This window comes from Tenrec ecaudatus, assembly GCF_050624435.1.
Source record: "Tenrec ecaudatus isolate mTenEca1 chromosome 16 unlocalized genomic scaffold, mTenEca1.hap1 SUPER_16_unloc_8, whole genome shotgun sequence".
NCBI lineage: Eukaryota > Metazoa > Chordata > Mammalia > Afrosoricida > Tenrecidae > Tenrec > Tenrec ecaudatus.
Window position 1 is genome coordinate 2,407,550 of NW_027457661.1, and position 134,124 is coordinate 2,541,673.

Consider the following 134,124-nt stretch of genomic DNA (forward strand, 5'->3'; position numbering starts at 1 on the left):
CCTGCAGGATCTCTATGTCCTTCTCATTGCTGATTTTAATTCCCTAGTTGTTCCCCTCTCTATGGTGTGGTTTGCTCACTGCTCCCTTCCCCTGCCTCCTTCTCTCCCCCACTTAGCCCACCCAAGTCCTTCCTGAACCATCAGTCCTGTTGCTTTCTCCTCGAACTTTCTTCCCATGCCTATCTTATATATGTAGGCAAACCAACAATATCAGAGACCAAACAAAGAGAAAAAAAAATTGAATAAAAAGATAAAAGGAAAAAGATAATAGTAATTAGCAAAAAAGAAACCAAAAAAATACATGATTCCAGGTCTGTCTGTTGACCTTTATGACTATTTCCCCTTTGGTCCTGGGGGAATTCCAGGATCTGCCCCTCCTAGCCTGAAGTCTATTTGAGGGGCTCCTAAACAGACTTCGGGCCTCTGCTCAAGTCCTCCCTCAATACGAGAACACTTTGTTCTAACAACCTGGCACCCTGTGATGCTCACTCTCCCAGCGCAATCACTGAAAACAAAATGCGTGCGTAAGCAAATGTGGCGAAGAAAGGAGACCCAAACCCATCTGTAGACAATGGGACATGCCCTTACAGAGGGTCACAAGGAAGGGATGCGGCAACCAGGGCGCAGTATAGCACCCATGAAACACACAATATTCCTCCGGTTCCTTGAGCCTTCCTCACCCCCCACTATCATGACCCCAGTCCTTCCTTTCACTGCAGCCTAGACCAGAGTATGTGCACAAGTACAGATGAGAGGTAAAAGCTCAGAACAAAAGGAATCCAGTAACAGAAATGAGAGTAGCAATACCAGGATGGTAGAGAGAAGGCAGGGAAAGCAGGGAAGGAAGGGGGAACCAGTTGCAATGATCAACACATAGACACACACGAGGGGGACTGTGGTAGTTACATAATCTGGTGTCAAGGGGTGGAGTCTAGCCTGTCAATCAGGCAGTAGCTTGATGACCTCATTTGGAGATGCTAAGGAGATAAATAGTTCACTGGTGGCGGTGGCGGGACTCATGCTCACTCCCTGTGAGACCTTTCTGAGAAGCCGCATGGACCTACCCTGATGCAACCAGAACCCTGGGAGCTGCAGAAGCCACATGGAGACCCCTGCCAGCGCTAAGATGCTTACAATGCCACTGGATCCACAAGACTTTCTACCCACTGGCCTGTGATCTTCCTGCATTCTATGTCATTGCATGTGTTTTGTGAGTCAGAAGAGGGCATTATAGATTGGTACCAGACATATGGACTAATATTGGGCTTATGGACTTGATGTGGACTGGGCTACAATGTTTCCTCACTGTTCAATTATTCTTGTATATAAAGCTCTTTCCTATATATACATGAGTGTCTATGAATTTGTTTCTCTAGTCTACCCAGACGAACACAGGAACGAACTACAGAAACCATGGGGAAAGGGAGACAGTGGTTGGTGTAAGATATAAAAATAACAATAATGTATAATTTATCAAGGGATCATGAGGGTGGGGTTGGTGAAGAGGAGCCCATACCAAGGGTTCAATAGAAAGTGAATGTTTAGAAAATAATGATGAAAACATATATACAAATATACTTTATATAATTGATGTATGGATTGTTATAAGAGTTGTAAGAGCCCCCCGATAGAATGATCTTTCAATTTAAAATGTTTTAATTAAAACTTTAATATGGAGCAAGTTACAAGGTAAATTTAAGGGGAGTGGCAAATGAAGAGTTCTATTTTGTACATGGTAAGTTTCAATATATGAAACATCAAATTCGAGTTGCCAAATGAAGAAATCGATGTCTGGCATTTGTCCAAGGGCTTACCATGGATAAATGTGGCCATCTCTGTGCATAGATATTAAAGTCAAGACAATGGATAGGATTACTCCTAAGATGTCTAGATGGAGAAAGTAGCCACAGGTAGAGTGCGAGAGCACCCCAAGATTGGGGAAATCTCAGAGGGCATGAGCTATCAAAGAAGTTCATGAAAAGCAGATGAGGGAGTAGGCAGAATATTAAGAACTTGTTATGAAAAAGCAAGGAAAGAAAGTACTGCAAGAAGGAGGAATTAATCAACTGAATACAACTCCCCTTGATGTGATTGAACGATTGAACTGTTCGATTGTATGATATGAGAATTGTGTGCCAATAAAAGTGTTGGGCGCGTGGGAGACTCCTAAGAGGTAAACTGAGATGGAAACAGAGATGTAACCACTGCTTTTTGTGACTTGAGCGGTCGTTTGTGTCAAAGGATTGCTGAGAAGAAAGGCCTGAATGAACAGAACAGAAAGGGATGCACAACTCAGGAGGTAGCTTTGCTTAAGAATAGGCCCCTCACCAGGTTTGCCCTCGGAGAACTTCGAGGGTCTGATGGGGCAGTTTCTCAGAGGCCTTGATGTCCTGCGTGCCAATTGCAACCTGAGGCCGGAGAACATTCTGGTGACAAGTAATGGGACGGTCAAGCCGGCTGCCTTTGGCGTGACCAGAATCTCCAGCTCCCAGATGGCCCTTACACCTGTGGCTGTTACACTCTGGTGCAGGGCTCCCGAAGTCCCTCCGCAAGCTGCATAAGCAACTCCGGTGGCCACAAGCAGTGCTGGCTGATCTCTGCAGAGATGGTTCGTCGGAAGCCTCTCTTCTGTGCACTCTGAAGCTGACCAGCTAGGCAACAATTTTTATCTGTTCGGCTTGCCCCCAGAGGAAGCCTGGCCCGAGACGTATCTCTGCCCCGGGAGCCTTTTCCCCCAAAGGGCCCTGCCCAGAGGAGTCAGTGGTCCCCGAGGTGGAGAGTTCGGAGCACAGCTGCTGCTGGAAATGCTGGTTTTTAACCCACAAAAACGAATCTCTGTCTTCCGGGCCCTGAAGGACCCTTATCTAGATAAGGGAGAAGGATTAGGCATTGGAGTGGCTGGACCGGGACGAAGACCCAGAGATGGAAGAGAACCTACCAATTCCCTTCCTCTGGACACTTGAGTGGAGAGGACCGCGCCCCCTCCTCACTGAGGAGGCATGCTGTGCCTTAGCCTCTGCGCTCATCTCTGTGGCTTGTAGCTACCCCTCCCCTCAGCTTTTGACAGAGAATATTTTCCTGCCTTAATGATACACCTCTTCCCCTCCTTTAGAGACATATTCTCCTTTCTACCTCCTCCCCCAATTTTCCTACCCCAGGGGCTCTGCACTGTCTTCCCTTCGCACCTACTTTGATACAGGAAAAAAGCAAACAAACAGGGAAGTATGGTCTCTTAAAAATGAGGGGGGGGGTATGGGGGGGAGAATAGGGCTCCAGCTCCAGCTGTGATTGGAGAGGCAAGGACTGATGAAGAGAGAGTTCTGGTCACGGTTCAAAGAGAGTTAAATTGAAGATGTTGATTCCGTGCATAGTAATTATTTGGGAGCCATTTATTTAGAACGGAAGTAGCATATTCAGAACTGCGTGTTGAACTGGTTCTGGTAGAAACGAGCCTGGAGACGGCAAGCGTGTGCGCAAGAGAGGCAGTTGCCCCAAGCCCTGGCACACTCACGGAGTTCTGGCCGTTGTCAGTGAGCCATTTCTGTGAACGCAGTCTCGCCTTTGCCAAGTAGAACTCTGCAGACCTTGCAGAAGCAAAATGCCAGGCCTTTTCCTCTCCAGATGTATTCCAACCACTGCCCTTTGTTTTGTGGCCAAGCACAGGACCATTTGTGCCACCAAGAAATGGGATATTTCTAGGACAGTTTACTTTTAAAAGAAATTCACGTTCTCCGTCATGAGTAGGGACAGAGAAGCAAAAGGACTAGTTCAGGGACCGGGAACTGGAAGCGATGTTTGTACCTCATTGCATGGATAATTTTGTTCAGCGGGATCAGGACAAAGCTCTTCCTTACGATACGGCATTTAACGATGTCCTAAACGTCAACTTTTCCAAAATACTGCACCATGCCATCCCCTCTGAGATGACCCCCTACTCCCCTGGGTGCTCTCCCTCACTATTTCCTGGTGGAAATTTGGTAATCGCTCGCATAGTTCTATGACCCTAATTACACAAATGATGGGAAGTAGCTGGGATATAAGCAAAGGCTATAGAAAAGTTAATTCGTTGTCAATATTTTCAAAAGCAGAAACGTGTGGCTCCCGTGGGGCTGAGTGACTGCGTGGCAGCAAGTGGGCTGTCGGAAGGCACCCCCTCGTTCATGCCATGACATTCCCTTCTCTGATCCACATAGAGAGTGGGTATGAGTCAGAATTGACTCGATGGCCATGAGTTTGGTTTGAGACTTTAAATTTTCCTTATAAACTTTGACGTACTCTCTATTATAATCCATGTGTCTCCGAATTCTCTATCACTGGAGATGGTCCACAGAATTGGTGGGCTAGAAATTTAACAGAATTGGGTTTAACTGGGGGCAAATCGAACTTCAAAGTCTTAGGCTAAAATATTGACCGTTCTCTCCCTTTCTTTAGCCTTCATTCTTTTGATCATTTTCTGCTCTCTAAAGTTGTTTTCTAAAAACACTCATTGTAAGTGCTTGCTGCTGGATTTGGATTTCACAGACTCTTTCGGTTGTTGTTTATAGCTGTGTCTTTTGCTTTTTTTTGCGTTATTTCTGTGTCACTGACTAAAATCTCCTAACCTGCTTTATGAGACCCTTCATGATGCATCTGCTGCCTACTGCTTCAGCTTCACCACTTTCCATTACTCTCTACTTTCCTTCCCACACTGACTCCCTCCACTTTCCCACCCGCAATACATCATGCAGAGAGAGAGAGAGATCAATTCCAGAAACAATAAATTATTGCAACTGATAGCAGATTACTACATAACCTACATTTCCCTACATTCTGGTAGGGAAATTTTTTATTGCCGTCCTATTAAAAACTCCCTGCTAAAATTAATTTTTCTTTTAAACAAACAAACAAACAAGCAAAAACTAAGTAACAAATTGTTATGGAGCTGATTATAGTTCATCGGTATCCTGCAGAAAGTTGATGAAACTATAAAGCTTTAGAGGAGCAGACAGCCTCATCTTTCTCCTGTGGGGCAGCTGGTGAGTTAGAACTGCCTACTTTGGGGTTAGTAGCTCAAAACCTCACTCATGGCACTGCAGGAGCTCCTGCTCATCAGCACCTGTACATGCAGTCCCTAGAACACTGGATTATAAACTCAGATGCAATCTACTCTTGTCTCATAACAACCCTATATGGGATTTCTGTACGTCTTTATAAAAGCAGGGAACCTCATTCCCCGCCCCCCCCCCCCCAGTAGCTCATAAGTCTGAATTGCCAACCTTGCAGTTATAGCTACCCGATGTCTAACCACAGCACCACCAGCCCTCTTCTTATGTGGGTATACAACAAAAGACATTGCTGTGTAGGAACGTCTTTATCTTTCTGTCTTCACTGGATAACCAGAACCTTGCAAGCAGCACAAGCAACACAAGTGGCTAAATTAAATAATATCTAAAGTTTAATCCAGGTTGATGGTTTTCACAACTGCATCTCTCCACTGTTGTACATTATACATTACTGCACATTAACTACACAACTTGGACCCTGAAAATTACGGCTCCATTTCATGTCTTTTGATTTTCTGCACTGCTTCGTCTCAAGTCAAAAGTAAATTTTCTAATTATCTCTCTCCCCACCCCCACCCCAGTAGGCACTATCCCCATTTCTGCTCTGGAAATACATTTTCTGATTCCACAATGTGATATAAACTATGATCACAAATGATACTTTTGTAGGAAGCATCATTCAAAAGGAGACTACCGTTTTCTCAGGCAGCACACCTGGATGCTAACACGCCTCTCCTGGGCCCTTACTAAATGGAGCCTGCTCGTGACAGAGTTCAAAGTCCTCAAACACCGAGCTTCCAATGAGTTGTAGACAATCTTCCCTCCTCACAGTCTCCCCCCACCCCTATCTTCTCTCTCCTTGACACACACAAGTCCACAAGCAATTCTTATTACACAAACTTGGTCGGACTTCAATTATAAGAGATGTCAGATTAATGGATTGGGGGTGACACTGTTCCTTTTCCATCCAAGCAACATAGTCAATAGGACATAAATCTCCATCCATCAATGTGCTAGCAGGCAGAGGTTTCTCGGGTCACCTAGGAATACCTTGGAACGCTGTGAGATTATTCAGTGGCACCCTTTATTCGCTTGAGACACAAACGCTACTCTACACTCAAAGCAAAACAAAAAGTCCAGACATGAACAGAACTAAGGAGCTCAAGTTTAATTTCACCACAATTGACCAAATTTAGAGCAACAGAAAAGAAATCTCAAACAAGCCAGTCCTGTAGAATTTAAATTTATCCTGGGCTCTGAACTCTTAAGTCGTGTGAGCTCCCTAATCAGAATGCACCGGTGTGCAGAGACCAGACGAATCCTCACATAATCCAAGAAATAAACGGCAAACCCCTAATTCACTGAATGAATCATAAACATAGTAATTTAATCAAATTACCTGCCTCTTGAAGGCTTATCTTCATTCCTGGAGTGGAATGCTAGTATGCTATGTCTTTATCGTCCTGAAAAAGCCATTTTTATCATGTCACTGCTTAAACCAGAGAAGTGGCTGCTTAATATCTGCAGGAGGTTGCAGGCACAAGCGTCCTTCCACATCTAAGGCCCTTCCACGATCGAAGTCCAATGGGCATCCATCTTCATCCTCCTTGTTCTATTTTCTTTGTTCCTCCAACACACTGTCACAACTTGTCACACCAGTTTCCAATCAGTTCCACCAGCCCAGTAGTCACCGTCCAGTCTGAGAATTCTTCTCCCGGTCCCTGACACTCTGTGAATCCCTCTTTCCTTTAATTTTCAAATGCACTTAGAAACATACAGAGAGCCAAGAGCAACTATTTACACACCATCCCATCTGTTTAGGGCTTTAAGTTGTTCATTTGTAGAACACTGAAACATCTCCCATGACCATCTTTGAACAGTCGTGTGCTGTGGCAGTTGCTGTTGTAGGTGCTGGGGAGCTGGTTCTGAGTCGTACGTGGAACCCGATGGTGCTCAGAAGTCCACAGAACGGGAGCCACCCTTGATAAGCATGGTAACAGCGTCTGAGACACCGCACACTCGTCACCATAGGATATGTTAGGAAAACATAGGATCTAGATCAAGCTCTCCATTTGACAGAAGAGAATCACAGATATTAAGAACTTGCCTAAAATGAGAAATGGAGTCGAGAGAAAAAGACGTTTTAACCAGAGGCCCTTGCTCGGAATCCAATATCCTCACACTATTCAAGTCAACATCAGGGGTTAGCCAACACACTGAACTGTGAATTGAAAATGAAAGCACATGTGATTATACAACCCTGTACCTGTAAGTTTTATTACTCAACAAATTTATCTTGTGTACTTGCTCTATACCAAGAACTATGCTAGGTGGTAGAGATTTAGAAAAGAATAAAAAATGGCTCCTGGAGCCCCGGTGGAGTTGTGATGATGCATTGGGCTGCTAACTCCAAGGTCAGCAGTTCAAAACTACCAGCTGCTTGATGAGAGAAAGATGAGGCTTTCTAGCGCTGTTGAGAGTTACAGCCTTAGATTCACAGGGGTACTTCTCCTCTGTCCTGTGGGTCACTCTGAGGCAGCCTGGACGTGGTGCTAGGAAGAGTTTTGGTTTTGCTCTTGCGGAGCATATCCTTGGTTAGATATTGGAAATTAACATTTTTCAATTAAAATAAAAAGGAAGCAAGAAATTAATAACAAGAGGGAAGTTCGGGTTGAAATACAAAACTGAGAGGGGAATGATGACGATGCTAGGGAAGGAGGAGAAGGTCCCTGCAGTGATAGCCTTCCATCGGGGAGGCAGACGGCTTCTTAGGGACAAGTGGATCTTACACAGAAGAATGGAGAGTCCATACCGAATATTGGTGGATCAGGTAGGTAGATAGATATGGAGTTACTATGAATAAAATAGGAGTTAAATTTTGAAAGTTCATTATAGGCAAAGAGCCTAAGAAGAAAGCTGGTATGCAGATAAAAAAATCTTAGTGATACACTAAATTAATGACAGTGCAAATGAAGTTTTATTAAACAAGCATTTAGTTTACTTCATGGGTAAACCTTACCACACGGATGTGTGTTTATGTATTTATATAGAAAATAGTTACCCAGCCCTTCGGTTTAGGGAGCCCCTGGCCTGGGGTGCCCCAGGCCATAGGCTTTGGGAGCCCCAGGCAGGGGCGCCCCAGCCCTTAGGCTTTGGGAGCCCCAGGCCTGGGGCGTCCCAGCCCTTAGGCTTTGGGAGCCCCAGGCCTGGTACAGCCCAGCCCTTAGGCTTAGGGAGCCCCTGGCCTGGGGCGCCCCAGCCCTTAGGCGTTGGGAGCCCCAGACCTGGGGCGCACCCGCCCTTAGGCTTTGTGAGCCCCAGGCCTGGGGTGCCCCTGCCCTTAGGCTTTGGGAGACCCAGGCCTGGGGCACCGCAGCCCTTAGTTTTTGGGAGTCCCAGGCCTGGGGAGCCCCAGTCCTTAGGCTTTGGGAGCCCCAGGCCTGGAGCGCCCCAGGCCTTAGGCTTTGGGAGCCCCAGGCCTGGGGCACCTCAGCCCTTAGGCTTTGGGAGCCCCAGGCCTGGTAGGGCCCAGCCCTTAGGCTCAGGGAGCCCCTGGCCTGGGGCGCCCCAGGCCTTAGGCTTTGGGAGGCCCAGGCCAGGGGCACCCCAGCCCTTAGGATTTGGGAGCCCCAGGCTTGGGGCGCCCCCGCCCTTAGGCTTTGGGAGCCCGAGGCCTGGGGCGCCCCAGCCCTTAGGCTTAGGGAGCCCCAGGCCTGGGGGGACCCAGCTCTTCGGCTTAGGGAGCCCCAGGCCTGGGGGGACCCAGCTCTTCGGCTTAGGGAGCCCCAGGCCTGGGGCGTCCCTGCCCATAGGCTTTGGGAGTCCCATTCCTGGGCACCCCAGCCCTTAGGCTTTGGGAGCCACAGGCCTAGCACACCCCAGCCCTTAGGCTTAGGGAGCCCCTGACCTGGGGCGCCCCAGCACTTAGGCTTTGGGAGCCCCAGGCCTGGGGCGAACCAGCCCTTAGGTTTTGTGAGCCCTAGGCCTGGGGCGCCCCTGCCCTTGGCTTTGGGAGCCCCAGGCCTGGGGTGCCCCAGCCCTTAGGCTTAGGGACCCCAGGCCTGGGTCGCCCCAGCCGTTAGGCTTAGGGAGCCTCTGGCCTGGGGCGCCACAACCCTTTTTCTTAGGGAGCACCAGGCCTGGGGCGCCCCAACCTTTATGCTTTGGGAGCCCCAGGCCTGGGGCGCCCCAGCCCTTAGGCTTTGGGTGCCCCAGGCCTGGGGCGCTCCAGCCCATAGGCTTTGGGAGCCCCAGGCCTGGGGGCACCCAGCCCTTCGGCTTAGGGAGCCCCAGGCCTGGGCGTCCCAGCCCTTCGGCTTAGGGAGCCCCAGGCCTGGGGCGCCCCAGCGCTTATGCTTTGGGAGCCCCAGGCCTGGGGCGCCCCATCCCTTAGGCTTAGGGAGCCCTAGGCCTGGGGACACCCAGCCCTTCGGCTTAGGGAGCCCCAGGCCTAGGGCGCTGCAGCCCTTAGGCTTAGGGAGCCCAGGCCTGGTATGGCCCAGCCCTTAGTCTTAGGGAGCCCCAGGCCTTGGGTGCCCCAGCCCTTAGGCTTTTGGAGCCCCAGGCTGGGACGCCCCAGCCCATAGGTTTTGGGAACCCCAGGCCTGGGGCGCCCAGCCCTTAGGCTTTGGGAGCCCCTGGCTTGGGGCGCCCCAACTCTTAGGCTTTTGGAGCCACAGGCCTGAGGCGCCCCTGCCTTAGGCTTATGGAGCCCCAGGCCTGGGGGGACCCAGCTCTTCGGCTTAGGGAGCCCCAGGCCAGGGGCGTCCCTGCCTTCAGGCTTAGGGAGCCCCAGGTTCGGGGCGCCCCAACCCTTAGGCTTTGGGAGTCCCAGACCTAGGCGCCCCAGCCCTTAGGGTTTGGGAGTCCCAGGCCTGGTACGCCCCAGCCCTTAGACTTAGGGAGCACCTGGCCTGGGGCGCCCCAGCCCTTAGGCTTTGGGAGCCCCAGGCCTGGGGCGCCCCAGCCCTTAGGTTTTGGGAGCCATAGGCCTGGGGCGCCTCTGCCCTTAGGCTTTGGGAGGCCCAGGCCTAGGGCACCCCAGCCCTTAGGCTTAGGGAGCCCCAGGCCTGGGGCGCCCCAGCCCCTAGGCTTAGGGAGCCTCTGGCCTGGGGCGGCACAGCCCTTTGTCTTAGGAAGCCCAAGGCCTGGGGCGCCCCGACCCTTAGGCTTTGGGAGCCCCAGACCTGGGGCGTCCCAGCCCTTAAGATTTGGGAGCCCCAGCCCGGGGGCGCCCCAGCCGTTAGGCTTTGGCAGCCCAAGCCTGGTGCGACCCAGCCCTTAGGTTTTGGGAGCCAAAGCCTGGGACGCCCTAGCCCTTAGGCTTTGGGAGCCCCAGGCCTGGGGCGCCCCAGCCCTTAGGCTTTGGAAGCCCCAGGCCTGGGGCGCCCCAGCCCTGAGGCTTAGGGAGCCCCTGGCCTGGGGCGCCCCAACCCTTAGGCTTTGGGAGCCCCCCGCCTGGGGCGCCCTGCCCTTAGGTTTTGTGAGCCCTAGGCCTGGGGCGTCCCTGCCCTTAGGCTTTGGGAGCCCAAGGCCTGGGGTGCCCCAGCCCTTAGGCTTAGGGAGCCCCAGACCGGGGTCGCCCCAGCCCTTAGGCTTTGAAAGCCCCAGGCCCGGGGCGCCCCAGCGCTTAGGCTTTGGGATGCCCAGGCCTGGGGCGCCCCAGCCCTTTGGATTAGGGAGCCCCAGGCCTCGGGGCACCCAGCCCTTAGGCTTATGGAGCCCCAGGCCTGAGGCGTCCCAGCCCTTAGGCTTAGGGAGCCCCAGGCCTGGTACGCCCCAGCCCTTAGGCGAAGGGAGCCCCTGGCATGGGGCTCCCCAGCCCTTAGGCTTTGGGAGTCCCAGGCCTGGGGCGCCCCCTCCCTTAGGCTTTGGGAGCCCCGGCCTGGGGCGCCCCAGCCCTTAGGCTTTGGGAGCCCTAGGCCTGGGGTGCCCCAGCCCTTAGGCTTTGGGAGCCCTAGGCCTGGGGCGCCCAGCCCTTAGGCTTTGGGAGCCCTAGGCCTGGGGTGCCCCAGCCCTTAGGCTTTGCGAGCCCCAGGCCTGGTACGCCCCTGCCCTTAGGCTTAGGGAGCCCCTGGCCTGTGGCGCCCCAACCCTTAGGCTTTGGGAGCCCCACGCCTGGGGCGCCCCAGCCCTTAGGTTTTGTGAGCCCTAGGCCTGGGGCATCCCTGCCCTTAGGCTTTGGGAGCCCCAGGCTGAGACGCCCCAGCCCATAGGTTTTGGGAGCCCCTGGCCTGGGGCGCACAGCCCTTATGCTTTAGGAGCCCCAGGCTTGGGGCATCCCAGCTCTTAGGCTTTGGGAGCCACAAGCCTGGGGCCCCCCAGCCCTTAGGCTTTGGGATCACCAGGCCTGGGGCGTCCCTGCCCTTAGGCTTTGGGAGTCCTAGACCTGGGCGCCCCAGCCCTTAGGATTTGAGAGCCCCAGGCCTGGTACGCCCCAGCCCTTAGGCTTAGGGAGCCCCTCGCCTGGGGCGCCCCAACCCTTAGGCTTTGGGAGCCCCACGCCTGGGACGCCCCAGCCCTTAGGTTTTGTGAGCCCTAGGCCTGGGGCGTCCCTGCCCTTAGGCTTTGGGAGCCCCAGGCCTGGGGCGCCCAGCCCTTAGGCTTAGGGAGCACCAGGCCTGGGGGGACACAGCTCTTCGGCTTAGGGAGCCCCAGGCCTGGGGGGTCCCTGCCCTTTGGCTTTGGAAGTCCTAGACCTGGGGGCCCCAACCCTTAGGCTTTAGGAGCCCCACGCCTGGGACGCCCCAGCCCTTAGGTTTTGTGAGCCCTAGGCCTGGGGCGTCCCTGCCCTTAGGCTTTGGGAGCCCCAGGCCTGGGGCGCCCAGCCCTTAGGCTTAGGGAGCACCAGGCCTGGGGGGACACAGCTCTTCGGCTTAGGGAGCCCCAGGCCTGGGGCGTCCCTGCCCTTAGGCTTTGGAAGTCCTAGACCTGGGGGCCCCAGCCCTTAGGCTTTGGGAGCCCCAGGCCTGGTACGACCCTGCCCTTAGACTTAGGGAGCCCCTGGCCTGTGGCGCCCCAACCCTTGGGCTTTGGGAGCCCCACGCCTGGGGCGCCCCAGCCCTTAGGTTTTGTGAGCCCTAGGCCTGGGGCATCCCTGCCCTTAGGCTTTGGGAGCCCAAGGCCTGGGGTGCCCCATCCCTTAGGCTTAGGGAGCCCCAGACCGGGGTCGCCCCAACGCTTAGGCTTTGGGAGGCCCAGGCCTGGGGCGCCCCATCCCTTATGATTAGGGAGCCCCAGGCCTCGGGGCACTCAGTCCTTAGGCTTATGGAGCCACAGCCCTTAGGCTTAGGGAGCTCCAGGCCAGGTACGCCCCAGCCTTAGGCGTAGGGAGCCCCTGGCATGGGGCGCCCCAGCCCTTAGGATTTGGGAGTCCCAGGCCTGGGGTGCCCCCGCCCTTAGATTTTGGGAGTCCCAGGCCTGGGGTGCCCCCGCCCTTAGGTTTTGTGAGCCCTAGGCCTGGGGCGTCCCTGACCTTAGGCTTTGGGATGCCCAGGCCCGGGGCGCCCCAGCGCTTTGGATTAGGGAGCCCCAGGCCTCGGGGCACTCAGCCCTTAGGCTTATGGAGCCCCAGGCCTGAGGCGTCCCAGCCCTTAGGCTTAGGGAACCCCAGGCCTGGTACGCCCCAGCCCTTAGGCGTAGGGAGCCCCTGGCATGGGGCGCCCCAGCCCTTAGGCTTTGGGAGCCCCAGGCCTGGGGCGCCCCAGCCCTTAGGTTTTGGGAGCCATAGGCCTGGGGCGCCTCTGCCCTTAGGCTTTGGGAGGCCCAGGCCTAGGGCACCCCAGCCCTTAGGCTTAGGGAGCCCCAGGCCTGGGGCGCCCCAGCCCCTAGGCTTAGGGAGCCTCTGGCCTGGGGCGGCACAGCCCTTTGTCTTAGGAAGCCCAAGGCCTGGGGCGCCCCGACCCTTAGGCTTTGGGAGCCCCAGACCTGGGGCGTCCCAGCCCTTAGGATTTGGGAGCCCCAGCCCGGGGGCGCCCCAGCCGTTAGGCTTTGGCAGCCCAAGCCTGGTGCGACCCAGCCCTTAGGTTTTGGGAGCCAAAGCCTGGGACGCCCTAGCCCTTAGGCTTTGGGAGCCCCAGGCCTGGGGCGCCCCAGCCCTTAGGCTTTGGAAGCCCCAGGCCTGGGGCGCCCCACCCCTTAGGATTTGGAAGGCCCAGGCCTGTGGCGCCCCAGCCCATATGTTTTGGGAGCCCCAGGCCTGGGGCTCTGAGCCCTTAGGCTTTGAGAGCCCCACGCTTGGGTCGACCCAGCTCTTAGGCTTAGGGAACCCCTGGCCTGGGGCGCCCAAGCCCTTAGGCTTTGGGAGCCCCAGGCCTGGGGCGCCCAGCTCTTCGGCTTAGGGCGCCCCAGGCCAGGGGCGTCCCAGCCCTTAGGCTTAGGAAGCCCATGGCCAGGGACCCCCCAGCCCTTAGGATTTGGGAGCCCCAGGCTGGGACGCCCCAGCCCATAGGTTTTGGGAGCCCCAGGCCTGGGACGCCAAGCCGTTAGGCTTTGGGAGCCCCAGGCCTGGGGCGCCCCAGCCCTTAGGCTTTGGGAGCCCCAGACATGGGGCGTCCCAGCCCTTAGGCTTTGGGAGTCCCAGACCTGGGCGCCCCAGCCCTTAGGCTTTGGGAGCCCCAGGCCTGGTACGCCCCAGCCCTTAGACTTAGGGAGCCCCTGGCCTGGGGCACCCAAGCCCTTTGGCTTTGGGAGCCACAGGCCTAGGGCGCCCCAACCTTTCGGCATAGGGAGCCCCAGGCCTGGGGCGCCCCAGCCCTTAGGATTTGGGAGCCCCAGGCTGGGACGCCCCTGCCCATAGGTTTTGGGAGCCCCAGGTTTGGGGCACCCAGCCCTTCGGCTTTAGGAGCCCCAGACTTGGGGCGACCCAGCTCTTAGGCTTTGGGAGCCACAGACCTGGGGCCCCCCAGCCCTTAGGCTTAGGGAGCACCAGGCCTGGGGGGACACAGCTCTTCGGCTTAGGGAGCCCCAGGCCTGGGGCGTCCCTGCCCTTAGGCTTTGGAAGTCCTAGACCTGGGTGCCCCAGCCCTTAGGCTTTGGGAGCCCCAGGCCTGGTACGCCCCAGCCCTGAGGCTTAGGGAGCCCCTGGCCTGGGGCGCCCCAACCCTTAGGCTTTGGGAGCCCCCCGCCTGGGGCGCCCTGCCCTTAGGTTTTGTGAGCCCTAGGCCTGGGGCGTCCCTGCCCTTAGGCTTTGGGAGCCCAAGGCCTGGGGTGCCCCAGCCCTTAGGCTTAGGGAGCCCCAGACCGGGGTCGCCCCAGCCCTTAGGCTTTGAAAGCCCCAGGCCCGGGGCGCCCCAGCGCTTAGGCTTTGGGATGCCCAGGCCTGGGGCGCCCCAGCCCTTTGGATTAGGGAGCCCCAGACCTCGGGGCACCCAGCCCTTAGGCTTATGGAGCCCCAGGCCTGAGGCGTCCCAGCCCTTAGGCTTAGGGAGCCCCAGGCCTGGTACGCCCCAGCCCTTAGGCGAAGGGAGCCCCTGGCATGGGGCTCCCCAGCCCTTAGGCTTTGGGAGTCCCAGGCCTGGGGCGCCCCCTCCCTTAGGCTTTGGGAGCCCCGGTCTGGGGCGCCCCAGCCCTTAGGCTTTGGGAGCCCTAGGCCTGGGGTGCCCCAGCCCTTAGGCTTTGGGAGCCCTAGGCCTGGGGCGCCCCAGCCCTTAGGCTTTGGGAGCCCTAGGCCTGGGGTGCCCCAGCCCTTAGGCTTTGCGAGCCCCAGGCCTGGTACGCCCCTGCCCTTAGGCTTAGGGAGCCCGTGGCCTGTGGCGCCCCAACCCTTAGGCTTTGGGAGCCCCACGCCTGGGGCGCCCCAGCACTTAGGTTTTGTGAGCCCTAGGCTTGGGGCATCCCTGCCCTTAGGCTTTGGGAGCCCCAGGCTGAGACGCCCCAGCCCATAGGTTTTGGGAGCACCTGGCCTGGGGCGCACAGCCCTTATGCTTTAGGAGCCCCAGGCTTGGGGCACCCCAGCTCTTAGGCTTTGGGAGCCACAAGCCTGGGGCCCCCCAGCCCTTAGGCTTAGGGAGCACCAGGCCTGGGGCGTCCCTGCCCTTAGGCTTTGGGAGTCCTAGACCTGGGCGCCCCAGCCCTTAGGATTTGAGAGCCCCAGGCCTGGTACGCCCCAGCCCTTAGGCTTAGGGAGCCCCTCGCCTGGGGCGCCCCAACCCTTAGGCTTTGGGAGCCCCACGCCTGGGACGCCCCAGCCCTTAGGTTTTGTGAGCCCTAGGCCTGGGGCATCCCTGCCCTTAGGCTTTGGGAGCCCCAGGCCTGGGGCGCCCAGCCCTTAGGCTTAGGGAGCACCAGGCCTGGGGGCACACAGCTCTTCGGCTTAGGGAGCCCCAGGCCTGGGGCGTCCCTGCCCTTAGGCTTTGGAAGTCCTAGACCTGGGGGCCCCAGCCCTTAGGCTTTAGGAGCCCCAGGCCTGGTACGCCCCTGCCCTTAGTCTTAGGGAGCCCCTGGCCTGTGGCGCCCCAACCCTTAGGCTTTGGGAGCCCCACGCCTGGGGCGCCCCAGCCCTTAGGTTTTGTGAGCCCTAGGCCTGGGGCATCCCTGCCCTTAGGCTTTGGGAGCCCAAGGCCTGGGGTGCCCCATCCCTTAGGCTTAGGGAGCCCCAGACCGGGGTCGCCCCAACGCTTAGGCTTTGGGAGGCCCAGGCCTGGGGCGCCCCATCCCTTAGGATTAGGGAGCCCCAGGTCTCGGGGCACTCAGTCCTTAGGCTTATGGAGCCACAGCCCTTAGGCTTAGGGAGCTCCAGGCCAGGTACGCCCCAGACTTAAGCGTAGGGAGCCCCTGGCATGGGGCGCCCCGGCCCTTAGGATCTGGGAGTCCCAGGCCTGGGGTGCCCCCGCCGTTAGATTTTGGGAGTCCCAGGCCTGGGGTGCCCCCGCCCTTAGGTTTTGTGAGCCCTAGGCCTGGGGCGTCCCTGACCTTAGGCTTTGGGATGCCCTGGCCTGGGGCGCCCCAGCCCTTTGGATTAGGGAGCCCCAGGCCTCGGGGCACTTAGCCCTTAGGCTTATGGAGCCCCAGGCCTGAGGCGTCCCAGCCCTTAGGCTTAGGGAACCCCAGGCCTGGTACGCCCCAGCCCTTAGGCGTAGGGAGCCCCTGGCATGGGGCGCCCCAGCCCTTAGGCTTTGGGAGCCCCAGGCCTGGGGTGCCCCAGCCCTTAGGTTTTGGGAGCCATAGGCCTGGGGCGCCTCTGCCCTTAGGCTTTGGGAGGCCCAGGCCTAGGGCACCCCAGCCCTTAGGCTTAGGGAGCCCCAGGACTGGGGCGCCCCAGCCCCTAGGCTTAGGGAGCCTCTGGCCTGGGGCGGCACAGCCCTTTGTCTTAGGAAGCCCAAGGCCTGGGGCGCCCCACCCCTTAGGATTTGGAAGCCCCAGGCCTGTGGCGCCCCAGCCCATATGTTTTGGGAGCCCCAGGCCTGGGGCTCTGAGCCCTTAGGCTTTGAGAGCCCCACGCTTGGGGCGCCCCAGCTCTTAGGCTTAGGGAACCCCTGGCCTGGGGCGCCCAAGCCCTTAGGCTTTGGGAGCCCCAGGCCTGGGGCGCCCAGCTCTTCGGCTTAGGGCGCCCCAGGCCAGGGGCGTCCCAGCCCTTAGGCTTAGGAAGCCCATGGCCAGGGACCCCCCAGCCCTTAGGATTTGGGAGCCCCAGGCTGGGACGCCCCAGCCCATAGGTTTTGGGAGCCCCTGGCCTGGGACGCCAAGCCGTTAGGCTTTGGGAGCCCCAGGCCTGGGGCGCCCCAGCCCTTAGGCTTTGGGAGCCCCAGACATGGGGCGTCCCAGCCCTTAGGCTTTGGGAGTCCCAGACCTGGGCGCCCCAGCCCTTAGGCTTTGGGAGCCCCAGGCCTGGTACGCCGCAGCCCTTAGACTTAGGGAGCCCCTGGCCTGGGGCACCCAAGCCCTTTGGCTTTGGGAGCCACAGGCCTAGGGCGCCCCATCCTTTCGGCATAGGGAGCCCCAGGCCTGGGGCGCCCCAGCCCTTAGGATTAGGGAGCCCCAGGCTGGGACGCCCCTGCCCATAGGCTTGGGAGCCCCAGGCTTGGGGCGCCCAGCCCTTAGGCTTTAGGAGCCCCAGACTTGGGGCGACCCAGCTCTTAGGCTTTGGGAGCCACAGACCTGGGGCCCCCCAGCCCTTAGGCTTAGGGAGCACCAGGCCTGGGGGGACACAGCTCTTCGGCTTAGGGAGCCCCAGGCCTGGGGCGTCCCTGCCCTTAGGCATTGGAAGTCCTAGACCTGGGTGCCCCAGCCCTTAGGCTTTGGGAGCCCCAGGCCTGGTACGCCCCAGCCCTGAGGCTTAGGGAGCCCCTGGCCTGGGGCGCCCCAACCCTTAGGCTTTGGGAGCCCCCCGCCTGGGGCGCCCTGCCCTTAGGTTTTGTGAGCCCTAGGCCTGGGGCGTCCCTGCCCTTAGGCTTTGGGAGCCCAAGGCCTGCGGTGCCCCAGCCCTTAGGCTTAGGGAGCCCCAGACCGGGGTCGCCCCAGCCCTTAGGCTTTGAAAGCCCGAGGCCCGGGGCGCCCCAGCGCTTAGGCTTTGGGATGCCCAGGCCTGGGGCGCCCCAGCCCTTTGGATTAGGGAGCCCCAGGCCTCGGGGCACCCAGCCCTTAGGCTTATGGAGCCCCAGGCCTGAGGCGTCCCAGCCCTTAGGCTTAGGGAGCCCCAGGCCTGGTACGCCCCAGCCCTTAGGCGAAGGGAGCCCCTGGCATGGGGCTCCCCAGCCCTTAGGCTTTGGGAGTCCCAGGCCTGGGGCGCCCCCTCCCTTAGGCTTTGGGAGCCCCGACCTGGGGCGCCCCAGCCCTTAGGCTTTGGGAGCCCTAGGCCTGGGGTTCCCCCGCCCTTAGGCTTTGGGAGCCCCGGCATGGGGCGCCCCAGCCCTTAGGCTTTGGGAGCCCTAGGCCTGGGGTGCCCCAGCCCTTAGGCTTTGCGAGCCCCAGGCCTGGTACGCCCCTGCCCTTAGGCTTAGGGAGCCCCTGGCCTGTGGCGCCCCAACCCTTAGGCTTTGGGAGCCCCACGCCTGGGGCGCCCCCGCCCTTAGGTTTTGTGAGCCCTAGGCCTGGGGCATCCCTGCCCTTAGGCTTTGGGAGCCCCAGGCTGGGACGCCCCAGCCCATAGGTTTTGGGAGCCCCAGGCCTGGGGCGCACAGCCCTTATGCTTTAGGAGCCCCAGGCTAGGGGCACCCCAGCTCTTAGGCTTTGGGAGCCACAAGCCTGGGGCCCCCCAGCCCTTAGGCTTAGGGAGCACCAGGCCTGGGGCGTCCCTGCCCTTAGGCTTTGGGAGTCCTAGACCTGGGCGCCCCAGCCCTTAGGATTTGAGAGCCCCAGGCCTGGTACGCCCCAGCCCTTAGGCTTAGGGAGCCCCTCGCCTGGGGCGCCCCAACCCTTAGGCTTTGGGAGCCCCACGCCTGGGACGCCCCAGCCCTTAGGTTTTGTGAGCCCTAGGCCTGGGGCGTCCCTGCCCTTAGGCTTTGGGAGCCCCAGGCCTGGGGCGCCCAGCCCTTAGGCTTAGGGAGCACCAGGCCTGGGGGGACACAGCTCTTCGGCTTAGGGAGCCCCAGGCCTGGGGCGTCCCTGCCCTTAGGCTTTGGAAGTCCTAGACCTGGGGGCCCCAGCCCTTAGGCTTTGGGAGCCCCAGGCCTGGTACGCCCCTGCCCTTAGGCTTAGGAAGCCCCTGGCCTGTGGCGCCCCAAACCTTAGGCTTTGGGAGCCCCACGCCTGGGTCGCCCCAGCCCTTAGGTTTTGTGAACCCTAGGCCTGGGGCATCCCTGCCCTTAGGCTTTGGGAGCCCAAGGCCTGGGGTGCCCCATCCCTTAGGCTTAGGGAGCCCCAGACCGGGGTCGCCCCAACGCTTAGGCTTTGGGAGGCCCAGGCCTGGGGCGCCCCATCCCTTAGGATTAGGGAGCCCCAGGCCTCGGGGCACTCAGTCCTTAGGCTTATGGAGCCACAGCCCTTAGGCTTAGGTAGCTCCAGGCCAGGTATGCCCCAGCCTTAGGCGTAGGGAGCCCCTGGCATGGGGCGCCCCAGCCCTTAGGATTTGGGAGTCCCAGGCCTGGGGTGCCCCCGCCCTTAGATTTTGGGAATCCCAGGCCTGGGGTGCCCCCGCCCTTAGGTTTTGTGAGCCCTAGGCCTGGGGCGTCCCTGACCTTAGGCTTTGGGATGCCCAGGCCTGGGGCGCCCCATCCCTTAGGCTTAGGGAGCCCTAGGCCTGTTGACACCCAGCCCTTCGGATTAGGGAGCCTTAGCCTAGGGCGCTGCAGCCCTTAGGCTTAGGGAGCCCAGGCCTGGTATGGCCCAGCCCTTAGTCTTAGGGAGCCCCAGGCCTTGGGTGCCCCAGCCCTTAGGCTTTTGGAGCCCCAGGCTGGGACGCCCCAGCCCATAGGTTTTGGGAACCCCAGGCCTGGGGCGCCCAGCCCTTAGGCTTTGGGAGCCCCTGGCTTGGGGCGCCCCAACTCTTAGGCTTTTGGAGCCACAGGCCTGGGGCGCCCCTGCCTTAGGCTTATGGAGCCCCAGGCCTGGGGGGACCCAGCTCTTCGGCTTAGGGAGCCCCAGGCCAGGGGCGTCCCTGCCTTCAGGCTTAGGGAGCCCCAGGTTCGGGGCGCCCCAACCCTTAGGCTTTGGGAGTCCCAGACCTAGGCGCCCCAGCCCTTAGGGTTTGGGAGTCCCAGGCCTGGTACGCCCCAGCCCTTAGATTTAGGGAGCACCTGGCCTGGGGCGCCCCAGCCCTTAGGCTTTGGGAGCCCCAGGCCTGGGGCGCCCCAGCCCTTAGGTTTTGGGAGCCATAGGCCTGGGGCGCCTCTGCCCTTAGGCTTTGGGAGGCCCAGGCCTAGGGCACCCCAGCCCTTAGGCTTAGGGAGCCCCAGGCCTGGGGCGCCCCAGCCCCTAGGCTTAGGGAGCCTCTGGCCTGGGGCGGCACAGCCCTTTGTCTTAGGAAGCCCAAGGCCTGGGGCGCCCCGACCCTTAGGCTTTGGGAGCCCCAGACCTGGGGCGTCCCAGCCCTTAGGATTTGGGAGCCCCAGCCCGGGGGCGCCCCAGCCGTTAGGCTTTGGCAGCCCAAGCCTGGTGCGACCCAGCCCTTAGGTTTTGGGAGCCAAAGCCTGGGACGCCCTAGCCCTTAGGCTTTGGGAGCCCCAGGCCTGGGGCGCCCCAGCCCTTAGGCTTTGGAAGCCCCAGGCCTGGGGCGCCCCACCCCTTAGGATTTGGAAGCCCAAGGCCTGGGGCGCCCCAGCCCATATGTTTTGGGAGCCCCAGGCCTGGGGCTCTGAGCCCTTAGGCTTTGAGAGCCCCACGCTTGGGGCGCCCCAGCTCTTAGGCTTAGGGAACCCCTGGCCTGGGGCGCCCAAGCACTTAGGCTTTGGGAGCCCCAGGCCTGGGGCGCCCAGCTCTTCGGCTTAGGGGACCCCAGGCCAGGGGCGTCCCAGCCCTTAGGCTTAGGAAGCCCATGGCCAGGGACCCCCCAGCTCTTAGGATTTGGGAGCCCCAGGCTGGGACGCCCCAGCCCATAGGTTTTGGGAGCCCCAGGCCTGGGACGCCAAGCCGTTAGGCTTTGGGAGCCCCAGGCCTGGGGCGCCCCAGCCCTTAGGCTTTGGGAGCCCCAGACATGGGGCGTCCCAGCCCTTAGGCTTTGGGAGTCCCAGACCTGGGCGCCCCAGCCCTTAGGCTTTGGGAGCCCCAGGCCTGGTACGCCCCAGCCCTTAGACTTAGGGAGCCCCTGGCCTGGGGCACCCAAGCCCTTTGGCTTTGGGAGCCACAGGCCTAGGGCGCCCCATCCTTTCGGCATAGGGAGCCCCAGGCCTGGGGCGCCCCAGCCCTTAGGATTTGGGAGCCCCAGGCTGGGACGCCCCTGCCCATAGGTTTTGGGAGCCCCAGGCTTGGGGCGCCCAGCCCTTAGGCTTTAGGAGACCCAGACTTGGGGCGACCCAGCTCTTAGGCTTTGGGAGCCACAGGCCTGGGGCCCCCCAGCCCTTAGGCTTAGGGAGCACCAGGCCTGGGGGGAAACAGCTCTTCGGCTTAGGGAGCCCCAGGCCTGGGGCGTCCCTGCCCTTAGGCTTTGGAAGTCCTAGACCTGGGTGCCCCAGCCCTTAGGCTTTGGGAGCCCCAGGCCTGGTACGCCCCAGCCCTGAGGCTTAGGGAGCCCCTGGCCTGGGGCGCCCCAACCCTTAGGCTTTGGGAGCCCCCCGCCTGGGGCGCCCTGCCCTTAGGTTTTGTGAGCCCTAGGCCTGGGGCATCCCTGCCCTTAGGCTTTGGGAGCCCAAGGCCTGGGGTGCCCCAGCCCTTAGGCTTAGGGAGCCCCAGACCGGGGTCGCCCCAGCCCTTAGGCTTTGAAAGCCCCAGGCCCGGGGCGCCCCAGCGCTTATTCTTTGGGATGCCCAGGCCTGGGGCGACCCAGCCCTTTGGATTAGGGAGCCCCAGGCCTTGGGGCACCCAGCCCTTAGGCTTATGGAGCCCCAGGCCTGAGGCGTCCCAGCCCTTAGGCTTAGGGAGCCCCAGGCCTGGTACGCCCCAGCCCTTAGGCGAAGGGAGCCCCTGGCATGGGGCTCCCCAGCCCTTAGGCTTTGGGAGTCCCAGGCCTGGGGCGCCCCCTCCCTTAGGCTTTGGGAGCCCCGGCCTGGGGCGCCACAGCCCTTAGGCTTTGGGAGCCCTAGGCCTGGGGTGCCCCAGCCCTTAGGCTTTGGGAGCCCTAGGCCTGGGGTGCCCCCGCCCTTAGGCTTTGGGAGCCCCGGCCTGGGGCGCCCAGCCCTTAGGCTTAGGGAGCACCAGGCCTGGGGGGACACAGCTCTTCGGCTTAGGGAGCCCCAGGCCTGGGGCGTCCCTGCCCTTAGGCTTTGGAAGTCCTAGACCTGGGGGCCCCAGCCCTTAGGCTTTGGGAGCCCCAGGCCTGGTACGCCCCTGCCCTTAGGCTTAGGAAGCCCCTGGCCTGTGGCGCCCCAACCCTTAGGCTTTGGGAGCCCCACGCCTGGGTCGCCCCAGCCCTTAGGTTTTGTGAACCCTAGGCCTGGGGCATCCCTGCCCTTAGGCTTTGGGAGCCCAAGGCCTGGGGTGCCCCATCCCTTAGGCTTAGGGAGCCCCAGACCGGGGTCGCCCCAACGCTTAGGCTTTGGGAGGCCCAGGCCTGGGGCGCCCCATCCCTTAGGATTAGGGAGCCCCAGGCCTCGGGGCACTCAGTCCTTAGGCTTATGGAGCCACAGCCCTTAGGCTTAGGGAGCTCCAGGCCAGGTATGCCCTAGCCTTAGGCGTAGGGAGCCCCTGGCATGGGACGCCCCAGCCCTTAGGATTTGGGAGTCCCAGGCCTGGGGTGCCCCCGCCCTTAGATTTTGGGTGTCCCAGGCCTGGGGTGCCCCCGCCCTTAGGTTTTGTGAGCCCTAGGCCTGGGGCGTCCCTGACCTTAGGCTTTGGGATGCCCAGGCCTGGGGCGCCCCATCACTTAGGCTTAGGGAGCCCTAGGCCTGGGGACACCCAGCCCTTCGGCTTAGGGAGCCCCAGGCCTAGGGCGCTGCAGCCCTTAGGCTTAGGGAGCCCAGGCCTGGTATGGCCCAGCCCTTAGTCTTAGGGAGCCCCAGGCCTTGGGTGCCCCAGCCCTTAGGCTTTTGGAGCCCCAGGCTGGGACGCCCCAGCCCATAGGTTTTGGGAACCCCAGGCCTGGGGCGCCCAGCCCTTAGGCTTTGGGAGCCCCTGGCTTGGGGCGCCCCAACTCTTAGGCTTTTGGAGCCACAGGCCTGGGGCGCCCCTGCCTTAGGCTTATGGAGCCCCAGGCCTGGGGGGACCCAGCTCTTCGGCTTAGGGAGCCCCAGGCCAGGGGCGTCCCTGCCTTCAGGCTTAGGGAGCCCCAGGTTCGGGGCGCCCCAACCCTTAGGCTTTGGGAGTCCCAGACCTAGGCGCCCCAGCCCTTAGGGTTTGGGAGTCCCAGGCCTGGTACGCCCCAGCCCTTAGACTTAGGGAGCACCTGGCCTGGGGCGCCCCAGCCCTTAGGCTTAGGGAGCCCCAGGCCTGGGGCGCCCCAGCCCTTAGGTTTTGGGAGCCATAGGCCTGGGGCGCCTCTGCCCTTAGGCTTTGGGAGGCCCAGGCCTAGGGCACCCCAGCCCTTAGGCTTAGGGAGCCCCAGGCCTGGGGCGCCCCAGCCCCTAGGTTTAGGGAGCCTCTGGCCTGGGGCGGCACAGCCCTTTGTCTTAGGAAGCCCAAGGCCTGGGGCGCCCCGACTCTTAGGCTTTGGGAGCCCCAGACCTGGGGCGTCCCAGCCCTTAGGATTTGGGAGCCCAAGCCCGGGGGCGCCCCAGCCGTTAGGCTTTGGCAGCCCAAGCCTGGTGCGACCCAGCCCTTAGGTTTTGGGAGCCAAAGCCTGGGACGCCCTAGCCCTTAGGCTTTGGGAGCCCCAGGCCTGGGGCGCCCCAGCCCTTAGGCTTTGGAAGCCCCAGGCCTGGGGCTCCCCACCCCTTAGGATTTGGAAGCCCCAGACCTGGGGCGCCCCAGCCCATATGTTTTGGGAGCCCAAGGCCTGGGGCGCCCCACCCCTTAGGATTTGGAAGCCCCAGGCCTGGGGCGCCCCAGCCCATATGTTTTGGGAGCCCCAGGCCTGGGGCTCTGAGCCCTTAGGCTTTGAGAGCCCCACGCTTGGGGCGCCCCAGCTCTTAGGCTTAGGGAACCCCTGGCCTGGGGCGCCCAAGCCCTTAGGCTTTGGGAGCCCCAGGCCTGGGGAGCCAAGCTCTTCGGCTTAGGGCGCCCCAGGCCAGGGGCGTCCCAGCCCTTAGGCTTAGGAAGCCCATGGCCAGGGACCCCCCAGCCCTTAGGATTTGGGAGCCCCAGGCTGGGACGCCCCAGCCCATAAGATTTGGGAGCCCCAGGCCTGGGACGCCAAGCCGTTAGGCTTTGGGAGCCCCAGGCCTGGGGCGCCCCAGCCCTTAGGCTTTGGGAGCCCCAGACATGGGGCGTCCCAGCCCTTAGGCTTTGGGAGTCCCAGACCTGGGCGCCCCAGCCCTTAGGCTTTGGGAGCCCCAGGCCTGGTACGCCCCAGCCCTTAGACTTAGGGAGCCCCTGGCCTGGGGCACCCAAGCCCTTTGGCTTTGGGAGCCACAGGCCTAGGGCGCCCCATCCTTTCGGCATAGGGAGCCCCAGGCCTGGGGCGCCCCAGCCCTTAGGATTTGGGAGCCCCAGGCTGGGACGCCCCTGCCCATAGGTTTTGGGAGCCCCAGGCTTGGGGCGCCCAGCCCTTAGGCTTTAGGAGCCCCAGACTTGGGGCGACCCAGCTCTTAGGCTTTGGGAGCCACAGGCCTGGGGCCCCCCAGCCCTTAGGCTTAGGGAGCAACAGGCCTGGGGGGAAACAGCCCTTCGGCTTAGGGAGCCCCAGGCCTGGGGCGTCCCTGCCCTTAGGCTTTGGAAGTCCTAGACCTGGGTGCCCCAGCCCTTAGGCTTTGGGAGCCCCAGGCCTGGTACGCCCCAGCCCTGAGGCTTAGGGAGCCCCCCGCCTGGGGCGCCCTGCCCTTAGGTTTTGTGAGCCCTAGGCCTGGGGCGTCCCTGCCCTTAGGCTTTGGGAGCCCAAGGCCTGGGGTGCCCCAGCCCTTAGGCTTAGGGAGCCTCAGACCGGGGTCGCCCCAGCCCTTAGGCTTTGAAAGCCCCAGGCCCGGGGCGCCCCAGCGCTTAGGCTTTGGGATACCCAGGCCTGGGGCGCCCCAGCCCTTTGGATTAGGGAGCCCCAGGCCTTGGGGCACCCAGCCCTTAGGCTTATGGAGCCCCAGGCCTGAGGCGTCCCAGCCCTTAGGCTTAGGGAGCCCCAGGCCTGGTACGCCCCAGCCCTTAGGCGAAGGGAGCCCCTGGCATGGGGCTCCCCAGCCCTTAGGCTTTGGGAGTCCCAGGCCTGGGGCGCCCCCTCCCTTAGGCTTTGGGAGCCCCGGCCTGGTGCGCCCCAGCCCTTAGGCTTTGGGAGCCCTAGGCCTGGGGTGCCCCAGCCCTTAGGCTTTGGGAGCCCCAGGCTGGGGCGCCCAAGCCTTTAGTCTTTGGGACCCACAGGGCTGGGGCGCCCCAGCCCTTAGGGTTTGGGAGCCCCAGGCCTGGGGGTCCACAGCCCTTAGGCTTAGGGAGCCCCAGTCCTGGGGCGCCCCAGCCCTTAGGCTTTGGGTGCCCCAGGCCTGGGGCACCCCAGCCCTTAGGCTTTGGGAGTCCCAGGCCTGGGGCGCCCCCACCCTTAGGCTTTGGGAGCCCTAGGCCTGGGGTGCCCCAGCCCTTAGGCTTTGCGATCCCCAGGCCTGGTAGGCCCCTGCCCTTAGGCTTAGGGAGCCCCTGGCCTGTGGCGCACCAACCCTTAGGCTTTGGGAGCCCCACGCCTGGGGCGCCCCAGCCCTTAGGTTTTGTGAGCCCTAGGCTGGGGCATCCCTGCCCTTAGCCTTTGGGAGCCCCAGGCTGAGACGTCCCAGCCCATAGGTTTTGGGAGCCCCAGGCCTGGGGCGCACAGCCCTTATGCTTTAGGAGCCCCAGGCTTGGGGCACCCCAGCTCTTAGGCTTTGGGAGCCACAAGCCTTGGGCCCCCCAGCCCTTAGGCTTAGGGAGCACCAGGCCTGGGGCGTCCCTGCCCTTAGGCTTTGGGAGTCCTAGACCTGGGCGCCCCAGCCCTTAGGATTTGAGAGCCCCAGGCCTGGTACGCCCCAGCCCTTAGGCTTAGGGAGCCCCTCGCCTGGGGCGCCCCAACCCTTAGGCTTTGGGAGCCCCACGCCTGGGACGCCCCAGCCCTTAGGTTTTGTGAGCCCTAGGCCTGGGGCGTCCCTGCCCTTAGGCTTTGGGAGCCCCAGGCCTGGGGCGCCCAGCCCTTAGGCTTAGGGAGCACCAGGCCTGGGGGGACACAGCTCTTCGGCTTAGGGAGCCCCAGGCCTGGGGCGTCCCTGCCCTTAGGCTTTGGAAGTCCTAGACCTGGGGGCCCCAGCCCTTAGGCTTTGGGAGCCCCAGGCCTGGTACGCCCCTGCCCTTAGGCTTAGGGAGCCCCTGGCCTGTGGCGCCCCAACCCTTAGGCTTTGGGAGCCCCACGCCTGGGGCGCCCCAGCCCTTAGGTTTTGTGAGCCCTAGGCCTGGGGCATCCCTGCCCTTAGGATTAGGGAGCCCCAGGCCTCGGGGCACTCCGTCCTTAGGCTTATGGAGCCACAGCCCTTAGGCTTAGGGAGCTCCAGGCCAGGTACGCCCCAGCCTTAGTCGTAGGGAGCCCCTGGCATGTGGCGCCCCAGCCCTTAGGATTTGGGAGTCCCAGGCCTGGGGTGTCCCCGCCCTTAGATTTTGGGAGTCCCAGGACTGGGGTGCCCCCGCCCTCAGGTTTTGTGAGCCCTAGGCCTGGGGCGTCCCTGACCTTAGGCTTTGGGATGCCCAGGCCTGGGGCGCCCCAGCCCTTTGGATTAGGGAGCCCCAGGCCTCGGGGCACTCAGCCCTTAGGCTTATGGAGCCCCAGGCCTGAGGCGTCCCAGCCCTTAGGCTTAGGGAACCCCAGGCCTGGTACGCCCCAGCCCTTAGGCGTAGGGAGCCCCTGGCATGGGGCGCCCCAGCCCTTAGGCTTTGGGAGCCCCAGGCCTGGGGCGCCCCAGCCCTTAGGTTTTGGGAGCCATAGGCCTGGGGCGCCTCTGCCCTTAGGCTTTGGGAGGCCCAGGCCTAGGGCACCCCAGCCCTTAGGCTTAGGGAGCCCCAGGCCTGGGGCGCCCCAGCCCCTAGGCTTAGGGAGCCTCTGGCCTGGGGCGGCACAGCCCTTTGTCTTAGGAAGCCCAAGGCCTGGGGCGCCCCGACCCTTAGGCTTTGGGAGCCCCAGACCTGGGGCGTCCCAGCCCTTAGGATTTGGGAGCCCCAGCCCGGGGGCGCCCCAGCCGTTAGGCTTTGGCAGCCCAAGCCTGGTGCGACCCAGCCCTTAGGTTTTGGGAGCCAAAGCCTGGGACGCCCTAGCCCTTAGGCTTTGGGAGCCCCAGGCCTGGGGCGCCCCAGCCCTTAGGCTTTGGAAGCCCCAGGCCTGGGGCGCCCCACCCCTTAGGATTTGGAAGCCCCAGGCCTGGGGCGCCCCAGCCCATATGTTTTGGGAGCCCCAGGCCTGGGGCTCTGAGCCCTTAGGCTTTGAGAGCCCCACGCTTGGGGCGCCCCAGCTCTTAGGCTTAGGGAACCCCTGGCCTGGGGCGCCCAAGCCCTTAGGCTTAGGAAGCCCATGGCCAGGGACCCCCCAGCCCTTAGGATTTGGGAGCCCCAGGCTGGGACGCCCCAGCCCATAGGTTTTGGGAGCCCCAGGCCTGGGACGCCAAGCCGTTAGGCTTTGGGAGCCCCAGGCCTGGGGCGCCCCAGCCCTTAGGCTTTGGGAGCCCCAGACATGGGGCGTCCCAGCCCTTAGGCTTTGGGAGTCCCAGACCTGGGCGCCCCAGCCCTTAGGCTTTGGGAGCCCCAGGCCTGGTACGCCCCAGCCCTTAGACTTAGGGAGCCCCTGGCCTGGGGCAACCAAGCCCTTTGGCTTTGGGAGCCACAGGCCTAGGGCGCCCCATCCTTTCGGCATAGGGAGCCCCAGGCCTGGGGCGCCAGAGCCCTTAGGATTTGGGAGCCCCAGGCTGGGACGCCCCTGCCCATAGGTTTTGGGAGCCCCAGGCTTGGGGCGCCCAGCCCTTAGGCTTTAGGAGCCCCAGACTTGGGGCGACCCAGCTCTTAGGCTTTGGGAGCCACAGACCTGGGGCCCCCCAGCCCTTAGGCTTAGGGAGCACCAGGCCTGGGGGACACAGCTCTTCGGCTTAGGGAGCCCCAGGCCTGGGGCGTCCCTGCCCTTAGGCTTTGGAAGTCCTAGACCTGGGTGCCCCAGCCCTTAGGCTTTGGGAGCCCCAGGCCTGGTACGCCCCAGCCCTGAGGCTTAGGGAGCCCCTGGCCTGGGGCGCCCCAACCCTTAGGCTTTGGGAGCCCCCCGCCTGGGGCGCCCTGCCCTTAGGTTTTGTGAGCCCTAGGCCTGGGGCGTCCCTGCCCTTAGGCTTTGGGAGCCCAAGGCCTGGGGTGCCCCAGCCCTTAGGCTTAGGGAGCCCCAGACCGGGGTCGCCCCAGCCCTTAGGCTTTGAAAGCCCCAGGCCCGGGGCGCCCTAGCGCTTAGGCTTTGGGATGCCCAGGCCTGGGACGCCCCAGCCCTTTGGATTAGGGAGCCCCAGGCCTCGGGGCACCCAGCCCTTAGGCTTATGGAGCCCCAGGCCTGAGGCGTCCCAGCCCTTAGGCTTAGGGAGCCCCAGGCCTGGTACGCCCCAGCCCTTAGGCGAAGGGAGCCCCTGGCATGGGGCTCCCCAGCCCTTAGGCTTTGGGAGTCCCAGGCCTGGGGCGCCCCCTCCCTTAGGCTTTGGGAGCCCCGGCCTGGGGCGCCCCAGCCCTTAGGCTTTGGGAGCCCTAAGCCTGGGGTGCCCCAGCCCTTAGGCTTTGGGAGCCCTAGGCCTGGGGTGCCCCCGCCCTTAGGCTTTGGGAGCCCCGGCCTGGGGCGCCCAGCCCTTAGGCTTTGGGAGCCCTAGGCCTGGGGTGCCCCAGCCCTTAGGCTTTGCGAGCCCCAGGCCTGGTACGCCCCTGCCCTTAGTCTTAGGGAGCCTCTGGCCTGTGGCGCCCCAACCCTTAGGCTTTGGGAGCCCCACGCCTGGGGCGCCCCAGCCCTTAGGTTTTGTGAGCCCTAGGCCTGGGGCATCCCTGCCCTTAGGCTTTGGGAGCCCCAGGCTGGGACGCCCCAGCCCATAGGTTTTGGGAGCCCCAGGCCTGGGGCGCACAGCCCTTATGCTTTAGGAGCCCCAGGGTTGGGGCACCCCAGCTCTTAGGCTTTGCGAGCCACAAGCCTGGGGCCCCCCAACCCTTAGGCTTTGGGAGCCCCACGCCTGGGGCGCCCCAGCCCTTAGGTTTTGTGAGCCCTAGGCCTGGGGCGTCCCTGCCCTTAGGCTTTGGGAGCCCCAGGTCTGGGGCGCCCAGCCCTTAGGCTTAGGGAGCACCAGGCCTGGGGGGACACAGCTCTTCGGCTTAGGGAGCCCCAGGCCTGGGGCGTCCCTGCCCTTAGGCTTTGGAAGTCCTAGACCTGGGGGCCCCAATCCTTAGGCTTTGGGAGCCCCAGGCCTGGTACGCCCCTGCCCTTAGGCTTAGGGAGCCCCTGGCCTGTGGCGCCCCAACCCTTAGGCTTTGGGAGCCCCACGCCTGGGTCGCCCCAGCCCTTAGGTTTTGTGAGCCCTAGGCCTGGGGCATCCCTGCCCTTAGGCTTTGGGAGCCCAAGGCCTGGGGTGCCCCATCCCTTAGGCTTAGGGAGCCCCAGACCGGGGTCGCCCCAACGCTTAGGCTTTGGGAGGCCCAGGCCTGGGGCGCCCCATCCCTTAGGATTAGGGAGCCCCAGGCCTCGGGGCACTCAGTCCTTAGGCTTATGGAGCCACAGCCCTTAGGCTTAGGGAGCTCCAGGCCAGGTACGCCCCAGCCTTAGGCGTAGGGAGCCCCTGGCATGGGGCGCCCCAGCCCTTAGGATTTGGGAGTCCCAGGCCTGGGGTGCCCCCGCCCTTAGATTTTGGGAGTCCCAGGCCTGGGGTGCCCCCGCCCTTAGGTTTTGTGAGCCCTAGGCCTGGGGCGTCCCTGACCTTAGGCTTTGGGATGCCCAGGCCTGGGGCGCCCCAGCCCTTTGGATTAGGGAGCCCCAGGCCTCGGGGCACTCAGCCCTTAGGCTTATGGAGCCCCAGGCCTGAGGCGTCCCAGCCCTTAGACTTAGGGAACCCCAGGCCTGGTACGCCCCAGACCTTAGGCGTAGGGAGCCCCTGGCATGGGGCGCCCCAGCCCTAAGGCTTTGGGAGCCCTAGGCCTGGGGCGTCCCTGCCCTTAGGCTTTGGGAGTCCTAGACCTGGGCGCGCCAGCCCTTAGGATTTGAGAGCCCCAGGCCTGGTACGCCCCAGCCCTTAGGCTTAGGGAGCCCCTCGCCTGGGGCGCCCCAACCCTTAGGCTTTGGGCGCCCCACGCCTGGGACGCCCCAGCCCTTAGGTTTTGTGAGCCCTAGGCCTGGGGCGTCCCTGCTTTAGGCTTTGGGAGCCCCAGGCCTGGGGCGCCCAGCCCTTAGGCTTAGGGAGCACCAGGCATGGGGTGACACAGCTCTTCGGCTTAGGGAGCCCCAGGCCTGGGGCGTCCCTGCCCTTAGGCTTTGGAAGTCCTAGACCTGGGGGCCCCAGCCCTTAGGCTTTGGGAGCCCCAGGCCTGGTACGCCCCTGCCCTTAGGCTTAGGGAGCCCCTGGCCTGTGGCGCCCCAACCCTTAGGCTTTGGGAGCCCCACGCCTGGGGCGCCCCAGCCCTTAGGTTTTGTGAGCCCTAGGCCTGGGGCATCCCTGCCCTTAGGCTTTGGGAGCCCAAGGCCTGGGGTGCCCCATCCCTTAGGCTTAGGGAGCCCCAGACCGGAGTCGCCCCAACGCTTAGGCTTTGGGAGCCCCAGGCCTGGTACGCCCCAACCCTTAGGCGTTGGGAGCCCCAGGCCTGGTACGCCCCAGCCTTTAGACTTAGGGAGCACCTGGCCTGGGGCGCCCCAGCCCTTAGGGTTTGGGAGCCCCAGGCCTGGGACGTCAAACCCTTAGGCTTTGAGAGCACCAGGCCTGGGGTGCCCCAGCCCTTAGGCTTTGGGAGCCCCAGACATGGGGCGTCCCAGCCCTTAGGCTTTGGGAGTCCCAGACCTGGGCGCCCCAGCCCTTAGGCTTTGGGAGCCCCAGGCATGGTAAGCCCCAGCCCTTAGACTTAGGGAGCCCCTGGCCTGGGACACCACAGCCCTTTGGCTTTGGGAGCCACAGGCCTAGGGCACCCCAGCCTTTTGGCATAGGGAGCCCCAGCCTGGGGCGCCCCAACCCTTAGGATTTGGGAGCCCCAGGCTGGGACGCCCCTGCCCATAGGTTTTGGGAGCCCCAGGCCTGGGGCGCCTAGCCCTTAGGCTTTAGGAGCCCCAGACTTGGGGCGACCCAGCTCTTAGGCTTTGGGAGCCACAGGCCTGGGGCCCCCCAGCCCTTAGGCTTAGGGAGCAACAGGCCTGGGGGGACACAGCTCTTCGGCTTAGGGAGCCCCAGGCCTGGGGCGTCCCTGCCCTTAGGCTATGGAAGTCCTAGACCTGGGTGCCCCAGCCCTTAGGCTTTGGGAGCCCCAGGCCTGGTACGCCCCAGCCCTTAGGCTTAGGGAGCCCCTGGCCTGGGGCGCCCCAACCCTTAGGCTTTGGGAGCCCCCCGCCTGGGGCGCCCTGCCCTTAGGTTTTGTGAGCCCTAGGCCTGGGGCGTCCCTGCCCTTAAGCTTTGGGAGCCCAAGGCCTGGGGTGCCCCAGGCATTAGGCTTAGGGAGCCCCAGACCGGGGTCGCCCCAGCCTTTAGGCTTTGGGAGCCCCAGGCCCGGGGCGCCCCAGCGCTTAGGCTTTGGGATGCCCAGGCCTGGGGCGCCCCAGCCCTTTGGATTAGGGAGCCCCAGGCCTCGGGGCACCCAGCCCTTAGGCTTATGGAGCCCCAGGCCTGAGGCGTACCAACCCTTAGGCTTAGGGAGCCCCAGGCCTGGTACGCCCCAGTCCTTATGCGTAGGGAGCCCCTGGCATGGGGCGCGCCAGTCCTTAGGCTTTGGGAGTCCCAGGCCTGGGGCGCCCCAGCCCTTAGGGTTTGGGAGCCCCAGGCCTGGGGGCCCCCAGGCCTTAGGATTTGGGAGCCCCAGGCTGTGACGCCCCAGCCCTTAGGCTTTGGGAGCCCCAGGCCTGGGGCGCCCCAGCCCTTAGGATTTGGAAGCCCCAGGCTGGGACGCCCCAGCCCATAGGTTTTGGGAGCCCCAGGCCTGGGACGCCAAGCCCTTAGGCTTTGGGAGCCCCAGGCCTGGGGCGCCCCAGCCCTTAGGCTTTGGTAGCCCCAGACATGGGGCTTCCCAGCAGTTAGGCTTTGGGAGTCCCAGACCTGAGCGCCCCAGCCCTTAGGCTTTGGGAGGCCTAGGCCTGGTACGCCCCAGCCTTTAAACTTAGGGAGCCCCTGGCCTGGGGCACCCCAGCCCTTTGGCTTTGGGAGCCACAGGCCTAGGGCGCCCCAGCCTTTCGGCTTTAGGAGCCCCATGCTTGGGGCACCCCAGCTCTTAGACTTTGGGAGCCACAGGCCTGGGGCCCCCCAGCCCTTAGGCTTAGGGAGCACCAGGCCTGGGGGACATAGCTCTTCAGCTTAGGGAGCCCCAGGCCTGGGGCCTCCCTGCCCTTAAGTTTGGGAATCCTAGACCTGGGCGCCCCAGCCCTTAGGCTTTGGGAGCCCCAGGCCAGGTACGCTCCAGCCCTTAGGCTTAGAGAGCCCCTCGTCTGGGGCGCCCCAACCCTTAGGCTTTGGGAGCCCCACGCCTGGGGCGCTCCAGCCCTTAGGTTTTGTGAGCCTTAGGCCTGTGGCGTCCCTGCCCTTAGGCTTTGGGAGCCCAAGGCCTGGGGTGCCCCAGCCCTTAGGCTTAGGGAGCCCCAGACCGAGGTCGCCCCAGCCCTTAGGCTTTGGGAGCCCCCGGCCCGGGGCGCCCCAGCGCTTAGGCTTTGGGAGGCCCAGGCCTGGGGCGCCCCAGCCCTTAGGATTAGGGAGCCCCAGGCCTCGGGGCACCAAGCCCTTAGGCTTATGGAGCCCCAGGCCTGAGGCGTCCCTGCCCTTAGGCTTTGGCAGGCCCAGGCCTGGGGCGCCCCAGCCCTTAGGATTAGGGAGCCCCAGGCCTCGGGATACCCAGGCCTTACGCTTATGGAGCCCCAGGCCTGAGGCGCCCCAGCCCTTAGGATTAGTGAGCCCCAGGCCTGGTACGCCCCAGCCCTTAGGCATAGGGAGCCCCTGCCATGGTTCACCCAGCCCTTGGGCTTTGGGAGTCCCAGGCCTGGGGCGCCCTCGGCCTTAGACTTTGGGAGCCCCGGCCTGTTGCGTCCCCGCCCTTAGGTTTTGGGAGCCCTAGGCCTGGGGTGCCCCAGCCCTTAGGCTTTGGTAGCCCCAGGCTGGGGCGCCCAAGCCTTTAGGCTTTGGGACCCACAGGGCTGGGGCGCCCCAGCCCTTAGGGTTTGGGAGCCCCAGGCCTGGGGGGCCACAGCCCTTAGGCTTAGGGAGCCCCAGTCCTGGGGCGCCCCAGCCCTTAGGCTTAGGGAGCTTCTGGCCTGGGGCGCCACAGCCCTTTGTTTTAGGGAGCCCCAGGCCTAGGGTGCCCCAACCCTTAGGCTTTGGGAGCCCCAGGCCTGGGGCGCCCCAGCCCTTAGGCTTTGGGTGCCCCAGGCCTGGGGTGCCCCAGCCATTAGGCTCTGGGAGCTCCAGGCCTGTGGCGCCACAGCCATTAAGCTTTGGGAGCCCCAGGCCTGGGACGCTCCCGCCCTTAGGTTTAGGGAGCCCCTGGCCTGCGGAGCCCGAGCCCTTAGGCTTTGGGAGCCCCAGGCCTGGGGCACCCCAGTGCTTAGGCTTTGGGAGCCCCAGGCCTGGAGCCCCAGTCCTGGGGCACCCCAGCCCTTAGGCTTTGGGAGTCCCAGGCCTGGGGCGCCCCCACCCTTAGGTTTAGGGAGCCCCTGGCTGCGGAGCCCCAGCCCTTAGGCTTTGGGAGCCTGAGGCCTTGGGGCACCCAGCCCTTCGACTTAGGGTGCCCCAGGCCTGGGGCGTCCCAGCCCTTAGGCTTAGGGAGCCCAAGGCCTGGGGCTCTCCAGCCCTTAGGCTTAGGGATCCCATATCCTGGGATGCCCCAGACTTCGGCTTAGGGCACGACAGGACTAGGGCGGCCCAGCCCTTAGGCTTTGGGAGCCCCAGGCTTGGGGCACCCAAGCCCTTAGGCTTTGGGAGTCCCAGGCCTGGGGCGCCCCAGCCCTTAGGCTTTGGGAGCCCCAGGCCAGGTACGCCCCAGCCCTTAGGATAAGGGAGCCCCTGGCCTGGGGCGCCCCAGCCCTTAGGCTTTGGGAGCCCCAGGCTTGGGGCACCCCAGCCCTTAGGCTTTGGGAGCCCCAGCCGGGGCGCCCCAGCCCTTTGACTTTGGGAGCCCCAGGCCTGGGGCGCCTAAGCGCTTAGGCTTTGGAGCCCCACACCTGGGGTGCCACAGCCCTTAAGCTTAGGGAGCCTCAGGCCTGGGGTGCCCCAGCCCTTAGGCTTTGGGAGCCCCAGGCTGGGGCGCCCAAGCCTTTAGTCTTTGGGACCCACAGGGCTGGGGCGCCCCAGCCCTTAGGGTTTGGGAGCCCCAGGCCTGGGGTTCCACAGCCCTTAGGCTTAGGGAGCCCCAGTCCTGGGGCGCCCCAGCCCTTAGGCTTTGGGTGCCCCAGGCCTGGGGCACCCCAGCCCTTAGGCTTTGGGAGTCCCAGGCCTGGGGCGCCCCCACCCTTAGGTTTAGGGAGCCCCTGGCTGCGGAGCCCCAGCCCTTAGGCTTTGGGAGCCTCAGGCCTGGGGGCACCCAGCCCTTCGACTTAGGGTGCCCCAGGCCTGGGGCGTCCCAGCCCTTAGGCTTAGGGAGCCCCAGGCCTGGGGCTCCCCAGCCCTTAGGCTTAGGGATCCCATACCCTGGGATGCCCCAGATCTTCGGCTTAGGGCACGACAGGACTAGGGCGGCCCAGCCCTTAGGCTTTGGGAGCCCCAGGCTTGGGGCGCCCCATCCCTGAGGCTTTGGAGCCCCAGGCCAGGTACGCCCCAGCCCTTAGGATAAGGGAGCCCCTGGCCTGGGGCGCCCCAGCCCTTAGGCTTTGGGAGCCCCAGGCTTGGGGCACCCCAGCCCTTAGGCTTTGGGAGCCCCAGCCGGGGCGCCCCAGCCCTTTGACTTTGGGAGCCCCAGGCCTGGGGCGCCCAAGCGCTTAGGCTTTTGGAGCCCCACACCTGGGTTGCTACAGCCCTTAGGCTTAGGGAGCCTCAGGCCTGGGGTGCCCCAGCCCTTAGGCTTTGGGAGCCCCATGCTGGGGCGCCCAAGCCTTTAGGCTTTGGGACCCACAGGGCTGGGGCGCCCCAGCCCTTAGGGTTTGGGAGCCCCAGGCCTGGGGGGCCACAGCCCTTAGGCTTAGGGAGCCCCAGTCCTGGGGCGCCACAGCCCTTAGGCTTAGGGAGCTTCTGGCATGGGGCGCCACAGCCCTTTGTTTTAGGGAGCCCCAGGCCTAGGGTGCCCCAACCCTTAGGTTTGGGAGCCCCAGGCCTGGGGCGCCCCAGCCCTTAGGCTTTGGGTGCCCCAGGCCTGGGGTGCCCCAGCCCTTAGGTTTTGGGAGCTCCAGGCCTGTGGCGCCACAGCCATTAGGCTTTGGGAGCCCCAGGCCTGGGACGCCCCCGCCCTTAGGTTTAGGGAGCCCCTGGCCTGCGGAGCCCGAGCCCTTAGGCTTTGGGAGCCCCAGGCCTGGGGCGCCCCAGTGCTTAGGCTTTGGGAGCCCCAGGCCTGGAGCCCCAGTCCTGGGGCACCCCAGCCCTTAGGCTTTGGGAGTCCCAGGCCTGGGGCGCCCCCACACTTAGGTTTAGGGAGCCCCTGGCTGCGGAGCCTCAGCCCTTAGGCTTTGGGAGCCTCCGGCTTGGGGGCACCCAGCCCTTCGACTTAGGGTGCCCCAGGCCTGGGGCGTCCCAGCCCTTAGGCTTAGGGAGCCCCTGGCCTGGGGCTCCCCAGTCCTTAGGCTTAGGGATCCCATACCCTGGGACGCCCCAGACCTTCGGCTTAGGGCACGACAGGACTAGGGCGCCCCAGCCCTTAGGCTTTGGGAGTCCCAGGCCTGGGGCGCCCCAGCCCTTAGGCTTTGGGAGCCCCAGGCCAGGTACGCCCCAGCCCTTAGGATAAGGGAGCCCCTGGCCTGGGGCGCCCCAGCCCTTAGGCTTTGGGAGCCCCAGGCTTGGGGCACCCCAGCCCTTAGGCTTTAGGAGCCCCAGCGGGGTGCCCCAGCCCTTTGACTTTGGGAGCCCCAGGCCTGGGGCGCCCAAGCGCTTAGGCTTTTGGAGCCCCACACCTGGGGCGCCACAGCCCTTAGGCTTAGGGAGCCTCAGGCCTGGGGGCACCCAGCCCTTCGACTTAGGGTGCCCCAGGCCTCGGGCGTCCCAGCCCTCAGGCTTAGGGAGCCCCAGGCCTGGGGCCCCCCAGCCCTTAGGCTTAGGGATTCCATACCCTGGAATGCCCCAGCCCTTCGGCTTAGGGCATGACAGGACTAGGGCGCCCCAGCCCTTAGGCTTTGGGAGCCCCAGGCTTGGGGCACCCCAGCCCTTAGGCTTTGGGAGTCCAAGGTCTGGGGCGCCCCAGCCCTTAGGCTTTGGGAGCCCCAGGCCAGGTACGCCCCAACCCTTAGGATAAGGGAGCCCCTGGCCTGGGGCGCCCCAGCCCTTAGGCTTAGTGAGCCCAATCCTGCGATGACCCAGACCTTAGGCTTGGGAGCCCCAGGCCAGTGCGCCCCAGCCCTTAGGCTTTAGGGGCCCCAGGCCTGGGGCGCTCCAGCCCTTAGGCTTTGGGAACTCCAGGACTGGGGCGCTCCAGCCCTTACGCTTTGGGAGCCCCATGCCTGGGGCTCCACAGCCCTTAGGATTTTGGAGCCCCAGGCTGGGACGCCTCAGCCCATAGGTTTTGGGAGCCCCAGGCCTGTGGCGTCCAGCCCTTAGGTGTTGGGAGCCAGAGGCCTGGGGCGCCCCAGCCCTTAGGCTTAGGGAGCCCCAGGCCTGGGGGTACCCAGCTCTTTGGCTTAGGGAGACCCAGGCCTAGGGCGCCCTAGCCTTTAGGTTTTGGGTTTCCCAGACCTGGGGCGCCCCAACCCTTAGGTTTTGGGAGCCCCAAGCCTGGAACGCCCCAGCCCTTAGGCTTAGGGAGCCCCTGCCTGGGGCGCCCCAGCCCTTAGGTTTTGGGAGCCCCAATCCTGGGTTGCCCCAGCCCTTAGGCTTTGGGAGCCCCAGGCCGGGGACTCCCCAGCCCTTAGGCTTAGGGAGCCCAAGGCCTGCGACGCCCCAGCCCTTAGGCTTTGGGAGCCCCAAGCCTCAAGCGCCCCAGCCCTTAGGCTTAGGGAGCCCCAAGTTGGGGCGCCATAGCCCTTAGGCTTTGGGAGCCCAAGACTGAAGCGCCCCAGCCCTTAGGCTTAAGGAGCCCCAGCCTGTGGCGCCACAGCCCTTAGGCTTTTGGCGCCCCACGCCTAGGGCGCCCGAGCCTTTCGGCATAGGGAGTACCAGGTCTGGGGAGCCCCAGCCCTTAGGCTTAGGGATCCCTGGCCTGGGGCGCCCCAGCCCTTAGGCTTTTGGAGCCCCTGGCCGGGGCTCCCCAGCCCTTAGACTTTGGGAGCCCCAGGCCTGGGGCGCCCCAGCACTTAAGCTTTGGGAGCCCAAGCCTGGGGCGCACCAGCCCTTAGACTTTGGGAGCCCCAGGCCTGGGGCGCCCCAGCCCTTAGGCTTTGGGAGCCCCAGGACTGAGGCACCCTAAACCTTTGGCTTTGGGAGCCCCAGGCCTGGGCTCCCCAGCCCTTAAGCTTAGGGAGCCACAGGCCTAGGGCGCCCCAACCCTTAGACTTAGGGGGCCTCTGGCCTGGGGCACCACAGCACTTTGTCTTTGGGAGCCCCAGGCCTGGTGCGCCCCAGCCCTTAGGCTTTGGGTGCTCCAGGCCGGGGTCGCCACAGCCCTTAGGCTGTGGGAGCTCCAGACCTGTGGCGCCCCAGCCCTGAGGCTTTGGGAGCCCCAGGCCTGGGGGCACCCAGTCCTAAGGCATAGGGAGTCCATGGCCTGTGACGCCCCAGCCCTTAGGCTTCGGGAGCCCAAGACCTGCGATGCACCAGCCCTTAGGGTTTGGGAGCCCCAGGCCTGGGGCGCCCCAGCCCTTAGGATTTGGGAGCCCCAGGCTGGGACGCCCCAGTCCATAGGTTTTGGGAGCCCCAGGCCTGGGACGCCAAGCCCTTAGGCTTTGGGAGCCCCAGACATGGGGCGTCCCAGCAGTTAGGCTTTGGGAGTCCCAGACCTGAGCGCCCCAGCCCTTAGGCTTTGGGAGGCCCAGGCCTGGTACGCCCCAGCCTTTAAACTTAGGGAGCCCCTGGCCTGGGGCACCCGAGCCCTTTGGCTTTGGGAGCCACAGGCCTAGGGCGCAACAGCCGTTCGGCTTTAGGAGCCCCAGGCTTGGGGCACCCCAGCTCTTAGGCTTTGGGAGCCACAGGCCGGGGGCCCCCCAGCCCTTAGGCTTAGGGAGCACCAGGCCTGGGGGAACACAGCTCTTCGGCTTATGGAGCTCCAGGCCTGGGGCATCCCTGCCCTTAGGTTTGGGAGTCCTAGACCTGGGCGCCCGAGCCCTTAGGCTTTGGGAGCCCCAGGCCTGGTACGCCCCAGCCCTTAGGTTTAGAGAGCCCCTCCTCTGGGGCGCCCCAACCCTTAGGCTTTGGGAGCCCCACGCCTGGGGTGCTCCAGCACTTAGGTTTTGTGAGTCCTAGGCCTGGGGCGTCCCTGCCCTTAGGCTTTGGGAACCCAAGGCCTGGGGTGCCCCAGCCCTTAGGCTTAGGGAGCCCCAGACCGGGGTCGCCCCAGCCCTTAGGCTTTGGGAGGCCCAGGCCTGGGGCGCCCCAGCCCTTAGGATTAGGGAGCCCCAGGCCTCGGGGCACCCAGCCCTTAGGCTTATGGAGCCCCAGGCCTGAGGCGTCCCAGCCCTTAGGCTTTGGGAGGCCCAGGCCTGGGGCGCCCCAGCCCTTAGGATTAGGGAGCCCCAGGCCTCGGGGCACCCAGGCCTTAGGCTTATGGAGCCCCAGGCCTGAGGCATCCCAGCCCTTAGGCTTAGTGAGCCCCAGGCCGGGTATGCCCCAGCCCTTAGGCGTAGGGAGCCCCTGCCATGGGGCGCCCCAGCCCTTAGGCTTTGGGAGTCCCAGGCCTGGGGCGCCCCCGCACTTAGGCTTTGGGAGCCCCGGTCTGTTGCGTCCCCGCCCTTAGGCTTTGGGAGCCCTAGGCCTGGGGTGCCCCAGCCCTTAGGCTTTGGGAGCCCCAGGCTGGGGCGCCCAAGCCTTTAGGCTTTGGGACCCACAGGGCTGGGGCGCCCCAGCCCTTAGGGTTTGGGAGCCCCAGGCTTGGGTCGCCCCAGCCCTTAGGCTGTGGGAGCTCCAGACCTGTGGCGCCCGAGCCCTGAGGCTTTGGGAGCCCCAGGCCTGGGGGCACCCAGTCCTAAGGCATAGGGAGCCCATGGCCTGTGACGCTCCAGCCCTTAGGCTTCGGGAGCCCAAGACCTGCGATTCCCCAGCCCATAGGGTTTGGGAACCCCAGGCCTGGGGCGCCCCAGCCCTTAGGATTTGGGAGCCCCAGGCTGGGACGCCCCAGTCCATAGGATTTGGGAGCCCCAGGCCAGGGACGCCAAGCCCTTAGGCTTTGGGAGCTCCAGGCCTGGGGCGCCCCAGCCCTTAGGATTTGGGAGCCCCAGGCTGGGATGCCCCAGCCCATAGGTTTTGGGAGCCCCGGCCTGGGGCGCCCCCGCCCTTAGGCTTTGGGAGCCCTAGGCCTTGGGTGTCCCAGCCATTAGGCTTTGGGAGCCCCAGGCTGGGGCGCCCAAGCCTTTAGGCTTTGGGACCCACAGGACTGGGGCGCTCCAGCCGTTAGGGTTTGGGAGCCCCAGGCCTGGGGGGCCCCAGCCCTTAGGATTTGGGAGCCCCAGGCCTGGTACGCCCCAACCCTTAGGCGTTGGGAGCCCCAGGCCTGGTACGCCCCAGCCTTTAGACTTAGGGAGCACCTGGCCTGGGGCGCCCCAGCCCTTAGGGTTTGGGAGCCCCAGGCCTGGGACGTCAAACCCTTAGGCTTTGAGAGCACCAGGCCTGGGGTGCCCCAGCCCTTAGGCTTTGGGGGCCCCAGACATGGGGCGTCCCAGCCCTTATGCTTTGGGAGTCCCAGACCTGGGCGCCCCAGCCCTTAGGCTTTGGGAGCCCCAGGCATGGTAAGCCCCAGCCCTTAGACTTAGGGAGCCCCTGACCTGGGACACCACAGCCCTTTGGCTTTGGGAGCCACAGGCCTAGGGCGCCCCAGCCTTTCGGCATAGGGAGCCCCAGCCTGGGGCGCCCCAACCCTTAGGATTTGGGAGCCCCAGGCTGGGACGCCCCTGCCCATAGGTTTTGGGAGCCCCAGGCCTGGGGCGCCTAGCCCTTAGGCTTTAGGAGCCCCAGACTTGGGGCGACCCAGCTCTTAGGCTTTGGGAGCCACAGGCCTGGGGCCCCCCAGCCCTTAGGCTTAGGGAGCACCAGGCCTGGGGGGACACAGCTCTTCGGCTTAGGGAGCCCCAGGCCTGGGGCGTCCCTGCCCTTAGGCTTTGGAAGTCCTAGACCTGGGTGCCTCAGCCCTTAGGCTTTGGGAGCCCCAGGCCTGGTACGCCCCAGCCCTTAGGCTTAGGGAGCCCCTGGCCTGGGGTGCCCCAACCCTTAGGCTTTGGGAGCCCCCCGCCTGGGGCGCCCTGCCCTTAGGTTTTGTGAGCCCTAGGCCTGGGGCGTCCCTGCCCTTAAGCTTTGGGAGCCCAAGGCCTGGGGTGCCCCAGGCATTAGGCTTAGGGAGCCCCAGACCGGGGTCGCCCCAGCCTTTAGGCTTTGGGAGCCCCAGGCACGGGGCGCCCCAGCGCTTAGGCTTTGGGATGCCCAGGCCTGGGGCGCCCCAGCCCTTTGGATTAGGGAGCCCCAGGCCTCGGGGCACCCAGCCCTTAGGCTTATGGAGCCCCAGGCCTGAGGCGTACCAACCCTTAGGCTTAGGGAGCCCCAGGCCTGGTACGCCCCAGCCCTTATGCGTAGGGAGCCCCTGGCATGGGGCGCGCCAGTCCTTAGGCTTTGGGAGTCCCAGGCCTGGGGCGCCCCAGCCCTTAGGGTTTGGGAGCCCCAGGCCTGGGGGGCCCCAGGCCTTAGGATTTGGGAGCCCCAGGCTGTGACGCCCCAGCCCTTAGGCTTTGGGAGCCCCAGGCCTGGGGCGCCCCAGCCCTTAGGATTTGGAAGCCCCAGGCTGGGACGCCCCAGCCCATAGGTTTTGGGAGCCCCAGGCCTGGGACGCCAAGCCCTTAGGCTTTGGGAGCCCTAGACATGGGGCTTCCCAGCAGTTAGGCTTTGGGAGTCCCAGACCTGAGCGCCCCAGCCCTTAGGCTTTGGGAGGCGTAGGCCTGGTACGCCCCAGCCTTTAAACTTAGGGAGCCCCTGGCCTGGGGCACCCCAGCCCTTTGGCTTTGGGAGCCACAGGCCTAGGGCGCCCCAGCCTTTCGGCTTTAGGAGCCCCAGGCTTGGGGCACCCCAGCTCTTAGACTTTGGGAGCCACAGGCCTGGGGCCCCCCAGCCCTTAGGCTTTGGGAGCCCCAGGCCTGGTACGCTCCAGCCCTTAGGCTTAGAGACCCCCTCGTCTGGGGCGCCCCAACCCTTAGGCTTTGGGAGCCCCACGCCTGGGGCGCTCCAGCTCTTAGGTTTTGTGAGCCTTAGGCCTGGGGCGTCCCTGCCCTTAGGCTTTGGGAGCCCAAGGCCTGGGGTGCCCCAGCCCTTAGGCTTAGGGAGCCCCAGACCGAGGTCGCCCCAGCCCTTAGGCTTTGGGAGCCCCAGGCCAGGGCGCCCCAGCGCTTAGGCTTTGGGAGGCCCAGGCCTGGGGCGCCCCAGCCCTTAGGATTAGGGAGCCTCAGGCCTCGGGGCACCAAGCCCTTAGGCTTATGGAGCCCCAGGCCTGAGGCGTCCCTGCCCTTAGGCTTTGGCAGGCCCAGGCCTGGGGCGCCCCAGCCCTTAGGATTAGGGAGCCCCAGGCCTCGGGATACCCAGGCCTTACGCTTATGGAGCCCCAGGCCTGAGGCGTCCCAGCCCTTAGGATTAGTGAGCCCCAGGCCTGGTACGCCCCAGCCCTTAGGCATAGGGAGCCCCTGCCATGGTTCACCCAGCCCTTGGGCTTTGGGAGTCCCAGGCCTGGGGCGCCCTCGGCCTTAGACTTTGGGAGCCCCGGCCTGTTGCGTCCCCGCCCTTAGGTTTTGGGAGCCCTAGGCCTGGGGTGCCCCAGCCCTTAGGCTTTGGTAGCCCCAGGCTGGGGTGCCCAAGCCTTTAGGCTTTGGGACCCACAGGGCTGGGGCGCCCCAGCCCTTAGGGTTTGGGAGCCCCAGGCCTGGGGGGCCACAGCCCTTAGGCTTAGGGAGCCCCAGTCCTGGGGCGCCCCAGCCCTTAGGCTTAGGGAGCTTCTGGCCTGGGGCGCCACAACCCTTTGTTTTAGGGAGCCCCAGGCCTAGGGTGCCCCAACCCTTAGGATTTGGGAGCCCCAGGCCTGGGGCGCCCCAGCCCTTAGGCTTTGGGTGCCCCAGGCTTGGGGTGCCCCAGCCATTAGGCTTTGGGAGCTCCAGGCCTGTGGCGCCACAGCCATTAAGCTTTGGGAGCCCCAGGCCTGGGACGCCCCCGCCCTTAGGTTTAGGGAGCCCCTGGCCTGCGGAGCCCGAGCCCTTAGGCTTTGGGAGCCCCAGGCCTGGGGCACCCCAGTGCTTAGGCTTTGGGAGCCCCAGGCCTGGAGCCCCAGTCCTGGGGCACCCCAGCCCTTAGGCTTTGGGAGTCCCAGGCCTGGGGCGCCCCCACCCTTAGGTTTAGGGAGCCCCTGGCTGCGGAGCCCCAGCCCTTAGGCTTTGGGAGCCTCAGGCCTGGGGGCACCCAGCCCTTCGACTTAGGGTGCCCCAGGCCTGGGGCGTCCCAGCCCTTAGGCTTTGGGAGCCCCAGGCTTGGGGCACCCAAGCCCTTAGGCTTTGGGAGTCCCAGGCCTGGGGCGCCCCAGCCCTTAGGCTTTGGGAGCCCCAGGCCAGGTACGCCCCAGCCCTTAGGATAAGGGAGCCCCTGGCCTGGGGCGCCCCAGCCCTTAGGCTTTGGGAGCCCCAGGCTTGGGGCACCCCAGCCCTTAGGCTTTGGGAGCCCCAGCCGGGGCGCCCCAGCCCTTTGACTTTGGGAGCCCCAGGCCTGGGGCGCCCAAGCGCTTAGGCTTTTGGAGCCCCACACCTGGGGTGCCACAGCCCTTAAGCTTAGGGAGCCTCAGGCCTGGGGTGCCCCAGCCCTTAGGCTTTGGGAGCCCCAGGCTGGGGCGCCCAAGCCTTTAGTCTTTGGGACCCACAGGGCTGGGGCGCCCCAGCCCTTAGGGTTTGGGAGCCCCAGGCCTGGGGGGCCACAGCCCTTAGGCTTAGGGAGCCCCAGTCCTGGGGCGCCCCAGCCCTTAGGCTTTGGGTGCCCCAGGCCTGGGGCACCCCAGCGCTTAGGCTTTGGGAGTCCCAGGCCTGGGGCGCCCCCACCCTTAGGTTTAGGGAGCCCCTGGCTGCGGAGCCCCAGCCCTTAGGCTTTGGGAGCCTCAGGCCTGGGGGCACCCAGCCCTTCAACTTAGGGTGCCCCAGGCCTGGGGGCGTCCAGCCCTTAGGCTTAGGGATCCCATACCCTGGGATGCCCCAGACCTTCGGCTTAGGGCACGACAGGACTAGGGCGGCCCAGCCCTTAGGCTTTGGGAGCCCCAGGCTTGGGGCGCCCCAGCCCTGAGGCTTTGGGAGCCCCAGGCCAGGTACGCCCCAGCCCTTAGGATAAGGGAGCCCCTGGCCTGGGGCGCCCCAGCCCTTAGGCTTTGGGAGCCCCAGGCTTGGGGCACCCCAGCCCTTAGGCTTTGGGAGCCCCAGCCGGGGCGCCCCAGCCCTTTGACTTTGGGAGCCCCAGGCCTGGGGCGCCCAAGCGCTTAGGCTTTTGGAGCCCCACACCTGGGTTGCCACAGCCCTTAGGCTTAGGGAGCCTCAGGCCTGGGGTGCCCCAGCCCTTAGGCTTTGGGAGCCCAAAGCTGGGGCGCCCAAGCCTTTAGGCTTTGGGACCCACAGGGCTTGGGCGCCCCAGCCCTTAGGGTTTGGGAGCCCCAGGCCTGGGGGGCCACAGCCCTTAGGCTTAGGGAGCCCCAGTTCTGGGGCGCCACAGCCCTTAGGCTTAGGGAGCTTCTGGCATGGGGCGCCACAGCCCTTTGTTTTAGGGAGCCCCAGGCCTAGGTGCCCCAACCCTTAGGTTTGGGAGCCCCAGGCCTGGGGCGCCCCAGCCCTTAGGCTTTGGGTGCCCCAGGCCTGGGGTGCCCCAGCCCTTAGGCTTTGGGAGCTCCAGGCCTGTGGCGCCACAGCCATTAGGCTTTGGGAGCCCCAGGCCTGGGACGCCCCCGCCCTTAGGTTTAGGGAGCCCCTGGCCTGCGGAGCCCGAGCCCTTAGGCTTTGGGAGCCCCAGGCCTGGGGCGCCCCAGTGCTTAGGCTTTGGGAGCCCCAGGCCTGGAGCCCCAGTCCTGGGGCACCCCAGCCCTTAGGCTTTGGGAGTCCCAGGCCTGGGGCGCCCCCACACTTAGGTTTAGGGAGCCCCTGGCTGCGGAGCCTCAGCCCTTAGGCTTTGGGAGCCTCAGGCTTGGGGGCACCCAGCCCTTCGACTTAGGGTGCCCCAGGCCTGGGGCGTCCCAGCCCTTAGGCTTAGGGAGCCCCAGGCCTGGGGCTCCCCAGCCCTTAGGCTTAGGGATCCCATACAATGGGACGCCCCAGACCTTCGGCTTAGGGCACGACAGGACTAGGGCGCCCCAGCCCTTAGGCTTTGGGAGTCCCAGATCTGGGGCGCCCCAGCCCTTAGGCTTTGGGAGCCCCAGGCCAGGTACGCCCCAGCCCTTAGGATAAGGGAGCCCCTGGCCTGGGGCGCCCCAGCCCTTAGGCTTTGGGAGCCCCAGGCTTGGGGCACCCCAGCCCTTAGGCTTTAGGAGCCCCAGCGGGGTGCCCCAGCCCTTTGACTTTGGGAGCCCCAGGCCTGGGGCGCCCAAGCGCTTAGGCTTTTGGAGCCCCACACCTGGGGCGCCACAGCCCTTAGGCTTAGGGAGCCTCAGGCCTGGGGGCACCCAGCCCTTCGACTTAGGGTGCCCCAGGCCTCGGGCGTCCCAGCCCTCAGGCTTAGGGAGCCCCAGGCCTGGGGCCCCCCAGCCCTTAGGCTTAGGGATTCCATACCCTGGAATGCCCCAGCCCTTCGGCTTAGGGCATGACAGGACTAGGGCGCCCCAGCCCTTAGGCTTTGGGAGCCCCAGGCTTGGGGCACCCCAGCCCTTAGGCTTTGGGAGTCCAAGGCCTGGGGCGCCCCAGCCCTTAGGCTTTGGGAGCCCCAGGCCAGGTACGCCCCAACCCTTAGGATAAGGGAGCCCCTGGCCTGGGGCGCCCCAGCCCTTAGGCTTAGTGTGCCCAATCCTGCGATGACCCAGACCTTAGGCTTGGGAGCCCCAGGCCGGTGCGCCCCAGCCCTTAGGCTTTAGGGGCCCCAGGCCTGGGGCGCCCCAGCCCTTAGGCTTTGGGAACTCCAGGACTAGGGCGCTCCAGCCCTTACGCTTTGGGAGCCCCATGCCTGGGGCTCCACAGCCCTTAGGATTTGGGAGCCCCAGGCTGGGACGCCTCAGCCCATAAGTTTTGGGAGCCCCAGGCCTGTGGCTTCCAGCCCTTAGGTGTTGGGAGCCAGAGGCCTGGGGCGCCCCAGCCCTTAGGCTTAGGGAGCCCCAGGCCTGGGGGTACCCAGCTCTTTGGCTTAGGGAGACCCAGGCCTGGGGCGCCCTAGCCTTTAGGTTTTGGGTTTCCCAGACCTGGGGCGCCCCAACCCTTAGGTTTTGGGAGCCCCAAGCCTGGAACGCCCCAGCCCTTAGGATTAGGGAGCCCCTGCCTGGGGCGACCCAGCCCTTAGGTTTTGGGAGCCCCAATCCTGGGTTGCCCCAGCCCTTAGGCTTTGGGAGCCCCAGGCCGGGGACTCCCCAGCCCTTAGGCTTAGGGAGCCCAAGGCCTGCGACGCCCCAGCCCTTAGGCTTTGGGAGCCCCAAGCCTCAAGCGCCCCAGCCCTTAGGCTTAGGGAGCCCCAAGTTGGGGCGCCATAGCCCTTAGGCTTTGGGAGCCCAAGACTGAAGCGCCCCAGCCCTTAGGCTTAAGGAGCCCCAGCCTGTGGCGCCACAGCCCTTAGGCTTTTGGCGCCCCACGCCTAGGGCGCCCGAGCCTTTCGGCATAGGGAGTACCAGGTCTGGGGAGCCCCAGCCCTTAGGCTTAGGGATCCCTGGCCTGGGGCTCCCCAGCCCTTAGGCTTTTGGAGCCCCTGGCCGGGGCTCCCCAGCCCTTAGACTTTGGGAGCCCCAGGCCTGGGGCGCCCCAGCACTTAGGCTTTGGGAGCCCAAGCCTGGGGCGCACCAGCCCTTAGACTTTGGGAGCCCCAGGCCATGGGCGCCCCAGCCCTTAGGCTTTGGGAGCCCCAGGACTGAGGCACCCTAAACCTTTGGCTTTGGGAGCCCCAGGCCTGGGCTCCCCAGCCCTTAAGCTTAGGGAGCCACAGGCCTAGGGCGCCCCAACCCTTAGACTTAGGGGGCCTCTGGCCTGGGGCACCACAACACTTTGTCTTTGGGAGCCCCAGGCCTGGTGCGCCCCAGCCCTTAGGCTTTGGGTGCTCCAGGCCGGGGTCGCCCCAGCCCTTAGGCTGTGGGAGCTCCAGACCTGTGGCGCCCCAGCCCTGAGGCTTTGGGAGCCCCAGGCCTGGGGGCAACCAGTCCTAAGGCATAGGGAGTCCATGGTCTGTGACGCCCCAGCCCTTAGGCTTCGGGAGCCCAAGACCTGCGATGCACCAGCCCTTAGGGTTTGGGAGCCCCAGGCCTGGGGCGCCCCAGCCCTTAGGATTTGGGAGCCCCAGGCTGGGACGCCCCAGTCCATAGGTTTTGGGAGCCCCAGGCCTGGGACGCCAAGCCCTTAGGCTTTGGGAGCCCCAGACATGGGGCGTCCCAGCAGTTAGGCTTTGGGAGTCCCAGACCTGAGCGCCCCAGCCCTTAGGCTTTGGGAGGCCCAGGCCTGGTACGCCCCAGCCTTTAAACTTAGGGAGCCCCTGGCCTGGGGCACCCCAGCCCTTTGGCTTTGGGAGCCACAGGCCTAGGGCGCAACAGCCGTTCGGCTTTAGGAGCCCCAGGCTTGGGGCACCCCAGCTCTTAGGCTTTGGGTGCCACAGGCCTGGGGCCCCCCAGCCCTTAGGCTTAGGGAGCACCAGGCCTGGGGGAACACAGCTCTTCGGCTTATGGAGCCCCAGGCCTGGGGCATCCCTGCCCTTAGGTTTGGGAGTCCTAGACCTGGGCGCCCGAGTCCTTAGGCTTTGGGAGCCCCAGGCCTGGTACGCCCCAGCCCTTAGGTTTAGAGAGCCCCTCCTCTGGGGCGCCCCAACCCTTAGGCTTTGGGAGCCCCACGCCTGGGGTGCTCCAGCACTTAGGTTTTGTGAGTCCTAGGCCTGGGGCGTCCCTGCCCTTAGGCTTTGGGAACCCAAGGCCTGGGGTGCCCCAGCCCTTAGGCTTAGGGAGCCCCAGACCGGGGTCGCCCCAGCCCTTAGGCTTTGGAGGCCCCAGGCCCGGGGCGCCCCAGCGCTTAGGCTTTGGGAGGCCCAGGCCTGGGGCGCCCCAGCCCTTAGGATTAGGGAGCCCCAGGCCTCGGGGCACCCAGCCCTTAGGCTTATGGAGCCCCAGGCCTGAGGCGTCCCAGCCCTTAGGCTTTGGGAGGCCCAGGCCTGGGGCGCCCCAGCCCTTAGGATTAGGGAGCCCCAGGCCTCGGGGCACCCAGGCCTTAGGCTTATGGAGCCCCAGGCCTGAGGCATCCCAGCCCTTAGGCTTAGTGAGCCCCAGGCCGGGTATGCCCCAGCCCTTAGGCGTAGGGAGCCCCTGCCATGGGGCGCCCCAGCCCTTAGGCTTTGGGAGTCCCAGGCCTGGGGCGCCCCCGCACTTAGGCTTTGGGAGCCCCGGCCTGTTGCGTCCCCGCCCTTAGGCTTTGGGAGCCCTAGGCCTGGGGTGCCCCAGCCCTTAGGCTTTGGGAGCCCCAGGCTGGGGCGCCCAAGCCTTTAGGCTTTGGGACCCACAGGGCTGGGGCGCCCCAGCCCTTAGGGTTTGGGAGCCCCAGGCTTGGGTCGCCCCAGCCCTTAGGCTGTGGGAGCTCCAGACCTGTGGCGCCCGAGCCCTGAGGCTTTGGGAGCCCCAGGCCTGGGGGCACCCAGTCCTAAGGCATAGGGAGCCCATGGCCTGTGACGCTCCAGCCCTTAGGCTTCGGGAGCCCAAGACCTGCGATTCCCCAGCCCATAGGGTTTGGGAGCCCCAGGCCTGGGGCGCCCCAGCCCTTAGGATTTGGGAGCCCCAGGCTGGGACGCCCCAGTCCATAGGATTTGGGAGCCCCAGGCCTGGGACGCCAAGCCCTTAGGCTTTGGGAGCTCGAGGCCTGGGGCGCCCCAGCCCTTAGGATTTGGGAGCCCCAGGGTGGGATGCCCCAGCCCATAGGTTTTGGGAGCCCCAGGCCTGGGACGCCAAGCCCTTAGGCTTTGGGAGACCCAGGCCTGGGGCGCCCCAGCCCTTAGGCTTTGGGAGCCCCAGACATGGGGCGTCCCAGCAGTTAGGCTTTGGGAGTCCCAGACCTGAGCGCCCCAGCCCTTAGGCTTTGGGAGGCCCAGGCCTGGTACGCCCCAGCCTTTAAACTTAGGGAGCCCCTGGCCTGGGGCACCCCAGCCCTTTGGCTTTAGAAGCCACAGGCCTAGGGCGCCCCAGCCTTTCGGCTTTAGGAGCCCCAGGCTTGGGGCACCCCAGCTCTTAGGCTTTGGGAGCCACAGGCCTGGGGCCCCCCAGCCCTTAGGGTTTGGGAGCACCAGGCCTGGGGGGACACAGCCCTTAGGCTTAGGGAGCCACAGTCCTGGGGCGCCCCAGCCCTTAGGCTTAGGGAGCTTCTGGCCTGGGGCGCCACAGCCCTTTGTTTTAGGGAGCCCCAGGCCTAGGGTGCCCCAACCCTTAGGCTTGGGAGCCCCAGGCCTGGGGCGCCCCAGCCCTTAGGCTTTGGGTGCCCCAGGCCTGGGGTGCCCCAGCCATTAGGCTTTGGGAGCTCCAGGCCTGTGGCGCCACAGCCAATAAGCTTTGGGAGTCCCAGGCCTGGGGCGCCCCCACCCTTAGGTTTAGGGAGCCCCTGGCTGCGGAATCCCAGCCCTTAGGCTTTGGGAGCCTCAGGCCTGGGGGCACCCAGCCCTTCGACTTAGGGTGCCCCAGGCCTGGGGCGTCCCAGCCCTTAGGCTTAGGGAGCCCATACCCTGGGATGCCCCAGACCTTCGGCTTAGGGCACGACAGGACAAGGGCGGCCCAGCCCTTAGGCTTTGGGAGCCCCAGGCTTGGGGCGCCCCAGCCCTTAGGCTTTGGGAGCCCCAGGCCAGGTACGCCCCAGTCCTTAGGATAAGGGAGCCCCTGGCCTGGGGCGCCCCAGCCCTTAGGCTTTGTGAGCCCCAGGCTTGGGGCACCCCAGCCCTTAGGCTTTGGGAGCCCCAGCCGGGGCGCCCCAGCCCTTTGACTTTGGGAGCCCCAGGCCTGGGGCGCCCAAGCGCTTAGGCTTTTGGAGCCCCACACCTGGGGTGCCACAGCCCTTAGGCTTAGGGAGCCTCAGGCCTGGGGTGCCCCAGCCCTTAGGCTTTGGGAGCCCCAGGCTGGGGCGCCCAAGCCTTTAGGCTTTGGGACCCACAGGGCTGGGGCGCCCCAGCCCTTAGGGTTTGGGAGCCCCAGGCCTGGGGGGCCACAGCCCTTAGGCTTAGGGAGCCCCAGTCCTGGGGCGCCACAGCCCTTAGGCTTAGGGAGCTTCTGGCATGGGGCGCCACAGCCCTTTGTTTTAGGGAGCCCCAGGCCTAGGGTGCCCCAACCCTTAGGTTTGGGAGCTCCAGGCCTGGGGCGCCCCAGCCCTTAGGCTTTGGGTGCCCCAGGCCTGGGGTGCCCCAGCCCTTAGGCTTTGGGAGCTCCAGGCCTGTGGCGCCACAGCCATTAGGCTTTGGGAGCCCCAGGCCTGGGACGCCCCCGCCCTTAGGTTTAGGGAGCCCCTGGCCTGCGGAGCCCGAGCCCTTAGGCTTTGGGAGCCCCAGGCCTGGGGCGCCGCAGTGCTTAGGCTTTGGGAGCCCCAGGCCTTGAGCCCCAGTCCTGGGGCACCCCAGCCCTTAGGCTTTGGGAGTCCCAGGCCTGGGGCGCCCCCACCCTTAGGTTTAGGGAGCCCCTGGCTGCGGAGCCTCAGCCCTTAGGCTTTGGGAGCCTCAGGCCTGGGGGCACCCAGCCCTTCGACTTAGGGTGCCCCAGGCCTGGGGTGTCCCAGCTCTTAGGCTTAGGGAGCCCCATCCCTGGGGCTCCCCAGCCCTTAGGCTTAGGGATCCCATACCCTTTGACGCCCCAGACCTTCGGCTTAGGGCACGACAGGACTAGGGCGCCCCAGCCCTTAGGCTTTGGGAGCCCCAGGCTTGGGGCACCCCAGCCCTTAGGCTTTGGGAGTCCCAGGCCTGGGGCGCCCCAGCCCTTAGGCTTTGGGCCCGCCAGGCCAGGTACGCCCCAGCCCTTAGGATAAGGGAGCCCCTGGCCTGGGGCGCCCCAGCCCTTAGGCTTTGGGAGCCCCAGGCTTGGGGCATCCCAGCCCTTAGGCTTTGGGAGCCCCAGCGGGGCGCCCCAGCCCTTTGACTTTGGGAGCCCCAGGCCTGGGGCGCCCAAGCGCTTAGGCTTTTGGAGCCCCACACGTGGGGCGCCACAGCCCTTAGGCTTAGGGAGCCTCAGGCCTGGGGGCACCCAGTCCTTCGACTTAGGGTGCCCCAGGCCTCGGGCGTCCCAGCCCTCAGGCTTAGGGAGCCCCAGGCCTGGGGCTCCCTAGCCCTTAGCCTTAGGGATTCCATACCCTGGAATGCCCCAGCCCTTCGGCTTAGGGCATGACAGGAGTAGGGCGCCCCAGCCCTTAGGCTTTGGGAGCCCCAGGCTTGGGGCACCCCAGCCCTTAGGCTTTGGGAGTCCAAGGCCTGGGGCGCCCCAGCCCTTAGGCTTTGGGAGCCCCAGGCCAGGTACGCCCCAGCCCTTAGGATAAGGGAGCCCCTGGCCTGGGGCGCCCCAGCCCTTAGGCTTAGTGAGCCCAATCCTGCGATGCCCCAGACCTTTGGCTTGGGAGCCCCAGGCCGGTGCGCCCCAGCCCTTAGGCTTTAGGGGCCCCAGGCCTGGGGCGCCCCAGCCCTTAGGCTTTGGGAACCCCAGGACTGGGGCGCTCCAGCCCTTACGCTTTGGGAGCCCCATGCCTGGGGCTCCACAGCCCTTAGGCTTAGGGAGCCCAAGGCCTGCGACGCCCCAGCCCTTAGGCTTTGGGAGCCCCAGGCCTGTGGCGTCCAGCCCTTAGGTTTTGGGAGCCAGAGGCCTGGGGCGCCCCAGCCCTTAGGCTTAGGGAGCCCCAGGCCTGGGGGTACCCAGCTCTTTGGCTTAGGGAGACCCAGGCCTGGGGCGCCCTAGCCTTTAGGTTTTGGGTTTCCCAGACCTGGGGCGCCCCAACCCTTAGGTTTTGGGAGCCCCAAGCCTGGAACGCCCCAGCCCTTAGGCTTAGGGAGCCCCTGCCTGGGGCGCCCCAGCCCTTAGGTTTTGGGAGCCCCAATCCTGGGTTGCCCCAGCCCTTAGGCTTTGGGAGCCCCAGGCCGGGGACTCCCCAGCCCTTAGGCTTAGGGAGCCCAAGGCCTGCGATGCCCCAGCCCTTAGGCTTTGGGAGCCCCAAGCCTCAAGCGCCCCAGCCCTTAGGCTTAGGGAGCCCCAGTTTGGGGCGCCATAGCCCTTAGGCTTTGGGAGCCCAAGACTGAAGCGCCCCAGCCCTTAGGCTTAAGGAGCCCCAGCCTGTGGCGCCACAGCCCTTAGGCTTTTGGCGCCCCACGCCTAGGGCGCCCGAGCCTTTCGGCACAGGGAGTACCAGGTCTGGGGAGCCCCAGCCCTTAGGCTTAGGGATCCCTGGCCTGGGGCGCCCCAGCCCTTAGGCTTTTGGAGCCCCTGGCCGGGGCTCCCCAGCCCTTAGACTTTGGGAGCCCCAGGCCTGGGGCGCCCCAGCACTTAGGCTTTGGGAACCCAAGCCTGGGGCGCACCAGCCCTTAGACTTTGGGAGCCCCAGGCCTGGGGCGCCCCAGCCCTTAGGCTTTCGGAGCCCCAGGACTGAGGCACCCTAAACCTTTGGTTTTGGGAGCCCCAGGCCTGGGCTCCCCAGCCCTTAAGCTTAGGGAGCCACAGGCCTAGGGCGCCCCAACCCTTAGACTTAGGGGGCCTCTGGCCTGGGGCACCACAGCACTTTGTCTTTGGGAGCCCCAGGCCTGGTGCGCCCCAGCCCTTAGGCTTTGGGTGCTCCAGGCCGGGGTCGCCCCAGCCCTTAGGCTGTGGGAGCTCCAGACCTGTGGCGCCCCAGCCCTGAGGCTTTGGGAGCCCCAGGCCTGGGGGCACCCAGTCCTAAGGCATAGGGAGTCCATGGCCTGTGACGCCCCAGCCCTTAGGCTTCGGGAGCCCAAGACCTGCGATGCACCAGCCCTTAGGGTTTGGGAGCCCCAGGCCTGGGGCGCCCCAGCCCTTAGGCTTTGGGAGCCCCAGGCCAGGTACGCCCCAGCCCTTAGGATAAGGGAGCCCCTGGCCTGGGGCGCCCCAGCCCTTAGGCTTAGTGAGACCAATCCTGCGATGCCCCAGACCTTTGGCTTGGGAGCCCCAGGCCGGTGCGCCCCAGCCCTTAGGCTTTAGGGGCCCCAGGCCTGGGGCGCCCCAGCCCTTAGGCTTTGGGAACCCCAGGACTGGGGCGCTCCAGCCCTTACGCTTTTGGAGCCCCATGCCTGGGGCTCCACAGCCCTTAGGCTTAGGGAGCCCAAGGCCTGCGACGCCCCAGCCCTTAGGCTTTGGGAGCCCCAGGCCTGTGGCGTCCAGCCCTTAGGTTTTGGGAGCCAGAGGCCTGGGGCGCCCCAGCCCTTAGGCTTAGGGAGCCCCAGGCCTGGGGGTACCCAGCTCTTTGGCTTAGGGAGACCCAGGCCTGGGGCGCCCTAGCCTTTTGGTATTGGGTTTCCCAGACCTGGGGCGCCCCAACCCTTAGGTTTTGGGAGCCCCAAGCCTGGAACTCCCCAGCCCTTAGGCTTAGGGAGCCCCTGCCTGGGGCGCCCCAGCCCTTAGGTTTTGGGAGCCCCAATCCTGGGTTGCCCCAGCCCTTAGGCTTTGGGAGCCCCAGGCCGGGGACTCCCCAGCCCTTGGGCTTAGGGAGCCCAAGGCCTGCGATGCCCCAGCCCTTAGGCTTTGGGAGCCCCAAGCCTCAAGCGCCCCAGCCCTTAGGCTTAGGGAGCCCCAAGTTGGGGCGCCATAGCCCTTAGGCTTTGGGAGCCCAAGACTGAAGCGCCCCAGCCCTTAGGCTTAAGGAGCCCCAGTCTGTGGCGCCACAGCCCTTAGGCTTTTGGCGCCCCACGCCTAGGGCGCCCGAGCCTTTCGGCACAGGGAGTACCAGGTCTGGGGAGCCCCAGCCCTTAGGCTTAGGGATCCCTGGCCTGGGGCGCCCCAGCCCTTAGGCTTTTGGAGCCCCTGGCCGGGGCTCCCCAGCCCTTAGACTTTGGGAGCCCCAGGCCTGGGGCGCCCCAGCACTTAGGCTTTGGGAACCCAAGCCTGGGGCGCACCAGCCCTTAGACTTTGGGAGCCCCAGGCCTGGGGCGCCCCAGCCCTTAGGCTTTCGGAGCCCCAGGACTGAGGCACCCTAAACCTTTGGTTTTGGGAGCCCCAGGCCTGGGCTCCCCAGCCCTTAAGCTTAGGGAGCCACAGGCCTAGGGTGCCCCAACCCTTAGACTTAGGGGGCCTCTGGCCTGGGGCACCACAGCACTTTGTCTTTGGGAGCCCCAGGCCTGGTGCGCCCCAGCCCTTAGGCTTTGGGTGCTCCAGGCCGGGGTTGCCCCAGCCCTTAGGCTGTGGGAGCTCCAGACCTGTGGCGCCCCAGCCCTGAGGCTTTGGGAGCCCCAGGCCTGGGGGCACCCAGTCCTAAGGCATAGGGAGTCCAGGGCCTGTGACGCCCCAGCCCTTAGGCTTCGGGAGCCCAAGACCTGCGATGCCCCAGCCCTTAGGGTTTGGGAGCCCCAGGCCTGGGGCGCCCCAGCCCTTAGGATTTGGGAGCCCCAGGCTGGGTCGCCCCAGTCCATAGGTTTTGGGAGCCCCAGGCCTGGGACGCCAAGCCCTTAGGATTTGGGAGCCCCAGACATGGGGCGTCCCAGCAGTTAGGCTTTGGGAGTCCCAGACCTGAGCGCCCCAGCCCTTAGGCTTTGGGAGGCCCAGGCCTGGTACGCCCCAGCCTTTAAACTTAGGGAGCCCCTGGCCTGGGGCACCCGAGCCCTTTGGCTTTGGGAGCCACAGGCCTAGGGCGCCACAGCCGTTCGGCTTTAGGAGCCCCAGGCTTGGGGCACCCCAGCTCTTAGGCTTTGGGAGCCACAGGCCGGGGGCCCCCCAGCCCTTAGGCTTAGGGAGCACCAGGCCTGGGGGAACACAGCTCTTCGGCTTAGGGAGCCCCAGGCCTGGGGCATCCCTGCCCTTAGGTTTGGGAGTCCTAGACCTGGGCGCCCGAGCCCTTAGGCTTTGGGAGCCCCAGGCCTGGTACGCCCCAGCCCTTAGGCTTAGAGAGCCCCTCCTCTGGGGCGCCCCAACCCTTAGGCTTTGGGAGCCCCACGCCTGGGGTGCTCCAGCACTTAGGTTTTGTGAGCCCTAGGCCTGGGGCGTCCCTGCCCTTAGGCTTTGGGAACCCAAGGCCTGGCGTGCCCCAGCCCTTAGGCTTAGGGAGCCCCAGACCGGGGTCACCCCAGCCCTTAGGCTTTGGAGGCCCCAGGCCCGGGGCGCCCCAGCGCTTAGGCTTTGGGAGGCCCAGGCCTGGGGCGCCCCAGCCCTTAGGATTAGGGAGCCCCAGGCCTCGGGGCACCCAGCCCTTAGGCTTATGGAGCCCCAGGCCTGAGGCGTCCCAGCCCTTAGGCTTTGGGAGGCCCAGGCCTGGGGTGCCCCAGCCCTTAGGATTAGGGAGCCCCAGGCCTCGGGGCACCCAGGCCTTAGGCTTATGGAGCCCCAGGCCTGAGGCATCCCAGCCCTTAGGCTTAGTGAGCCCCAGGCCGGGTATGCCCCAGCCCTTAGGCGTAGGGAGCCCCTGCCATGGGGCGCCCCAGCCCTTAGGCTTTGGGAGTCCCAGGCCTGGGGCGCCCCCGCACTTAGGCTTTGGGAGCCCCGGCCTGTTGCGTCCCCGCCCTTAGGCTTTGGGAGCCCTAGGCCTGGGGTGCCCCAGCCCTTAGGGTTTGGGAGCCCCAGGCTTGGGTCGCCCCAGCCCTTAGGCTGTGGGAGCTCCAGACCTGTGGCGCCCGAGCCCTGAGGCTTTGGGAGCCCCAGGCCTGGGGGCACCCAGTCCTAAGGCATAGGGAGCCCATGGCCTGTGAAGCTCCAGCCCTTAGGCTTCGGGAGCCCAAAACCTGCGATTCCCCAGCCCATAGGGTTTGGGAGCCCCAGGTCTGGGGCGCCCCAGCCCTTAGGATTTGGGAGCCCCAGGCTGGGACGCCCCAGTCCATAGGTTTTGGGAGCCCCAGGCCTGGGACGCCAAGCCCTTAGGCTTTGGGAGCTCCAGGCCTGGGGCGCCCCAGCCCTTAGGATTTGGAAGCCCCAGGCTGGGATGCCCCAGCCCATAGGTTTTGGGAGCCCCAGGCCTGGGACGCCAAGCCCTTAGGCTTTGGGAGCCCCAGGCCTGGGGCGCCCCAGCCCTTAGGCTTTGGGAGCCCCAGACATGGGGCGTCCCAGCAGTTAGGCTTTGGGAGTCCCAGACCTGAGCGCCCCAGCCCTTAGGCTTTGGGAGGCCCAGGCCTGGTACGCCCCAGCCTTTAAACTTAGGGAGCCCCTGGCCTGGGGCACCCCAGCCCTTTGGCTTTGGAAGCCACAGGCCTAGGGCGCCCCAGCCTTTCGGCTTTAGGAGCCCCAGGCTTGGGGCACCCCAGCTCTTAGGCTTTGGGAGCCACAGGCCTGGGGCCCCCCAGCCCTTAGGCTTAGGGAGCACCAGGCCTGGGGGGACACAGCTCTTCGGCTTAGGGAGCCCCAGGCCTGGGGCATCCCTGCCCTTATGTTTGGGAGTCCTAGACCTGGGCGCCCCAGCCCTTAGGCTTTGGGAGCCCCAGGCCTGGTACGCCCCAGCCCTTAGGCTTAGAGAGCCCCTGTCTGGGGCGCCCCAACCCTTAGGCTTTGGGAGCCCCACGCCTGGGGCGCTCCAGCCCTTAGGTTTTGTGAGCCCTAGGCCTGGGGCGTCCCTGCCTTTAGGCTTTGGGAGCCCAAGGACTGGCGTGCCCCAGCCCTTAGGCTTAGGGAGCCCCAGACCGGGGTCACCCCAGCCCTTAGGCTTTGGGAGCCCCAGGCCTGGGGTGTCAAACCCTTAGGCTTTGGGAGCCCCAGGCTGGGGCGCCCAAGCCTTTAGGCCTTGGGACCCACAGGGCTGGGGCGCCCAAGCCCTTAGGGTTTGGGAGCCCCAGGCCTGGGGGCCACAACCCTTAGGCTTAGGGAGCCCCAGTCCTGGGGCGCCCCAGCCCTTAGGCTTAGGGAGCTACTGGCCTGGGGCGCCCCAGCCCTTATGCTTTGGGTGCCCCAGGCCTGGGGTGCCCCAGCCCTTAGGCTTTGGGAGCTCCAGGCCTGTGGCACCACAGCCATTACGCTTTGGGAGCCCCAGGCCTGGGGCGCCCCCGCACTTAGACTTTGGGAGCCCCGGCCTGTTGCGTCCCCGCCCTTAGGCTTTGGGAGCCCTAGGCCTGGGGTGTCAAACCCTTAGGCTTTGGGAGCCCCAGGCTGGGGCGCCCAAGCCTTTATGCTTTGGGACCCACAGGGCTGGGGCGCCCAAGCCCTTAGGGTTTGGGAGCCCCAGGCCTTTGGGCCACAACCCTTAGGCTTAGGGAGCCCCAGTCCTGGGGCGCCCCAGCCCTTAGACTTAGGGAGCTACAGGCCTGGGGCGCCACAGCCCTTTGTTTTAGGGAGCCCCTGGCCTAGGGCGCCCCAAACCTTAGGCTTTGGGAGCCCCAGGACTGGGGCGCCCCAGCCCTTATGCTTTGGGTGCCCCAGGCCTGGGGTGCCCTAGCCCTTAGGCTTTGGGAGCTCCAGGCCTGTGGCGCCACAGCCATTAGGCTTTGGGAGCCCCAGGCCTGGGACGCCCCCGCCCTTAGGTTTAGGGAGCCCCAGGCCTCGGGGCACCCAGCCCTTAGGCTTATGTAGCCCCAGGCCTGAGGCGTCCCTGCCCTTAAGCTTTGGGAGGCCCAGGCCTGGGGCGCCCCAGCCCTTAGGATTAGGGAGCCCCAGGCCTCGGGGTACCCAGGCCTTAGGCTTATGGAGCCCCAGGCCTGAGGCGTCCCAGCCCTTAGGCTTAGTGAGCCCCAGGCCTGGTACGCCCCAGCCCTTAGGCGTAGGGAGCCCCTGCCATGGGGCGCCCCAGCCCTTAGGCTTTGGGAGTCCCAGGCCTGGGGCGCCCCCACACTTAGACTTTGGGAGCCCCGGCCTTTTGCGTCCCCGCCCTAAGGCTTTGGGAGCCCTAGGCCTGGGGTGTCAAACCCTTAGGCTTTGGGAGCCCCAGGCTGGGGCGCCCAAGCCTTTAGGCTTTGGGACCCACAGGGCTGGGGCGCCCAAGCCCTTAGGGTTTGGGAGCCCCAGACCTGGGGGCCACAACCCTTAGGCTTAGGGAGCCCCAGTCCTGGGGCGCCCCAGCCCTTAGGCTTAGGGAGCTACTGGCCTGGGGCTCCCAGCCCTTATGCTTTGGGTGCCCCAGGCCTGGGGTGCCCCAGCCCTTAGGCTTTGGGAGCTCCAGGCCTGTGGCACCACAGCCATTAGGCTTTGGGAGCCCCAGGCCTGGGGCGCCCCCGCCCTTAGGTTTAGGGAGCCCCTGGCCTGCGGAGCCCGAGCCCTTAGGCTTTGGGAGCCCCAGGCCTGGGGCGCCCCAGTGCTTAGGCTTTGGGAGCCCCAGGCCTGGAGCCCCAGTCCTGGGGCACCCCAACCCTTAGGCTTTGGGAGCCCCAGGCCTGGGGCGCCCAAGCGCTTAGGCTTTTGGAGCCCCACACCTGGGGCGCCACAGCCCTTAGGCTTAGGGAGCCTCAGGCCTGGGGGCACCCAGCCCTTCGACTTAGGGATCCCATACCCTGGGATGCCCCAGCCCTTCGGCTTAGGGCACGACAGGACTAGGGCGCCCCAGCCCTTAGGCTTTGGGAGCCCCAGGCTTGGGGCACCCCAGCCCTTAGGCTTAGGGATCCCATACCCTGGGATGCCCCAGCCCTTCGGCTTAGGGCACGACAGGACTAGGGCGCCCCAGCCCTTAGGCTTTTGGAGCCCCAGGCTTGGGGCACCCCAGCCCTTAGGCTTTGGGAGCCCCAGGCCAGGTACGCCCCAGCCCTTAGGATAAGGGAGCCCCTGGTCTGGGGCGCCCCAGCCCTTAGGCTTAGTGAGCCCAATCCTGCGATGCCCCAGCCCTTAGGCTTGGGAGCCCCATGCCGGTGCGCCCCAGCCCTTAGGCTTTGGGAACCCCAGGCCCGGGGCGCTCCAGCCCTTACGCTTTGGGAGCCCCATGCCTGGGGCCCCACAGCCCTTAGGATTTGGGAGCCCCAGGCTGGGACGCCTCAGTCCATAGGTTTTGGGAGCCCCAGGCCTGTGGCGCCCAGCCCTTAGGTTTTGGGAGCCAGAGGCCTGGGGCGCCCCAGCCCTTAGGCTTAGGGAGCCCCATGCCTGGGGGGAACCAGCTCTTTGGCTTAGGGAGCCCCAGGCCTGGGGCGCCCCAGCCTTTAGGTTTTGGTTTTCCCAGACCTGGGGCGCCCCAACCCTTAGGTTTTGGGAGCCCCAAGCCTGGAACGCCCCAGCCCTTAGGCTTAGGAGGCCCCTGCCTGGGGCGCCCCAGCCCTTAGGCTTTGGGAGCCCCAATCCTGGGTTGCCCCAGCCCTTAGGCTTTGGGAACCCCAGGCCGGGGACTCCCCAGCCCTTTGGCTTAGGGAGCCCAAGGCCTGCGACGCCCCAGCCCTTAGGCTTTGGGAGCCCCAAGCCTCAAGCGCCCCAGTCCTTAGGCTTAGGGAGCCCCAGGTTGGGGCGCCATAGCCCTTAGGCTTTGGGAGCCCAAGACTGAAGCGCCCCAGCCCTTAGGCTTAAGGAGCCCCAGCCTGTGGCGCCACAGCCCTTACGCTTTTGGCGCCCCACGCCTAGGGCGCCCGAGCCCTTCGGCATAGGGAGTACCAGGTCTGGGGAGCCCCAGCCCTTAGTCTTAGGGATCCCTGGCCTGGGGCGCCCCAGCCCTTAGGGTTTTGGAGCCCCTGGCCGGGGCTCCCCAGCCCTTAGACTTTGGGAGACCCAGGCCTGGAGCGCCCCAGCACTTAGGCTTTGGGAGCCCAAGCCTGGGGCGCCCCAGCCCTTAGGCTTTGGAAGCCCAAGCCTGGGGCGCACCAGCCCTTAGACTTTGGGAGCCCCAGGCCTGGGGCCCCCCAGCCCTTAGGCTTTGGGAGCCCCAGGACTGAGGCACCATAAACCTTTGGCTTTGGGAACCCCAGGCCTGGGCTCCCCAGCCCTTAGGCATAGGGAGCCACAGGCCTAGGGCGCCCCAACCCTTAGACTTAGGGGGCCTCTGGCCTGGGGCACCACAGCACTTTGTCTTAGGGAGCCCCAGACCTGGGGCGCCCCAGCCCTTAGGCTTAGGGAGCCCCAGGCCTGGTGCGCCCCAGCCCTTTGGCTTTGGGTGCTCCAGGCCTGGGTCGCCCCAGCCCTTAGACTGTGGGAGCTCCAGACCTGTGGCGCCCCAGCCCTGAGGCTTTGGGAGCCCCAGGCCTGGGGGCACCCAGTCCTAAGGCATAGGGAGCCCATGGCCTGTGACCCCCCAGCCCTTAGGCTTCGGGAGCCCAAGACCTGCGATGCCCCAGCCCTTAGGGTTTGGGAGCCCCAGGCCTGGGGCGCCCCAGCCCTTAGGATTTGGGTGCCCCAGGCTGGGACGCCCCAGTCCATAAGTTTTGGGAGCCCCAGGCCTGAGACGCCAAGCCCTTAGGCTTTGGGAGCCCCAGGCCTGGGGCGCCCCAGCCCTTAGGCTTTGGGAGCCCCAGACATGGGGCGTCCCAGCAGTTAGGCTTTGGGATTCCCAGACCTGATCCCAGCCCTTAGGCTTTGGGAGGCCCAGACCTGGTACGCCCCAGCCTTTAAACTTAGGGAGCCCCTGGCCTGGGGCACCCCAGCCCTTTGGCTTTGGGAGCCACAGGCCTATGGCGCCCCAGCCTTTCGGCTTTAGGAGCCCCAGGCTTGGGGCACCCCAGCTCTTAGGCTTTGGGAGCCACAGGCCTGGGGCCCCCCAGCCCTTCGGCTTAGGGAGCACCAGGCCTGGGGGGACACAGCTCTTTGGCTTAGGGAGCCCCAGGCCTGGGGCATCCCTGCCCTTAGGTTTGGGAGTCCTAGACCTGGGCGCCCGAGCCCTTAGGCTTTGGGAGCCCCAGGCCTGGTACGCCCCAGCCCTTAGGCTAGAGAGCCCCTCGTCTGGGGCGCACCAACCCTTAGGCTTTGGGAGCCCCACGCCTGGGGCCCCCCAGCCCTTAGGCTTTGGGTGCCCCAGGCCTGGGGTGCCCCAGCCCTTAGGCTTTGGGAGCTCACGGCCTGTGGCGCCACAGCCATTAGGCTTTGGGAGCCCCAGGCCTGGGGCGCCCCCGCCCTTAGGTTTAGGGAGCCCCTGGCCTGCGGAGCCCGAGCCCTTAGGCTTTGGGAGCCCCAGGCCTGGAGCCCCAGTCCTGGGGAACCCCAGCCCTTAGGCTTTGGGAGTCCCAGGCCTGGGGCGCCCCCGCCCTTAGGTTTAGGGAGCCCCTGGCTGCGGAGCCCCAGCCCTTAGGCTTTGGGAGCCTCAGGCCTGGGGGCACCCAGCCCTTCGACTTAGGGTGCCCCAGGCCTGGGGCGTCCCAGCACTTAGGCTTAGGGAGCCCCAGGCCTGGGGCTCCCCAGCCCTTAGGCTTAGGGATCCCATACCCTGGGACGCCCCAGACCTTCGGCTTAGGGCACGACAGGACTAGGGCGCCCCAGCCCTTAGGCTTTGGGAGCCCCAGGCTTGGGGCACCCCAGCCCTTAGGCTTTGGGAGTCCCAGGCCTGGGGCGCCCCAGCCCTTAGGCTTTGGGAGCCCCAGGCCAGGTACGCCCCAGCCCTTAGGATAAGGGAGCCCCTGGCCTGGGGCGCCCCAGCCCTTAGGCTTTGGGAGCCCCAGGCTTGGGGCACCCCAGCCCTTAGGCTTTGGGAGCCCCAGGCTTGGGGCACCCCAGCCCTTAGACTTTCGGAGCCCCAGCCGGGGCGCCCCAGCCCTTTGACTTTGGGAGCCCCAGGCCAGGGGCGCCCAAGCGCTTAGGCTTTTGGAGCCCCACACCTGGGGCGCCACAGCCCTTAGGCTTAGGGAGCCTCAGGCCTGGGGGCACCCAGCCCTTCGACTTAGGGTACCCCAGGCCTCGGGCGTCCCAGCCCTCAGGCTTAGGGAGCCCCAGGCCTGGGGCTCCACAGCCCTTAGGCTTAGGGATCCCATACCCTGGGATGCCCCAGCCCTTCGGCTTAGGGCACGACAGGACTAGGGCGCCCCAGGCCTTAGGCTTTGGTAGCCCCAGGCTTGGGGTACCCCAGCCCTTAGGCTTTGGGAGCCCCAGGCCAGGTACGCCCCAGCCCTTTGGATAAGGGAGCCCCTGGCCTGGGGCGCCCCAGCCCTTAGGCTTAGTGAGCCCAATCTTGCGATTCCCCAGCCCTTATGCTTGGGAACCCCAGGCCGGTGCGCCCCAGCCCTTAGGCTTTAGGGGCCCCAGGCCTGGGGCACCCCAGCCCTTAGGCTTTGGGAACCCCAGGCCTGGGGCGCTCCAGCCCTTACGCTTTGGTAGCCCCTTGCCTTGGGCACCACAGCCCTTAGGATTTGGGAGCCCCAGGCTGGGACGCCTCAGCCCATAGGTTTTGGGAGCCCCAGGCCTGTGGCGCCCAGCCCTTAGGTTTTGGGAGCCAGAGGCCTGGGGCGCCCCAGCCCTTTGGCTTAGGGAGCCCCAGGCCTGGGGGGACCCAGATCTTTGGCTTAGGGAGCCCCAGGCCTGGGGCGCCCCAGCCTTTCGGTTTTGGGTTTCCCAGACCTGGGGCGCCCCAACCCTTAGGTTTTGGGAGCCCCTAGCCTGGAACGCCCGAGCCCTTAGGCTTAGGAAGCCCCTGCCTAGGGCGCCGTACCCCTTAGGCTTTAGGAGCCCCAATCCTGGGTTGCCCCAGCCCTTAGGCTTTGGGAGCCCCAGGCCGGGGACTCCCCAGCCCTTAGGCTTAGATAGCCCAAGGCCTGCGACGCCCCAGCCCTTAGGCTTTGGGAGCCCCAAGCCTCAAGCGCCCCAGCCCTTAGGCTTAGGGAGCCCCTGCCTGGGGCGCCGTACCCCTAAGGCTTTGGGAGCCCCAATCCTGGGTTGCCCCAGCCCTTAGGCTTTGGGAGCCCTAGGCCTGGGGTGCCCCAGCCCTTAGGGTTTGGGAGCCCCAGGCTTGGGTCGCCCCAGCCCTTAGGCTGTGGGAGCTCCAGACCTGTGGCGCCCGAGCCCTGAGGCTTTGGGAGCCCCAGGCCTGGGGGCACCCAGTCCTAAGGCATAGGGAGCCCATGGCCTGTGACGCTCCAGCCCTTAGGCTTCGGGAGCCCAAGACCTGCGATTCCCCAGCCCATAGGGTTTGGGAGCCCCAGGGCTGGGGCGCCCCAGCCCTTAGGATTTGGGAGCCCCAGGCTGGGACGCCCCAGTCCATAGGTTTTGGGAGCCCCAGGCCTGGGACGCCAAGCCCTTAGGCTTTGGGAGCTCCAGGCCTGGGGCGCCCCAGCCCTTAGGATTTGGAAGCCCCAGGCTGGGATGCCCCAGCCCATAGGTTTTGGGAGCCCCAGGCCTGGGACGCCAAGCCCTTAGGCTTTGGGAGCCCCAGGCCTGGGGCACCCCAGCCCTTAGGCTTTGGGAGCCCCAGACATGGGGCGTCCCAGCAGTTAGGCTTTGGGAGTCCCAGACCTGAGCGCCCCAGCCCTTAGGCTTTGGGAGGCCCAGGCCTGGTACGCCCCAGCCTTTAAACTTAGGGAGCCCCTGGCCTGGGGCACCCCAGCCCTTTGGCTTTGGAAGCCACAGGCCTAGGGCGCCCCAGCCTTTCGGCTTTAGGAGCCCCAGGCTTGGGGCACCCCAGCTCTTAGGCTTTGGGAGCCACAGGCCTGGGGCCCCACAGCCCTTAGGCTTAGGGAGCACCAGGCCTGGGGGGACACAGCTCTTCGGCTTAGGGAGCCCCAGGCCTGGGGCATCCCTGCCCTTAGGTTTGGGAGTCCTAGACCTGGGCGCCCCAGCCCTTAGGCTTTGGGAGCCCCAGGCCTGGTACGCCCCAGCCCTTAGGCTTAGAGAGCCCCTCGTCTGGGGCGCCCCAACCCTTAGGCTTTGGGAGCCCCACGCCTGGGGCGCTCCAGCCCTTAGGTTTTGTGAGCCCTAGGCCTGGGGCGTCCCTGCCCTTAGGCTTTGGGAGCCCAAGGACTGGCGTGCCCCAGCCCTTAGGCTTAGGGAGCCCCAGACCGGGGTCGCCCCAGCCCTTAGGCTTTGGGAGCCCCAGGCCTGGGGTGTCAAACCCTTAGGCTTTGGGAGCCCCAGGCTGGGGCGCCCAAGCCTTTAGGCCTTGGGACCCACAGGGCTGGGGCGCCCAAGCCCTTAGGGTTTGGGAGCCCCAGGCCTGGGGGCCACAACCCTTAGGCTTAGGGAGCCCCAGTCCTGGGGCGCCCCAGCCCTTAGGCTTAGGGAGCTACTGGCCTGGGGCGCCCCAGCCCTTATGCTTTGGGTGCCCCAGGCCTGGGGTGCCCCAGCCCTTAGGCTTTGGGAGCTCCAGGCCTGTGGCACCACAGCCATTACGCTTTGGGAGCCCCAGGCCTGGGGCGCCCCCGCACTTAGACTTTGGGAGCCCCGGCCTGTTGCGTCCCCGCCCTTAGGCTTTGGGAGCCCTAGGCCTGGGGTGTCAAACCCTTAGGCTTTGGGAGCCCCAGGCTGGGGCGCCCAAGCCTTTAGGCTTTGGGACCCACAGGGCTGGGGCGCCCAAGCCCTTAGGGTTTGGGAGCCCCAGGCCTAGGGGCCACAACCCTTAGGCTTAGGGAGCCCCAGTCCTGGGGCGCCCCAGCCCTTAGGCTTAGGGAGCTACAGGCCTGGGGCGCCACAGCCCTTTGTTTTAGGGAGCCCCTGGCCTAGGGCGCCCCAAACCTTAGGCTTTGGGAGCCCCAGGACTGGGGCGCCCCAGCCCTTATGCTTTGGGTGCCCCAGGCCTGGGGTGCCCTAGCCCTTAGGCTTTGGGAGCTCCAGGCCTGTGGCGCCACAGCCATTAGGCTTTGGGAGCCCCAGGCCTGGGACGCCCCCGCCCTTAGGTTTAGGGAGCCCCAGGCCTCGGGGCACCCAGCCCTTAGGCTTATGTAGCCCCAGGCCTGAGGCGTCCCTGCCCTTAAGCTTTGGGAGGCCCAGGCCTGGGGCGCCCCAGCCCTTAGGATTAGGGAGCCCCAGGCCTCGGGGTACCCAGGCCTTAGGCTTATGGAGCCCCAGGCCTGAGGCGTCCCAGCCCTTAGGCTTAGTGAGCCCCAGGCCTGGTACGCCCCAGCCCTTAGGCGTAGGGAGCCCCTGCCATGGGGCGCCCCAGCCCTTAGGCTTTGGGAGTCCCAGGCCTGGGGCGCCCCCGCACTTAGACTTTGGGAGCCCCGGCCTTTTGCGTCCCCGCCCTAAGGCTTTGGGAGCCCTAGGCCTGGGGTGTCAAACCCTTAGGCTTTGGGAGCCCCAGGCTGGGGCACCCAAGCCTTTAGGCTTTTGGACCCACACGGCTGGGGCGCCCAAGCCCTTAGGGTTTGGGAGCCCCAGACCTGGGGGCCACAACCCTTAGGCTTAGGGAGCCCCAGTCCTGGGGCGCCCCAGCCCTTAGGCTTAGGGAGCTACTGGCCTGGGGCGCCCAGCCCTTATGCTTTGGGTGCCCCAGGCCTGGGGTGCCCCAGCCCTTAGGCTTTGGGAGCTCCAGGCCTGTGGCACCACAGCCATTAGGCTTTGGGAGCCCCAGGCCTGGGGCGCCCCCGCCCTTAGGTTTAGGGAGCCCCTGGCCTGCGGAGCCCGAGCCCTTAGGCTTTGGGAGCCCCAGGCCTGGGGCGCCCCAGTGCTTAGGCTTTGGGAGCCCCAGGCCTGGAGCCCCAGTCCTTGGGCACCCCAACCCTTAGGCTTTGGGAGCCCCAGGCCTGGGGCGCCCAAGCGCTTAGGCTTTTGGAGCCCCACACCTGGGGCGCCACAGCCCTTAGGCTTAGGGAGCCTCAGGCCTGGGGGCACCCAGCCCTTCGACTTAGGGATCCCATACCCTGGGATGCCCCAGCCCTTCGGCTTAGGGCACGACAGGACTAGGGCGCCCCAGCCCTTAGGCTTCGGGAGCCCAAGACCTGTGATGCCCCAGCCCTTAGGGTTTGGGAGCCCCAGGCCTGGGCCGCCCCAGCCCTTAGGATTTGGGTGCCCCAGGCTGGGACGCCCCAGTCCATAGGTTTTGGGAGCCCCAGGCCTGAGACGCCAAGCCCTTAGGCTTTGGGAGCCCCAGGCCTGGGGCGCCCCAGCCCTTAGGCTTTGGGAGCCCCAGACATGGGGCGTCCCAGCAGTTAGGCTTTGGGATTCCCAGACCTGATCCCAGCCCTTAGGCTTTGGGAGGCCCAGACCTGGTACGCCCCAGCCTTTAAACTTAGGGAGCCCCTGGCCTGGGGCACCCCAGCCCTTTGGCTTTGGGAGCCACAGGCCTATGGCGCCCCAGCCTTTCGGCTTTAGGAGCCCCAGGCTTGGGGCACCCCAGCTCTTAGGCTTTGGGAGCCACAGGCCTGGGGCCCCCCAGCCCTTCGGCTTAGGGAGCACCAGGCCTGGGGGGACACAGCTCTTTGGCTTAGGGAGCCCCAGGCCAGGGGCATCCCTGCCCTTAGGTTTGGGAGTCCTAGACCTGGGCGCCCGAGCCCTTAGGCTTTGGGAGCCCCAGGCCTGGTACGCCCCAGCCCTTAGGCTAGAGAGCCCCTCGTCTGGGGCGCACCAACCCTTAGGCTTTGGGAGCCCCACGCCTGGGGCCCCCCAGCCCTTAGGCTTTGGGTGCCCCAGGCCTGGGGTGCCCCAGCCCTTAGGCTTTGGGAGCTCACGGCCTGTGGCGCCACAGCCATTAGGCTTTGGGAGCCCCAGGCCTGGGGCGCCCCCGCCCTTAGGTTTAGGGAGCCCCTGGCCTGCGGAGCCCGAGCCCTTAGGCTTTGGGAGCCCCAGGCCTGGAGCCCCAGTCCTGGGGCACCCCAGCCCTTAGGCTTTGGGAGTCCCAGGCCTGGGGCGCCCCCGCCCTTAGGTTTAGGGAGCCCCTGGCTGCGGAGCCCCAGCCCTTAGGCTTTGGGAGCCTCAGGCCTGGGGGCACCCAGCCCTTCGACTTAGGGTGCCCCAGGCCTGGGGCGTCCCAGCACTTAGGCTTAGGGAGCCCCAGGCCTGGGGCTCCCCAGCCCTTAGGCTTAGGGATCCCATACCCTGGGACGCCCCAGACCTTCGGCTTAGGGCACGACAGGACTAGGGCGCCCCAGCCCTTAGGCTTTGGGAGCCCCAGGCTTGGGGCACCCCAGCCCTTAGGCTTTGGGAGTCCCAGGCCTGGGGCGCCCCAGCCCTTAGGCTTTGGGAGCCCCAGGCCAGGTACGCCCCAGCCCTTAGGATAAGGGAGCCCCTGGCCTGGGGCGCCCCAGCCCTTAGGCTTTGGGAGCCCCAGGCTTGGGGCACCCCAGCCCTTAGGCTTTGGGAGCCCCAGGCTTGGGTCACCCCAGCCCTTAGACTTTCGGAGCCCCAGCCGGGGCGCCCCAGCCCTTTGACTTTGGGAGCCCCAGGCCAGGGGCGCCCAAGCGCTTAGGCTTTTGGAGCCCCACACCTGGGGCGCCACAGCCCTTAGGCTTAGGGAGCCTCAGGCCTGGGGGCACCCAGCCCTTCGACTTAGGGTACCCCAGGCCTCGGGCGTCCCAGCCCTCAGGCTTTGGGAGCCCCAGGCCTGGGGCGCCCCCGCCCTTAGGTTTAGGGAGCCCCTGGCCTGCGGAGCCCGAGCCCTTAGGCTTTGGGAGCCCCAGGCCTGGAGCCCCAGTCCTGGGGAACCCCAGCCCTTAGGCTTTGGGAGTCCCAGGCCTGGGGCGCCCCCGCCCTTAGGTTTAGGGAGCCCCTGGCTGCGGAGCCCCAGCCCTTAGGCTTTGGGAGCCTCAGGCCTGGGGGCACCCAGCCCTTCGACTTAGGGTGCCCCAGGCCTGGGGCGTCCCAGCACTTAGGCTTAGGGAGCCCCAGGCCTGGGGCTCCCCAGCCCTTAGGCTTAGGGATCCCATACCCTGGGACGCCCCAGACCTTCGGCTTAGGGCACGACAGGACTAGGGCGCCCCAGCCCTTAGGCTTTGGGAGCCCCAGGCTTGGGGCACCCCAGCCCTTAGGCTTTGGGAGTCCCAGGCCTGGGGCGCCCCAGCCCTTAGGCTTTGGGAGCCCCAGGCCAGGTACGCCCCAGCCCTTAGGATAAGGGAGCCCCTGGCCTGGGGCGCCCCAGCCCTTAGGCTTTGGGAGCCCCAGGCTTGGGGCACCCCAGCCCTTAGGCTTTGGGAGCCCCAGGCTTGGGGCACCCCAGCCCTTAGACTTTCGGAGCCCCAGCCGGGGCGCCCCAGCCCTTTGACTTTGGGAGCCCCAGGCCAGGGGCGCCCAAGCGCTTAGGCTTTTGGAGCCCCACACCTGGGGCGCCACAGCCCTTAGGCTTAGGGAGCCTCAGGCCTGGGGGCACCCAGCCCTTCGACTTAGGGTACCCCAGGCCTCGGGCGTCCCAGCCCTCAGGCTTAGGGAGCCCCAGGCCTGGGGCTCCACAGCCCTTAGGCTTAGGGATCCCATACCCTGGGATGCCCCAGCCCTTCGGCTTAGGGCACGACAGGACTAGGGCGCCCCAGGCCTTAGGCTTTGGTAGCCCCAGGCTTGGGGTACCCCAGCCCTTAGGCTTTGGGAGCCCCAGGCCAGGTACGCCCCAGCCCTTTGGATAAGGGAGCCCCTGGCCTGGGGCGCCCCAGCCCTTAGGCTTAGTGAGCCCAATCTTGCGATTCCCCAGCCCTTATGCTTGGGAACCCCAGGCCGGTGCGCCCCAGCCCTTAGGCTTTAGGGACCCCAGGCCTGGGGCACCCCAGCCCTTAGGCTTTGGGAACCCCAGGCCTGGGGCGCTCCAGCCCTTACGCTTTGGTAGCCCCTTGCCTTGGGCACCACAGCCCTTAGGATTTGGGAGCCCCAGGCTGGGACGCCTCAGCCCATAGGTTTTGGGAGCCCCAGGCCTGTGGCGCCCAGCCCTTAGGTTTTGGGAGCCAGAGGCCTGGGGCGCCCCAGCCCTTTGGCTTAGGGAGCCCCAGGCCTGGGGGGACCCAGATCTTTGGCTTAGGGAGCCCCAGGCCTGGGGCGCCCCAGCCTTTCGGTTTTGGGTTTCCCAGACCTGGGGCGCCCCAACCCTTAGGTTTTGGGAGCCCCTAGCCTGGAACGCCCGAGCCCTTAGGCTTAGGAAGCCCCTGCCTAGGGCGCCGTACCCCTTAGGCTTTAGGAGCCCCAATCCTGGGTTGCCCCAGCCCTTAGGCTTTGGGAGCCCCAGGCCGGGGACTCCCCAGCCCTTAGGCTTAGATAGCCCAAGGCCTGCGACGCCCCAGCCCTTAGGCTTTGGGAGCCCCAAGCCTCAAGCGCCCCAGCCCTTAGGCTTAGGGAGCCCCTGCCTGGGGCGCCGTACCCCTAAGGCTTTGGGAGCCCCAATCCTGGGTTGCCCCAGCCCTTAGGCTTTGGGAGCCCTAGGCCTGGGGTGCCCCAGCCCTTAGGGTTTGGGAGCCCCAGGCTTGGGTCGCCCCAGCCCTTAGGCTGTGGGAGCTCCAGACCTGTGGCGCCCGAGCCCTGAGGCTTTGGGAGCCCCAGGCCTGGGGGCACCCAGTCCTAAGGCATAGGGAGCCCATGGCCTGTGACGCTCCAGCCCTTAGGCTTCGGGAGCCCAAGACCTGCGATTCCCCAGCCCATAGGGTTTGGGAGCCCCAGGGCTGGGGCGCCCCAGCCCTTAGGATTTGGGAGCCCCAGGCTGGGACGCCCCAGTCCATAGGTTTTGGGAGCCCCAGGCCTGGGACGCCAAGCCCTTAGGCTTTGGGAGCTCCAGGCCTGGGGCGCCCCAGCCCTTAGGATTTGGAAGCCCCAGGCTGGGATGCCCCAGCCCATAGGTTTTGGGAGCCCCAGGCCTGGGACGCCAAGCCCTTAGGCTTTGGGAGCCCCAGGCCTGGGGCACCCCAGCCCTTAGGCTTTGGGAGCCCCAGACATGGGGCGTCCCAGCAGTTAGGCTTTGGGAGTCCCAGACCTGAGCGCCCCAGCCCTTAGGCTTTGGGAGGCCCAGGCCTGGTACGCCCCAGCCTTTAAACTTAGGGAGCCCCTGGCCTGGGGCACCCCAGCCCTTTGGCTTTGGAAGCCACAGGCCTAGGGCGCCCCAGCCTTTCGGCTTTAGGAGCCCCAGGCTTGGGGCACCCCAGCTCTTAGGCTTTGGGAGCCACAGGCCTGGGGCCCCACAGCCCTTAGGCTTAGGGAGCACCAGGCCTGGGGGGACACAGCTCTTCGGCTTAGGGAGCCCCAGGCCTGGGGCATCCCTGCCCTTAGGTTTGGGAGTCCTAGACCTGGGCGCCCCAGCCCTTAGGCTTTGGGAGCCCCAGGCCTGGTACGCCCCAGCCCTTAGGCTTAGAGAGCCCCTCGTCTGGGGCGCCCCAACCCTTAGGCTTTGGGAGCCCCACGCCTGGGGCGCTCCAGCCCTTAGGTTTTGTGAGCCCTAGGCCTGGGGCGTCCCTGCCCTTAGGCTTTGGGAGCCCAAGGACTGGCGTGCCCCAGCCCTTAGGCTTAGGGAGCCCCAGACCGGGGTCGCCCCAGCCCTTAGGCTTTGGGAGCCCCAGGCCTGGGGTGTCAAACCCTTAGGCTTTGGGAGCCCCAGGCTGGGGCGCCCAAGCCTTTAGGCCTTGGGACCCACAGGGCTGGGGCGCCCAAGCCCTTAGGGTTTGGGAGCCCCAGGCCTGGGGGCCACAACCCTTAGGCTTAGGGAGCCCCAGTCCTGGGGCGCCCCAGCCCTTAGGCTTAGGGAGCTACTGGCCTGGGGTGCCCCAGCCCTTATGCTTTGGGTGCCCCAGGCCTGGGGTGCCCCAGCCCTTAGGCTTTGGGAGCTCCAGGCCTGTGGCACCACAGCCATTACGCTTTGGGAGCCCCAGGCCTGGGGCGCCCCCGCACTTAGACTTTGGGAGCCCCGGCCTGTTGCGTCCCCGCCCTTAGGCTTTGGGAGCCCTAGGCCTGGGGTGTCAAACCCTTAGGCTTTGGGAGCCCCAGGCTGGGGCGCCCAAGCCTTTAGGCTTTGGGACCCACAGGGCTGGGGCGCCCAAGCCCTTAGGGTTTGGGAGCCCCAGGCCTAGGGGCCACAACCCTTAGGCTTAGGGAGCCCCAGTCCTGGGGCGCCCCAGCCCTTAGGCTTAGGGAGCTACAGGCCTGGGGCGCCACAGCCCTTTGTTTTAGGGAGCCCCTGGCCTAGGGCGCCCCAAACCTTAGGCTTTGGGAGCCCCAGGACTGGGGCGCCCCAGCCCTTATGCTTTGGGTGCCCCAGGCCTGGGGTGCCCTAGCCCTTAGGCTTTGGGAGCTCCAGGCCTGTGGCGCCACAGCCATTAGGCTTTGGGAGCCCCAGGCCTGGGACGCCCCCGCCCTTAGGTTTAGGGAGCCCCAGGCCTCGGGGCACCCAGCCCTTAGGCTTATGTAGCCCCAGGCCTGAGGCGTCCCTGCCCTTAAGCTTTGGGAGGCCCAGGCCTGGGGCGCCCCAGCCCTTAGGATTAGGGAGCCCCAGGCCTCGGGGTACCCAGGCCTTAGGCTTATGGAGCCCCAGGCCTGAGGCGTCCCAGCCCTTAGGCTTAGTGAGCCCCAGGCCTGGTACGCCCCAGCCCTTAGGCGTAGGGAGCCCCTGCCATGGGGCGCCCCAGCCCTTAGGCTTTGGGAGTCCCAGGCCTGGGGCGCCCCCGCACTTAGACTTTGGGAGCCCCGGCCTTTTGCGTCCCCGCCCTAAGGCTTTGGGAGCCCTAGGCCTGGGGTGTCAAACCCTTAGGCTTTGGGAGCCCCAGGCTGGGGCACCCAAGCCTTTAGGCTTTTGGACCCACACGGCTGGGGCGCCCAAGCCCTTAGGGTTTGGGAGCCCCAGACCTGGGGGCCACAACCCTTAGGCTTAGGGAGCCCCAGTCCTGGGGCGCCCCAGCCCTTAGGCTTAGGGAGCTACTGGCCTGGGGCGCCCAGCCCTTATGCTTTGGGTGCCCCAGGCCTGGGGTGCCCCAGCCCTTAGGCTTTGGGAGCTCCAGGCCTGTGGCACCACAGCCATTAGGCTTTGGGAGCCCCAGGCCTGGGGCGCCCCCGCCCTTAGGTTTAGGGAGCCCCTGGCCTGCGGAGCCCGAGCCCTTAGGCTTTGGGAGCCCCAGGCCTGGGGCGCCCCAGTGCTTAGGCTTTGGGAGCCCCAGGCCTGGAGCCCCAGTCCTTGGGCACCCCAACCCTTAGGCTTTGGGAGCCCCAGGCCTGGGGCGCCCAAGCGCTTAGGCTTTTGGAGCCCCACACCTGGGGCGCCACAGCCCTTAGGCTTAGGGAGCCTCAGGCCTGGGGGCACCCAGCCCTTCGACTTAGGGATCCCATACCCTGGGATGCCCCAGCCCTTCGGCTTAGGGCACGACAGGACTAGGGCGCCCCAGCCCTTAGGCTTCGGGAGCCCAAGACCTGCGATGCCCCAGCCCTTAGGGTTTGGGAGCCCCAGGCCTGGGCCGCCCCAGCCCTTAGGATTTGGGTGCCCCAGGCTGGGACGCCCCAGTCCATAGGTTTTGGGAGCCCCAGGCCTGAGACGCCAAGCCCTTAGGCTTTGGGAGCCCCAGGCCTGGGGCGCCCCAGCCCTTAGGCTTTGGGAGCCCCAGACATGGGGCGTCCCAGCAGTTAGGCTTTGGGATTCCCAGACCTGATCCCAGCCCTTAGGCTTTGGGAGGCCCAGACCTGGTACGCCCCAGCCTTTAAACTTAGGGAGCCCCTGGCCTGGGGCACCCCAGCCCTTTGGCTTTGGGAGCCACAGGCCTATGGCGCCCCAGCCTTTCGGCTTTAGGAGCCCCAGGCTTGGGGCACCCCAGCTCTTAGGCTTTGGGAGCCACAGGCCTGGGGCCCCCCAGCCCTTCGGCTTAGGGAGCACCAGGCCTGGGGGGACACAGCTCTTTGGCTTAGGGAGCCCCAGGCCAGGGGCATCCCTGCCCTTAGGTTTGGGAGTCCTAGACCTGGGCGCCCGAGCCCTTAGGCTTTGGGAGCCCCAGGCCTGGTACGCCCCAGCCCTTAGGCTAGAGAGCCCCTCGTCTGGGGCGCACCAACCCTTAGGCTTTGGGAGCCCCACGCCTGGGGCCCCCCAGCCCTTAGGCTTTGGGTGCCCCAGGCCTGGGGTGCCCCAGCCCTTAGGCTTTGGGAGCTCACGGCCTGTGGCGCCACAGCCATTAGGCTTTGGGAGCCCCAGGCCTGGGGCGCCCCCGCCCTTAGGTTTAGGGAGCCCCTGGCCTGCGGAGCCCGAGCCCTTAGGCTTTGGGAGCCCCAGGCCTGGAGCCCCAGTCCTGGGGCACCCCAGCCCTTAGGCTTTGGGAGTCCCAGGCCTGGGGCGCCCCCGCCCTTAGGTTTAGGGAGCCCCTGGCTGCGGAGCCCCAGCCCTTAGGCTTTGGGAGCCTCAGGCCTGGGGGCACCCAGCCCTTCGACTTAGGGTGCCCCAGGCCTGGGGCGTCCCAGCACTTAGGCTTAGGGAGCCCCAGGCCTGGGGCTCCCCAGCCCTTAGGCTTAGGGATCCCATACCCTGGGACGCCCCAGACCTTCGGCTTAGGGCACGACAGGACTAGGGCGCCCCAGCCCTTAGGCTTTGGGAGCCCCAGGCTTGGGGCACCCCAGCCCTTAGGCTTTGGGAGTCCCAGGCCTGGGGCGCCCCAGCCCTTAGGCTTTGGGAGCCCCAGGCCAGGTACGCCCCAGCCCTTAGGATAAGGGAGCCCCTGGCCTGGGGCGCCCCAGCCCTTAGGCTTTGGGAGCCCCAGGCTTGGGGCACCCCAGCCCTTAGGCTTTGGGAGCCCCAGGCTTGGGTCACCCCAGCCCTTAGACTTTCGGAGCCCCAGCCGGGGCGCCCCAGCCCTTTGACTTTGGGAGCCCCAGGCCAGGGGCGCCCAAGCGCTTAGGCTTTTGGAGCCCCACACCTGGGGCGCCACAGCCCTTAGGCTTAGGGAGCCTCAGGCCTGGGGGCACCCAGCCCTTCGACTTAGGGTACCCCAGGCCTCGGGCGTCCCAGCCCTCAGGCTTAGGGAGCCCCAGGCCTGGGGCTCCACAGCCCTTAGGCTTAGGGATCCCATACCCTGGGATGCCCCAGCCCTTCGGCTTAGGGCACGACAGGACTAGGGCGCCCCAGGCCTTAGGCTTTGGTAGCCCCAGGCTTGGGGTACCCCAGCCCTTAGGCTTTGGGAGCCCCAGGCCAGGTACGCCCCAGCCCTTTGGATAAGGGAGCCCCTGGCCTGGGGCGCCCCAGCCCTTAGGCTTAGTGAGCCCAATCTTGCGATTCCCCAGCCCTTATGCTTGGGAACCCCAGGCCGGTGCGCCCCAGCCCTTAGGCTTTAGGGGCCCCAGGCCTGGGGCACCCCAGCCCTTAGGCTTTGGGAACCCCAGGCCTGGGGCGCTCCAGCCCTTACGCTTTGGTAGCCCCTTGCCTTGGGCACCACAGCCCTTAGGATTTGGGAGCCCCAGGCTGGGACGCCTCAGCCCATAGGTTTTGGGAGCCCCAGGCCTGTGGCGCCCAGCCCTTAGGTTTTGGGAGCCAGAGGCCTGGGGCGCCCCAGCCCTTTGGCTTAGGGAGCCCCAGGCCTGGGGGGACCCAGATCTTTGGCTTAGGGAGCCCCAGGCCTGGGGCGCCCCAGCCTTTCGGTTTTGGGTTTCCCAGACCTGGGGCGCCCCAACCCTTAGGTTTTGGGAGCCCCTAGCCTGGAACGCCCGAGCCCTTAGGCTTAGGAAGCCCCTGCCTAGGGCGCCGTACCCCTTAGGCTTTAGGAGCCCCAATCCTGGGTTGCCCCAGCCCTTAGGCTTTGGGAGCCCCAGGCCGGGGACTCCCCAGCCCTTAGGCTTAGATAGCCCAAGGCCTGCGACGCCCCAGCCCTTAGGCTTTGGGAGCCCCAAGCCTCAAGCGCCCCAGCCCTTAGGCTTAGGGAGCCCCTGCCTGGGGCGCCGTACCCCTAAGGCTTTGGGAGCCCCAATCCTGGGTTGCCCCAGCCCTTAGGCTTTGGGAGCCCTAGGCCTGGGGTGCCCCAGCCCTTAGGGTTTGGGAGCCCCAGGCTTGGGTCGCCCCAGCCCTTAGGCTGTGGGAGCTCCAGACCTGTGGCGCCCGAGCCCTGAGGCTTTGGGAGCCCCAGGCCTGGGGGCACCCAGTCCTAAGGCATAGGGAGCCCATGGCCTGTGACGCTCCAGCCCTTAGGCTTCGGGAGCCCAAGACCTGCGATTCCCCAGCCCATAGGGTTTGGGAGCCCCAGGGCTGGGGCGCCCCAGCCCTTAGGATTTGGGAGCCCCAGGCTGGGACGCCCCAGTCCATAGGTTTTGGGAGCCCCAGGCCTGGGACGCCAAGCCCTTAGGCTTTGGGAGCTCCAGGCCTGGGGCGCCCCAGCCCTTAGGATTTGGAAGCCCCAGGCTGGGATGCCCCAGCCCATAGGTTTTGGGAGCCCCAGGCCTGGGACGCCAAGCCCTTAGGCTTTGGGAGCCCCAGGCCTGGGGCACCCCAGCCCTTAGGCTTTGGGAGCCCCAGACATGGGGCGTCCCAGCAGTTAGGCTTTGGGAGTCCCAGACCTGAGCGCCCCAGCCCTTAGGCTTTGGGAGGCCCAGGCCTGGTACGCCCCAGCCTTTAAACTTAGGGAGCCCCTGGCCTGGGGCACCCCAGCCCTTTGGCTTTGGAAGCCACAGGCCTAGGGCGCCCCAGCCTTTCGGCTTTAGGAGCCCCAGGCTTGGGGCACCCCAGCTCTTAGGCTTTGGGAGCCACAGGCCTGGGGCCCCACAGCCCTTAGGCTTAGGGAGCACCAGGCCTGGGGGGACACAGCTCTTCGGCTTAGGGAGCCCCAGGCCTGGGGCATCCCTGCCCTTAGGTTTGGGAGTCCTAGACCTGGGCGCCCCAGCCCTTAGGCTTTGGGAGCCCCAGGCCTGGTACGCCCCAGCCCTTAGGCTTAGAGAGCCCCTCGTCTGGGGCGCCCCAACCCTTAGGCTTTGGGAGCCCCACGCCTGGGGCGCTCCAGCCCTTAGGTTTTGTGAGCCCTAGGCCTGGGGCGTCCCTGCCCTTAGGCTTTGGGAGCCCAAGGACTGGCGTGCCCCAGCCCTTAGGCTTAGGGAGCCCCAGACCGGGGTCGCCCCAGCCCTTAGGCTTTGGGAGCCCCAGGCCTGGGGTGTCAAACCCTTAGGCTTTGGGAGCCCCAGGCTGGGGCGCCCAAGCCTTTAGGCCTTGGGACCCACAGGGCTGGGGCGCCCAAGCCCTTAGGGTTTGGGAGCCCCAGGCCTGGGGGCCACAACCCTTAGGCTTAGGGAGCCCCAGTCCTGGGGCGCCCCAGCCCTTAGGCTTAGGGAGCTACTGGCCTGGGGCGCCCCAGCCCTTATGCTTTGGGTGCCCCAGGCCTGGGGTGCCCCAGCCCTTAGGCTTTGGGAGCTCCAGGCCTGTGGCACCACAGCCATTACGCTTTGGGAGCCCCAGGCCTGGGGCGCCCCCGCACTTAGACTTTGGGAGCCCCGGCCTGTTGCGTCCCCGCCCTTAGGCTTTGGGAGCCCTAGGCCTGGGGTGTCAAACCCTTAGGCTTTGGGAGCCCCAGGCTGGGGCGCCCAAGCCTTTAGGCTTTGGGACCCACAGGGCTGGGGCGCCCAAGCCCTTAGGGTTTGGGAGCCCCAGGCCTGGGGGCCACAACCCTTAGGCTTAGGGAGCCCCAGTCCTGGGGCGCCCCAGCCCTTAGGCTTAGGGAGCTACAGGCCTGGGGCGCCACAGCCCTTTGTTTTAGGGAGCCCCTGGCCTAGGGCGCCCCAAACCTTAGGCTTTGGGAGCCCCAGGACTGGGGCGCCCCAGCCCTTATGCTTTGGGTGCCCCAGGCCTGGGGTGCCCTAGCCCTTAGGCTTTGGGAGCTCCAGGCCTGTGGCGCCACAGCCATTAGGCTTTGGGAGCCCCAGGCCTGGGACGCCCCCGCCCTTAGGTTTAGGGAGCCCCAGGCCTCGGGGCACCCAGCCCTTAGGCTTATGTAGCCCCAGGCCTGAGGCGTCCCTGCCCTTAAGCTTTGGGAGGCCCAGGCCTGGGGCGCCCCAGCCCTTAGGATTAGGGAGCCCCAGGCCTCGGGGTACCCAGGCCTTAGGCTTATGGAGCCCCAGGCCTGAGGCGTCCCAGCCCTTAGGCTTAGTGAGCCCCAGGCCTGGTACGCCCCAGCCCTTAGGCGTAGGGAGCCCCTGCCATGGGGCGCCCCAGCCCTTAGGCTTTGGGAGTCCCAGGCCTGGGGCGCCCCCGCACTTAGACTTTGGGAGCCCCGGCCTTTTGCGTCCCCGCCCTAAGGCTTTGGGAGCCCTAGGCCTGGGGTGTCAAACCCTTAGGCTTTGGGAGCCCCAGGCTGGGGCGCCCAAGCCTTTAGGCTTTGGGACCCACAGGGCTGGGGCGCCCAAGCCCTTAGGGTTTGGGAGCCCCAGGCCTGGGGGCCACAACCCTTAGGCTTAGGGAGCCCCAGTCCTGGGGCGCCCCAGCCCTTAGGCTTAGGGAGCTACAGGCCTGGGGCGCCACAGCCCTTTGTTTTAGGGAGCCCCTGGCCTAGGGCGCCCCAAACCTTAGGCTTTGGGAGCCCCAGGACTGGGGCGCCCCAGCCCTTATGCTTTGGGTGCCCCAGGCCTGGGGTGCCCTAGCCCTTAGGCTTTGGGAGCTCCAGGCCTGTGGCGCCACAGCCATTAGGCTTTGGGAGCCCCAGGCCTGGGACGCCCCCGCCCTTAGGTTTAGGGAGCCCCAGGCCTCGGGGCACCCAGCCCTTAGGCTTATGTAGCCCCAGGCCTGAGGCGTCCCTGCCCTTAAGCTTTGGGAGGCCCAGGCCTGGGGCGCCCCAGCCCTTAGGATTAGGGAGCCCCAGGCCTCGGGGTACCCAGGCCTTAGGCTTATGGAGCCCCAGGCCTGAGGCGTCCCAGCCCTTAGGCTTAGTGAGCCCCAGGCCTGGTACGCCCCAGCCCTTAGGCGTAGGGAGCCCCTGCCATGGGGCGCCCCAGCCCTTAGGCTTTGGGAGTCCCAGGCCTGGGGCGCCCCCGCACTTAGACTTTGGGAGCCCCGGCCTTTTGCGTCCCCGCCCTAAGGCTTTGGGAGCCCTAGGCCTGGGGTGTCAAACCCTTAGGCTTTGGGAGCCCCAGGCTGGGGCGCCCAAGCCTTTAGGCTTTGGGACCCACAGGGCTGGGGCGCCCAAGCCCTTAGGGTTTGGGAGCCCCAGACCTGGGGGCCACAACCCTTAGGCTTAGGGAGCCCCAGTCCTGGGGCGCCCCAGCCCTTAGGCTTAGGGAGCTACTGGCCTGGGGCGCCCAGCCCTTATGCTTTGGGTGCCCCAGGCCTGGGGTGCCCCAGCCCTTAGGCTTTGGGAGCTCCAGGCCTGTGGCACCACAGCCATTAGGCTTTGGGAGCCCCAGGCCTGGGGCGCCCCCGCCCTTAGGTTTAGGGAGCCCCTGGCCTGCGGAGCCCGAGCCCTTAGGCTTTGGGAGCCCCAGGCCTGGGGCGCCCCAGTGCTTAGGCTTTGGGAGCCCCAGGCCTGGAGCACCAGTCCTGGGGCACCCCAACCCTTAGGCTTTGGGAGCCCCAGGCCTGGGGCGCCCAAGCGCTTAGGCTTTTGGAGCCCCACACCTGGGGCGCCACAGCCCTTAGGCTTAGGGAGCCTCAGGCCTGGGGGCACCCAGCCCTTCGACTTAGTGATCCCATACCCTGGGATGCCCCAGCCCTTCGGCTTAGGGCACGACAGGACTAGGGCGCCCCAGCCCTTAGGCTTTGGGAGCCCCAGGCTTGGGGCACCCCAGCCCTTAGGCTTTGGGAGCCCCAGGCCAGGTACGCCCCAGCCCTTAGGATAAGGGAGCCCCTGGTCTGGGGCGCCCCAGCCCTTAGGCTTAGTGAGCCCAATTCTGCGATGCCCCAGCCCTTAGGCTTGGGAGCCCCATGCCGGTGCGCCCCAGCCCTTAGGCTTTGGGAACCCCAGGCCTGGGGCGCTCAAGCCCTTACGTTTTGGGAGCCCCATGCCTGGGGCGCCACAGCCCTTAGGATTTGGGAGCCCCAGGCTGGGACGCCTCAGTCCATAGGTTTTCGGAGCCCCAGGCCTGTGGCGCCCAGCCCTTAGGTTTTGGGAGCCAGAGGCCTGGGGCGCCCCAGCCCTAAGGCTTAGGGATCCCCATGCCTGGGGGGAACCAGCTCTTTGGCTTAGGGAGCCCCAGGCCTGGGGCGCCCCAGCCTTTAGGTTTTGGTTTTCCCAGACCTGGGGCGCCCCAACCCTTAGGTTTTGGGAGCCCCAAGCCTGGAACGCCCCAGCCCTTAGGCTTAGGAGGCCCCTGCCTGGGGCGCCCCAGCCCTTAGGCTTTGGGAGCCCCAATCCTGGGTTGCCCCAGCCCTTAGGCTTTGGGAGCCCCAGGCCGGGGACTCCCCAGCCCTTTGGCTTAGGGAGCCCAAGGCCTGCGACGCCCCAGCCCTTAGGCTTTGGGAGCCCCAAGCCTCAAGCGCCCCAGTCCTTAGGCTTAGGGAGCCCCAGGTTGGGGCGCCATAGCCCTTAGGCTTTGGGAGCCCAAGACTGAAGCGCCCCAGCCCTTAGGCTTAAGGAGCCCCAGCCTGTGGCGCCACAGCCCTTAGGCTTTTGGCGCCCCACGCCTAGGGCGCCCGAGCCCTTCGGCATAGGGAGTACCAGGTCTGGGGAGCCCCAGCCCTTAGGCTTAGGGATCCCTGGCCTGGGGCGCCCCAGCCCTTAGGGTTTTGGAGCCCCTGGCCGGGGCTCCCCAGCCCTTAGACTTTGGGAGCCCCAGGCCTGGAGCGCCCCAGCACATAGGCTTTGGGAGCCCAAGCCTGGGGCGCCCCAGCCCTTAGGCTTTGGAAGCCCAAGCCTGGGGCGCACCAGCCCTTAGACTTTGGGAGCCCCAGGCCTGGGGCGCCCCAGCCCTTAGGCTTTGGGAGCCCCAGGACTGAGGCACCATAAACTTTTGGCTTTGGGAACCCCAGGCCTGGGCTCCCCAGCCCTTAGGCATAGGGAGCCACAGGCCTAGGGCGCCCCAACCCTTAGACTAAGGGGGCCTCTGGCCTGGGGCACCACAGCACTTTGTCTTAGGGAGCCCCAGACCTGGGGCGCCCCAGCCCTTAGGCTTAGGGAGCCCCAGGCCTGGTGCGCCCCAGCCCTTAGGCTTTGGGTGCTCCAGGCTTGGGTGGCCCCAGCCCTTAGACTGTGGGAGCTCCAGACCTGTGGCGCCCCAGCCCTGAGGCTTTGGGAGCCCCAGGCCTGGGGGCACCCAGTCCTAAGGCATAGGGAGCCCATGGCCTGTGACCCCCCAGCCCTTAGGCTTCGGGAGCCCAAGACCTGCGATGCCCCAGCCCTTAGGGTTTGGGAGCCCCAGGCCTGGGGCGCCCCAGCCCTTAGGATTTGGGTGCCCCAGGCTGGGACGCCCCAGTCCATAGGTTTTGGGAGCCCCAGGCCTGAGACGCCAAGCCCTTAGGCTTTGGGAGCCCCAGGCCTGGGGCGCCCCAGCCCTTAGGCTTTGGGAGCCCCAGACATGGGGCGTCCCAGCAGTTAGGCTTTGGGATTCCCAGACCTGATCCCAGCCCTTAGGCTTTGGGAGGCCCAGACCTGGTACGCCCCAGCCTTTAAACTTAGGGAGCCCCTGGCCTGGGGCACCCCAGCCCTTTGGCTTTGGGAGCCACCGGCCTATGGCGCCCCAGCCTTTCGGCTTTAGGAGCCCCAGGCTTGGGGCACCCCAGCTCTTAGGCTTTGGGAGCCACAGGCCTGGGGCCCCCCAGCCCTTCGGCTTAGGGAGCACCAGGCCTGGGGGGACACAGCTCTTTGGCTTAGGGAGCCCCAGGCCTGGGGCATCCCTGCCCTTAGGTTTGGGAGTCCTAGATCTGGGCGCCTGAGCCCTTAGGCTTTGGGAGCCCCAGGCCTGGTACGCCCCAGCCCTTAGGCTAGAGAGCCCCTCGTCTGGGGCGCACCAACCCTTAGGCTTTGGGAGCCCCACGCCTGGGGCCCCCCAGCCCTTAGGCTTTGGGTGCCCCAGGCCTGGGGTGCCCCAGCCCTTAGGCTTTGGGAGCTCACGGCCTGTGGCGCCACAGCCATTAGGCTTTGGGAGCCCCAGACCTGGGGCGCCCCCGCCCTTAGGTTTAGGGAGCCCCTGGCCTGCGGAGCCCGAGCCCTTAGGCTTTGGGAGCCCCAGGCCTGGAGCCCCAGTCCTGGGGCACCCCAGCCCTTAGGCTTTGGGAGTCCCAGGCCTGGGGCGCCCCCGTCCTTAGGTTTAGGGAGCCCCTGGCTGCGGAGCCCCAGCCCTTAGGCTTTGGGAGCCTCAGGCCTGGGGGCACCCAGCCCTTCGACTTAGGGTGCCCCAGGCCTGGGGCGTCCCAGCACTTAGGCTTAGGGAGCCCCAGGCCTGGGGCTCCCCAGCCCTTAGGCTTAGGGATCCCAAACCCTGGGACGCCCCAGACCTTCGGCTTAGGGCACGACAGGACTAGGGCGCCCCAGCCCTTAGGCTTTGGGAGCCCCAGGCTTGGGGCACCCCAGCCCTTAGGCTTTGGGAGTCCCAGGCCTGGGGCGCCCCAGCCCTTAGGCTTAGGAGGCCCCTGCCTGGGGCGCCCCAGCCCTTAAGCTTTGGGAGCCCCAATCGTGGGTTGCCCCAGCCCTTGGGCTTTGGGAGCCCCAGGCCGGGGACTCCCCAGCCCTTTGGCTTAGGGAGCCCAAGGCCTGCGACGCCCCAGCCCTTAGGCTTTGGGAGCCTCAAGCCTCAAGCGCCCCAGTCCTTAGGCTTAGGGAGCCCCAGGTTGGGGCGCCATAGCCCTTAGGCTTTGGGAGCCCAAGACTGAAGCGCCCCAGCCCTTAGGCTTAAGGAGCCCCAGCCTGTGGCGCCACAGCCCTTAGGCTTTTGGCGCCCCACGCCTAGGGCGCCCGAGCCCTTCGGCATAGGGAGTACCAGGTCTGGGGAGCCCCAGCCCTTAGGCTTAGGGATCCCTGGCCTGGGGCGCCCCAGCCCTTAGGGTTTTGGAGCCCCTGGCCGGGGCTCCCCAGCCCTTAGACTTTGGGAGCCCCAGGCCTGGAGCGCCCCAGCACTTAGGCTTTGGGAGCCCAAGCCTGGGGCGCCCCAGCCCTTAGGCTTTGGAAGCCCAAGCCTGGGGCGCACCAGCCCTTAGACTTTGGGAGCCCCAGGCCTGGGGCGCCCCAGCCCTTAGGCTTTGGGAGCCCCAGGACTGAGGCACCATAAACCTTTGGCTTTGGGAACCCCAGGCCTGGGCTCCCCAGCCCTTAGGCATAGGGAGCCACAGGCCTAGGGCGCCCCAACCCTTAGACTTAGGGGGCCTCTGGCCTGGGGCACCACAGCGCTTTGTCTTAGGGAGCCCCAGACCTGGGGCGCCCAAGCCCTTAGGCTTAGGGAGCCCCAGGCCTGGTGCGCCCCAGCCCTTAGGGTTTGGGTGCTCCAGGCCTGGGTCGCCCCAGCCCATAGACTGTGGGAGCTCCAGACCTGTGGCGCCCCAGCCCTGAGGCTTTGGGAGCCCCAGGCCTGGGGGCACCCAGTCCTAAGGCATAGGGAGCCCATGGCCTGTGACCCCCCAGCCCTTAGGCTTCGGGAGCCCAAGACCTGCGATGCCCCAGCCCTTAGGGTTTGGGAGCCCCAGGCCTGGGGCGCCCCAGCCCTTAGGATTTGGGTGCCCCAGGCTGAGACGCCCCAGTCCATAGGTTTTGGGAGCCCCAGGCCTGGGACGCCAAGCCCTTAGGCTTTGGGAGCCCCAGGACTGAGGCACCCTAAACCTTTGGCTTTGGGAACCCCAGGCCTGGGCTCCCCAGCCCTTAGGCATAGGGAGCCACAGGCCTAGGGCGCCCCAACCCTTAGACTTAGGGGGCCTCTGGCCTGGGGCACCACAGCACTTTGTCTTAGGGAGCCCCAGACCTGGGGCGCCCCAGCCCTTAGGCTTAGGGAGCCCCAGGCCTGGTGCGCCCCAGCCCTTAGGCTTTGGGTGCTCCAGGCCTGGGTCGCCCCAGCCCTTAGACTGTGGGAGCTCCAGACCTGTGGCGCCCCAGCCCTGAGGCTTTGGGAGCCCCAGGCCTGGGGGCATCCAGTCCTAAGGCATAGGGAGCCCATGGCCTGTGACGCCCCAGCCCTTAGGCTTCGGGAGCCCCAGGCCTGGGGCGCCCCAGCCCTTAGGATTTGGGTGCCCCAGGCTGAGACGCCCCAGTCCATAGGTTTTGGGAGCCCCAGGCCTGAGACGCCAAGCCCTTAGGCTTTGGGAGCCCCAGGCCTGGGGCGCCCCAGCCCTTAGGCTTTGGGAGCCCCAGACATGGGGCGTCCCAGCAGTTAGGCTTTGGGATTCCCAGACCTGATCCCAGCCCTTAGGCTTTGGGAGGCCCAGACCTGGTACGCCCCAGCCTTTAAACTTAGGGAGCCCCTGGCCTGGGGCACCCCAGCCCTTTGGCTTTGGGAGCCACAGGCCTATGGCGCCCCAGCCTTTCGGCTTTAGGAGCCCCAGGCTTGGGGCACCCCAGCTCTTAGGCTTTGGGAGCCACAGGCCTGGGGCCCCCCAGCCCTTCGGCTTAGGGAGCACCAGGCCTGGGGGGACACAGCTCTTTGGCTTAGGGAGCCCCAGGCCTGGGGCATCCCTGCCCTTAGGTTTGGGAGTCCTAGACCTGGGCGCCCGAGCCCTTAGGCTTTGGGAGCCCCAGGCCTGGTACGCCCCAGCCCTTAGGCTAGAGAGCCCCTCGTCTGGGGCGCACCAACCCTTAGGCTTTGGGAGCCCCACGCCTGGGGCCCCCCAGCCCTTAGGCTTTGGGTGCCCCAGGCCTGGGGTGCCCCAGCCCTTAGGCTTTGGGAGCTCACGGCCTGTGGCGCCACAGCCATTAGGCTTTGGGAGCCCCAGGCCTGGGGCGCCCCCGCCCTTAGGTTTAGGGAGCCCCTGGCCTGCGGAGCCCGAGCCCTTAGGCTTTGGGAGCCCCAGGCCTGGAGCCCCAGTCCTGGGGCACCCCAGCCCTTAGGCTTTGGGAGTCCCAGGCCTGGGGCGCCCCCGCCCTTAGGTTTAGGGAGCCCCTGGCTGCGGAGCCCCAGCCCTTAGGCTTTGGGAGCCTCAAGCCTGGGGGCACCCAGCCCTTCGACTTAGGGTGCCCCAGGCCTGGGGCGTCCCAGCACTTAGGCTTAGGGAGCCCCAGGCCTGGGGCTCCCCAGCCCTTCGGCTTAGGGATCCCATACCCTGGGACGCCCCAGACCTTCGGCTTAGGGCACGACAGGACTAGGGCGCCCCAGCCCTTAGGCTTTGGGAGCCCCAGGCTTGGGGCACCCCAGACCTTAGGCTTTGGGAGTCCCAGGCCTGGGGCGCCCCAGCCCTTAGGCTTTGGGAGCCCCAGGCCAGGTACGCCCCAGCCCTTAGGATAAGGGAGCCCCTGGCCTGGGGCGCCCCAGCCCTTAGGCTTTGGGAGCCCCAGGCTTGGGGCACCCCAGCCCTTAGGCTTTGGGAGCCCCAGGCTTGGGTCACCCCAGCCCTTAGACTTTCGGAGCCCCAGCCGGGGCGCCCCAGCCCTTTGACTTTGGGAGCCCCAGGCCAGGGGCGCCCAAGCGCTTAGGCTTTTGGAGCCCCACACCTGGGGCGCCACAGCCCTTAGGCTTAGGGAGCCTCAGGCCTGGGGGCACCCAGCCCTTCGACTTAGGGTGCCCCAGGCCTCGGGCGTCCCAGCCCTCAGGCTTAGGGAGCCCCAGGCCTGGGGCTCCACAGCCCTTAGGCTTAGGGATCCCATACCCTGGGATGCCCCAGCCCTTCGGCTTAGGGCACGACAGGACAAGGGCGCCCCAGGCCTTAGGCTTTGGTAGCCCCAGGCTTGGGGTACCCCAACCCTTAGGCTTTGGGAGCCCCAGGCCAGGTACGCCCCAGCCCTTTGGATAAGGGAGCCCCTGGCCTGGGGCGCCCCAGCCCTTAGGCTTAGTGAGCCCAATCTTGCGATTCCCCAGCCCTTATGCTTGGGAACCCCAGGCCGGTGCGCCCCAGCCCTTAGGCTTTAGGGGCCCCAGGCCTGGGGCACCCCAGCCCTTAGGCTTTGGGAACCCCAGGCCTGGGGCGCTCCAGCCCTTACGCTTTGGTAGCCCCTTGCCTTGGGCACCACAGCCCTTAGGATTTGGGAGCCCCAGGCTGGGACGCCTCAGCCCATAGGTTTTGGGAGCCCCAGGCCTGTGGCGCCCAGCCCTTAGGTTTTGGGAGCCAGAGGCCTGGGGCGCCCCAGCCCTTTGGCTTAGGGAGCCCCAGGCCTGGGGGGACCCAGATCTTTGGCTTAGGGAGCCCCAGGCCTGGGGCGCCCCAGCCTTTCGGTTTTGGGTTTCCCAGACCTGGGGCGCCCCAACCCTTAGGTTTTGGGAGCCCCAATCCTGGGTTGCCCCAGCCCTTAGGCTTTGGGAGCCCCAGGCCGGGGACTCCCCAGCCCTTAGGCTTAGATAGCCCAAGGCCTGCGACGCCCCAGCCCTTAGGCTTTGGGAGCCCCAAGCCTCAAGCGCCCCAGCCCTTAGGCTTAGGGAGCCCCTGCCTGGGGCGCCGTACCCCTTAGGCTTTGGGAGCCCCAATCCTGGGTTGCCCCAGCCCTTAGGCTTTGGGAGCCCCAAGCCTCAAGCGCCCCAGCCCTTAGGCTTAGGGAGCCCCAGGATGGGGCGCCATAGCCCTTAGGCTTTGGGAGCCCAAGACTGAAGCGCCCCAGCCCTTAGGCTTAAGGAGCCCCAGGCTGTGGCGCCACAGCCCTTAGGCTTTTGGCGCCCCACGCCTAGGGCGCCCGAGCCCTTCGGCATAGGGAGTACCAGGTCTGGGGAGCCCCAGACCTTAGGCTTAGGGATCCCTGGCCTGGGGCGCCCCAGCCCTTAGGCTTTCGGAGCCCCTGGCCGGGGCTCCCCAGCCCTTAGACTTTGAGAGCCCCAGGCCTGGGGCGCCCCAGCACTTAGGCTTTGGGAGCCCAAGCCTGGGGCGCCCCAGCCCTTAGGCTTTGGAAGCCCAAGCCTGGGGCGCACCAGCCCTTAGAATTTGGGAGCCCCAGGCCTGAGGCACCCCAGCCCTTAGGCTTTGGGAGCCCCAGGACTGAGGCAACCTAAACCTTTGGCTTTGGGAGCCCCAGGCCTGGGCTCCCCAGCCCTTAGGCTTAGGGAGCCACAGGCCTAGGGCGCCCCAACCCTTAGACTTAGGGGGCCTCTGGCCTGGGGCACCACAGCACTTTGTCTTAGGGAGCCCCAGACCTGGGGCGCCCCAACCCTTAGGCTTTGGGAGCCCCAGGCCTGGGTCGCCTCAGCCCTTAGGCTGTGGGAGCTCCAGACCTGTGGTGCCCCAGCCTTAGGCTTTAGGAGCCCCAGGCCTGGGGGCACCCAGTCCTAAGGCATAGGGAGCCCATGGCCTGTGACGCCCCAGCCCTTAGGCTTCGGGAGCCCAAGACCTGCGATGCCCCAGCCCTTAGGGTTTGGGAGCCCCAGGCCTGGGGCGCCCCAGCCCTTAGGATTTGGGAGCCCCAGGCTGGGACGCCCCAGTCCATAGGTTTTGGGAGCCCCATGCCTGGGACGCCAAGCCCTTAGGCTTTGGGAGACCTAGGCCTGGGGCGCCCCAGCCCTTAGGGTTTGGGAGCCCCAGACATGGGGCGTCCCAGCAGTTAGGCTTTGGGAGTCCCAGACCTGAGCGCCCCAGCCCTTAGGCTTTGGGAGGCCCAGGCCTGGAACGCCCCAGCCTTTAAACTTAGGGAGCCCCTGGCCTGGGGCACCCCAGCCCTTTGGCTTTGGGAGCCACAGGCCTAGGGCGCCACAGCCTTTCGGCTTTAGGAGCCCCAGGCTTGGGGCACCCCAGCTCTTAGGCTTTGGGAGCCACAGGCCTGGGCCCCCCAGCCCTTAGGCTTAGGGAGCACCAGGCCTGGGGGAACACAGCTCTTCGGCTTAGGGAGCCCCAGGCCTGGGGCATCCCTGCCCTTAGGTTTGGGAGTCCTAGACCTGGGCGCCCGAGCCCTTAGGCTTTGGGAGCCCCAGGCCTGGTACGCCCCAGCCCTTAGGCTTAGAGAGCCCCTCCTCTGGGGTGCCCCAACCCTTAGGCTTTGGGAGCCCCACGCCTGGGGTGCTCCAGCACTTAGGTTTTGTGAGCCGTAGGCCTGAGGCGTCCCTGCCCTTAGGCTTTGGGAACCCAAGGCCTGGGGTGCCCGAGCCCTTAGACTTAGGGAGCCCCAGACCGGGGTCGCCCCAGCCCTTAGGCTTTGGAGGCCCCAGGCCCGGGGCGCCCCAGCGCTTAGGCTTTGGGAGGCCCAGGCCTGGGGCGCCCCAGCCCTTAGGATTATGGAGCCCCAGGCCTGAGGCTTATGGAGCCCCAGGCCTGAGGCGTCCCAGCCCTTAGGCTTTGGGAGGCCCAGGCCTGGGGCCCCCCAGGCCTTAGGATTAGGGAGCCCCAGGCCTCGGGGTACCCAGGCCTTAGGCTTATGGAGCCCCAAGCCTGAGGCGTCCCAGCCCTTAGGCTTAGTGAGCCCCAGGCCTGGTATGCCCCAGCCCTTAGGCGTAGGGAGCCCCTGCCATGGGGCGCGCCAGCCCTTAGGCTTTGGGAGTCCCAGGACTGGGGCGCCCCAGCCCTTAGGCTTTGGGAGCCCTAGGCCTGGGGTGCCCCAGCCCTTAGGCTTTGGGAGCCCCAGGCTGGGGCCCCCAAGCCTTTAGGCTTTGGGACCCACAGGGCTGGGGCGCCCCAGCCCTTAGGGTTTGGGAGCCCCAGGCTTGGGTCGCCCCAGCCCTTAGGCTGTGCGAGCTACAGACCTGTGGCGCCCCAGCACTGAGGCTTTGGGAGCCCCAGGCCTGAGGGCACCCAGTCCTAAGGCATAGGGAGCCCATGGCCTGTGACGCCCCAGCCCTTAGGCTTCGGGAGCCCAAAACCTGCGATGCCCCAGCCCATAGGGTTTGGGAGCCCCAGGCCTGGGGCGCCCCAGCCCTTAGGATTTGGGAGCCCCAGGCTGGGACGCCCCAGTCCATAGGTTTTGGGAGCCCCAGCCCTGGGACGCCAAGCCCTTAGGCTTTGGGAGCTCCAGGCCTGGGGCGCCCCAGCCCGTAGGATTTGGGAGCCCCAGGCTGGGATGCCCCAGCCCATAGGTTTTGGGAGCCCCAGGCCTGGGACGCCAAGCCCTTAGGCTTTGGGAGCCCCAGGCCTGGGGCGCCCCAGCCCTTAGGCTTTGGGAGCCCCAGACATGGGGCGTCCCAGCAGTTAGGCTTTGGGAGTCCCAGACCTGAGCGCCCCAGCCCTTTGTTTTAGGGAGCCCCTGGCCTAGGGCGCCCCAAACCTTAGGCTTTGGGAGCCTCAGGCCTGGGGCGCCCCAGCCCTTATGCTTTGGGTGCCCCAGGCCTGGGGTGCCCCAGCCCTTAGGCTTTGGGAGCTCCAGGCCTGTGGCACCACAGCCATTAGGCTTTGGGAGCCCCAGGCCTGGGGCGCCCCCGCCCTTAGGTTTAGGGAGCCCCTGGCCTGCGGAGCCCGAGCCCTTAGGCTTTGGGAGCGCCAGGCCTGGGGCGCCCCAGTGCTTAGGCTTTGGGAGCCCCAGGCCTGGAGCCCCAGTCCTGGGGCACCCCAGCCCTTAGGCTTTGGGAGCCCCAGGCCTCGGGCACCCAAGCGCTTAGGCTTTTGGAGCCCCACACCTGGGGCGCCACAGCCCTTAGGCTTAGGGAGCCTCAGGCCTGGGGGCACCCAGCCCTTCGACTTAGGGATCCCATACCCTGGGATGCCCCAGCCCTTCGGCTTAGGGCACGACAGGACTAGGGCGCCCCAGCCCTTAGGCTTTGGGAGCCCCATGCCTGGGGCGCCACAGCACTTAGGATTTGGGAGCCCCAGGCTGGGACGCCTCAGCCCATAGGTTTTGGGAGCCCCAGGCCTGTGGCGCCCAGCCCTTAGGTTTTGGGAGCCAGAGGCCTGGGGCGCCCCAGCCTTTAGGCTTAGGGAGCCCCAGGCCTGGGGGGACCCAGCTCTTTGGCTTAGGGAGCCCCAGGCCTGGGGCGCCCCAGCCTTTAGGTTTTGGTTTTCCCAGACCTGGGGCGCCCCAACCCTTAGGTTTTGGGAGCCCCAAGCCTGGAACGCCCCAGCCCTTAGGCTTAGGAGACCCCTGCCTGGGGCGCCTCAGCCCTTAGGCTTTGGGTGCCCCAATCCTGGGTTGCCCCAGCCCTTAGGCTTTGGGAGCCCCAGGCCGGGGACTCCCCAGCCCTTAGGCTTAGGGAGCCCAAGGCCTGCGACGCCCCAGCCCTTAGGCTTTGGGAGCCCCAAGCCTCAAGCGCCCCAGTCCTTAGGCTTAGGGAGCCCCAGGTTGGGGCGCCATAGCCCTTAGGCTTTGGGAGCCCAAGACTGAAGCGCCCCAGCCCTTAGGCTTAAGGAGCCCCAGCCTGTGGCGCCACAGCCCTTAGGCTTTTGGCGCCCCACGCCTAGGGCGCCCGAGCCCTTCGGCATAGGGAGTACCAGGTCTGGGGACCCCCAGCCCTTAGGCTTAGGGATCCCTGGCCTGGGGCGCCCCAGCCCTTAGGCTTTTGGAGCCCCTGGCCGGGGCTCCCCAGCCCTTAGACTTTGGGAGCCCCAGGCCTGGAGCGCCCCAGCACTTAGGCTTTGGGAGTCCAAGCCTGGGGCGCCCCAGCCCTTAGGCTTTGGAAGGCCAAGCCTGGGGCGCACCAGCCCTTAGACTTTGGGAGCCCCAGGCCTGGGGTGCCCCAGCCCTTAGGCTTTGGGAGCCCCAGGACTGAGGCACCCTAAACCTTTGGCTTTGGGAGCCCCAGGCCTGGGCTCCCCAGCCCTTAGGCATAGGGAGCCACAGGCCTAGGGCGCCCCAACCCTTAGACTTAGGGGGCCTCTGGCCTGGGGCACCACAGCACTTTTTCTTAGGGAGCCCCAGACCTGGGGCGCCCCAGCCCTTAGGCTTTGGGAGCCCCAGGCCTGGTGCGCCCCAGCCCTTAGGCTTTGGGTGCTCCTGGCCTGGGTCGCCCCAGCCCTTAGGGTTTGGGAGCCCCAGGCCTCGGGCACCCAAGCCCTTAGGCTTTGGGAGCCCCACACCTGGGGCGCCACAGCCCTTAGGCTTAGGGAGCCTCAGGCCTGGGGGCACCCAGCCCTTCAACTTAGGGATCCCATACCCTGGGATGCCCCAGCCCTTCGGCTTAGGGCACGACAGGACTAGGGCGCCCCAGCCCTTAGGCTTTGGGAGCCCCAGGCTTGGGGCACCCCAGTCCTTAGGCTTAGGGTTCCCATACCCTGGGATGCCCCAGCCCTTCGGCTTAGGGCACGACAGGACTAGGGCGCCCCAGCCCTTAGGCTTTGGGAGCCCCAGGCTTGGGGCACCCCAGCCCTTAGGCTTTCGGAGTCCCAGGCCTGGGGCGCCCCAGCCCTTAGGCTTTGGGAGCCCCAGGCCAGGTACGCCCCAGCCCTTAGGATAAGGGAGCCCCTGGTCTGGGGCGCCCCAGCCCTTAGGCTTAGTGAGCCCAATCCTGCGATGCCCCAGCCCTTAGGCTTGGGAGCCCCAGGCCGGTGCGCCCCAGCCCTTAAGCTTTGGGAACCCCAGGCCTGGGGCGCTCCAGCCCTTACGCTTTGGGAGCCCCATGCCTGGGGCGCCACAGCACTTAGGATTTGGGAGCCCCAGGCTGGGACGCCTCAGCCCATAGGTTTTGGGAGCCCCAGGCCTGTGGCGCCCAGCCCTTAGGTTTTGGGAGCCAGAGGCCTGGGGCGCCCCAGCCCTTAGGCATAGGGAGCCCCAGGCCTGGGGGGACCCAGCTCTTTGGCTTAGGGAGCCCCAGGTTGGGGCGCCCCAGCCTTTAGGTTTTGGTTTTCCCAGACCTGGGGCGCCCCAACCCTTAGGTTTTGGGAGCCCCAAGCCTGGAACGCCCCAGCCCTTAGGCTTAGGAGACCCCTGCCTGGGGCGCCTCAGCCCTTAGGCTTTGGGTGCCCCAATCCTGGGTTGCCCCAGCCCTTAGGCTTTGGGAGCCCCAGGCCGGGGACTCCCCAGCCCTTAGGCTTAGGGAGCCCAAGGCCTGCGACGCCCCAGCCCTTAGGCTTTGGGAGCCCCAAGCCTCAAGCGCCCCAGTCCTTAGGCTTAGGGAGCCCCAGGTTGGGGCGCCATAGCCCTTAGGCTTTGGGAGCCCAAGACTGAAGCGCCCCAGCCCTTAGGCTTAAGGAGCCCCAGCCTGTGGCGCCACAGCCCTTAGGCTTTTGGCGCCCCACGCCTAGGGCGCCCGAGCCCTTCGGCATAGGGAGTACCAGGTCTGGGGACCCCCAGCCCTTAGGCTTAGGGATCCCTGGCCTGGGGCGCCCCAGCCCTTAGGCTTTTGGAGCCCCTGGCCGGGGCTCCCCAGCCCTTAGACTTTGGGAGCCCCAGGCCTGGAGCGCCCCAGCACTTAGGCTTTGGGAGTCCAAGCCTGGGGCGCCCCAGCCCTTAGGCTTTGGAAGGCCAAGCCTGGGGCGCACCAGCCTTAGACTTTGGGAGCCCCAGGCCTGGGGTGCCCCAGCCCTTAGGCTTTGGGAGCCCCAGGACTGAGGCACCCTAAACCTTTGGCTTTGGGAGCCCCAGGCCTGGGCTCCCCAGCCCTTAGGCATAGGGAGCCACAGGCCTAGGGCGCCCCAACCCTTAGACTTAGGGGGCCTCTGGCCTGGGGCACCACAGCACTTTGTCTTAGGGAGCCCCAGACCTCGGGCGCCCCAGCCCTGAGGCTTTGGGAGCCCCAGGCCTGGGGGCACCCAGTCCTAAGGCATAGGGAGCCCATGGCCTGAGACCCCCCAGCCCTTAGGCTTCGGGACTCCAAGACCTGCGATGCCCCAGCCCTTAGGGTTTGGGAGCCCCAGGCCTGGGGCGCCCCAGCCCTTAGGATTTGGGTGCCCCAGGCTGGGACGCCCCAGTCCATAGGTTTTGGGAGCCCCAGGCCTGGGACGCCAAGCCCTTAGGCTTTGGGAGCCCCAGGCTTGGGGCGCCCCAGCCCTTAGGCTTTGGGAGCCCCAGACATGGGGCGTCCCAGCAGTTAGGCTTTGGGATTCCCAGACCTGAGCGCCCCAGCCCTTAGGCTTTGGGAGGCCCAGGCCTGGTACGCCCCAGCCTTTAAACTTAGGGAGCCCCTGGCCTGGGGCACCCCAGCCCTTTGGCTTTGGGAGCCACAGGCCTAGGGCGCCCCAGCCTTTCGGTTTTAGGAGCCCCTGGCTTGGGGCACCCCAGCTCTTAGGCTTTGGGAGCCACAGGCCTGGGGCCCCCCAGCCCTTCGGCTTAGGGAGTACCAGGCCTGGGGGGACACAGCTCTTCGGCTTAGGGAGCCCCAGGCCTGGGGCATCCCTGCCCTTAGGTTTGGGAGTCCTAGACCTGGGCGCCCGAGCCCTTAGGCTTTGGGAGCCCCAGGCCTGGTACGCCCCAGCCCTTAGGCTTAGAGAGCCCCTCGTCTGAGGCGCCCCAACCCTTAGGCTTTGGGAGCCCCACGCCTGGGGCCCCCTAGCCCTTAGGCTTTGGGTGCCCCAGGCCTGGGGTGCCCCAGCCCTTAGTCTTTGGGAGCCCCATGCCTGGGGCGCCACAGCACTTAGGATTTGGGAGCTCCAGGCTGGGACGCCTCAGCCCATAGGTTTTGGGAGCCCCAGGCCTGTGGCGCCCAGCCCTTAGGTTTTGGGAGCCAGAGGCCTGGGGCGCCCCAGCCCTTAGGCTTAGGGAGCCCCAGGCCTGGGGGGACCCAGCTCTTTGGCTTAGGGAGCCCCAGGCCTGGGGCGCCCCAGCCTTTAGGTTTTGGTTTTCCCAGACCTGGGGCGCCCCAACCCTTAGGTTTTGGGAGCCCCAAGCCTGGAACGCCCCAGCCCTTAGGCTTAGGAGACCCCTGCCTGGGGCGCCTCAGCCCTTAGGCTTTGGGTGCCCCAATCCTGGGTTGCCCCAGCCCTTAGGCTTTGGGAGCCCCAGGCCGGGGACTCCCCAGCCCTTAGGCTTAGGGAGCCCAAGGCCTGCGACGCCCCAGCCCTTAGGCTTTGGGAGCCCCAAGCCTCAAGCGCCCCAGTCCTTAGGCTTAGGGAGCCCCAGGTTGGGGCGCCATAGCCCTTAGGCTTTGGGAGCCCAAGACTGAAGCGCCCCAGCCCTTAGGCTTAAGGAGCCCCAGCCTGTGGCGCCACAGCCCTTAGGCTTTTGGCGCCCCACGCCTAGGGCGCCCGAGCCCTTCGGCATAGGGAGTACCAGGTCTGGGGAGCCCCAGCCCTTAGGCTTAGGGATCCCTGGCCTGGGGCGCCCCAGCCCTTAGGCTTTTGGAGCCCTGGGCCGGGGCTCCCCAGCCCTTAGACTTTGGGAGCCCCAGGCCTGGAGCGCCCCAGCACTTAGGCTTTGGGAGTCCAAGCCTGGGGCGCCCCAGCCCTTAGGCTTTGGAAGGCCAAGCCTGGGGCGCACCAGCCCTTAGACTTTGGGAGCCCCAGGCCTGGGGTGCCCCAGCCCTTAGGCTTTGGGAGCCCCAGGACTGAGGCACCCTAAACCTTTGGCTTTGGGAGCCCCAGGCCTGGGCTCCCCAGCCCTTAGGCATAGGGAGCCACAGGCCTAGGGCGCCCCAACCCTTAGACTTAGGGGGCCTCTGGCCTGGGGCACCACAGCACTTTTTCTTAGGGAGCCCCAGACCTGGGGCGCCCCAGCCCTTAGGCTTTGGGAGCCCCAGGCCTGGTGCGCCCCAGCCCTTAGGCTTTGGGTGCTCCAGGCCTGGGTCGCCCCAGCCCTTAGGGTTTGGGAGCCCCAGGCCTCGGGCACCCAAGCCCTTAGGCTTTGGGAGCCCCACACCTGGGGCGCCACAGCCCTTAGGCTTAGGGAGCCTCAGGCCTGGGGGCACCCAGCCCTTCGACTTAGGGATCCCATACCCTGGGATGCCCCAGCCCTTCGGCTTAGGGCACGACAGGACTAGGGCGCCCCAGCCCTTAGGCTTTGGGAGCCCCAGGCTTGGGGCACCCCAGCCCTTAGGCTTAGGGTTCCCATACCCTGGGATGCCCCAGCCCTTCGGCTTAGGGCACGACAGGACTAGGGCGCCCCAGCCCTTAGGCTTTGGGAGCCCCAGGCTTGGGGCACCCCAGCCCTTAGGCTTTCGGAGTCCCAGGCCTGGGGCGCCCCAGCCCTTAGGCTTTGGGAGCCCCAGGCCAGGTACGCCCCAGCCCTTAGGATAAGGGAGCCCCTGGTCTGGGGCGCCCCAGCCCTTAGGCTTAGTGAGCCCAATCCTGCGATGCCCCAGCCCTTAGGCTTGGGAGCCCCAGGCCGGTGCGCCCCAGCCCTTAAGCTTTGGGAACCCCAGGCCTGGGGCGCTCCAGCCCTTACGCTTTGGGAGCCCCATGCCTGGGGTGCCACAGCACTTAGGATTTGGGAGCCCCAGGCTGGGACGCCTCAGCCCATAGGTTTTGGGAGCCCCAGGCCTGTGGCGCCCAGCCCTTAGGTTTTGGGAGCCAGAGGCCTGGGGCGCCCCAGCCCTTAGGCTTAGGGAGCCCCAGGCCTGGGGGGACCCAGCTCTTTGGCTTAGGGAGCCCCAGGTTGGGGCGCCCCAGCCTTTAGGTTTTGGTTTTCCCAGACCTGGGGCGCCCCAACCCTTAGGTTTTGGGAGCCCCAAGCCTGGAACGCCCCAGCCCTTAGGCTTAGGAGACCCCTGCCTGGGGCGCCTCAGCCCTTAGGCTTTGGGTGCCCCAATCCTGGGTTGCCCCAGCCCTTAGGCTTTGGGAGCCCCAGGCCGGGGACTCCCCAGCCCTTAGGCTTAGGGAGCCCAAGGCCTGCGACGCCCCAGCCCTTAGGCTTTGGGAGCCCCAAGCCTCAAGCGCCCCAGTCCTTAGGCTTAGGGAGCCCCAGGTTGGGGCGCCATAGCCCTTAGGCTTTGGGAGCCCAAGACTGAAGCGCCCCAGCCCTTAGGCTTAAGGAGCCCCAGCCTGTGGCGCCACAGCCCTTAGGCTTTTGGCGCCCCACGCCTAGGGCGCCCGAGCCCTTCGGCATAGGGAGTACCAGGTCTGGGGAGCCCCAGCCCTTAGGCTTAGGGATCCCTGGCCTGGGGCGCCCCAGCCCTTAGGCTTTTGGAGCCCCTGGCCGGGGCTCCCCAGCCCTTAGACTTTGGGAGCCCCAGGCCTGGAGCGCCCCAGCACTTAGGCTTTGGGAGTCCAAGCCTGGGGCGCCCCAGCCCTTAGGCTTTGGAAGGCCAAGCCTGGGGCGCACCAGCCTTAGACTTTGGGAGCCCCAGGCCTGGGGTGCCCCAGCCCTTAGGCTTTGGGAGCCCCAGGACTGAGGCACCCTAAACCTTTGGCTTTGGGAGCCCCAGGCCTGGGCTCCCCAGCCCTTAGGCATAGGGAGCCACAGGCCTAGGGCGCCCCAACCCTTAGACTTAGGGGGCCTCTGGCCTGGGGCACCACAGCACTTTGTCTTAGGGAGCCCCAGACCTCGGGCGCCCCAGCCCTGAGGCTTTGGGAGCCCCAGGCCTGGGGGCACCCAGTCCTAAGGCATAGGGAGCCCATGGCCTGAGACCCCCCAGCCCTTAGGCTTCGGGACTCCAAGACCTGCGATGCCCCAGCCCTTAGGGTTTGGGAGCCCCAGGCCTGGGACGCCCCAGCCCTTAGGATTTGGGTGCCCCAGGCTGGGACGCCCCAGTCCATAGGTTTTGGGAGCCCCAGGCCTGGGACGCCAAGCCCTTAGGCTTTGGGAGCCCCAGGCTTGGGGCGCCCCAGCCCTTAGGCTTTGGGAGCCCCAGACATGGGGCGTCCCAGCAGTTAGGCTTTGGGATTCCCAGACCTGAGCGCCCCAGCCCTTAGGCTTTGGGAGGCCCAGGCCTGGTACGCCCCAGCCTTTAAACTTAGGGAGCCCCTGGCCTGGGGCACCCCAGCCCTTTGGCTTTGGGAGCCACAGGCCTAGGGCGCCCCAGCCTTTCGGTTTTAGGAGCCCCTGGCTTGGGGCACCCCAGCTCTTAGGCTTTGGGAGCCACAGGCCTGGGGCACCCCAGCCCTTCGGCTTAGGGAGTACCAGGCCTGGGGGGACACAGCTCTTCGGCTTAGGGAGCCCCAGGCCTGGGGCATCCCTGCCCTTAGGTTTGGGAGTCCTAGACCTGGGCGCCCGAGCCCTTAGGCTTTGGGAGCCCCAGGCCTGGTACGCCCCAGCCCTTAGGCTTAGAGAGCCCCTCGTCTGAGGCGCCCCAACCCTTAGGCTTTGGGAGCCCCACGCCTGGGGCCCCCTAGCCCTTAGGCTTTGGGTGCCCCAGGCCTGGGGTGCCCCAGCCCTTAGTCTTTGGGAGCCCCATGCCTGGGGCGCCACAGCACTTAGGATTTGGGAGCCCCAGGCTGGGACGCCTCAGCCCATAGGTTTTGGGAGCCCCAGGCCTGTGGCGCCCAGCCCTTAGGTTTTGGGAGCCAGAGGCCTGGGGCGCCCCAGCCCTTAGGCTTAGGGAGCCCCAGGCCTGGGGGGACCCAGCTCTTTGGCTTAGGGAGCCCCAGGCCTGGGGCGCCCCAGCCTTTAGGTTTTGGTTTTCCCAGACCTGGGGCGCCCCAACCCTTAGGTTTTGGGAGCCCCAAGCCTGGAACGCCCCAGCCCTTAGGCTTAGGAGACCCCTGCCTGGGGCGCCTCAGCCCTTAGGCTTTGGGTGCCCCAATCCTGGGTTGCCCCAGCCCTTAGGCTTTGGGAGCCCCAGGCCGGGGACTCCCCAGCCCTTAGGCTTAGGGAGCCCAAGGCCTGCGACGCCCCAGCCCTTAGGCTTTGGGAGCCCCAAGCCTCAAGCGCCCCAGTCCTTAGGCTTAGGGAGCCCCAGGTTGGGGCGCCATAGCCCTTAGGCTTTGGGAGCCCAAGACTGAAGCGCCCCAGCCCTTAGGCTTAAGGAGCCCCAGCCTGTGGCGCCACAGCCCTTAGGCTTTTGGCGCCCCACGCCTAGGGCGCCCGAGCCCTTCGGCATAGGGAGTACCAGGTCTGGGGACCCCCAGCCCTTAGGCTTAGGGATCCCTGGCCTGGGGCGCCCCAGCCCTTAGGCTTTTGGAGCCCCTGGCCGGGGCTCCCCAGCCCTTAGACTTTGGGAGCCCCAGGCCTGGAGCGCCCCAGCACTTAGGCTTTGGGAGTCCAAGCCTGGGGCGCCCCAGCCCTTAGGCTTTGGAAGGCCAAGCCTGGGGCGCACCAGCCTTAGACTTTGGGAGCCCCAGGCCTGGGGTGCCCCAGCCCTTAGGCTTTGGGAGCCCCAGGACTGAGGCACCCTAAACCTTTGGCTTTGGGAGCCCCAGGCCTGGGCTCCCCAGCCCTTAGGCATAGGGAGCCACAGGCCTAGGGCGCCCCAACCCTTAGACTTAGGGGGCCTCTGGCCTGGGGCACCACAGCACTTTGTCTTAGGGAGCCCCAGACCTCGGGCGCCCCAGCCCTGAGGCTTTGGGAGCCCCAGGCCTGGGGGCACCCAGTCCTAAGGCATAGGGAGCCCATGGCCTGAGACCCCCCAGCCCTTAGGCTTCGGGACTCCAAGACCTGCGATGCCCCAGCCCTTAGGGTTTGGGAGCCCCAGGCCTGGGGCGCCCCAGCCCTTAGGATTTGGGTGCCTCAGGCTGGGACGCCCCAGTCCATAGGTTTTGGGAGCCCCAGGCCTGGGACGCCAAGCCCTTAGGCTTTGGGAGCCCCAGGCTTGGGGCGCCCCAGCCCTTAGGCTTTGGGAGCCCCAGACATGGGGCGTCCCAGCAGTTAGGCTTTGGGATTCCCAGACCTGAGCGCCCCAGCCCTTAGGCTTTGGGAGGCCCAGGCCTGGTACGCCCCAGCCTTTAAACTTAGGGAGCCCCTGGCCTGGGGCACCCCAGCCCTTTGGCTTTGGGAGCCACAGGCCTAGGGCGCCCCAGCCTTTCGGTTTTAGGAGCCCCAGGCTTGGGGCACCCCAGCTCTTAGGCTTTGGGAGCCACAGGCCTGGGGCCCTCCAGCCCTTCGGCTTAGGGAGGACCAGGCCTGGGGGGACACAGCTCTTCGGCTTAGGGAGCCCCAGGCCTGGGGCATCCCTGCCCTTAGGTTTGGGAGTCCTAGACCTGGGCGCCCGAGCCCTTAGGCTTTGGGAGCCCCAGGCCTGGTACGCCCCAGCCCTTAGGCTTAGAGAGCCCCTCGTCTGAGGCGCCCCAACCTTTAGGCTTTGGGAGCCCCACGCCTGGGGCCCCCTAGCCCTTAGGCTTTGGGTGCCCCAGGCCTGGGGTGCCCCAGCCCTTAGTCTTTGGGAGCTCAAGGCCTGTGGCGCCACAGCCATCAGGCTTTGGGAGCCCCAGGCCTGGGGCGCCCCCGCCCTTAGGTTTAGGGAGCCCCTGGCTTGCGGAGCCCGAGCCCTTAGGCTTTGGGAGCCCCAGGCCTGGGGCGCCCCAGTGCTTAGGCTTTGGGAGCCCCAGGCCTGGAGCCCCAGTCCTGGGGCACCCCAGCCCTTAGGCTTTGGGAGTCCCAGGCCTGGGGCGCCCCCGCCCTTAGGTTTAGGGAGCCCCTGGCTGTGGAGCCCCAGCCCTGAGGCTTTGGGAGCCTCAGGCCTGGGGGCACCCAGCCCTTCGATTTAGGGTGCCCCAGGCCTGGGGCGTCCCAGCCCTTAGGCTTAGGGAGCCCCAGGCCTGGGGCTCCCCAGCCCTTAGGCTTAGGGATCCCATACCCTGGGACGCCCCAGACCTTCGGCTTAGGGCACGACAGGACTAGGGCGCCCCAGCCCTTAGGCTTTGGGAGCCCCAGGCTTGGGGTACCCCAGCCCTTAGGCTTTGGGAGTCCCAGGCCTGGGGCGCCCCAGCCCTTAGGCTTTGGGAGACCCAGGCCAGGTACGCCCCAGCCCTTAGGATAAGGGAGCCCCTGGCCTGGGGCGCCCCAGCCCTTAGGCTTTGGGAGCCCCAGGCTTGGGACACTCCAGCCCTTAGGCTTTGGGAGCCCCAGGCTTGGGGCACCCCAGCCCTTAGGCTTTCGGAGCCCCAGCCAGGGCGCCCCAGCCCTTTGACTTTGGGAGCCCCAGGCCTGGGGCGCCCAAGCGCTTAGGCTTTTGGAGCCCCACACCTGGGGCGCCACAGCCCTTAGGCTTAGGGAGCCTCAGGCCTGGGGGCACCCAGCCCTTCGACTTAGGGTGCCCCTGGCCTCGGGCGTCCCAGCCCTCAGGCTTAGGGAGCCCCAGGCCTGGGGCTCCACAGCTCTTAGGCTTAGGGATCCCATACCCTGGGATGCCCCAGCCCTTCGGCTTAGGGCACGACAGGACTAGGGCGCCCCAGGCCTTAGGCTTTGGTAGCCCCAGGCTTGGGGTACCCCAGGCCTTAGGCTTTGGGAGTCCCAGGCCTGGGGCGCCCCAGCCCTTAGGCTTTGGGAGCCCCAGGCCAGGTACGCCCCAGCCCTTAGGATAAGGGAGCCCCTGGCCTGGGGCGCCCCAGCCCTTAGGCTTAGTGAGCCCAATCTTGCGATTCCCCATCCCTTAGGCTTGGGAGCCCCAAGCCGGTGCGCCCCAGCCCTTAGGCTTTAGGGGCCCCAGGCCTGGGGCGCCCCAGCCCTTAGGCTTTGGGAACCCCAGGCCTGGGGCGCTCCAGCCCTTACGCTTTGGGAGCCCCATGCCTTGGGCACCACAGCCCTTAGGATTTGGGAGCCCCAGGCTGGGACGCCTCAGCCCATAGGTTTTGGGAGCCCCAGGCCTGTGGCGCCTAGCCCTTAGGTTTTGGGAGCCAGAGGCCTGGGGCGCCCCAGCCCTTTGGCTTAGGGAGCCCCAGGCCTGGGGGGACCCAGATCTTTGGCTTAGGGAGCCCCAGGCCTGGGGCGCCCCAGCCTTTCGGTTTTGGGTTTCCCAGACTTGGGGCGCCCCTACCCTTAGGTTTTGGGAGCCCCTAGCCTGGAACGCCCCAGCCCTTAGGCTTAGGGAGCCCCTGCCTGGGGCGCCCTAGCCCTTAGGCTTTGGGAGCCCCAATCCTGGGTTGCCCCAGCCCTTAGGCTTTGGGAGCCCCAGGCCGGGGACTCCCCAGCCCTTAGGCTTAGGTAGCCCAAGGCCTGCGGCGCCCCAGCCCTTAGGCTATTGGAGCCCCAAGCCTCAAGCGCCCCAGCCCTTAGGCTTAGGGAGCCCCATGATGGGGCGCCATAGCCCTTAGGCTTTGGGAGCCCAAGACTGAAGCGCCCCAGCCCTTAGGCTTAAGGAGCCCCAGGTTGTGGCCCCACAGCCCTTAGGCTTTTGGCGCCCCACGCCTAGGGCGCCCGAGCCCTTCGGCATAAGGAGTACCAGGTCTGGGGACCCCCAGCCCTTAGGCTTAGGGATCCCTGGCCTGGGGCGCCCCAGCCCTTAGGCTTTCGGAGCCCCTGGCCGGGGCTCCCCAGCCCTTAGACTTTGAGAGACCCAGGCCTGGGGCGCCCCAGCACTTAGGCTTTGGGAGCCCAAGCCTGGGGCGCCCCAGCCCTTAGGCTTTGGAAGCCCAAGCCTGGGGCGCACCAGCCCTTAGAATTTGGGAGCCCCAGGCCTGGGGCACCCCAGCCCTTAGGCTTTGGGAGCCCCAGGACTGAGGCACCCTAAACCTTTGGCTTTGGGAGCCCCAGGCCTGGGCTCCCCAGCCCTTAGGCTTAGGGAGCCACATCCTAGGGCGCCCCAACCCTTAGACTTAGGGGGCCTCTGGCCTGGGGCACCTCAGCACTTTGTCTTAGGGAGCCCCAGACCTGGGGCGCCCCAGCCCTTAGGCTTTGGGAGCCCCAGGCCTGAGTCGCCCCAGCCCTTATGCTGTGGGAGCTCCAGACCTGTGGTGCCCCAGCCCTGAGGCTTTGGGAGCCCCAGGCCTGGGGGCACCCAGTCCTAAGGCATAGGGAGCCCATGGCCTGTGACGCACCAGCCCTTAGGCTTCGGGAGCCCAAGACCTGCGATGCCCCAGCCCTTAGGGTTTGGGAGCCCCAGGCCTGGAGCGCCCCAGCCCTTAGGATTTGGGAGCCCCAGGCTGGGACGCCCCAGTCCATAGGTTTTGGGAGCCCCATGCCTGGGACGCCAAGCCCTTAGGCTTTGGGAGACCCAGGCCTGGGGCGCCCCAGCCCTTAGGCTTTGGGAGCCCCAGACATGGGGCGTCCCAGCAGTTAGGCTTTGGGAGTCCCAGACCTGAGCGCCCCAGCCCTTAGGCTTTGTGAGGCCCAGGCCTGGTACGCCCCAGCCTTTAAAATTAGGGAGCCCCTGGCCTGGGGCACCCCAGCCCTTTGGCTTTGGGAGCCACAGGCCTAGGGTGCCCCAGCCTTTCGGCTTTAGGAGCTCCAGGCTTGGGGCACCCCAGCTCTTAGGCTTTGGGAGCCACAGGCCTGGGGTGGCCCAGCCCTTAGGCTTAGGGAGCAGCAGGCTTGGGGGGACACAGCTCTTCGGCTTAGGGAGCCCCAGGCCTGGGGAATCCCTGCCCTTAGGTTTGGGAGTCCTAGACCTGGGCGCCCGAGCCCTTAGGCTTTGGGAGCCCCAGGCCTGGTACGCCCCAGCCCTTAGGCTTAGAGAGGCCCTCGTCTGGGGCGCCCCAACCCTTAGGCTTTGGGAGCCCCACGCCTGGGGTGCTCCAGCCGTAGGTTTTGTGAGCCCTAGGCCTGGGGCGTCCCTGCCCTTAGGCTTTGGGAGCCCAAGGCCTGGGGCGCTCCAGCCCTTAGGATTTGGGGGCCCCAGGCTGGGACGCCCCAACCCATAGGTTTGGGAGCCCCAGGCCTGGGACGCCAAGCCCTTAAGCTTTGGGAGCCCCAGGCCTGGGGCGCCCCAGCCCTTAGGCTTTGGTTGCCCGAGACATGGGGCGTACAAGCAGTTAGGCTTTGGGAGTCCCAGACCTGAGCGCCCCAGCCCTTAGGCTTTGGGAGGCCCAGGCCTGGTACGCCCCAGCCTTTAAACTTAGGGAGCCCCTGGCCTGGGGCACCCCAGCCCTTTGGCTTTGGTAGCCACAGGCCTAGGGCGCCCCAGCCTTTTGGCTTTAGGAGCCCCAGGCTTGGGGCACCCCAGCTCTTAGGCTTTGGGAGCCACAGGCCTGGTACGCCCCAGCCCTTAGGCTTAGAGAGCCGCTCGTCTGGGGCGCCCCAACCCTTAGGCTTTGGGAGCCCCACGCCTGGGGCGCTCCAGCCCTTAGGTTTTGTGAGCCCTAGGCTTGGGGCGTCCCTGCCCTTAGGCTTTGGGAGCCCAAGGCCTGGGGTGCCCCAGCCCTTAGGCTTAGGGAGCCCCAGACCGGGGTCGCCCCAGCCCTTAGACTTTGGGAGCCCCAGGCCCGGGGTGCCCCAGCGCTTAGGCTTTGGGAGGCCCTGGCCTGGGGCGCCCCAGCCCTTAGGATTAGGGAGCCCCAGGCCTCGGGGCACCCAGCCCTTAAGTTTATGGAGCCCCAGGCCTGAGGCGTCCCTGCCTTTAGGCTTTGGGTGGCCCAGGCCTGGGGCACACCAGCCCTTAGGATTAGGGAGCCCCAGGCCTCGGGGTACCCAGGCCTTAGGCTTATGGAGCCCCAGGCCTGAGGCGTCCCAGCCCTTAGGCTTAGTGAGCCCCAGGCCTGGTACGCCCCAGCCCTTAGGCGTAGGGAGCCCCTGGCATGGGGCGCCCCAGCCCTTAGGCTTTGGGAGTCCCAGGCCTGGGGCGCCCCCGCCCTTAGACTTTGGGAGCCCCGGCCTGTTGCGCCCCCGCCCTTAGGCTTTGGGAGCCCTAGGCCTGGGGTGCCCCAGCCCTTAGGCTTTGGGAGCCCCAGGTTGGGGCGCCCAAGCCTTTAGACTTTGGGACCCACAGGGCTGGTGCGCCCCAGCCATTAGGGTTTGGGAGCCCCAGGCCTGGGGGGCCACAGCCCTTAGGCTTAGGGATCCCCAGTCGTGGGGCGCCCCAGCCCTTAGGCTTAGGGAGCTTCTGGCCTGGGGCGCCACAGCCCTTTGTTTTAGGGAGCCCCTGGCCATAGGGCTCCCCAACCCTTAGGCTTTGGGAGCCCCAGGCCGGGGGTGCCCCAGCCCTTAGGCTTTGGGAGCTCAAGGCCTGTGGCACCACAGACATTAGGCTTTGGGAGCCCCAGGCCTGGGACGCCAAGCCCTTAGGCTTTGGGAGCTCCAGGCCTGGGGCGCCCCAGCCCTTAGGATTTGGGAGCCCCAGGCTGGGATGCCCCAGCCCATAGGTTTTGGGAGCCCCAGGCCTGGGACGCCAAGCCCTTAGGCTTTGGGAGCCCCAGGCCTGGGGCGCCCCAGCCCTTAAGCTTTGGGAGCCCCAGACATGGGGCGTCCCAGCAGTTAGGCTTTGGGAGTCCCAGACCTGAGCGCCCCAGCCCTTAGGATTAGGGAGCCCCAGGCCTCGGGGTACCCAGGCCTTAGGCTTATGGAGCCCCAGGCCTGAGGCGTCCCAGCCCTTAGGCTTAGTGAGCCCCAGGCCTGGTACGCCCCAGCCCTTACGCGTAGGGAGTCCCTGCCATGGGGCGCCCCAGCCCTTAGGCTTTGGGAGTCCCAAGCCTGGGGCGCCCCCGCACTTAGATTTTGGGAGCCCCGGCCTGTTGCATCCCCGCCCTTAGGCTTTGGGAGCCCTAGGCCTGGGGTGTCCCAGCCCTTAGGCTTTGGGATCCCCAGGCTGGGGCGCCCAAGCCTTTAGGCTTTTGGACCCACAGGGCTGGGGCGCCCAAGCCCTTAGGGTTTGGGAGCCCCAGGCCTGGGGCGCCCCAGCCATTACGCTTAGGGAGCTACTGGCCTGGGGCGCCACAGCCCTTTGTTTTAGGGAGCCCCTGGCCTAGGGCGCCCCAAACCTTAGGCTTTGGGAGCCCCAGGCCTGGGGCGCCCCAGCCCTTATGATTTGGGTGCCCCAGGCCTGGGGTGCCCCAGCCCTTAGGCTTTGGGAGCTCCAGGCCTGTGACACCACAGCCATTAGGCTTTGGGAGCCCCAGGCCTGGGGCGCCCCCGCCCTTAGGTTTAGGGAGCCCCTGGCCTGCGGAGCCCGAGCCCTTAGGCTTTGGGAGCGCCAGGCCTGGTGCGCCCCAGTGCTTAGGCTTTGGGAGCCCCAGGCCTGGAGCCCCAGTCCTGGGGCACCCCAGCCCTTAGGCTTTGGGAGCCCCAGGCCTCGGGCACCCAAGCGCTTAGGCTTTTGGAGCCCCACACCTGGGGCGCCACAGCCCTTAGGCTTAGGGAGCCTCAGGCTTGGGGGCACCCAGCCCTTCGACTTAGGGATCCCATACCCTGGGATGCCCCAGCCCTTCGGCTAAGGGCACGAAAGGACTAGGGCGCCCCAGCCCTTAGGCTTTGGGAGCCCCAGGCTTGGGGCACCCCAGCCCTTAGGCTTAGGGTTCCCATACCCTGGGATGCCCCAGCCCTTCGGCTTAGGGCACGACAGGACTAGGGCGCCCCAGCCCTTAGGCTTTGGGAGCCCCAGGCTTGGGGCACCCCAGCCCTTAGGCTTTCGGAGTCCCAGGCCTGGGGCGCCCCAGCCCTTAGGCTTTGGGAGCCCCAGGCCAGGTACGCCCCAGCCCTTAGGATAAGGGAGCCCCTGGTCTGGGGCGCCCCAGCCCTTAGGCTTAGTGAGCCCAATCCTGCGATGCCCCAGCCCTTAAGCTTTGGGAACCCCAGGCCTGGGGCGCTCCAGCCCTTACGCTTTGGGAGCCCCATGCCTGGGGCGCCACAGCACTTAGGATTTGGGAGCCCCAGGCTGGGACGCCTCAGCCCATAGGTTTTGGGAGCCCCAGGCCTGTGGCGCCCAGCCCTTAGGTTTTGGGAGCCAGAGGCCTGGGGCGCCCCAGCCCTTAGGCTTAGGGAGCCCCAGGCCTGGGGGGACCCAGCTCTTTGGCTTAGGGAGCCCCAGGCCTGGGGCGCCCCAGCCTTTAGGTTTTGGTTTTCCCAGACCTGGGGCGCCCCAACCCTTAGGTTTTGGGAGCCCCAAGCCTGGAACGCCCCAGCCCTTAGGCTTAGGAGACCCCTGCCTGGGGCGCCTCAGCCCTTAGGCTTTGGGTGCCCCAATCCTGGGTTGCCCCAGCCCTTAGGCTTTGGGAGCCCCAGGCCGGGGACTCCCCAGCCCTTAGGCTTAGGGAGCCCAAGGCCTGCGACGCCCCAGCCCTTAGGCTTTGGGAGCCCCAAGCCTCAAGCGCCCCAGTCCTTAGGCTTAGGGAGCCCCAGGTTGGGGCGCCATAGCCCTTAGGCTTTGGGAGCCCAAGACTGAAGCGCCCCAGCCCTTAGGCTTAAGGAGTCCCAGCCTGTGGCGCCACAGCCCTTAGGCTTTTGGCGCCCCACGCCTAGGGCGCCCGAGCCCTTCGGCATAGGGAGTACCAGGTCTGGGGAGCCCCAGCCCTTAGGCTTAGGGATCCCTGGCCTGGGGCGCCCCAGCCCTTAGGCTTTTGGAGCCCTGGGCCGGGGCTCCCCAGCCCTTAGACTTTGGGAGCCCCAGGCCTGGAGCGCCCCAGCACTTAGGCTTTGGGAGTCCAAGCCTGGGGCGCCCCAGGCCTTAGGCTTTGGAAGGCCAAGCCTGGGGCGCACCAGCCTTTAGACTTTGGGAGCCCCAGGACTGAGGCACCCTAAACCTTTGGCTTTGGGAGCCCCAGGCCTGGGCTCCCCAGCCCTTAGGCATAGGGAGCCACAGGCCTAGGGCGCCCCAACCCTTAGACTTAGGGGGCCTCTGGCCTGGGGCACCACAGCACTTTGTCTTAGGGAGCCCCAGACCTGGGGCGCCCCAGCCCTTAGGCTTTGGGAGCCCCAGGCCTGGTGCGCCCCAACCCTTAGGCTTTGGGTGCTCCAGGCCTGGGTCGGCCCAGCCCTTAGACTGTGGGAGCTCCAGACCTGTGGCGCCCCAGCCCTGAGGCTTTGGGAGCCCCAGGCCTGGGGGCACCCAGTCCTAAGGCATAGGGAGCCCATGGCCTGAGACCCCCCAGCCCTTAGGCTTCGGGAGCCCAAGACCTGCGATGCCCCAGCCCTTAGGGTTTGGGAGCCCCAGGCCTGGGGCGCCCCAGCCCTTAGGATTTGGGTGCCCCAGGCTGGGACGCCCCAGTCCATAGGTTTTGGGAGCCCCAGGCCTGGGACGCCAAGCCCTTAGTCTTTGGGAGCCCCAGGCCTGGGGCGCCCCAGCCCTTAGGCTTTGGGAGCCCCAGACATGGGGCGTCCCAGCAGTTAGGCTTTGGGATTCCCAGAACTGAGCGCCCCAGCCCTTAGGCTTTGGGAGGCCCAGGCCTGGTACGCCCCAGCCTTTAAACTTAGGTAGCCCCTGGCCTGGGGCACCACAGCCCTTTGGCTTTGGGAGCCACAGGCCTAGGGCGCCCCAGCCTTTCGGTTTTAGGAGCCCCAGGCTTGGGGCACCCCAGCTCTTAGGCTTTGGGAGCCACAGGCCTGGGGCCCCCCAGCCCTTCGGCTTAGGGAGCACCAGGCCTGGGGGGACACAGCTCTTCGGCTTAGGGAGCCCCAGGCCTGGGGCATCCCTGCCCTTAGGTTTGGGAGTCCTAGATCTGGGCGCCCGAGCCCTTAGGCTTTGGGAGCCCCAGGCCTGGTACGCCCCAGCCCTTAGGCTTAGAGAGCCCCTCGTCTGGGGCGCCCCAACCCTTAGGCTTTGGGAGCCCCACGCCTGGGGCCCCCCAGCCCTTAGGCTTTGGGTGCCCCAGGCCTGGGGTGCCCCAGCCCTTAGTCTTTGGGAGCTCAAGGCCTGTGGCGCCACAGCCATCAGGCTTTGGGAGCCCCAGGCCTGGGGCGCCCCCGCCCTTAGGTTTAGGGAGCCCCTGGCTTGCGGAGCCCGAGCCCTTAGGCTTTGGGAGCCCCAGGCCTGGGGCGCCCCAGTGCTTAGGCTTTGGGAGCCCCAGGCCTGGAGCCCCAGTCCTGGGGCACCCCAGCCCTTAGGCTTTGGGAGCCCCAGGACTGAGGCACCCTAAACCTTTGGCTTTGGGAGCCCCAGGCCTGGGCTCCCCAGCCCTTAGGCATAGGGAGCCACAGGCCTAGGGCGCCCCAACCCTTAGACTTAGGGGGCCTCTGGCCTGGGGCACCACAGCACTTTGTCTTAGGGAGCCCCAGACCTGGGGCGCCCCAGCCCTGAGGCTTTGGGAGCCCCAGGCCTGGGGGCACCCAGTCCTAAGGCATAGGGAGCCCATGGCCTGAGACCCCCCAGCCCTTAGGCTTCGGGAGCCCAAGACCTGCGATGCCCCAGCCCTTAGGGTTTGGCAGCCCCAGGCCTGGGGCTCCCCAGCCCTTAGGATTTGGGTGCCCCAGGCTGGGACGCCCCAGTCCATAGGTTTTGGGAGCCCCAGGCCTGGGACGCCAAGCCCTTAGGCTTTGGGAGCCCCAGGCCTGGGGCGCCCCAGCCCTTAGGCTTTGGGAGCCCCAGACATGGGGCGTCCCAGCAGTTAGGCTTTGGGATTCCCAGACCTGAGCGCCCCAGCCCTTAGGCTTTGGGAGGCCCAGGCCTGGTACGCCCCAGCCTTTAAACTTAGGGAGCCCCTGGCCTGGGGCACCCCAGCCCTTTGGCTTTGGGAGCCACAGGCCTAGGGCGCCCCAGCCTTTCGGTTTTAGGAGCCCCAGGCTTGGGGCACCCCAGCTCTTAGGCTTTGGGAGCCACAGGCCTGGGGCCCCCCAGCCCTTCGGCTTAGGGTGCACCAGGCCTGGGGGGACACAGCTCTTCGGCTTAGGGAGCCCCAGGCCTGGGGCATCCCTGCCCTTAGGTTTGGGAGTCCTAGACCTGGGCGCCCGAGCCCTTAGGCTTTGGGAGCCCCAGGCCTGGTACGCCCCAGCCCTTAGGCTTAGAGAGCCCCTCGTCTGGGTCGCCCCAACCCTTAGGCTTTGGGAGCCCCACGCCTGGGGCCCCCCAGCCCTTAGGCTTTGGGTGCCCCAGGCCTGGGGTGCCCCAGCCCTTAGTCTTTGGGAGCTCAAGGCCTGTGGCGCCACAGCCATCAGGCTTTGGGAGCCCCAGGCCTGGGGCGCCCCCGCCCTTAGGTTTAGGGAGCCCCTGGCTTGCGGAGCCCGAGCCCTTAGGCTTTCGGAGCCCCAATCCTGGGTTTCCCCATCCCTTAGACTTTGGGAGCCCCAGGCCGGGGACTCCCCTGCCCTTAGGCTTAGGGAGCCCCAAGCCTCAAGCGCCCCAGCCCTTAGGCTTAGGGAGCCCCAGGTTGGGGCGCCATAGCCCTTAGGCTTTGGGAGCCCAAGACTGAAGCGCCCCAGCCCTTATGCTTAAGGAGCACCAGGCTGTGGCGCCACAGCCCTTAGGCTTTTGGCGCCCCACGCCTAGGGCGCCCGAGCCCTTCGGCATAGGGAGTACCAGGTCTTGGGAGCCCTAGCCCTTAGGCTTAGGGATATCCCTGGCCTAGGGCGCCCCAGCCCTTAGGCTTTTGGAGCCCCCGGCCGGGCCTCCCCAGCCCTTAGACTTTGGGAGCCCCAGGCCTGGGGCGCCCCAGCACTTAGGCTTTGGGAGCCCAAGCCTGGGGCGCCCCAGCCCTTAGGCTTTGGAAGACCAAGCCTGGGGCGCCCCAGCCCTTAGGCTTTGGGAGCCCCAGGACTGAGGCACCCTTAACCTTTGGCTTTGGGAGCCCCAGGCCTGTGCTCCCCAGCCCTTAGGCTTAGGGAGCCACAGGCCTGGTGCGCCCCAACCCTTAGACTTAGGGGGCCTCTGGCCTGGGGCACCACAGCACTTTGTCTTAGGGAGCCCGAGACCTGGGGCGCCCCAGCCCTTAGGCTTTGGGAGCCCCAGGCCTGGTGCGCCCCACCCCTTAGGCTTTGGGTGCTCCAGGCCTGGGTCGCCCCAGCCCTTAGGCTGTGGGAGCTCCAGACCTGTGGCGCCCCAGCCCTGAAGCTTTGGGAGCCCCAGGCCTGGGGGCACCCAGTCCTAAGGCATAGGGAGCCCATGGCCTGTGACGCCCCAGCCCTTAGGCTTCGGGAGCCCAAGACCTGCGATGCCCCAGCCCTTAGGGTTTGGGAGCCCCAGGGCTGGGGCGCCCCAGCCCTTAGGATTTGGGAGCCCCAGGCTGGGACGCCCCAGTGCATAGGTTTTGGGAGCCCCAGGCCTGGGACGCCAAGCCCTTAGGCTTTGGGAGTCCCAGACCTGAGCGCCCCAGCCCTTAGGCTTTGGGAGGCCCAGGTCTGGTACGTCCCAGCCTTTAAACTTAGGGAGCCCCTGGCCTGGGGCACCCCAGCCCTTTGGCTTTGGGAGCCACAGGCCTAGGGCGCCCCAGCCTTTCGGCTTTAGGAGCCCCAGGCTTGGGGCACCCCAGCTCTTAGGCTTTGGGAGCCACTGGCTGGGGCCCCCCAGCCCTTAGGCTTAGGGAGCACCAGGCCTGGGGGGACACAGCTCTTCGGCTTAGGGAGCCCCAGGCCTGGGGCATCCCTGCCCTTAGGTTTGGGAGTCCTAGACCTGGGCGCCCGAGCCCTTAGGCTTTGAGAGACCCTAGTCTGGGGCGCCCCAACCCTTAGGCTTTGGGAGCCCCAAGCCTGGGGCGTTCCAGCCCTTAGGTTTTGTGAGCCCTAGGCCTGGGGCGTCCCTGCCCTTAGGCTTTGGGAGCCCAAGGACTGGGGTGCCCCAGCCCTTAGGCTTAGGGAGCCCCAGACCGGGGTCACCCCAGCCCTTAGGCTTTGGGAGCCCCAGGCCCGGGGCGCCCCAGCGCTTAGGCTTTGGGAGGCCCAGGCCTGGGGCGCCCCAGCCCTTAGGATTAGGGAGCTCCAGGCCTCGGGGCACCCAGCCCTTAGGCTTATGGAGCCCCAGGCCTGAGGCGTCCCAGCCCTTAGGCTTTGGGAGGCCCAGGCCTGGGGCGCCCCAGCCCTTAGGATTAGGGAGCCCCAGGCCTCGGGGCAACCAGGCCTTAGGCTTATGGAGCCCTAGGTGTGAGGCGTCCCAGCCCTTAGGCTTAGTGAGCCCCAGGCCTGGTCCGCCCCAGCCCTTAGGCGTAGGGAGCCCCTGCCATGGGGCGCCCCAGCCCTTAGGCTTTGGGAGTCCCAGGCCAGGGGCGCCCCCGCACTTAGACATTGGGAGCCCCGGCCTGTTGCGTCCCCGCCCTTAGGCTTTGGGAGCCCTAGGCCTGGGGTGCCCCAGCCCTTAGGCTTTGGGAGCCCCAGTCTTGGGTCACCCCAGCCCTTTGGCTGTGGGAGCTCCAGACCTGTGGCGCCCCAGCCCTGAGGCTTTGGGAGCCCCAGGCCTGGGGGCACCCAGTCCTAAGGCATAGGGAGCCCATGGCCTGTGACGCCCCAGCCCTTAGGCTTCGGGAGCCCAAGACCTGCGATGCCCCAGCCCTTAGGGTTAGGGAGCCCCAGGCCTGGGGCGCCCCAGCCCTTAGGATTTGGGAGCCCCAGGCTGGGACGCCCCAGTCCATAAGTTTTGGGAGCCCCAGGCCTGGGACGCCAAGCCCTTAGGCTTTGGGAGCCCCAGGCCTGGGGTGCCCCAGCCCTTAGGCTTTGGGAGCCCCAGACATGGGGCGTCCCAGCAGTTAGGCTTTGGGAGTCCCAGACCTGAGCGCCCCAGCCCTTAGGCTTTGGGAGGCCCAGGCCTGGTACGCCCCAGCCTTTAAACTTAGGGAGCCCCTGGCCTGGGGCACCCCAGCCCTTTGGCTTTGGGAGCCACAGGCCTGGGCCCCCCCAGCCCTTAGGCTTAGGGAGCACCAGGCCTGGGGGGACACAGCTCTTCGGCTTAGGGAGCCCCAGGCCTGGGGCATCCCTGCCCTTAGGTTTGGGAGTCCTAGACCTGGGCGCCCGAGCCCTTAGGCTTTAGGAGCCCCAGGCCTGGTACGCCCCAGCCCTTAGGCTTAGAGAGCCCCTAGTCTCGGGCGCCCCAACCCTTAGGCTTTGGAAGCCCCACGCCTGGGGCGCTCCAGCCCTTTGGTTTTGTGAGCCCTAGGCCTGGGGCGTCCCTGCCCTTAGGCTTTGATAGCCCAAGGCCTGGGGTGCCCCAGCCCTTAGGCTTAGGGAGCCCCAGACCGGGGTCGCCCCAGCCCTTAGGCTTTGGGAGCCCCAGGCCCGGGGCGTCCCAGCCCTTAGGCTTAGGGAGCCCCAGTCCTGGGGCTCCGCAGCCCTTAGGCTTAGGGATCCCATACCCTGGGACGCCCCAGACCTTCGGCTTAGGGCACGACAGGACTAGGGCGCCCGAGCCCTTAGGTTTTGGGAGCCCCAGGCTTGGGGCACCCCAGCCCTTAGGCTTTGGGAGTCCCAGGCCTGGGGCGCCCCAGCCCTTAGGCTTTGGGAGCCCCAGGCCAGGTACGCCCCAGTACTTAGGATAAGGGAGCCCCTGCCCTGGGGCGCCCCAGCCCTTAGGCTTTGGGAGCCCCAGGCTTGGGGCACCCCAGCCCTTAGGCTTTGGGAGCCCCAGCCGGGGCGCCCCAGCCCTTTGACTTTGGGAGCCCCAGGCCTGGGGCGCCCAAGCGCTTAGGCTTTTAGAGCCCCACACCTGGGGCGCCACAGCCCTTAGGCTTAGGGAGCCTCAGGCCTGGGGGCACCCAGCCTTTCGACTTAGGGTGCCCCAGGCCTCGGGCGTCCCAGCTCTCAGTCTTAGGGAGCCCCAGGCCTGGGGATCCCCAGCCCGTAGGCTTAGGGATCCCATACCCTGGGATGCCCTAGCCCTTCGGCTTAGGGCACGACTGGACTAGGGCGCCCCAGCCCTTAGGCTTTGGGAGCCCCAGGCTTGGGGCACCCAAGCCCTTAGGCTTTGGGAGTCCCAGCCCTTAGGCTTTGGGAGCCCCAGACCAGGTACGCCCCAGGCCTTAGGATAAGGGATCCCCTGGCCTGAGGCGCCCCAGCCCTTAGGCTTAGTGAGCCAAATCCTGCGATGCCCCAGCCCTTAGGCTTGGGAGCCCCAGAGCGGTGCGCCCCAGCCCTTAGGCTTTAGGGGCCCCAGGCCTGGGGCGCCCCAGCCCTTAGGCTTTGGGAACCCCAGGCCTGGGGCGGTCCAGCCCTTACGCTTTGGGAGCCCCATGCCTGGTGCGCCACAGCCCTTAGGATTTGGGAGCCCCAGGCTGGGACGCCTCAGCCCATAGGTTTTGGGAGCCCAGGCCTGTGGCGCCCAGCCCTTAGGTTTTGGGAGCCAGAGGCCTGGGGCGTCCCAGCCCTTACCCTTAGGGAGCCCCAGGCCTGGGTGGACCCAGCCTTTAGGTTTTGGGTTTCCCAGACCTGGGGCGCCCCAACCCTTATGTTTTGGGAGCCCCAAGCCTGGAACGCCCGAGCCCTTAGGCTTAGGGAGCCCCTGCCTGGGGCGCCCCAGCCCCTAGGCTTTGGGAGCCTAAGGCCGGGGACTCCCCAGCCCTTAGGCTTAGGGAGCCCAAGGCCTGCGACGCCCCAGCCCTTAGGCTTTGGGAGCCCCAAGCCTCAAGCGCCCCAGCCCTTAGGCTTAGGGAGCCCCAGGTTGGGGCGCCATAGCCCATAGGCTTTGGGAGCCCAAGACTGAAGCGCCCCAGCCCTTAGGCTTAAGGAGCCCCAGGCTGTGGCGCCACAGCCCTTAGGCTTTTGGCGCCCCACGCCTAGGGCGCCCGAGGCCTTCGGCATAGGGAGTACCAGGTCTGGGGAGCCCCAGCCCTTTGGCTTAGGGATCCCTGGCCTGGGGCGCCCCAGCCCTTAGGCTTTTGGAGCCCCTGGCCGGGGCTCCCCAGCCCTTAGACTTTGGGAGCCCCAGGCCTGGGGCGCCCCAGCACTTAGTCTTTGGGAGCCCAAGCCTGGGGCGCCCCAGCCCTTTGGCTTTGGGAGCCCCAGGCCTGGGCTCCCCAGCCCTTAGTCTTAGGGAGCCACAGGCCTGGGGCGCCCCAACCCTTAGACTTAGGGGGCCTCTGGCCTGGGGCACCACAGCACTTTGTCTTAGGGAGCCCCAGGCCTGGTGTGCCCCAGCCCTTAGGCTGTGGGAGCTCCAGACCTGTGGCGCCCCAGCCCTGAGGCTTTGGGAGCCCCAGGCCTGGGGGCACGCAGTCCTAAGGCATAGGAAGCCCACGGCCTGTGACGCCGTAGCCCTTAGGGTTTGGGAGCCCCAGGCCTGGGGCGCCCCAGCCCTTAGTCTTATGGAGCCCCAGGCCTGGGCGCCACATCCCTTAGGCTTTGGGTGCCCGAGGCCTAGGGTGCCCCAGCCCTTTCGGCTTAGGGAGCCCCAGCCCTGGGGCCCCCAAGCCCTTAGGTTTAGGGAGCCCCTGGCCTGGGGCGCCTCAGCCCTTATGCTTTGGGAGCCCCAACTGGGGCGCCACAGCCCATAGGCTTTAGGAGCCCCAGGCCCGGGGCGCCCCAGCGCTTAGGATTTGGGAGCCCCACGCCTGGGGCGCCCCAGCCCTTAGGCTTAGGGGGCCCCAGGCCTGGGGGCACCCAGCCTTTCGGAGCTCCAGGCCTGGGGCTTCCCAGCCCTTAGGCATAGGGAGCCCCAGGCCTGGGGCGCCCCAGTCCTTAGGCTTAGGGAGTCCATGGCCTGAAACGCCCCAGCCATTTGGCTTAGGGCGCGACAGGCCTAGGGCGCCCCAGCCCTTAGGCTTTGGGAGCCCAAGGCCTGGGGCGCCCCAGCCATTAGGCTTAGGGAGCTCAAGGCCTGCGAAGCCCCAGCCCTTAGGCTTCGGGAGCCCAAGGCCTGCGACGCCCCAGCCCTTAGGCTTTGGGAGCTCCAGGCCTGTGGCACCCCAGCCCTTAGGTTTGGGGGTCCCAGGCCTGGTACGCTCCAGCCCTTAGGTTTAGGGAGCCCCTGGCCTGGGGCGTCCCAGCCCTTAGGCTTTGGGAGCCCCAGGCCTGGGGCGCCCCAGCCCTTAGGCTTTGGGAACCCCAGGCCTGCGACGCCCCAGCCCTTCGGCTTAGGCAGCCCCAGGCCTGGGGCGCCTCAGCCCTTGGGCTTTGGGAGCCCCATCGGGGCGCCCCAGCCCTTAGGCTTTGGAAGTCCTAGGCCTGGGGCGCCCCAGCCCTTAGGCTTAGGTAGCCCCAGCCCTGGGGCACCCCAGCTCTTAGGCTTTGGGAGCCCCAGACAGGGGGCGCCCCAGCCCTTAGGCTTTGGGAGTCCCATGCCTGGGGCTCCCCAGCCCTTAGGCTTTGGGAGCAGTAGGCCTGGTATGCCCCAGACCATAGGCTTAGGGAGCCCCGGGCCTGGGGCGCCCCATCCCTTAGGCTTTGGGAGCCCCAGGCCTGGGGCGCCCCAGCCCTTAGGCTTTGGGAGCCCCAGGCCTGGGGCGCCCCCACACTTAGGCTTTGGGAGCCCCAGGCCAAGGGCGCCCCAGCCCTTAGGCTTAGGGAGCCTAAGGCTTGCGACGCACCCCCTTAGGCTTTGGGAGCCCCAGGCCTGGGGCGCCCCAGCACTTAGGCTTACGGAGCCCCAGACCTGGGGCACCAAAGCCCTTAGGCTTTGGGCGCCCCAGGCCTAGGGCGCCCCAGCCCTTCGGCTTAGGGAGCCCCAGGCCTGGGGTGCCCCAGCTCTTAGGCTTTGGGAGCCCCAGGCCTGGGGCGCCCAAGCGCTTAGGCATTTGGAGCCCCACGCCTGGGGCGCCACAGCCCTTAGGCTTAGGGAGCCTCAGGCCTGGGGGCACCCAGCCCTTCGACTTAGGGTGCCCCAGGCCTGGGGCGTTCCAGCCCTTAGGATTAGGGAGCCCCAGGCTTGGGGCTCCCCAGTCCTTAGGCTTAGGGATCCCATACCCTGGGACGGCCCAGCCCTTCGGCTTAGGGCACGACAGGACTAGGGCGCCCCAGTCCTTAGGCTTTGGGAGCCCCAGACTTGGGGCACAATAGCCCTTAGGCTTTGGGAGCCCCAACCGGGGCGCCCCAGCCCTTACGCTTTGGGAGTCCCAGGCCTGGGGCGCCCCAGCCCTTAGGCTTTGGGAGCCCCAGGACAGGTACGCCTCAGCCCTTAGGATAAGGGAGCTCCTGGCCTGGGGCGCCCCAGCCCTTAGGCTTTGGGAGCCCCAGGCGGGGCGCCCCAGCTCTTAGACTTTGGAAGCCCCAGGTTTGGGGCACCCAAGCGCTTAGGCTTTTGGAGCCCCACACCTGGGGCGCCACAGCCCTTAGGCTTAGGGAGCCTCAGGCCTGGGGGGACCCAGTCCTAAGGCATAGGGAGCCCATGCCCTGTGACGCCCCAGCCCTTAGGCTTCGGGAGCCCAAGACCTGCGGTGCCCCAGCCCTTAGGGTTTGGGAGCCCCAGTACTGGGGCGCCCCAGCCCTTAGGATTTGGGAGCCCCAGACTGGGACGCCCCAGTCCATAGGTTTTGGGAGCCCCAGGCCTGGGACGCCAAGCCCTTAGGCTTTGGGAGCCCCAGGCCTGGGGCGCCCCAGCCCTTAGGCTTTGGGAGCCACAGACATGGGGCGTCCCAGCAGTTAGGCTTTGGGAGTCCCAGACCTGAGCGCCCCAGCCCTTAGGCTTTGGGAGGCCCAGGCCTGGTACGCCCCAGCCTTTAAAATTAGGGAGCCCCTGGCCTGGGGCACCCCAGCCCTTTGGCTTTGGGAGCCACAGGCCTAGGGCGCCCCAGTCTTTCGGCTTTAGGAGCCCCAGGCTTGGGGCACCCCAGCTCTTAGGTTTAGGGAGCACCAGGCCTGGGGGGACACAGCTCTTCGGCTTAGGGAGCCCCAGGCCTGGGGCATCCCTGCCCTTAGGTTTGGGAGTCCTAGACCTGGGCGCCCCAGCCCTTAGGCTTTGGGAGCCCCAGGCCTGGTACGCCCCAGCCCTTAGGCTTAGAGAGCCCCTCGTCTGGGGCGCCCCAACCCTTAGGCTTTGGGAGCCCCACGCCTGGGGCGCTCCAGCCCTTAGGTTTTGTGAGCCCTAAGCCTGGGGCGTCCCTGCCCTTAGGCTTTGGGAGCCCAAGGCCTGGGGTGCCCCAGCCCTTAGGCTTAGGGAGCCCCAGACCGGGGTCGCCCCAGCCCTTAGTCTTTGGGAGCCCCAGGCCCGGGGCGCCCCAGCGCTTAGGCTTTGGGAGGCCCAGGCCTGGGGCGCCCCAGCCCTTAGGATTAGGGAGCCCCAGGCCTCGGGGCACCCAGCCCTTAGGCTTATGGAGCCCCAGGCCTGAGGCGTCCCAGCCCTTAGGCTTTGGGAGGCCCAGGCTTGGGGTGCCCCAGCCCTTAGGATTAGGGAGCCCCAGGCCTCGGGGCACCCAGGCCTTAGGCTTATGGAGCCCCAGGCCTGAGGCGTCCCAGCCCTTAGGCTTAGTGAGCCCCAGGCCTGGTACGCCCCAGCCCTTAGGCGCAGGGAGCCCCTGCCATGGGGCGCCCCAGCCCTTAGGCTTTGGGCGTCCCAGGCCTGGGGCGCACCCGCACTTAGAATTTGGGAGCCCCGGCCTGTTGTGTCCCCGCCCTTAGGCTTTGGGAACCCTAGGCCTGGGGTGCCCCAGCACTTACGCTTTGGGAGCCCCAGACTGGGGCGCCCAAGCCTTTAGGCTTTGGGACCCACAGGGTTGGGGCGCCCCAGCCCTTAGGGTTTGGGAGCCCCAGGCCTGGGTTGCCCCAGCCCTTAGGCTGTGGGAGCTCCAGACCTGTGGCGCCCCAGCCCTGACGCTTTGGGAGCCCCAGGCCTGGGGGCACGCAGTCCTAAGGCATAGGAAGCCCACGGCCTGTGACGCCGTAGCCCTTAGGGTTTGGGAGCCCCAGGCCTGGGGCTTCCCAGCCCTTAGGCATAGGGAGCCCCAGGCCTGGGGCGCCCCAGTCCTTAGGCTTAGGGAGTCCATGGCCTGAAACGCCCCAGCCATTTGGCTTAGGGCGCGACAGGCCTAGGGCGCCCCAGCCCTTAGGCTTTGGGAGCCCAAGGCCTGGGGCGCCCCAGCCATTAGGCTTAGGGAGCTCAAGGCCTGCGAAGCCCCAGCCCTTAGGCTTCGGGAGCCCAAGGCCTGCGACGCCCCAGCCCTTAGGCTTTGGGAGCTCCAGGCCTGTGGCACCCCAGCCCTTAGGTTTGGGGGTCCCAGGCCTGGTACGCTCCAGCCCTTAGGTTTAGGGAGCCCCTGGCCTGGGGCGTCCCAGCCCTTAGGCTTTGGGAGCCCCAGGCGTGGGGCGCCCCAGCCCTTAGGCTTTGGGAACCCCAGGCCTGCGACGCCCCAGCCCTTCGGCTTAGGCAGCCTCAGGCCTGGGGCGCCTCAGCCCTTGGGCTTTGGGAGCCCCATCGGGGCGCCCCAGCCCTTAGGCTTTGGAAGTCCTAGGCCTGGGGCGCCCCAGCCCTTAGGCTTAGGTAGCCCCAGCCCTGGGGCACCCCAGCTCTTAGGCTTTGGCAGCCCCAGACAGGGGGCGCCCCAGCCCTTAGGCTTTGGGAGTCCCATGCCTGGGGCTCCCCAGCCCTTAGGCTTTGGGAGCAGTAGGCCTGGTATGCCCCAGACCATAGGCTTAGGGAGCCCCGGGCCTGGGGCGCCCCATCCCTTAGGCTTTGGGAGCCCCAGGCCTGGGGCGCCCCAGCCCTTAGGCTTTGGGAGCCCCAGGCCTGGGGCGCCCCCACACTTAGGCTTTGGGAGCCCCAGGCCAAGGGCGCCCCAGCCCTTAGGCTTAGGGAGCCTAAGGCTTGCGACGCACCCCCTTAGGCTTTGGGAGCCCCAGGCCTGGGGCGCCCCAGCACTTAGGCTTACGGAGCCCCAGACCTGGGGCACCAAAGCCCTTAGGCTTTGGGCGCCCCAGGCCTAGGGCGCCCCAGCCCTTCGGCTTAGGGAGCCCCAGGCCTGGGGTGCCCCAGCTCTTAGGCTTTGGGAGCCCCAGGCCTGGGGCGCCCAAGCGCTTAGGCATTTGGAGCCCCACGCCTGGGGCGCCACAGCCCTTAGGCTTAGGGAGCCTCAGGCCTGGGGGCACCCAGCCCTTCGACTTAGGGTGCCCCAGGCCTGGGGCGTTCCAGCCCTTAGGATTAGGGAGCCCCAGGCTTGGGGCTCCCCAGTCCTTAGGCTTAGGGATCCCATACCCTGGGACGGCCCAGCCCTTCGGCTTAGGGCACGACAGGACTAGGGCGCCCCAGTCCTTAGGCTTTGGGAGCCCCAGACTTGGGGCACAATAGCCCTTAGGCTTTGGGAGCCCCAACCGGGGCGCCCCAGCCCTTACGCTTTGGGAGTCCCAGGCCTGGGGCGCCCCAGCCCTTAGGCTTTGGGAGCCCCAGGACAGGTACGCCTCAGCCCTTAGGATAAGGGAGCTCCTGGCCTGGGGCGCCCCAGCCCTTAGGCTTTGGGAGCCCCAGGCGGGGCGCCCCAGCTCTTAGACTTTGGAAGCCCCAGGTTTGGGGCACCCAAGCGCTTAGGCTTTTGGAGCCCCACACCTGGGGCGCCACAGCCCTTAGGCTTAGGGAGCCTCAGGCCTGGGGGGACCCAGTCCTAAGGCATAGGGAGCCCATGCCCTGTGACGCCCCAGCCCTTAGGCTTCGGGAGCCCAAGACCTGCGGTGCCCCAGCCCTTAGGGTTTGGGAGCCCCAGTACTGGGGCGCCCCAGCCCTTAGGATTTGGGAGCCCCAGACTGGGACGCCCCAGTCCATAGGTTTTGGGAGCCCCAGGCCTGGGACGCCAAGCCCTTAGGCTTTGGGAGCCCCAGGCCTGGGGCGCCCCAGCCCTTAGGCTTTGGGAGCCACAGACATGGGGCGTCCCAGCAGTTAGGCTTTGGGAGTCCCAGACCTGAGCGCCCCAGCCCTTAGGCTTTGGGAGGCCCAGGCCTGGTACGCCCCAGCCTTTAAAATTAGGGAGCCCCTGGCCTGGGGCACCCCAGCCCTTTGGCTTTGGGAGCCACAGGCCTAGGGCGCCCCAGTCTTTCGGCTTTAGGAGCCCCAGGCTTGGGGCACCCCAGCTCTTAGGTTTAGGGAGCACCAGGCCTGGGGGGACACAGCTCTTCGGCTTAGGGAGCCCCAGGCCTGGGGCATCCCTGCCCTTAGGTTTGGGAGTCCTAGACCTGGGCGCCCCAGCCCTTAGGCTTTGGGAGCCCCAGGCCTGGTACGCCCCAGCCCTTAGGCTTAGAGAGCCCCTCGTCTGGGGCGCCCCAACCCTTAGGCTTTGGGAGCCCCACGCCTGGGGCGCTCCAGCCCTTAGGTTTTGTGAGCCCTAAGCCTGGGGCGTCCCTGCCCTTAGGCTTTGGGAGCCCAAGGCCTGGGGTGCCCCAGCCCTTAGGCTTAGGGAGCCCCAGACCGGGGTCGCCCCAGCCCTTAGTCTTTGGGAGCCCCAGGCCCGGGGCGCCCCAGCGCTTAGGCTTTGGGAGGCCCAGGCCTGGGGCGCCCCAGCCCTTAGGATTAGGGAGCCCCAGGCCTCGGGGCACCCAGCCCTTAGGCTTATGGAGCCCCAGGCCTGAGGCGTCCCAGCCCTTAGGCTTTGGGAGGCCCAGGCTTGGGGTGCCCCAGCCCTTAGGATTAGGGAGCCCCAGACCTCGGGGCACCCAGGCCTTAGGCTTATGGAGCCCCAGGCCTGAGGCGTCCCAGCCCTTAGGCTTAGTGAGCCCCAGGCCTGGTACGCCCCAGCCCTTAGGCGCAGGGAGCCCCTGCCATGGGGCGCCCCAGCCCTTAGGCTTTGGGCGTCCCAGGCCTGGGGCGCACCCGCACTTAGAATTTGGGAGCCCCGGCCTGTTGTGTCCCCGCCCTTAGGCTTTGGGAACCCTAGGCCTGGGGTGCCCCAGCACTTACGCTTTGGGAGCCCCAGACTGGGGCGCCCAAGCCTTTAGGCTTTGGGACCCACAGGGTTGGGGCGCCCCAGCCCTTAGGGTTTGGGAGCCCCAGGCCTGGGTTGCCCCAGCCCTTAGGCTGTGGGAGCTCCAGACCTGTGGCGCCCCAGCCCTGAGGCTTTGGGAGCCCCAGGCCTAGGGGCACCCAGTCCTAAGGCATAGGGAACCCATGGCCTGTGACGCCCCAGCCCTTAGGCTTCGGGAGCCCAAGACCTGCGATGCCCCAGCCCTTAGGGTTTGGGAGCCCCAGGCCTGGGGCGCCCCAGCCCTTAGGATTTGGGAGCCCCAGGCTGGGACGCCCCAGTCCATAGGTTTTGGGAGCCCCAGGCCTGGGACGCCAAGCCCTTAGGCTTTGGGAGCCCCAGGCCTGGGGCGCCCCAGCCCTTAGGCTTTGGGAGCCCCAGACATGGGGCGTCCCAACAGTTAGGCTTTGGGAGTCCCAGACCTGAGCGCCCCAGCACTTAGGCTTTGGGAGGCCCAGGCCTGGTACGCCCCAGCCTTTAAACTTAGGGAGCCCCTGGCCTGGGGCACCACAGCCCTTTGGCTTTGGAAGCCACAGGCCTAGGGCGCCCCAGCCTTTAGGCTTTAGTTGCCCCAGGCTTGGGGCACCCCAGCTCTTAGGCTTTGGGAGCCACAGGCCTGGGGCCCCACAGCCCTTAGGGTTATGGAGCACCAGGCCTGGTGCGACACAGCTCTTCGGCTTAGGGAGCCCCAGGCCTGGGGCATCCGTGCCCTTAGGTTTGGGAGTCCTAGACCTGGGTGCCCGAGCCCTTAGGCTTTGGGAGCCCCAGGCCTGGTACTCCCCAGCCCTTAGGCTTAGAGAGCCCCTCGTCTGGGGCGCCCCAACCCTTAGGCTTTGGGAGCCCCACGCCTGGGGCGCTCCAGCCCTTAGGTTTTGTGAGCCCTAGGCCTGGGGCGTCCCTGCCCTTAGGCTTAGGGAGGCCCAGACCGGGGTCGTCCCAGCCCTTAGGCTTTGGGAGCCCCAGGCCCGGGGCGCCCCAGCGCTTAGGCTTTGGTAGCCCCAGGCCCGGGGCGCCCCAGCGCTTAGGCTTTGGGAGGCCCAGGCCTGGGGTGCCCCAGCCCTTAGGCTTAGGGAGCCCCAGACCGGTGTCGCCCCAGCCCTTAGACTTTGGGAGCCCCAGGCCCGGGGCGCCCCAGCGCTTAGGCTTTGGGAGGCCCAGGCCTGGGGCGCCCCAGCCCTTAGGATTAGGGAGCCCCAGGCCTCGGGGCACCCAGGCCTTAGGCTTATGGAGCCCCAGGCCTGAGGCGTCCCAGCCCTTAGGCTTAGTGAGCCCCAGGCCTGGTAGGCCCCAGCCCTTAGGCGCAGGGAGCCCCTGCCATGGGGCGCCCCATCCCTTAGGCTTTGGGCGTCCCAGGCCTGGGGCGCACCCGCACTTACAATTTGGGAGCCCCGGCCTGTTGTGTCCCCGCCCTTAGGCTTTGGGAACCCTAGGCCTGGGGTGCCCCAGCACTTACGCTTTGGGAGCCCCAGACTGGGGCGCCCAAGCCTTTAGGCTTTGGGACCCACAGGGTTGGGGCGCCCCAGCCCTTAGGGTTTGGGAGCCCCAGGCCTGGGTTGCCCCAGCCCTTAGGCTGTGGGAGCTCCAGACCTGTGGCGCCCCAGCCCTGAGGCTTTGGGAGCCCCAGGCCTAGGGGCACCCAGTCCTAAGGCATAGGGAACCCATGGCCTGTGACGCCCCAGCCCTTAGGCTTCGGGAGCCCAAGATCTGCGATGCCCCAGCCCTTAGGGTTTGGGAGCCCCAGGCCTGGGGCGCCCCAGCCCTTAGGATTTGGGAGCCCCAGGCTGGGACGCCCCAGTCCATAGGTTTTGGGAGCCCCAGGCCTGGGACGCCAAGCCCTTAGGCTTTGGGAGCCCCAGGCCTGGGGCGCCCCAGCCCTTAGGCTTTGGGAGCCCCAGACATGGGGCGTCCCAAAAGTTAGGCTTTGGGAGTCCCAGACCTGAGCGCCCCAGCACTTAGGCTTTGGGAGGCCCAGGCCTGGTACGCCCCAGCCTTTAAACTTAGGGAGCCCCTGGCCTGGGGCACCACAGCCCTTTGGCTTTGGAAGCCACAGGCCTAGGGCGCCCCAGCCTTTAGGCTTTAGTTGCCCCAGGCTTGGGGCACCCCAGCTCTTAGGCTTTGGGAGCCACAGGCCTGGGGCCCCACAGCCCTTAGGCTTATGGAGCACCAGGCCTGGTGCGACACAGCTCTTCGGCTTAGGGAGCCCCAGGCCTGGGGCATCCGTGCCCTTAGGTTTGGGAGTCCTAGACCTGGGTGCCCGAGCCCTTAGGCTTTGGGAGCCCCAGGCCTGGTACTCCCCAGCCCTTAGGCTTAGAGAGCCCCTCGTCTGGGGCGCCCCAACCCTTAGGCTTTGGGAGCCCCACGCCTGGGGCGCTCCAGCCCTTAGGTTTTGTGAGCCCTAGGCCTGGGGCGTCCCTGCCCTTAGGCTTAGGGAGGCCCAGACCGGGGTCGTCCCAGCCCTTAGGCTTTGGGAGCCCCAGGCCCGGGGCGCCCCAGCGCTTAGGCTTTGGTAGTCCCAGGCCCGGGGCGCCCCAGCGCTTAGGCTTTGGGAGGCCCAGGCCTGGGGCGCCCCAGCCCTTAGGATTAGGGAGCCCCAGGCCTCGGGGCACCCAGCCCTTAGGCTTAAGGAGCCCCAGGCCTGAGGCATCCCAGCCCTTAGGCTTTGGGAGGCCCAGGCCTGGGGCGCCCCAGCCCTTAGGATTAGGGAGCCCCAGGCCTCGGGGCACCCAGGCCTTAGGCTTATGGAGCCCCAGGCCTGAGGCGTCCCAGCCCTTAGGCTTAGTGAGCCCCAGGCCTGGTACGCCCCAGCCCTTAGGCGTAGGGAGCCCCTGCCAAGGGGCGCCCCAGCCCATAGGCTTTGGGAGTCCCAGGCCTGGGGCGCCCCCGCACTTAGACTTTGGGAGCCCCGGCCTGTTGCGTCCCCGTCCTTAAGCTTTGGGAGCCCTAGACCTGGGGTGCCCCAGCCCATAGCTTTGGGATCCCCAGGCTGGGGCGCCCAAGCCTTTAGGCTTTGGGACCCACAGGTCTCGGGCGCCCCAGCCCTTAGGGTTTGGGAGCCCCAGGCCTGGGGGGGCCACAGCCCTTAGGCTTAGGGAGCCCCAGTCCTGGGCGCCCCAGCCCTTAGGCTTAGGGAGCTTCTGGCCTGGGGCTCCACAGCCCTTTGTTTTAGGGAGCCCCAGGCCTAGGGCGCCCCAACCCTTAGGCTTTGGGAGCCCCAGGCCTGGGGCGCCCCAGCCCTTAGGCTTTGGGAGCCCCAGGCCTGGGGCGCCCCCGCCCTTAGGTTTAGGGAGCTCCTGGCCTGCGGAGCCCAAGCCCTTAGGCTTTGGGAGCCCCAGGCTTGGGGCGCCCCAGTGCTTAGGCTTTGGGAGGCCCAGGCCTGGAGCCCCAGTCCTAGGGCATCCCAGCCCTTAGGCTTTGGGAGTCCCAGGCCTGGTGCGCCCCCGCCCTTAGGTTTAGGGAGCCCCTGGCTGCGGAGCCCCAGCCTTTAGGCTTTGGGAGCCACAGTCCTGGGGGCACCCAGCCCTTCGACTTACGGTGCCCCAGGCCTGGGGCGTCCCAGCCCTTAGGCTTAGGGAGCCCCAGGCCTGGGGCTCCCCAGCCCTTAGGCTTAGGGATCCCATACCCTGGGACGCCCCAGAACTTTGGCTTAGGGCAGGACAGGACTAGGGCGCCCCAGCCCTTAGGCTTTGGGAGCCCCAGGCTTGGGGCACCCCAGCCCTTAGGCTTTGGGAGTCCCAGGCCTGGGGCGCCCCAGCCCTTAGGCTTTGGGAGCCCCAGGCCAGGTACGCCCCAGCCCTTAGGATAAGGGAGCCCCTGGCCTGGGGCGCCCCAGCCCTTAGGCTTTGGGAGCCCCAGGCTTGGGGCACCCCAGCCCTTAGGTTTTGGGAGCCCCAGCCGGGGCGCCCCAGCCCTTTGACTTTGGGAGCCCCAGGCCTGGGGCGCCCAAGCGCTTAGTCTTTTGGAGCCCCACACCTGGGGCGCCACAGCCCTTAGGCTTAGGGAGCCTCAGGCCTGGGGGCACCCAGCCCTTCGACTTAGGGTGCCCCAGGCCTCGGGCGTCCCAGCCCTCAGGCTTAGGGAGCCCCAGGCCTGGGGCTCCCCAGCCCTTAGGCTTAGGGATCCCATACCCTGGGATGCCCCAGCCCTTCGGCTTAGGGCACGACTGGACTAGGGCGCCCCAGCCCTTAGGCTTTGGGAGCCCCAGGCTTGGGGCACCCCAGCCCTTAGGCTTTGGGAGTCCCAGCCCTTAGGCTTTGGGAGCCCCAGGCCAGGTACGCCCCAGCCCTTAGGATAAGGGAGCCCCTGGCCTGGGGCGCCCCAGCCCTTAGGCTTAGTGAGCCCAATCCTGCGATGCCCCAGCCCTTAGACTTGGGAGCCCCAGGCCGATGCGCCCCAGCCCTTAGGCTTTAGGGGCCCCAGGCCTGGGGTGCCCCAGCCCTTAGGCTTTGGGAACCCCAGGCCTGGGGCGGTCCAGCCCTTACGCTTTGGGAGCCCCATGCCTGGTACGCCACAGCCCTTAGGATTTGGGAGCCCCAGGCTGGGACGCCTCAGCCCATAGGTTTTGGGAGCCCCAGGCCTGTGGCGCCCAGCCCTTAGGTTTTGGGAGCCAGAGGCCTGGGGTGTCCCAGCCCTTAGAGTTAGGGGGCCTCTGTCCTGGGGCACCACAGCACTTTGTCTTAGGGAGCCCCAGACCTGGGGCGCCCCAGCCCTTAGGCTTTGTAAGCCCCAGGCCTGGTGTGCCCTAGCCCTTAGGCTTTGGGAGCCCAAGATTGGGGCGCCCCAGCCCTGAGGCTTTGGGAGCCCCAGGCCTGGGGGCACGCAGTCCTAAGGCATAGGAAGCCCACGGCCTGTGACGCCGCAGCCCTTAGGGTTTGGGAGCCCCAGGCCTGGGGCTCCCCAGCCCTTAGTCTTACGGAGCCCCAGGCCTGGGCGCCACATCCCTTAGGCTTTGGGTGCCCCAGGCCTAGGGTGCCCCAGCCCTTCGGCTTAGGGAGCCCCAGCCCTGGGGCCCCCAAACCCTTAGGTTTAGGGTGTCCCTGGCCTGGGGCGCCTCAGCCCTTAGGCTTTGGGAGTCCCAGGCCTGGGGCGTCCCCGCCATTTGGTTTAGGGAGCCCCTGTCTGCGGAGCCCCAGCCCTTAGGCTTTGGGAGCCACAGGCCTGGGGGCACCCAGCCCTTCGACTTACGGTGCCCCAGGCCTGGGGCGTCCCAGCCCTTAGGCTTAGGGAGCCCCAGGCCTGGGGCTCCCCAGCCCTTAGGCTTAGGGTTCCCATACCCTGGGACGCCCCAGACCTTTGGCTTAGGGCACGACAGGACTAGGGCGCCCCAGCCCTTAGGCTTTGGGAGTCCCAGGCCTGGGGCGCCCCAGCCCTTAGGCTTTGGGAGCCCCAGGCCAGGTACGCCCCAGCCCTTAGGATAAGGGAGCCCCTGGCCTGGGGCGCCCCAGCCCTTAGGCTTTGGGAGCCCCAGGCTTGGGGCACCCCAGCCCTTAGGTTTTGGGAGCCCCAGCCGGGGTGCCCCAGCCCTTTGACTTTGGGAGCCCCAGGCCTGGGGCGCCCAAGCGCTTAGTCTTTTGGAGCCCCACACCTGGGGCGCCACAGCCCTTAGGCTTAGGGAGCCTCAGGCCTGGGGGCACCCAGCCCTTCGACTTAGGGTGCCCCAGGCCTCGGGCGTCCCAGCCCTCAGGCTTAGGGAGCCCCAGGCCTGGGGCTCCCCAGCCCTTAGGCTTAGGGATCCCATACCCTGGGATGCCCCAGCCCTTCGGCTTAGGGCACGACTGGACTAGGGCGCCCCAGCCCTTAGGCTTTGGGAGCCCCAGGCTTGGGGCACCCCAGCCCTTAGGCTTTGGGAGTCCCAGCCCTTAGGCTTTGGGAGCCCCATGCCAGGTACGCCCCAGCCCTTAGGATAAGGGAGCCCCTGTCCTGGGGCGCCCCAGCCCTTAGGCTTAGTGAGCCCAATCCTGCGATGCCCCAGCCCTTAGGCTTGGGAGCCCCAGGCCGGTGCGCCCCAGCCCTTAGGCTTTAGGGGCCCCAGGCCTGGGGCGCCCCAGCCCTTAGGCTTTGGGAACCCCAGGCCTGGGGCGCTCCAGCCCTTACGCTTTGGGAGCCCCATGCCTGGTGCGCCACAGCCCTTAGGATTTGGGAGCCCCAGGCTGGGACGCCTCAGCCCATAGGTTTTGGGAGCCCCAGGCCTGTGGCGCCCAGCCCTTAGGTTTTGGGAGCCAGAGGCCTGGGGCGTCCCAGCCCTTACGCTTAGTGAGCCCCAGGCCTGGGGGGACCCAGCCTTTAGGTTTTGGGTTTCCCAGACCTGGGGCGCCCCAACCCTTAGGTTTTGGGAGCCCCAAGCCTGGAACGCCCCAGCCCTTAGGCTTAGGGAGCCCCTGCCTGGGGCGCCCCAGCCCTTAAGCTTTGGGAGCCCCAATCCTGGGTTGCCCCAGCCCTTAGGCTTTGGGATCCTAAGGCCGGGGACTCCCCAGCCCTTAGGCTTAGGGATCCCAAGGCTTGCGACGCCTCAGCCCTTAGGCTTTGGGAGCCCCAAGCCTCAAGCGCCCCAGCCCTTAGGCTTAGGGAACCCCAGGTTGGGTCGCCATAATCCTTAGGCTTTGGGAGCCCAAGACTGAAGCGCCCCAGCCCTTAGGCTTAAGGAGCCCCAGGCTGTGGCGCCACAGCCCTTAGGCTTTTGGCACCCCACGCCTAGGGCGCCCGAGCCCTTCAGCATAGGGAGTACCAGGTCTGGGGAGCCCCAGCTCTTAGGCTTAGGGATCCCTGGCCTGGGGCGCCTCAGCCCTTAGGCTTTTGGAGGCCCTGGCCGGGGCTCCCCAGCCCTTAGACTTTGGGACCCCCAGGCCTGCGGCGCCCCAGCCCTTAGGCTTTGCAAGCCCAAGCCTGGAGCGCACCAGCCCTTAGGATTTGGGAGCCCCAGGACTGAGGCACCCTAAACCTTTGGCTTTGGGAGCCCCAGGCCTGGGCTCCCCAGCCCTTAGGCTTAGGGAGCCACAGGCCTGGGGCGCCCCAACCCTTAGAGTTAGGGGGCCTCTGTCCTGGGGCACCACAGCACTTTGACTTAGGGAGCCCTAGACCTGGGGCGCCCCAGCCCTTAGGCTTTGCGAGCCCCAGGCCTGGTGTGCCCCAGCCTTTTGGCACGCAGTCCTAAGGCATAGGAAGCCCACGGCCTGTGACGCCGCAGCCCTTAGGGTTTGGGAGCCCCAGGCCTGGGGCGCCCCAGCCCTTAGTCTTACGGAGCCCCAGGCCTGGGCGCCACATCCCTTAGGCTTTGGGTGCCCCAGGCTTAGGGTGCCCCAGCCCTTCGGCTTAGGGAGCCCCAGCCCTGGGGCCCCCAAGCCCTTAGGTTTAGGGAGCTCCTGGCCTGGGGCGCCTCAGCCCTTAGGCTTTGGGAGCCCCAGCCGGTGCGCCACAGCCCATACGCTTTGGGAGCCCCAGGCCTGGGGCGCCCCAGCGCTTAGGATTTGGGAGCCCCACGCCTGGGGCGCCCCAGCCCTTAGGCTTAGGGGGCCCCAGGCCTGGGGGCACCCAGCCTTTCGGAGCTCCAGGCCTGGGGCTTCCCAGCCCTTAGGCATAGGGAGCCCCAGGCCTGGGGCGCCCCAGTCCTTAGGCTTAGGGAGTCCATGGCCTGAAACGCCCCAGCCATTTGGCTTAGGGAGCTCAAGGCCCGCGAAGCCCCAGCCCTTAGGCTTCGGGAGCCCAAGGCCTGCGACGCCCCAGCCCTTAGGCTTTGGAAGCCCCAGGCCTGTGGCACCCCAGCCCTTAGGTTTGGGGGTCCCAGGCCTGGTACGCTCCAGCCCTTAGGTTTAGGGAGCCCCTGGCCTGGGGCGTCCCAGCCCTTAGGCTTTGGGAGCCCCAGGCCTGGGGCGACCCAGCCCTTAGGCTTTGGGAGCCCCAGGCCTGGGGCGCCCCAGCCCTTAGGCTTTGGGAGCCCCAGGCCAGGGGCGCCCCAGCCCTTAGGCTTCGGAAGCCCAAGGCCTGCGACGCCCCATCCCTTAGGCTTATGGAGCCCCAGGCCTGGGGCACCCAGCTCTTAGGCTTTGGGAGCACCAGGCCTGGGGCGCCCAAGCGCTTAGTCTTTTGGAGCCCCACGCCTGGGGCGCCACAGCCCTTAGGCTTAGGGAGCCTCAGGCCTGGGGGCACCCAGCCCTTCGACTTAGGGTGCCCCAGGATTGGGGCGTTCCAGCCCTTAGGCTTAGGGAGCCCCAGGCTTGGGGCTCCCCAGTCCTTAGGCTTAGGGATCCCATACCCTGGGACGCCCCAGCCCTCCGGCTTAGGGCACGACAGGACTAGGGCGCCCCAGCCCTTAGGCTTTGGGAGCCCCAGACTTGGGGCACACCAGCCCTTAGGCTTTGGGAGCCCCAGCAGAGGCGCCCCAGCCCTTACGCTTTGGGAGTCCCAGGCCTGGGGCGCCCCAGCCCTTAGGCTTTGGGTGCCCCAGGCCAGGTACGCCCCAGCCCTTAGGATAAGGGAGCTCCTGGCCTGGGGCGCCCCAGCCCTTAGGCTTTGGGAGCCCCAGGCGGGGCGCCCAAGCCCTTAGACTTTGGAAGCCCCAGGTTTGGGGCACCCAATGGCTTAGGCTTTTGGAGCCCCACACCTGGGGCGCCTCAGCCCTTAGGCTTAGGGAGCCTCAGGCCTGGGGGCACCCAGCCCTTCGACTTAGGGTGCCCCTGGCCTGGGGCGTCCCAGCCCTTAGGCTTAGGGAGCCCCAGGCCTGGGGCTCCCCAGCCCTTAGGCTTAGGGATCCCATACCCTCGGACACCCAGCCCTTCGGCTTAGGGCACGACAGGACTAGGGCGCCCCAGCCCTTAGGCTTTGGGAGCCCCAGGCTTGGGGCACCCCAGCCATTAGGCTTTGGGAGTCCCCGGCCTTGGGCGCCCCAGCCCTTACGCTTTGGGAGCCCCATGCCTGGGGCGCCACAGCCCTTAGGATTTGGGAGCCCCAGGCTGGGACGCCTCAGCCCATAGGTTTTGGGAGCCCCAGCCCTGTGGCGCCCAGCCCTTAGGCTTTGGGAGTCACAGGCCTGGAGCGCCCCAGCCTTTAGGCTTAGGGAGCCCCAGGCCTGGGGGGACCCAGCTCTTTGGCTTAGGGAGCCCCAGGCTTGGGGCGTCCCAGGCCTTAGACTTAGGGAGCCCCAGGCCTGGGGCGCCCCAGCCATTAGGTTTTGGGTTTCCCAGACCTGGGGCGCCCCAACCCTTAGGTTTTGGGAGCCCCAAGCCTGGAACGCCCCAGCCCTTAGGCTTAGGGAGCCCCTGGCATGGGGCGCCCCAGCCCTTAGGCTTTGGGAGCCCCACTCCTGGGTTGCCCCAGCCCTTAGGCTTTGGGAGCCCCAGGCCGGGGACTCCCCAGCCCTTAGGCTTAGGGAGCCCAAGGCCTGCGACGCCCCAGCCCTTAGGCTTTGGGAGCCCCAAGCCTCAAGCGCCCCAGCCCTTAGGCTTAGGGAGCCCCAGGTTGGGGCGCCATAGCCCTTAGGCTTTGGGAGTCCAAGCCTGGGGCGCAGAAGCCCTTAGGCTTTGGGAGCCCAAGCCTGAAGCGCCCCAGCCCTTAGGCTTAAGGAGCCCCAGGCTGTGGCGACACAGCCCTTAGGCTTTGGGCGCCCCAGGCCTAGGGTGACCGAGCCCTTAGGCTTTTGGAGCCCCTGGCCTGGGGCGCCCCAGCCCTTAGGCTTTGGGAGCCCCAGGACTGAGGCACCCTAAACCTTTGGCTTTGGGAGCCCCAGGCCTAGGGCACCCCAGCCCTTAGGCTTTGGGAGCCACAGGCCTGGGGCGCCCCAACCCTTAGACTTAGGGGGCCTCTGGCCTGGGGCGCCACAGCCCTTTGTCTTAGGGAGCCCCAGACCTGGGGCGCCACAGCCCTTAGGCTTTTGGTGCCCCAGGCCTAGGGTGCCCCAGCCCTTCGGCTTAGGGAGCCCCAGCCCTGGGGCCCCCCAGCCCTTAAGTTTAGGGAGCCCCTGGCCTGGGGCGCCTCAGCCCTTAGGCTTTGGGAGCCCCAGCCGGGGCGCCACAGCCCATAGGCTTTGGGAGCCCCAGGCCTGGGGCGCCCCAGCGCTTAGGCTTTGGGAGCCCCACGCCTGGGGCGCCCCAGCCCTTAGTCTTAGAGAGTCCATGGCCTGATACGCCCCAGCCATTTGGCTTAGGGCGCGACAGGCCTAGGGCGCCTAAACCCTTAGGCTTTGGGAGCCCAAGGCCTGGGGCGCACCAGCCATTAGGCTTCGGGAGCCCAAGGCATGCGACGCCCCAGCCCTTTGGCTTTGGGAGCCCCAGGCCTGTGGCACCCCAGCCCTTAGGTTTAGGAGTCCCAGGCCTGGGGCGCCCCAGCCCTTAGGTTTAGGGAGCCCCTGGCCTGGGGCGCCCCAGCCCTTAGGCTTTGGGAGCCCCAGGCCTGTGTTGCCCCAGCCCTTAGGCTTTGGGAGCCCCTGGCCTGGGGCGCCCCAGCCCTTATGTTTTGGGAGCACCAGGCCAGGGGCGCCCCAGACCTTTGGCTTCGGGAGCCCAAGGCCTGCGACGCCCCAGTCCTTCGTCTTAGGGAGCCCCAGGCCTGGGGCGCCCCAGCCCTTAGGTTTAGGGAGCCCCTGGCCTTGGGCGCCTCAGCCCTTAGGCTTTGGGAGCCCCATCGGGGCGCCCCAGCCCTTAGGCTTTGGGAGCCCCAGGCCTGTGGCACCCCAGCGCTTAGGCTTTGGGAGCCCCACGTCTGGGGCGCCCCAGCCCTTAGGCTTAGGGAGCCCCAGGCCTCGGGGGACCCAGCTCTTCGGCTTAGGGAGCCCCAGGCCTGAGTCGTCCCTGCCCTTAGGTTTAGGGAGCCCATGGCCTGGGACGCCCCAGCCTTCGGCTTAGGGCTCGACAGTCCTAGGGCGCCCCAGCCCTTCGGCATAGGGAGCCCCAGGCCTGGTACGCCCCATCCCTTAGGTTTAGGGAGCCCCAGACCTGGCGCGCCTCAGCCCTTAGGCTTTTGGAGCCCAAGCCTGGTGCCCCCAAGCCCTTAGGCTTTGGGAGGCCCAGGTCTGCGGCGCCCCAGCCCTTAGACTGGGAGCCCTAGCCCTGGGGCACCCCAGCCCTTAGGCTTTGGGAGCCCAAGCCCTGGGCGCCCCAGCACTTAGGCTTTGGAAATCCCAGGCCTGGGGCGCCCCAGCCCTTAGGCTTAGGTAGCCCCAGCCCTGGGGCACCCCAGCTCTTAGGCTTTGGGAGCCCCAGGCAGGGGGCGCCCCAGCCCTTAGGTTTTGGGCGCCCCAGTCTAGGGGTGCCCCAGCCTTTAGGCTTTGGAAGGCCCAGGTCTGCGGCGTCCCGGCCCTTAGGCTTAGGGAGCCCCAGGCCTGGGGCGCCCTGCCCTTAGGCTTAGGAAGCCCCAGGCCTGGGGCGGCCCAACCCTTAGGCTTAGGGAGCCCCAGCCCTGGGCGCCCCAGCTCTTAGGCTTAGGGAGCCCCAGGCCTGGGGCGCCCCAGCCCTTGGGCTTTGGGAGCTCCAGACCTGGGGCACTCCAGCCTTTTGGCTTAGGGAGCCCCAGGACTGGGAAGCACCAGCCCTTAGGCTTTGGGAGCCCCAAGCCTGTGGCGCCCCAGCCCTTAGGCTTAGGGAGCCCAGGTCTTGGACGCCCCAGCCCTAGGCTTAGGGAGCCCCAGGTTGGGGCACTACAGCCTTTAGGCTTAAGGAGGCCCAGGCTTGGGGCGCCGCAGCCCTTAGGATTTGGGAGCTCCAACCCTGGGGCACCCCAGCCCTTAGGCTTAGGGAGCCCCACGCCTTGGGCGCCCCAGCCCTTAGGCTTAGGGAGATTCTGGCCTGGGGTGCCACAGCCCTTAGGATTTGGGAGCCCCAGGCCTGGGGCGCCCAAGCCTTTAGGCTTTAGGTGCCCCAGGCTTGGGGCGCCCCAACCCTTAGGCTTTGGAGCTTCAGGCCAGTGGCGCCCCAGCCCTTAGGCTTTGGGAGCCCCAAGCCTGGGGGCACCCAGCCCTTAGGCTTAGGGAGCCCATGGCCTGGGACGCCCCAGCCCTTCGGCTTAGGGTTCGACAGGCCTAGGGCGCCCCAGCCCTTAGGCTTTGCGAGTCCCAGGCCTGGGACGCCCCAGCCCTTCCGCTTAAGGCGCGACAGGCCTAGGTTGCCCCAGCCCTTAGGTTTTGGGAGCCCCAGGCCTGTGGCACCCCAGCCCTTAGGTTTGGGTGTCCCAGCCCTGGTACGCCCCAGCCCTTAGGTTTAGGGAGCCCCTGGCCTGGGGCGCCGAGCCCTTAGGCTTTGGGAGCCCCAGGCCTGGGGTGCCCCAGCCCTTAGGCTTTGGGAGCCCCAGGCCTTGGGCGCCCCAGCCCTTAGGCTTTGGGAGCCCCAGGCCAGGGGCGCCCCAGCCCTTAGGCTTCGGAAGCCCAAACCTGTGACGCCCCAGCCCTTAGGCTTTGGGGGCCCCAGGGCTGGGGTGCCCCATCGCTTAGGCTTACGGAGCCCCAGGCCTGGGGCGCCCCAGCCCTTAGGCTTTGGGAGCCCCACGCTAGGGGCGCCCCAGCCCTTAGGCTTTGGGAGCCAAAGGCCTGCGACGCCCCAGCCCTTCGGCTTAGGGAGCCCCAGGCCTGGGCGGCCCCAGCCCTTAGGCTTTGGGAGTCCCAAACCAGGTGCGCCCCAGCCCTTAGGCTTCGGGAGCCCAAGACCTGCGACGCCCCAGCCCTTCGGCTTAGGGAGCCCTAGGCATGGGGCGCCTCTGCCCTTAGGCTTTGGGAGCCCCGGGCCTGGGGGGCTCCAACCCTTAGGCTTATGGAGCCCCAGTCCCGGAACGCCCCAGCCCTTAGGCTTAGGGAGCCTCTGGCCTGGGGCGCCACAGCCCTTTGTTTTAGGGAGCCCCAGGCCTAGGGCGCCCCAACCCTTAGGCGTTGGGAGCCCCAGGCCTGGGGCGCCCCAACCCTTAGGCTTTGGGTGCCCCAGGCCTGGGGTGCCCCAGCCCTTAAGCTTTGGGAGCTCCAGGCCTGTGGCGCCACAGCCATTAGGCTTTGGGAGCCCCAGGCCTGGGGCGCGGCCGCACTTAGGTTTAGGGATCCCCTGGCCTGCGGAGCCCCAGCCCTTAGGCTTTGGGAGCCCCAGGCCTGGGGCACCCAGTGCTTAGGCTTTGGGAGTCCCAGGACTGGGGCGTCCCCGCCCTTAGGTTTAGGGATCCCCGGCCTTCGGAACCCCAGCCCTTAGGCTTTGGGAGCCGTAGGCCTGGTATGCCCCAGCCCTTAGGCTTAGGGAGCCCCGGGACTGGGGCGCCCCATCCCTTAGGCTTTGGGAGCTCCAGGCCTGGGGCGCCCAAGCCCTTAGGCTTTGGGAGCCCCAGGCCTGGTGCGCCCCCGCCCTTAGGCTTTGGGAGCCTCAGGCCAGGGGCGCCCCAGCCCTTAGGCTTAGGGAGCCTAAGGCCTGCGGCGCCCCCCCTTAGGCTTTGGGAGCCCCAGGCCGGGGGCGCCCCAGCACTTAGGCTTACGGAGACCCAGGCCTGGGTCGCCAAAGTCCTTAGGCTTTGGGCGCCCCTGGCCTAGGGCGCCCAAGTCCTTCGGCTTAGGGAGCCCCAGGCCTGGGGCGCCCCAGACATTAGGCTTTGGGAGCCCCAGCCGGGGCGCCCCAGCCCTTAGACTTTGGGAGCCCCAGGCCTGGGGCGCCCAAGCGCTTAGGCTTTTGGAGCCCCACGCCTGGGGCGCCACAGCCCTTAGGCTTAGGGAGCCTCAGGCCTGGGGGCACCCAGCCCTTCGACTTAGGGTGCCCCAGGCCTGGGGCGTCCCAGCCCTTAGGCTTAGGGAGCCCCAGGCCTGGGGCTCCCCAGCCCTTAGGCTTAGGGATCCCATACCCTGGGACGCCCCAGCCCTTTGGCTTAGGGCACGACAGGACTAGGGCGCCCCAGCCCTTAGGCTTTGAGAGCCCCAGGCTTGGGGCACCCCAGCCCTTAGGCTTTGGGAGTCCCAGGCCAGGGGCGCCCCAGCCCTTAGGTTTTGGGAGCCCCAGGCCAGGTACGCCCCAGCCCTTAGGATAAGGGAGCCCATGGCCTGTGACGCCGCAGCCCTTAAGGTTTGGGAGCCCCAGGCCTGGGGCGCCCCAGCCCTTAGTGTTACGGAGCCCCAGGCCTGGGCGCCACATCCCTTAGGCTTTGGGTGCCCCAGGCCTAGGGTGCCCCAGCCCTTCGGCTTAGGGAGCCCCAGCCCTGGGGCCCCCAAGCCCTTAGGTTTAGGGAGCCCCTGGCCTGGGGCGCCTCAGCCATTAGGCTTTGGGAGCCCCAGCCGGGGCGCCACAGCCCATAGGCTTTGGGAGCCCCAGGCCTGGGGCGCCCCAGCGCTTAGGATTTGGGAGCCCCACGCCTGGGGCGCCCCAGCCCTTAGGCTTTGGGGGCCCCAGGCCTGGGGGCACCCAGCCTTTCGGAGCTCCAGGCCAGGGGCTTCCCAGCCCTTAGGCATAGGGAGCCCCAGTCCTGGGGCGCCCCAGTCCTTAGGCTTAGGGAGTCCATGGCCTGAAACGCCCCAGCCATTTGGCTTAGGGCGCGACAGGCCTAGGGGGCCCCAGCCCTTAGGCTTTGGGAGCCCAAGGCCTGGGGCGCCCCAGCCTTTAGGCTTAGGGAGCTCAAGGCCTGCAACGCCCCAGCCCTTAGGCTTCGGGAGCCCAAGGCCTGCGACGCCCCAACCCTTAGGCTTTGGGAGCCCCAGGCCTGTGGCACCCCAGCCCTTAGGTTTGGGGGTCCCAGGCCTGGTACGCTCCAGCCCTTAGGTTTAGGGAGCCCCTGGCCTGGGGCGTCCCAGCCCTTAGGCTTTGGGAGCCCCAGGCCTGGGGCGCCCCAGCCCTTAGGCTTTGGGAGCCCCAGGCCTGGGGCGCCCCAGCCCTTAGGCTTTGGGAGCCCCAGGCCAGGGGCGCCCCAGCCCTTAGGCTTCGGAAGCCCAAGGCCTGCGACGCCCCATCCCTTAGGCTTACGGAGCCCCAGGCCTAGGGCGCCCCAGCCCTTAGGTTTTGGGAGCCCCAGGCCAGGGGCGCCCCAGCCCTTAGGCTTCGGGAGCCCAAGGCCTGTGACGCCCCAGCCCTTCGGCTTAGGGAGCCCCAGGCCTGGGGCGCCCCAGCCCTTAGGTTTAGGGAGCCCCTGGCCTTGGGCGCCTCAGCCCTTGGGCTTTGGGAGCCCCATCGGGGCGCCCCAGCCCTTAGGCTTTGGGAGCCCCAGGCCTGTGGCGCCCCAGCGCTTAGGCTATGGGAGCCCCACGTCTGGGGCGCCCCAGCCCTTAGGCTTAGGGAGCCCCAGGCCTGGGGGGAACCAGCCCTTAGACTTAGGGAGCCCCATCGGGGCGCCCCAGCACTTAGGCTTTGGGAGCCCCAGGCCTGTGGCGCCCCAGCGCTTAGGCTTTGGGAGCCCCACGTCTGGGGCGCCCAGCCCTTAGGCTTAGGGAGCCCCAGGCCTGGGGGAACCCAGCTCTTTGGCTTAGGGAGCCCCAAGCCTGAGTCTTCCCTGCCCTTAGGCTTAGGGAGCCCATGGCCTGGGACGCCCCAGCCCTTCGGCTTAGGGCTCGACAGTCCTAGGGCGCCCCAGCCCTTCGGCATAGGGAGCCCCAGGCCTGGTACCCCCCATCCCTTAGGCTTAGGGAGCCCCAGGCCTGGCATGCCCCAGTCCTTAGGCTTTGGGAGCCCAAGCCTATTGCCCCCAAGCCCTTAGGCTTTGGGAGGCCCAGGTCTGCGGTGCCCCAGCCCTTAGACTGTGAGCCCTAGCCCTGGGGCACCCCAGGCCTTAGGCTTTGTGAGGCTCAGCCCTGGGCGCCCCAGCACTTAGGCTTTGGAAGTCCTAGGCCTGGGGCACCCCAGCCCTTAGGCTTAGGTAGCCCCAGCCCTGGGGCACCCCAGCTCTTAGGCTTTGGGAGCCCCAGGCAGGGGGCGCCCCAGCCCTTAGGCTTTGGGAGTCCCATGCCTGGGGCTCCCCAGCCCTTAGGCT

The 134,124-nt window shown here is 66.6% G+C and overlaps 1 pseudogene; it reads left to right on the top strand.

The window, feature by feature from the left end:
• The first annotated feature begins 1,891 nt into the window (after positions 1 to 1,891).
• Positions 1,892 to 2,963, top strand: LOC142435947 (cyclin-dependent kinase 4-like; annotated as a pseudogene).
• The last annotated feature ends 131,161 nt before the right edge of the window (positions 2,964 to 134,124 follow it).